This window comes from Peromyscus maniculatus, chromosome 23 (assembly GCF_049852395.1).
Source record: "Peromyscus maniculatus bairdii isolate BWxNUB_F1_BW_parent chromosome 23, HU_Pman_BW_mat_3.1, whole genome shotgun sequence".
Taxonomy (NCBI): Eukaryota; Metazoa; Chordata; class Mammalia; order Rodentia; family Cricetidae; genus Peromyscus; species Peromyscus maniculatus.
In genome coordinates, this window is record NC_134874.1 from 50,494,811 (window position 1) to 50,638,144 (window position 143,334).

Here is a 143,334-nt window from a genome sequence, read left to right on the forward strand (position 1 = left end):
CCTGAATGCTGGGATTAGTGTCACCATGCCCAGCTCATTTTCTTCTAATAACGTCTAGAGATGCCTTGCAGCCTTGTGTCAAATGCCTGTCATTCGGGAGACAGAGTCAGCAATTTAAGGCCAGCCTGAGTACATGGTGAGTTCGAGGATAGCTCCTGAGCTACAGGAGGCCCTAAAAAAAAAAAAAATCTAAAAACCAAACAACTTGATCCTCCTCAAAGAAAATGACAATCAAGATGCCTTGTGAGAGTACACCGGTCACACATGCTCACTACAGAAGCCGATAAAGCAGGCCACAAGTGCAGCCCGCTTTTAAGGAGAAATCCCTTTTGGGTGGGTCTGACACATGCTTTTGCTTGGATTTTTTTTTTTTTTTTAGCGTGGACAATGATTAATTTTGAAACATTTTGCTTGTGGAGCAGCCTGAGCAGCCGTGGAGCGGATTGCAACAGGCTCACTCTGGGTGAAGGTCACTCTGCGTGCCCGGGGGCAGGGAGTACACACGCAGCAGCAATACTTTAGCACTCGGGGTTCAGGTTAGCACGCTGACAAGGCGCCAGTCCTGGGACAAAGGGCCGCTGCTGCGCCTGCGCCAGCCGTCAACCCTTTCCGGAAGGAGTTTGGACCCCGCCCCTGGTGGCGTCATGATCGAGTTGCCATGGCGCTGCTGAACAGTCTGGCTTCCTCGCTGGAGTCGTACAGGGGCCGGGACCGCCTGGTGAGAGGAGGCTTGGGTCCGTGCTGGGCCCGAGTGACCTGGAGTTTGGTCAGAGCTCAGAGACAGGGAAACTGAGGGCAGAGAGGGTTCCTAAAGGGACCGGTGTCGGTACAACACACCCCAAGACCAAGTTCTCAGCACAAAGATTTCTTTACCCCAGGAGGACAAAGGGCAGGGAAAACAGACAAAGACAGGAGACAGAGGACGAGGGAGAGGGGGCAGGGAACAGGGAGAGGGGCAGGGAACAGGGAGAGGGGGCAGGGAATAGGGAGAGGGGCAGGGAGTAGGGAGAGGGGGGAGGATTGTTTGTCCTGCCCGGACAGAGGCCCGCCTCTGGATAGAGAGGAGACAGAGGTGGCCCAGAGGCAAATGGCAGTTTATAAGGGTTAAAGGAAAACCCCCTTGTTAGGATGAGGTGCTTGATTTTAATTGGGCATGCTAATTAGGGCTTCTGATTGCTGAACTTCAATACTCTGATAGCTGGACCTTGGTAGTCAGCCTCTGGAGGAAGTGGCCGAATAAGGGACTAGACCTTGGGGGCTAGCTTTAGGAATCTAAGCTAAAATCTACTAAGTTGGTTTTTAGCTTGCTAGCTAGTGCCTTGGTCCTCGTCCAGATCAGTCACAAACACTGTCATCTAGTGTGGACATCTGAGGTCAAACCTGCCAGTCCAGCCCTGCTGAATCAAATAATGACCACGATCTCACCAAGCCACCAGTGTTCTTGGGTTGGAGGAGCAACCTCAAATAGGGTTTAGCGCGTCACATGGCTTCCCTGTAGCTGAATGTTCATGTTATGACAGAATCCCCTCCAGTTGGGCACTTGGTTCATTTCAGCCAAACGTGGCCAGACTTCCAGGACCTAGCCATGACGACTCCGAATCGATCCACTGTAGCTGGTCACTTAGATTGTTTCTTGGATGGACAGCCATACCAATCAGATCCCTGTATTTGGACATTTAGTATCTGCCTAGCCACTATATATATCTTGAGTTGCCACAGACACCTCACATGGGGATTTTGGATGTTCCAAAGCTGGTGCTGCATCTGAAATATTTTGGTAACAGTAAAATTCCATCCACTTGAGCATTTTGGTTTGGTCCACTTAGGCTTCTGAGGTTAGGCGTAGCTTTCCTGACCAGTTCCTTATAGGCAGACATTACTGGTGGCTCCACGATTACATTCAACCCCTTTCTCTCCTAAGTTGGACATCTAAATTACAGTGTTCCCCGTTACAGCCAAGCTGAAAAGGAGTTATAATCAATAGGAGCAAGGCCTCGCTGGAACTCAGTATGTAACCCAGGCTGGTGTCTTACATGACATCCTCCTACCTCAGGCTCCCAAGTTGCTGGGATGACAGGTGTGTATCACCACACACAGCTTGGAAGCAGTGATTTCTGACAAGCAAATGAAATAATGAAAGAGCTGGGTCTGTAGCCCGGTGCTTTCCTAGCATAGACGAAGCCTTGAGGTCCATCCTCCGCACCGAATAAACCAGATATGTTGGCACAAGCCTGTGATCTCAGCACTCACAGAGGGAAGATCAGGAGTTCAAGGCCAGCTTGGGCTATATGATACCGTCTCAAACACAAAAGAAACAAAGATACAAGGGTGGTGAGCCTGCTGAATCTCCGTGACCGAAGTCTCTTATTGAATGCCTTCCTTCTCTCTAAAGTGTTTGAAGCAAATTACTATTTTGTCACTTAGACTGTTCCTTCAGTCCAGCTAAGGCTTTGGCTAGGCCAGGAAGGGCAAATAGAAGTTTTCTCTCAGCCTGGTGCCCTGCCTGTGGGCAGAAGAGAACCCAGGAGACGGAAATAGTTCTGTTTCCTTTGTCCCTGCCGTTTTGACCACTGGTGACACGAGCCAGCGCCCCTGTGGGACTCTCCATGGCAAGTCTTCCTTCTCCCCTCCCCTCCCTCTTCTTCTCTCTTTGTTGAAGCAGGGTCTTAGGTAGCCCCCGCTGGCCTTGAACTTTCCTGTCTTCCTGCCTCAGCTCCCCTGGCACTGGGATGACAGGTGTGCCTCACCACACCTGGCTGTGTGGCACTTTATGGATTTTGATGTCACGCTCCCATCTAAGAGAACCTCTTGAGAGCCTGGGGCATCGGTAGAGTGCTTGTCTAGCATGCAGGAGGCCTTGGGTTCACCCCAGCACCGTGTGTTCCAAACGTTGCACACCTCTCATCCCAGCACGTGGGAGGTAGAAGCAGGAGGATGATTAGCGATTCTAATCATGACCGCCAACAGTGGTTAGCCTAGGCCACAGGAGACCTTGTCTCAAATCGACAACAACCACCATAAAGTTATAACTTTAAAGGAAAGAAAGAAACTTTCAGTTTGTAGCCAGGTAAAGTGCTTCATGCCTGTTATTACAGCACTGGCATGCTGAGGCAGGGGGATGACAGTGACTTGCTATGTGGTGAGTGAGGTGAGAGCGAGACCCAGCCTCAGCATCCAAAAGAAGGGAACAAAAGACACAAACAAAACCTTTCAGTTTGGGTTGGAAGTTTGCTGACTCTTAGAACTTTTGGGTTTTTTTGAGCTAGGATCTCACTCAATAGCCCAGGCTGGCCTTGAACTTATGGGTGATCCCCCTACCTCAGTCTCTCAAGTCCTGAGAAGTATGGGCCTGAGCCACCATGCCTGGCAGCTCTTAGAACCCTCTCCAGGGTCCGTCCTGAGGGCCCATGGCTGGGTGTGGTGGGGATTGCAGCTCAGGGCGTGGTAGGGACTGTGGTAACTGTTTCTGGTCTCCCACAGATCCGGACACTGGGCTACTGCTGCCAGCTCGTCGGTGGGGTCCTAGTGGAGCAATGTCCCAGCAGGTCTGACATGGGAAGGCGCTTGCTGGTGGTGTCAGCCCAGCTCAGCCATTGCAGGACTGTCTTGCGACTCTTTGATGACCCGGCCATGTTTGTCTACACGAAACAGTATGGCCTGGGGACAGAGGTAACAGGGTTGGCGGGGCTGTGGGGAGAGGGGGCTAGACCTTCCCGGGGAGCTAGGAGCAATGGCCTCAGTGCGCGTTTTAAGGGCTGCTTATTGGGTGATCTTATTATTGGCCATGGACTTGGGGCCTTGTACATGTTCCTTAAGCACTTTACTGCTAAGGCCCCTCGCTGCCTCTCAGTGGGGGGATCTAGGCAGGGGCTCTGCTGCTGAGCCACGCCCCAACCTCGGCAGGTAAAAAACGCTGCTCTACAAACTTGATCACCTGAGTTTAGGTCCCTGGAACGTACAGTGGACAGAGAAAACCCACTCCTAAAAGTTGTCCTTTGGCCTCCTCCTGCATGCCCATACTCACATCACACACACACACACACACACACACACACACACACACACACACACACACTTTTTAAAAGCCCCTGAACCAGGGGTGGGGGCTTCCAGTAGTAATCCTAGCACTTGAGAGGCAGAGGCAGGTGGATGTGGGGCTTGAGACCTGGGCTGGGGAGATGGTCAGTCAGTCTGTGAAATGCCTGTTGTGCAACCTGAGAAGCTGAGTGTGAGTCTCCAAACCCCTGTAAACTAAGTGGGGTGGCTCGTGCTTGTGATCCCAGTGCTGTAGAGGCAGAGACAGGAGGGGCCTTGGGATGCCCTGGCCAGTCAGCCTAGCCTGTTTAGTGAACTTCAGGACCTGAGAGACACAGTCTCAACAAACAGTGCAGGCTGTGGAGGAGGCTCAGCAGCTTAAAGTGCTTGTGAGGGCCTGAGTTCAAGTCTCCAGAACCCACAGAATGTGCCATCTGTGATCGTAGCATTTCTTCAGGGGGCTGGGGGGTGGAGACTGGAGACTCCCCAGAAGGACAGTTAGCTTGGTGAGCGGAGTCAGAAAGCAAGAGACTCTGCCTCAGTCAAGATAGAAGGCATGGAAGGAAGGAGGTTGTCCTCCAACTGCCACCCGAGTGCTGTGGCAAGCAAGCACCTGTGCTCACGCACGAGAATGCGCGCGCGCGCGCGCACACACACACACACACACACACACACACACACACACACACGCACATACACACACACACCCCTCATATGCACACCAAGAATTACAAAACAAAAACAAAAAGTGGGTTGGAAATGGACTGGCAGTTAAAAGCAGAGTTTGATGCCCAGCTCCCACATTAGAGAGCTCACAACTGTCTGTAACTCCATCTCTAGAGAATCCCATATTCTCTTCTGGCCTCCAAAGGCACTTATACTCATGTGTATAACACATGCGCGCGCGCGCGCGCGCACACACACACACACACACACACACACACACACACAAATAAATAAAAATGAAATAACAGCAACAACAAACCTTTGGTCTCTATCCCAGTTGGTGTAGGGCTTGGGGTTTTGACAGCTCTCCAGATAATTCTATTGCCTGAGTTCAGACCCATGCCTCAGCTGTCCAATGAGCATGAGCAGAGGAAGGCAGGCCTGCATGGGCCCCCGACACCAGGGCACAGACTGTGGTCATGGGAAAGTCTTGTGGCCCAGAATGGCACTAAGTTGGGCAGTGAGCAGGTCTAACTTGTAGGCCTATCCCCACCACTTGGTCTCACAGGAGGAGGACATCTTCATCCGGTGGCTGTCTGTCCTGAGTAACATGGCTGACCAGCTGTACTACCCTTGTGAGCATGTCGCCTGGGCTGCCGATGCCAAGGTCCTCCAGGTGGACTCTGCTCGGTGGTGGACACTGAGCACAGCCCTCTGGATTCTCTCTCTACTCCTTGGAGTTGTCAGGTATGTGACATCTGCCAGGGGGGACACCAGAAGTCCCCAAGTGGTGTTACCTCAGCAAAGCTGGGGTGCCAACCCTTACATGTTTCGTTAGGAGGCTCAAAGGAGGCGGCAAGTCTTCACATATTGGAGTTTCCTTCCTTAATTTTTCTGTGTATGGGTTTTGCCTGCACACGTCTGTGCACCGTGTGTGTGCAGTGCCCACCGAAGCTAGAAGAGGATGGCGGATCCACTGGAACTGGAGTTACAGACAGCTGTGAGCTGCTGTGTGGGTGCTGGGAACCAACCCAGGTCCTTTGTAAGAGCAGCCAGTGTCTTAGCTACTGGGCAGTGTCTGCACACACACACACACACACACACACACACACACACACACACACACACACACACACGTTTGACCCTCTGTGCCCTCTGTGTTTGTTTCCGGTGAGGTAACTGCTGTAACAGTTGGACACAAATGCACTGTTTAAAACAACACAGATCTGTTACGGAGCCGGAGGTCAGAAACCTGAAATCAATTTCATAGGGTAAAGTCCAGGCGGGTCAAGGCTGGTCCCTCCCTGGAGGCTCCACAGCGTTTCCACTCCTGCCTTTTCCAGTTCTAGAGGACCCACATCCCTTTGCTTGTGGCCCCTTCCTCCTTCAAAGCGAGCACCCAGAGTCTTAGAGTCTCTCTGCCTCTGACAGCCCCACCTCCTGCCCCTTCTCTCCTCTCTCTTTCCCTCTCTCTTAAAAGATGTATTTATTTTTGAAAGCTTTTAAAGAAAGGTTTTGTTTTCAGTTATGTTCATGGCTTCATGCACATGAGCGTAGTACCTGTGCCAGAAGAGGGTGTTGGAGTCTCTGGGGCTGGAGTGACCTGCAGTCATGGGCTGCCCAACCTGAGTGCTGGGAATGGAATCCACCCTCTGCAAGAGCAGTGCACTTGCTCCTGACCACCAAGTCCCTTCTCCGGTCTCATAAAAAATGGGTTTGCTAATTGATTGTGTGTGAATGTAGTAGGTGTGTGTGCCTGGCGGAGGCCAGGTGGAGACACAGAATGTCCTCTGTCACCCTTTTTGCCGTTTCCTTTGAGGGGGTATCTTGGCCTGAGCCCAGAGCTTGAATTTTGGCTAGTTCACGGCCAGCGAGCCTCCATGACCCTGTCTCTGCTCTCCCGCCCTTAGCACTGGGGTTCCATGCCCAGCTTGCCATGTGGGCGCTGGGGTCTGAACTAAAGTCCCAATGGTTGTAAGCGAGTGCTCTTAACCACGGGGCTATTTCCCATGCGCCTCTCTGCTTTTCTTTTTAATTGTTTTTTATTTCTCTTTGCTTTTATGCCTGTATGTGTGAGCGTGTGGAGGCCAGAAGTCAACCTCAGAAGCCATTACTCATCCCCCTTTTACATTTTTTATTATTTAACTAAATTTCTTTTAGTTATTTGTGTGTGGGGGGCATGTGTGCACTGTAGGGCACATGTGGGGTTCAGAGGACGACTTACAGAAGTTGGTTCTTTCCCTGGACCATGTGGGTTCTGGGGACTGAACTCAGGTCCTTAGGTTGGTGGCAAGCACCTCTACCTGCCGAGTCGTCTTGCTGGCCCTCCACCCTTTTTTTCTTCTTTCTGTTCTTACTGGCCTGGGCCTTACTAACTCACTACGTCGGCTGTCCAGTGAGCACCAGGTCCCTCCGCACTGATTTGTGGAGGGTTCTCTCTCCAGCCCTCTTCTTACTCACTTATTGACTTCATTTACTTGTGTGTGTGCACATGCGCACATGTACAGGGGTCAGAGGACAACTCGGGCCCCTATTTCCTTTTCCCAGTGGATACTGGGATCCAACCTAGGGAACAGGCCTGGCTGCAAGGGCCTTACCTGCCGAGCCATCTTGACAGCTCCTCCTGTTACTTTTTTTTGTTTTTGAGACAGGGTTTCCTCTGTGTAGACCTGGCTGTCCTGGAACTCGCTCTGTAGACCAGGCTGGCCTGGGACTCACAGAGATCTGCTTGTCTCTGCCTCCCAGGCATGTGCCACTACCACCCAGCTTCATTTTACTTTTTGAGATAGAATCTCATTAAGTATCCCAGGCAGACCTTGAATTTGAATCCTCCTGCTTCAACCTCTCAAGAAGCTGGGAAAATAGGCCCGTGCCACCAGGCCTGGCTCTGATAATCCCTTCCCAGCCTTTGGATGTGTGCTCCTCTGACAGGCTTAGGCAATATCCAGATGTCCTTTCATGACCATGGTTTCTTGCTGACCTCCGCTGACCTCTGAGGTCCCATCAAGCTTGCTGTCTCCATCCCCATGCACACTGTTGGCTGTCTCCAAGCACTGGGCAGCTCCACAGCACGGTCCATTCTGGTGGGATGTGGGTTAAGTCATAAGTTCCTTCTGGGCTCGGAATGTGGTTCAGTTGGTAAAGTGCTTGCCTAGCATGCACAAGGCCCTGCTTTCCACCCTCAACATTGTATAAACTAGACGTGGTGGCACAAGCATGTCATCCCAGAACTCAGGAGGTAGAGGCAAGAGGATCAGTAGTTCAAGGTCATCTTACACAGCAAGTTCAAGGCCAGCTTGTGCTACATGAGAACCTGTTCTAACTTCGTTCTGTTGCTGTGACAAAACACTCTGACTAAAACCAACTCGGGGAGGAAAGGGTTTATTTGGCTTATACTTCCAGGTAACAGTCCATCGTTGAGGGAAGTCAGAGCAGGAACTGAAGGCAGAGAGCCATGGAGGAACACTGCTTGCTGGCTCACTCATAGGTGCCATGACCTGCAGAGTTTGGATCTGGAACCCTGACCAGGGAGGCCAAGGGAGTGAGGAAAGGACAGTGACACTAAAGAATGGACAGAGACTTGGGTACATGGACAGAAAAGCTGGGACTCTGGTCTACACAGTGAGTTTCAGGGAAGCCAGTTACATAGTTAGATCCTGTCTCAAAAACAAAATCATCCAGCCACCACCACCATCACCACCACCACCACCACCACCACCACCACCACCACCACCACCACCACCTCCACCACCACCACCAACAACAACAACAACAACAAAAGAGTGAAGAAAGAGAAAAGCAAAGCTGAGGTCGGGCAGGGTGTGCGCACTTCCATGGAGTGGAGGCATCTACCCCTGCACGTACTGCTGGCTGCACCCAGGAACCTCAGTTCATTACGTGCGCTCCAGGGGGAGAGGCGGGGGTCAGATAGTCTCAGAAGAACTGCCTGTAGGCAGCAGCCTCAGACTAAACATCTGTGAGGAGGCGGCTGCAGTAGCTAGTTACTGTACACACTGGCCAGTCATCACACTCGGATCCTCTAGGAAACCTTTGCCATGCCTCTGGCCTCTCTCTCCCGGGAGGCTTTGCCACTCACGCGGGACTAAGGCATTGCAGTCTTTGACATGGCCGTGCTGAGTCAACGATACACATTTACGACTCCTGTCACTCAGGGCCTCCTCCGTTCTCTAGTTAATAACGTGACCTGATATGCCCACAGGCTAATCTGACCCTCAGTCAAGGCTTTCCTCTCAGGTGACTCTAGGCTAACTCAGTTTGACAATTAAAGCTAACTAGGGCAGAACCCCAGCCTTCACCCCTAAAAGCGACAAGTCTCTCCCCCAAGGCGCAGCTAGCCTGCAGCTCTGTTCAGGAGGCTGCAAGTACGATCACTGCTGGCCAAGTATGGCGGGTGGCTGGTCTCAGTTCCCTAGGTTGAAGGTGGGGGCTCTTGCTGCCTTAGCTGCTGTGGAGAGCTGACCCGCTCCTCCCCAGCCTGCCAGGCTGCGCTGGCAGGGCAATCCCTACGGTCTTCTGTGTTGCAGGTCCCTGTGGACAGCACTGAAGCTAAGACAGAAGCTGTGGAGCCTCACAGGCACCTTCACCAGGTACCCATCCCACCTTCTCCTGCAGGGTGCCGAGCGCACTTCTGTCAGCCATGCCCCTGCTGACCGACCTCTGCAGGGCTGACGTGGGAACCCTTTCCCTGGAAAGCTGAAAACAGATGTCTGCCATGCCTCATGGGACATCAGCAATGAACTAAAGTACGGTTTAGTCAGAGTCCAACTTGTGGAACCCAACAGCGGGAGTGTGGGGGACCCCCAAACAGCTGTATCATGGGAAAATCTTACCCCAGCATGGATGACAACTTCCTCACGGCTGCATAGCACCCCTTGCAATTAGGGCAGAACTGCGTACAGCAGAGCTGGGCGGTCAGAAGGAAGCAACTAGAATATGTCAGCTAAAGGTCCAATGACCCTCCCACCTCTCCACATATGAGGAGAGGCAGTGGTCAACAACCCAGTTGGCTGAAAGGTTCAGCAATAGATCACTACAGAAGGGTGGGTGTAAACGGTGTGTGTGTGTGTGTGTGTGTGTGTGTGTGTGTGTGTGTGTGTGTGTGTGTGTGTGTGTGTGTTCAAAGAGCATTGCTTTAGTCTCTGGGAGGGAAGTAGTACCTTTCCCAGGAAGGGAAACAGGCTTGTTAGAATGAGGACTACAGGCTGAGCCTTCCTGGTTTCATCCCACAGCAGGGTGGGTGACGAGGACAACGCCCACAGCCCTACACATGCCCAGGGATCCTGGAAAGAAGGCGTGGAATTGCGGCTGTGGGCCACTCTGTGCCTGCTCCTTTCTGGGGGACATGGGAAGGGCAGGCAATGAGTGGCTCCCTCCTCTTTCTCTCCCACAGCCAGCTGCCCAGGAGCAAGCGGAGGGCCATGGAGGCAAGGATGTGGTCAGAGGTCTTAACTCTCCTCAGCAACCTGGCTGACCTGGCAAACGCTGTGCACTGGCTGCCCCGAGGTGTCCTGTGGGCTGGCCGCTTCCCTCCTTGGCTGGTGGGCCTCATGGGTACCATCTCCTCGCTCCTCAGCATGTATCAGGCTGCCAGGGCTGGCGGCACAGCTGAGGCAGGCAGCTCTGGATGAGGCCCTGCAGTGGCAGGTGGAGGACACTGTGGGGCTCCACAGGGGGCTCAGATTCCCAGAGTGGGAACCACTGGCCGGGGCTGCTTCCACGATTGTGTACTCCAGTAGCTGTCTCCCGGGTGGGGTGGGAAAAGGGCTGGTAGACCTCAGGTCCCAGCTAGGGCTTCAGGGGAAGCTGCTTCTCTGGGGAGTGGGAGGCACATGAGACCCCAGGACTCCCAGAGCAAAGGCCAGGCTCTCGAAGTCCCTGGACGACTCTGCTAGAACCTCCCACTTGCTGGCTTACCTGAAGGTTTGAGTGGGAGAGACATGCCATGCCTGGGGTCGGGCTTTGGGGAAGCTGGAACACTGGAGTGCCTATTAAACATCTTGGTATGGTGCCAGTCTGTATGAGGTGATCCGAGCCGTCACGCTGGCCTTCCCTCCTCTAGGCCTAAGCCACATGGTTTGCTCACACAGGTGCACGGGACATTAAGTGAGAAACGGCTCGTCTCTATTCCACCCCTCAGGACTCTCTCAGCCCGCTGAGGATCTGACCGACCTCTGCTCACTGTGCCCAGGCCTGGGAGGGAAACTGTGTGTTGCTGCCTTCAGGCCACACCTAAGCGAGAGAACAGTCATACCAGTCATGGCATCTTACGGTATCGAGGGCCACAGAGGCCTGTTTAAGCTGTGGCCAGGCCATGCTTGCTGGCCTCTCTGAAGATGTGTGGGTTTGTGTCCTATACCAAAATGCCTTTTTTTTTTTTTTTTAAATCAGTTTAAGTTTTTCTTACGTTTTAGTGTATGTTCCACTATTCCCACTACGTGAATCTGGGGGATTGGCTCAGCAGCAAGCACCTCTACCCAGGGGCCATCTCACTGGTCCGCATGTATGATTATTTTTATTTTCTTGGTTTTTTGAGACAGGATTTCTCTGTAGCTTTGGAGCTTGTCCTGGAACTCACTTTGTAGACCAGGCTGGCCTCACACTCACAGAGATTCACCTGCCTCTGCCTCCTGAATTCTGCTGGGATTAAAGGTGTGTGCCACCACCGCCCAGTTGGCCAATGATTTTTAATCTGAAAGCCAAGAAGGATGTTTGAGGGTGCTGGGCCCAGCCTTGGAGACCAGATACAGCTGCCTTTCAACTTTACAGGATACCAACCTTTTGTGCGTGTTCTGAGACAGCCCTGCTACCTAGGTCAGGCTGCTTCCCAAGTGCCGAAATTTATTCCCCCCCCCCTTCTCCGAATTTTTTTCCCTGCCCCCCTAAGTTTTGGTACTAGTGATGGATAAGCCAAGAAGTATTCTACTGTCAAGATACAATGGCCCCAACCCCCCACCCTTTTGGTGTTGGCCAGAAGTTCAAGAAACTTTGGTTTTACAAAGAAGACAGGTATTTGTGAACCACTGGGATGCTGGGACCATTTGGGGTAGTGGGGTACAAGAGGAGCCCCAACAGAGCACTCCAGCCTTTCACTTGCGGAGCATCTGTGCAGGGTTCATGGGTGGCCAGGATCGGGCTCCTGTCCTTGTGGTGGTCCCACCTGCCCTAGCTCTCAAGGGCATCATGTTGGCGTCCTGGTATCTGTTCCCCACCTTAAGCCTGAGCTCATGCCCACAGAGCAGTGCCTCACCTAGTCAGGGTACCAGGAGGACAGAGGCTGAGCCTGAGGTCCAAGCCTGGGGTGAGAAGGCCTTGGACATTAACCACATGTGTTACAGACAGGGAACATAAGGTCAGACACTTCCAGAAAAGGCTCAGCTGAGCTGTCCAGTGGTTCTGGATGGGGATGGAACTACGATCTCACATTTACTAGCCAAGCCCATCACCACTGAGTTCCAGCCCCAACCGCTGCTTATTTATTCTGTGCTTGAGACAACGCTGCATGTGAGCCAGGCTGCCTTGAATTTGCTATGTAGTCAAGGATGCTTGAAACTTATTTTCTTTGAGACAGGGTCTCACTACGTAGCCTTGGCTGGCCTCCACCTCCCGAGGGCTGGCATTAAAGATGTGTGCCACCATAACCAACTAAACCTTATTTTTCATAAAAAGACTTACTCGTGTATGTGCCCCAGTGTATGTATGTGTACCATACACATGCCTGGTGCCTATGGAGGAAAGAGGGTGGATTTCCTAGAACTGGAGTTATAGATGGTTTGGAGCCAGCATGGGAATTAAATCCAGGTCCTGTCTAAGAGCAGCCAGTGCTCTTAAACACTGAACCATCTCTCCAGCTCCAAGTGCTTAAACATAAAGTGTATGTGTGAATACAGGCATGTTGTGGAGAGGTCGGAGGACCACCTCAGGCTCCAGCAGCTTGTCTGCTGCTGTGTACATTAGGCTAGCTGGCCAATGCATTCCCAGGGATTTCTTGTCTCTGCCTCCCATCCTAGAAGTGTTGGGATTCCAGAGGCATGCTTCTGTATCAGACTTTTTACCTGGGTTCAGGCCCTCACATTTGCATTTACCCACAGCCCCACCTCACACTTCTGATCCTTTACACCCTCTTCCTGAGTGCTGAGATTACAAGTGTGCACTACCATGCTAAACTGCTGATAGAATCCAGGGCTTCACGAATGCAAGGTGAGCACTCTACCAACCGAACCACACCCATGTGTCCATAGCATCCACTCGCCCTTCCACATTCATGTTCCCTGTCACCAAAATCCCCAGCTGGAGACAGCTCCCTCTTCCCGTTCCCAACCCCAAAGACGGTCTGCTCCACCTGAGATCCTTTGGATACTTTTATTGCTAGAATCTGGTCATAAGTTCTAGGGTGATTCCAGAATACCCCATGGCCAGGATGCTCTGTTATCACTGTGAAAATAATCACGGGGTAGACAAAGATCACGGTCACAATTGACAAGGGATGCCACTCACTCTCAGAGTTGGGGATGCTGCTGGCTCACCAGCTTTATGAACAAGATCCACCAAGGAGGAACATTGGCTGCTGGTGACAGATACACTGAAAACATTGCTCTACTGTGTGCAGGACACGGATAAGATACACCTGGCCACCGGGCAGATGTGATAAACCCTACCCAGGGCCACCTTCTAAGTCCAAAAAATCATGGTGTCAGGGGTGGGGTCCTGGAATGTTCTCTTCACCAAGTGGGAACTTAAAAACAGCTTTCCTAAAGTGCTCTGATACATCTCAGTACAAAAAAAGCACAAAACACTGATTAGCAACATGGCACGGATGAGGTCTGGTAGATGGATATACACTCTGGACACCACAGAGATGACAAGGGGGCCCCACACCACTCCTGGTTCTCTGAAGTCACTAGACACCACCACTTTCAGGGTCAGCACCCTGCAGTCGGACTCTTGGTCACCACACCCCTGGTCACCTCCTGAGCCTACGGGTGCCCAGCCCTGGAAACAAGACCAGACCAGATCAGCCACTGACCAGACTCCTGCCTTTCTGGCAGGACACAGAAAAGACCAGGGAAAACCTGCTTATTTCACAGGGATCAAACACTGTCTCTCTGGGATATGTGCTGCCCTGCTGAACCCAGAGTTCTGTGTCTCAGATGGGCGGATGCGAGGACATGGTAGGTGCCCCTCTTCAGATTGATTTCTGAACCCACAGACTCAGTCCATTGCTCCATGGGCTGCCCAGTTCACTTACTGGTCAAGGCTCTCTGTGGCCAGCATCAATTGCTGCGTTGGAGGAGGCGATTCACTGGACTCTGGGTGATTCTAGTGCCTTCTGGTACCTAATGACTCAGCTCAACCCAGAGATTTCTGGGGGTTATGGAACCTGCCCCTGGGTCTTCTCTGACCCTCCTGTGTTTGTCTCCTGGCCCCCCAGCTTTGTGCTGTCTACGTCTGGATTAAAACAGCTCTGTGGTTTAGCTGGAGTTCGACCTTCAATTTAAAAGAACTTTGTTTACACGTACATATATAAAAAGGTGGAAGAGGCTACCCAGACTTTACCACTAATTCTACAGAGAGCTGTGAGACCCAAGACACCAACAGGGCAACCTCAGGTGAGCAAGTGCCTGGGCGTGCTCAGGCAGGGGAAGGGGATGGCCAGACAGTAACAGTCACCCGTGGGATCCCCAGAGACATAAAGGGTTATCAGGACAGAAAGGGGTCTGCTTTGGGGCAATGGTCCCCTCAGAAGAAGATGACATCTTCCTTGCCAACTTCGTCCTTGGCTGTGAGTGGTGTGGTTGGCAGTGAGGGGCCTGGGGATGCAGGTGGCAGGGACGTGCTTCCGGACTTGAAGAAGGCCTCAAGGGGCGTGGTAGCTGGGGCTGGACTTGGGGCTGGAAAGCAGGGGTCTGGAAGAGAGATGGGGCACACTGGTGTCAGATGCCGCCACAATCAGTGGGTGGCCCCAATGCCCAGTGGCCAGGCTCACCTGGGGCAGGTGCAGATCCGTGGGTGGCAGGCAGGATGGGACTCAGGGACCGGCGGTTTCGTGACGAATTCTCATCCTTGCTCATGAACTTGTTGAGAAGCAGCTGCTGCTTCAGGTCGAAGGACGCTGGAAGAGGGGAGGTGCCTGAGCTGGACGCGGCCGTCTGGGTGGGCAGTAGGCCTCCCCTACCTGTACTTCCCCATGGGCAGCCAAGTAAGCACTTGAAAGGTGGCACAGAGTCACACAATGTTGGGATGGGAGAAGGGTGTGGCTTACAAGCAAACACCCTTTTCCCATAATCATTAGGACATGGACTCCCATCCCACAATACACTCTGTGTCACCAGGGGATGGGGAATCTCTATGGGGAGGGGACAAAGACCCTGGGTACAGTGCCTGGTGCTTGTCCTGTGTCCCAGCTGTGAGCTTCTAAGTAAATGGGCATGATGGTTAATTATGTCAACAACACAGCCTGGGACAAACGTCTCAGCGAAGGACTGTCTATGTCAGGGTGACCGGCGGCATGTCTGTGGAGGATTGTCTTGTTTGCCTTAATCAGCATGAATGACCCAGCCCGAAAGCGGGCTCCACCATTCCTTAGATTTGGGCCCTGATCTGGACGAGAATGAGAAAGCTGGCTGGGCACCGGTCAAACACACGTTTATTTCCCTGTCTCCCGACTGTGGACCTGAGCCCGCCTCACGCTCTTGCCGCCTTGAGTCCTCACCAGGATGGACCGAAACCTGGACCGTGAGCTAAAGTAAACCATTTCTCTAAGTTGCCTCTTGTCGGGGTGTGTTGTCACAGCACTGACATGCAGCTGGCCAACGGGCTGCTTGCCCACGCTGGAGCCGGGCTGGCTGCCTCCCTGTCCGAGGTCTGTCGTTTCAATTCTGCTGCTCCACTGGGGGCGGGGGCGCCTTCTCTGGATGCTCCGGGGTCCCTGAGCTCGGGGTGGGGTGGGGTGCCACTCACCTGAGCTCTCCCAGCGCTGGGAACCTCTGCTCTTGCTGCTCTTATCCTTGCTGCCCTTGGTGGAGGCGGCCAGCTTGGTGGGGATCTGCTGCTGCACGGCCGTCTGCCTCTGAATCTGGTTGGTGGCACTGAGCAGCTGGATGGGCACATCGCTCTTGGCTGGCCGGCTCTCCGCAGGGACACTGTCCCAGCGGGCCGCCTCAGGTCGCTCTATGTACTCAGGCCCCGTGCCAGGCAGCAGCAGGCTCCCTTGGGTCCCTGGTGCTTTGGCCAGGGCCAGGCGCCCCTCCGGTCCGTCCCCATTGAAACTGGGAGGGTGGCTTGTGGGCTGCGCCTGAGTAACAGAAGACACAGCACATCACTGCGGAGCCTGCTGGCGGCTGTTAACCCAGGAAAAGGCGTCTCTGGCCTGGGGTGGGGGCATGGGGGGCGGGGACCAAACCCAGCTGGTAAGTGCTCGGAGATGAATGGGTGTTGCCCACCCAGCTCCGGGTCCAGTTCCCCGCTGGGAAGGTGCAGTCTGCATTCTGTGAGCACTGCTTGAGTCTCAAGTGCTTCTGGTGATTTACAACTCATGAAACACACCAGTCTGTGTACATCCACTGTCACACTGAGCCATATACATGCTCACACACAAATACCGCCACACAATTTATATCTGGATTACTCACAAGACACTTTATTTTAGAGACAGGGTCTCTCTCTATGTAGCCCTGGCTGTCCTAGAACACTACATAGACCAGGTTGGCCTGGAAATCATAGAGATCCACCTGCCTTCTGAGTGCTGGGGTTAAAGGCATGTGCTCCTTTTAACAGTGGCCTTGTACTTGCTATGTAGCCAAGGATGATCTAATCCTCCTGCCTCCACCCCTTGAATGCTAGGATGACAGGCCTTTGCCACTACACTTCCCGCCCCCCCCCCCCCCAAACAAGGTTTCTCTGTGTAACCCTGGCTGTCCTGGGGCTCAGAGCTCGCTCACCTCTGCCAGCACCTCTGGGGGCAGGGCCCCTGGTGCAGTGTTCTGTTTCTTGAATCTGCGCAGCAGCTCCAGGCGCTCACGCTCACGGTCCACTGCACGCTGGGCCTCGCGCAGACGCTCCAGGTCGTGTTGGTAGGCCTGGCGCTGCCGCTCCAGCTCCGTGCGCTCCTCGTCCAGCCGCTGGCGCAGCTGGCGCGCCTCGCCCTCTCGCTCCTGCAGGCGCGCGCCTGCCAGCTCCAGTTCCTGCTGCTGGCGTGCACGTTCCCGCTCCCAGCGCTGCTGCTCCTGGCGCAGCTGGCTCTGCAGCTTTTCCACGCCCGCCCGCTCCTCACGCTGCTTCTCGAAGTTGCGCTGCCGCTCTTGCTCGAGGAGCAGGTTGCCACGTGTTGACTGCAGCCGGAACTGCTTCTCGCGCTCCTGGATGGCCACTCGTTGCATCTCCACATAGCTGTCCTGTTGGGCGATGACTGCCTAGGAACAGGGAGAGGGGTGGGGCTGATGAATATCATGCCCTTGGCTAGACCCAGCCAACCAGCAAGAGGCAGCAGCAGCCAGTCCCCTCCCTGATGCCACAGGTACCTGGAGACTAAGAAGCAGCTGCGACAGTGTCTGGACCCGGTGGACCAGCTGCAGAGAGAAAGCCAAATTGGTTTACCTGATGACAGTACACGGGGCATGTGGGCACTCCGTCCCTGAGGGAGATGTACCAGGGCGGTTACCTCTGACTCCAGGACAGTGGGCAGACATGAGCTACTCTCTGTGCTAGGCATCTCCACCTGTGAAGAAGAGGATGATAGTATCAAATAGGACTGACCTAAACCACCACAGCTCACTATGAGAGGAGACATGTTCTTGGCATGGGAAAAAGAAAGGACCCGGGGCTGGGCGGTGACTGTGCAGGTACAAGTCCTATGGCCATCTAATGTACGCCAATCCGAGCGTCTGGAGACGTCTGGGAGGTGGGTGGGTGGCCGATGTCCAGCTCTGGAGTAGGGTGGGCTTGGACGTGAAGCTTACGTGGCCACGCCAGACACAGGGTCCAGTTCAAGCCACAGATACAGCTAGGGGCAGGTGGCCTTCGCCTCTGGGGACCTCGGCAACAATGGGCAGGTACTGGGTATGCGGAGTCAAGGGGAAGGGAAGAGCCAGTGAAAGCAAGAGTGTGGGCAGCTGTCACGACACCCTGGATAGCCTGTGGTACCAATGTGGGGTTCAAGGCCCCTCTGTTGTGCCCATCCTCTCCTCCGCCTCCCTCCCAAGTCACTGCCTGCCATTCCCAGGGGTCTGCAAGATTCATTTTGAAGGCTGTCATGTTAGTGCGGTTATGTTGACTTGGACTGTCAGTTACCAGAAGTCACTTACCGCTTGTGGCAATTCCTCACAGCCACTGGGGGTGTTGCTGTCACAGGATGTGGAATCTGGGCTGCTAGCAGGCCCCTGCCAGTCTTGGGGCCTGAGGTCATTGTTGCACATTTTCTTTTTAAAGCTGCCACCTAGAGACCCCAAATTGATCACAAGAGGATGCTATAAACCCCACAGGGTCTGGGATCCTCTCCCCTCCTCTTCGCCCAGACCCTACCATGTAATGAATACAGGGTAGCATGCTCCTGGAGGCCGGCTGCACAGCCCTGGCTTTGTAGTACAGAGCCCACAACACCCAGAGCGCTGAGGACCGTTTTCAGGAGTTACACCCCTAATGCTTGAGAAATAGCTCGGCTGTTAAAGGCCGAAGCTCACAACCAAAAACTCAAGAAATCACACTGTCAGGACACTGCCACTCAGGAGCTTCCCGGGCACAGCCTTGGAGGTAGGTGGTGACGTGGGGCACAGCCTTGGAGGTAGGTGGTGACGTACTTACTCTTGCTGGGGCTGCCCACATTGTCATAGCCCCCGAAGGTCTCAGCCCTCCGAGGTAGGCCTGCAGACACGCCTCCCTCCTCCACTTGGCCACTGGTGCTGCCCAGCCGCCGGCAGATCAGGCTCTGGATGCCCTCAACTGTGAGGAAGAGGTGGGGGACATGAGTTAACAGGCAGTGGGGGTGATGCCAGGGGCAGCAGGGAACCCAGACCTGAGTCAGGACAAGCGTGGCAGTGAGTGCTGGGATGACAGGTATACACTGTTACCTTGGCTTTGGCAGTCCTGGGGACAGAACCCAGTTCTAGGCAAGCACTCTAACAATGGAGCCCCATCCTGAGCCATCATCCTCGGGGGCAGCCATTGGGTTTGAAAATAACCCATCTTGGAGGCAGGCTCCGTAAGATTCAGGAAGTTCTGAAGGGAGGTATGTTAAGACTCAGGAAGTCAACAATGCACAAATCTCAGGAAGTCCCTGAAACTTACCAGAAGTTATATAAACAGAACGGACTGCTAGGGAAAAGAGACTCTCCAACCTGTTCAGCCAACTTCGCCTGCAAGTCGTGAAGAGAGCTCCCGGGTCCCAGTTTTCATGAACTGTCATCTGTGCTGGGGTGGCTTTCAGTGCAGCAGCTGCCTTTAAGTTGTAAGTAATCCCTCACCCCTGCCTGTAAGTGACCCCAGCAAACTCACTGGCTCACCAAGTTGGACTGGTGTTATTGTTACTTTGCTCTATCATCAGTTCCCTATCTGGGGTGAAGATGTGTGTGTTCATGTCTCCTCAAAAACAAAAAAACAAAAAACATGACTTTTCTCTCCAGCTTGTCAGGGTGCCTGCTGCAATCTTGGCCCCAAGCCAGGCCTAGGGATGTGATGTACCAGACCCTACCTAGATCCAGTAGCAGACACAACGTTAAATGAGAGCTGGACAGGAGGGCTGCCCACCGGGATAAGGGTAGTCTACAAACCCTTCAATGACCCTCTACCATCCAAAGTCTCTAGCCAGGTCAAGAGGCAGGGAGAGCATTCCCAGCCCATGTTGTGAGTGTCATTGGAGGCTGAGGACAATGGCCGGCTTCAGAAGGCAGAGGTGGCTGGGCAGTGCAGATGTGGCTGGAGGGAGCAAAACACCCATTGGGTCTTTGCCAAGCTGTGTAGGCAAGGGGTTGAGTGGTCTGACTTGCTGATGGAAGAGAGCCACTAAACACTGGCTGCCCACCCTGCCGGACAGCATGGGGCCCCGGTGGTTGCAATGGTGCTGTTAGGAGCTCCTGTATCACTTTTATCCTGTGTTCTCCTTACTGGGTCTAATCTTGAGACTGGCAGAGGGTCTCTGCATGGTCAGGACAGAATGTGTGTGGAGACAGTGGGTTATATGTACCCAGTGGTTTACACCATGGCTGTAATGCCTGGCACCCTGCTAGAGCTAGAGGTGGGGTTCTGGCCCAAGTTTGAGGTGCATTTCTGGACTCCAGAAGTCCCTCAAAGTGGCTCGAAGAGTATATGCATTTTCCTGAGGATATTACTGCGGGCCATCCCAGAAAAGGAGGATCTGTATCAGGGAACTTTATTATGAAAATTTAATTATATGTTTACTTATTTATTATGTGTGTGAGTGCACACATATGACACAGCACACATGCCAACTTGTATGAGTTGTCCTTCTATCACGTGGATCTCTAGGATGGAACTCAGGCTGTCTACATGGAGGTTAGCACCCTTACCTGCTGGCCATTTCTTAGGCCCAAGCTTTATGTTTCCCCCCTAAAGACAAGTCTTTCAAACTCATTATGGAGCTAAAGATAACCTTGAACTTTCGGTCCCCCTGCCTCAGTCTCCCAAGTGCTGGGATGCCAGGGCTTCACATACGCTGCACAAGGACCCTACCAACAGAGCCACAGCCCTAACCCTGAGTCAACTTGAGACCTCTGGGGTTGACCAGGTCACCCAGGGAGTGTTTGTTGACTGCCAAAGAAAGTGCTTAAAGGAGTTAGGCGTAGCTGAATTGTAGCGCTCTCGCACATGCCGGATCACAGAAAAGCAAAATGACCATGGTCCTGGGTAAGGTCTGCCACGTGGAGTCCTGGGCCTGTGCAGCCCACCCTTACAATATCATAACATATCACAGGGGGTGGCTGACTTACTCTCGCTCATGGCTGATCTGAGAATCTGCTCCCCCCGTAGGGTCTCAGTGGGGTCCCCGCCTCCTCGGAAGAGGCCTCGGCACTGGGGTGACTCGTCCAGCCCGCTCAGCTCAGCCATCTCCAGGTAGATCTGCTGCTTCTCCAGGAGGCTCTGGGCAATCAGCTGGTCTTTCAGGCTCAGCCGCTCTACAGAGGACCCAGAGGTGGCAGTCAGCCCCAGAGACCTGCCCTTGGAGCCAGGCTGTGAGGGTGGGGCCCCTGGGCTGGCCTGTAGCCTCAAAGGCGCACCCCTATCCTCCCTTCAACACCACGAGCTTCACAGTGTGGTCCTGACCTCTGACCCCTCCTCTCATCCCCGCGTGAACACCAAAACGGCCGCTAAGTGCAGACAGGCAGGAGACAGAGCGCCTTGAAGGACAATGTATCTTTTTAATTAAAAAATTTCATTACATCTATTTATTTGTGTATATGTGTGGACACACATGTGTGGAGGTCAGAGGACAACTTACATGAGTTGATTCTCTTCATTCTGTGGAATCTGGGATTGAGCTTGGGTCATTGTGCTTGGCAGCCAAGTGTCGACCCAATAACCATCCTGCCAGCCTAGGTTTTTTTTTTTAAAGATTTATTTGCTGGACATGGTGGTGCATGCCTTTAATCCCAGCACTTGGGAGGCAGAGCCAGGAGATTATCTGATCTACATAGTGAGTTCCAGGACAGCCAGGACTAGAGAAAGACCCTGTCTCAAAAAAAAAAAAAAAAAAAAACAACCAAAACCCACGTGTATGAGTGTACATGAATGTATTTGGGTGGACATCTGTGTGCATGCATGGAGGCCGGAAGATGACGTCAGGTGTCCTTCTTTATCACTCTGTCTATTCATTTGAAGCAGAATCTCTCCTTAAAACTGGGGCTCTGTTTCTCAGCTGGGCTGTAAGCCAGTAAATCCTGGAATCCTTCTGTCTCTGCACTTCTCAGACCTTGGGTTACAGGTGTGCACAGGACATCTGGCTGGTTATGTGGGGGCTGGGTCTGAACTCTGGCCCACACGGCGGTGCAGCAAGTGTTCGTAACTGCTGGATCATCTTTCCAGCCCCTGGTTTGTTTGTTTATTTTTTGAGACAGGATTTTACTCTTCCCCAGGCTGCAGATCCTCCTGCCTTGGCCTCCCAAGTACACGGATTATAGGTGTAAGCTACATCTAGCTTAAAAACTAAAAAAAAAAAAAATTTAATTCTTAAATTTTCTGTGAGAAAACTGAGGTTGTTTTAAACACTTATTTCCTTATTGGTGTGTCACATGGCAAGTGTGCCGTGGACTGCATGGGAGGTCAGGCGACAGCTTGCACTTGGTCCTCTTTCTAATGTTAGCTCCAGGGACTGAAATGGGGTTGTTGGGCTTGGTAGCCAGCTATCGCTACCTGCTGAGCCATCCTGTCAGCCCAGAAAATAGGGTTGTCATGAGCTAATTCATTTCTTGTTTTTGAGACGTCGTCTTGCTGTATACTCTTAGTTCACCTGGTAATAGCTGTATGATGCAGGCTGGCTTTGAATTCCCATCAATCCTCTCGCCTCAGCCTCAAAGTTTGTAAGTCTTGGGGCTAGTGAGATGGCTCAGTGGTTAAGAACATTTGTGGTTCTTGCAGAGGACCCAGATTTGATTCCTAGCATCCACAGGGTGGCTCACAACTGCCTGTACCTCCCTCTTCTGGCCTCTGCATGCATTTGCATGCATGCAGTGCACAGACATACATGCAAAATGCCCACTGCCCACACACGTAAAACTAAAAACAAAAAACCCTGTTGTTTTGAGACTGGGTTTCTCGTGTAGCCCTGGCTATCTTAGAACTCACTTTGTTGACCAGGCTGGCCTTGAACTCAGAAATCCCACTGCCTTTGCCTCCTGAGTGTGCCACCATGCCCAGCTCCATTTACTTATTTTTATTGTGATGTTTTATTTTTAACCATTCATTCATTCATTCATTCATTCATTCATTCATTCATTTATCTATTATTTATTCCCTGGCCCTGAATTGAACTCTTGAAAGGGGTGATATTGTGCATTCAACCCCGATGAAGTGGCATAAACTTGATGTGGGTCCACGGGTTACAAGAGGGACCTGCCCACAATGCTGACCCCTCCTACCTTGAAAGTCCCGGAGTTTCATGGTGCGGGCTTCAGTCATCTTCTTCTCCTCAGTCTCACTGAAAGGGTCCTCCTCCTCATCAGGACAGCTGCGGAGAAAGGGGACAGTACCATCAGTGTCTCGTGGGCTAGCTGTCCTGACGTCAGCGCAGGCTGGTGAGATGGCTGGGGGGATAATGGAGCCCCAGATCTACAAGAGACCCTGTCTCAGCAGACTAGGCCGAGTGACAGAGGACATCCGACACCCTCTTGTGGCTTCGGTGCCTGAGTTCAGTCCCCAGGACTCATAATAGGAGAACTGACCCCAAGTTGTCCTCTGACCTTCACACGACGCCACGGCTCACATTCTCTCCGATAAAGAAACGTAATTATGAAAGGATTACTGAGTCCGGGCCTGTGTCAGCTGTAAAAGGCTCTTCCACCGACCTGCATCCCCTCCTGAATTACTCAGTTTTGTTGTTGTTTGTTTTTCATGACAAGGTTTCTCCATATAGCCTGGCTGTCCTGGAACTCCCTCTGTAGACCAGGCTAGCCTAGAACTCAGAGATCCACCTGCTTCTGTCTCCTGAGTGCTGGTATTAAAGGTGTGTGCCATCACTGCTGTTTGTTTTTTAAACAAACAAACAAACAAAAAACAACCAACAAGGTATCATGCATCCCAGGCTAGACCTGAATGTACTCTGGCCAAGGATGACCTTGAATTTCTGATCCCCCTGCCTCTACTACATCAAGTGCTGGGGTTACAGGCATGCACTTATCACAACCTGGGCTCACCTCTCCACGGCTCGGCGGATGTGGGCCATCCAGGTGTTCCTGTCTTCTTTGGAACTGGTATAGATCTCATACATCTCTGGCCCTGGCTTGGAGGCACTGATCAGAAACATGGCCTTCTCCTCGTTGGCCACTTCTCTCACAATGAGCTTTTGCAGAGAGATGACAGGTGGTTTTGAGTCCTGCATGGGGGAAGGTGACGGAAACTTAACTGTTGTCCTGCTATATCCAAGCCACCGTGGACCCTGCCCCCACTCCCAGTGTATATATGCATTCACGTAGAAGGCAGATGGTGATCTCGGCTGTTATTCCTCAGGTGCGTGGTTTCTCATTGGCCTGAAGTTCGCCAAGCAGGCGAGGCAGGTGGCCAGTGAGCCTTAGGGATCTGCCTCCCCAGCGCGGGATACAAGTGTGTGCCACCACACCCTACTGTGTCATGTGGGTTCTGGGGAGTGAATTGCCATGCCAGCACAAAGCAGAAACGGTTTACTAATTGGAGACTACTTAACTGATATCTTAGTATTCTTTTTAATGCTTTTGGGGGCCTTGACTCACAGTGAAACCCTGCTGGCCTCAGTTTACAGCGATCCTGCCTCAGCTTCCCAAGTATTGGGATTTTGGGATTTCAGGTGTACACCACCATGCCCAGCAAAGGGCATATCTCTTCTTTGTTATTAATATTTTAACATTGTGTGTGTGTGTGTGAGAGAGAGAGAGAGAGAGAGAGAGCACACATGCCTGTGTGTGCACATGCATGCATGGTGCACCTGTGGAGATCGGAGGACAACTTGTGGGAGTTGGTTCTCTCTTTCTACCATGTGGGTTCTGGGTATTGAACTCGGGTCATCAAGCATCTTTACCCATGGAGCCACCTGCTGGCCCGAAAAGGCCCATCTCAAGTAGTGTTGTGAGTTCAATTGTCCAGACCCTCTTATAATTCATATACTGAGGTTCTAAGCCCAAGTACCTCAAAAAGTGATGGTGTGTAGAGACAGGGCCTTTACAGATATAATCATTTTAACAAGATTTGTCTTTCTAGTGGTCCAACCTAATAGAATTGGTATCCTTATAGGACTCTAAGACTGGGTGAGGTGGAGAGTCCCAGGCCTATCACCTAACACTTGAGACTTGGAGGTAGGAAGTTCAGAAGTTCAAGGCTGGCCTCAGCTAAACAGTGAGTTCCGGGCCAACCTGGGTGATATGAGGGCCTGAATTTACAAACCCTGAGATGACAAGTGTGTGCGATTAAGCCCAGCTTGGATGATTTTTCTTTTTGAGTGTGCGCTTTTCTGCGTAAGAACTCCTGAGCGTGTTAACATTGGGTGACTGTGGTTGCCTCACCCCTGCATTTCTGGAGACCAAGGCAGGTCACTTTATGTCTCGCCTGTGACACAGGATCTGGGGTACACAGGGATCCATCTGGAGAATTCATAAAAGGGGCAGGAGGACAAGAGGGACTAGGAAGATGACGGTGTCTGCGTGTTTCCTGAAAGCTCAAGTCTATCAACGCCCCTAGTCTCCTGATAGTGGGGTGGGGCACAAAGCCATCCCAGTGACATCTATGTCTTGTGAGACAGAGGGGTGCTGGGCCAAAGGGGGACAGCTGTCGTGACAGAACAGTCGGACCCAGTCTACGGGAAGATGGGACAGGGTGACAAGGGACGGGGAATTCCTGAGGTGCTGTTAGATCCACAGACTCTTCCAGCTCCAGGGCTCCCTCTCTGCCCCCGCTGTGGCCGCATCTCCACCCCCACAGAGACTGCTGTCCTTCACTCGGATTACAGGACAATCTGCATTGGGAGGGCTCAGGATCCTCTTTCATTTTCACATCAGTCCTGAGCTAACACTTGGCGCTGAGAACACAGGTGTTTTGGGGTCTCACACCACATTCCTTCCCTCTGGGCCGCCTTTCCTCACTCCCCTTGCCCATCTCTCTCATTTTTCTGATGCCCACCCCGTGGAGAGCATGGTCACTGGCCAGGCTTCCTCAGGGACTGGGCAGCTGTCAGTCATGATGTGGAACCTATGGGTCTTGTGTCCTTTGGCTTTTGTCTGTGTAAATGGTGCAAATCCCAACTGGGGGTTTATTAGTGTGCCGTGTACACTCAGTTTAGATCCCTTCCTTCTGCTCCCTGCCCCCACCCCCTTCTCCACAGACCCCCAGAGAAGAGGCCTTTCGCCATTTGCCAGACCCCGGGGCCCGTGAGTACCCAGGGATGTTGGGCAGCTAGGAAGACGGAGGATTTTTGGATAATGACCGAGGAGCTTCCCTCTTCCCCAAGCCTCATGGCTATGGGCCAGCTCTCTGCACTCCAGTATAGAGAATGTGGGTGTGAATCTGTAACGGCTCCTTGGGCACGCCGGGAAGGAAGTGCTTATCCCCGGAGCAGACACTGCTCAAGTTAGGCCCGCCTGCAGCCCTCTCCATCTCCATCCTAGAGCAGATTCTGGCATCCCAGCTGTTCCGGGAAGAGACAGGCACTGTCTCCGAGTCAGTAAAGACTCCCTGGGTGCCACTCCAGGAGATTGACAGATGCCATTCTCATTTCCCCAAGTACGTTCTCAATGAGACGTGCCTCTCCTCACTGCTCTCACCTGTTCAGAGTAGCGTATTCCTCCCCCGAAATTCTGTCTTTTCTCTCTGCCACCCAGAGATCAGAGACACCTAATGTGAACCAGCTTCTCTCCTCTTATACCTACAAAGAATGGTCCCCTTTCTGCCTTGAGTCTAACTGTTTAGAGCACTTCCATGCCGCCATCTGCTATGGCGTTACTAATCTTTTAATAAACTTCTCACCCAAGGATAACTGACCTCAGTGTCCCCCTTGAGGCCCTCCCACCTGAGACCTTTCAATGAGGACCAGGGCCACACCAGGGAGCAAGACAGGTTCTCATTCTCTCTTCATTCTATTCTGTCTGGAAGGACAGGAGACGGGGTGACTCTCAGCATGTTTTCCTATCTGTGTTTCCTCTCCATGTCTTGTCTTGGACATCCCCCTCCATGGGCCCCCCACCACACGGTCCCAGCAAGCAGGACCCGTGAAGACGTTAGACACGTACCACAGAAGCAAAGACGTACTTCTGATCCTTTTCTTGCAGCAGCAAAAGCACGTCAGTCAACAGGACAGCGAGGACATCTGCAGAGACCAGCACATGGGGGAGTGTCTCAGGTCACATGCACAGAAAGGTTCATGAGGGCTTAAGCACCACGATGCCTCAGCCTCTTTTTTTAAAAAAAAGATTTATCTATTTTTATGTGCATTGGTGCTTTGCCTGCGTGTGTGTCTGTGTGAGGGTGTCAAGTCCCCTGGAACTGGAGTTACAGACAGTTGTGAGCTGCCATGTGGGTGCTGGGAATTGAACTGGGTCCTCCAGAAGAGCAGCCAGTGCTCTTAACCCCCAAGCCACCTCTCCAGCTCCTGCTTCAGCCTCTTGTACCTAGAAGTTCCCATTCTAACTCACCCCTTTCCACAAAATCCCTGAGTTTTGAGATTCGGTCAATGAATGCTGAGGCATTCCCACTCAGAACGTCAGAGCTCAAGCTAGAGCTACCATGTGCCCTTCAGTTCTTTCAGTATTCTTTTTTTCTTCTTGGTTTCTCTCTGCAGCCCTGGCTGTCCTGGAACTCACTCTGTAGACCAGACTGGCCTTGACCGCAGAGATCCGCTTGCCTCTGCCTTAAAGGTGTGTACCACCACTGCCTGGCTTAAGGATTTATTTTTAAATATGTGCGTGTGTGTGTGTGTGTGTGTGTGTGTGTGTGTGCGCGCGCGTATGTGTGTGCGCGCACGCATGCGCGTGTGTGGTTTTGTGCATGTGTGTGCAAGTGCTTGCAGTGCCTAGAGGTGCCGGATCCTTCCCTGAAGCTGGAGTCACAGGCAGTTGTAAGCTGCCCAGCATGGGTTCTGGGAAACGATTTAAAGTCCTTTATAAGAGCAGCAGGTAAGCTTAAAGGCTGTGCCATCTTTCCAGCCCCTCATTTATTATTGCTACTGTTTATTTTGTGTATATGGGTACATGTGTGATGTGTATATATGTTCATGCATGTGTGCTCACAATTGTGTGGGTACACCTGTGCATGTGTATGTATGTCCACATGTGTGCACAGATTTGTGTGGGTGGGCCTGTGCATGTGTATGTATGTCCACGTGTGTGCTCACATTTGTGTGGGTACACCTGTGCATGTATATCTATGTCCATGTGTGTGCTCACATTTGTGTGGGTGGGCCTGTGCATGCACTAGGGCTTGGTATGGGGTGTCTTCCATGATCACTCCCAGAAAAAAAAAATTTTTTTTTGTGATGTGTGTGTGTATGGCATGCAGGGGAAATGGGCTGGAAAGGAAAGGTGTGTGCATGCCCTGGTGTGTGTGTGGACATTGGAGGACCAGTTGTGCAAGCTGGTTCTACTCTTCCACCACGTGTGGGTCGCAGGCACCTAACTCAGGTTTTAGGCTTGGCAACGAACATCAGCGCCCGGTGAGCCGTCTTGCCAGCCCTCTTCCTGATTTTTTCAGACAGGGTTTCTAAGCTCGGCTTACAGGCATGGATCACCATGCCTGGCTGGGGAGAACTCAGGCAAGCACCTCACCCACTGAGCCGTCCTTCCAGCCTCTGGGTGGTTTCTTTGTTGAAATGGACTTGTTTCTGTGCAGGTCATATCTTGTCTCCTGCTGCAAGGATGCGGGCAGGGCTGGCCTCAGCCCCTTGTGTCCCAGTCCCGCCTGGTGCCTCACCCCTGCACGACTGTGTCAACATCTCTCACGGTGAGACTTTTGCACACGAGTGTCATGGGGGCACAGAGACTAACGCTCGAGGGAGCCCCTTCCTTTTCTTCTTTTGAAGCAGGGTTTCATGCATCCTACTCTGGCCTCCAACGTGCTCTGTAGCTGAGGATGACCCCGAATCCCCAAGCCCTTTGCTTCTGCTTCCCTAGAGCTGACTGTCACTGCACTCAGGTTGACCTGGTGCTGTGGATGAAACCATGACGTAGTGCACATTAGGCAAGCACTTAACAACGGACCTACGTCCCCATCCCCGGGAGAGCCATTTCTGATGCTCGTCTACATTAAACGCTACTCCAGCCAGTTCTCCGTGGTCCACTGGTTCCTTTCAACACGAAAACATTCCAGTGTTACAAGTTTGGTCTTGTTCCCATCACTCGGCTAGTGTCAATTCAAAATGGAGTATCAATCCAAGACAGAGCCTACCACACCAAGATGGTGCCTACCACTCAAACACAGCAACCAGAACTCCAAGGCTGTAAATGTGGAGCCAACAGGAAACCCGCCTCCCACGGGGCAGACATTACCTTTCAAGCGCCCTGTCGTGGACTTCCAGCACAAGGTGCCTTCCAGCTGGAGCCGGCGCTGCAGCATGTCCTCCTTGCGGAAGGTGAGCCCATTCTTGAGTTTGCTGGATGACTTCAAGTCCACCTTGCCCGCGATCTCCCGGAGGCGCTGGCCCTTCTCGTACTCACTGACTTTGGCGTCCACTTGTGAGATGATGTCTTTGATGAGGTTCAGGGCCTGGCTCAGGTCTTTGTAGTCCTCAGTGCCGGCTGCCACACAGAAGCAGAGGCAGCCCTGTGTCTAAGCCCATGCTCACAAACACAGCAGAAGTGGATGTGCTGCATCTGGATGGGACCTGTGAGGTGTATTCCCTAGGGCCACTGCTGAGAGGCCTTTTCAGAACTCTCTGCCAACTGTAATTTCTGAGATGAAAATGGTTCTCCAGAATTAATAATATCCCAGAGTTTAATGAACTCAGTTTGTTTCTGCAGTACTTTTTGAGACAGGATCTCATGTAGCCCAGGTTGGTCCCAAACTTCCTAGAGAATGACCTTGAACTCCTAATGCTCCTGCCTCCTATCTCCCAGGTGCTAGGATTACAGGGCTGCAATACCACACTTGGGTAGTTTTGTTTTGTTTTTGAGGCAGGGTCTCTCACATGCCCAGGCTGTCCTGGACCTCACAGAGATCTGCCCACCTCTGCCTCAAGTGCTGGGATAAAAGGAGTGTGCCACTACATCTGGCCTTGCTTTTTTGTTGTTGTTGAAACACGGTCTTGTTCTGTAGCCCTGGCTAGCCTACAATTCAGTGTGGATCGGAATCTACTGGCCTCAAAGTTGCAGAAGATCCTCCTGCTTCCACCTCTTGCCACCATGCTTGGCTTAGAGTTTAGCTTTTGCTCACATGCAGAAGTTAGGATGTGGTGGTTCAAATGACACCAACTACCCAGCACAACACAGCTACCCTACCATTGTTATAGACATTCCCCCAAACCACCCCTTCCATTATTATAGACAGATTCCCCCAAACCACCCCTACCATTATTATAGACAGACTCCTCCGAAGTCCTTTAGCTCTTCACTAAATGTCCCCCTTCCACTTCCTGTCTCAATCAACAGAAGGCCCCTACCACCCGAAGGACACAGTAGAGAAACTTGCTATTTTCTCATGGCCCAAACCTACCAAAGATGTGAAGGGGTGGTCACTGTGCCAGCCCCCATGAGCACCTGGCATGCTACATGACCTTTCTACTGTGCTCTCTATGGCTATCAATGTGTCATCCTTTTCTTCTTTCTGCTTTGACTTTTGAATCAGGGTCTCATAATGTAGCCCAGGCTAGTGCAGAACATGTAGATCTTCCTGTTGTGTAGCAATTTCCTCTATCCTGGAGAGAAGTTGTTAAGACTCAGGAAGTACACAACTCACAAGTCTCAGGAAGTCCCTAAAACTCACCAGTCTAAGATTATGAAAGCAATAAGGACTGCTGAGGCAAGGACAGGCTCCAATTTGTTTAGCTGTCTGCAGAGAGATCAAGGGCTCCAGCTTGTTTGAGTCCTAACCCATGCTGTGGCAGCTTTTGGTGATGCAGCTGCCTTCAAGCTGCCCCACTCCTGTAAGTAACTGTTTATCCATGCTCGTTGTAACCTCAATAAAACGGTTGGTTCATCAAGCTGTACTTTGATCGTAGGTTACATTGGTCTGTTGTCAATTCCCAATCCCTATCTGGGATAGGTAGACATCTGTTAATGTCTCCCCAGGAAAAGTGTTATACAATGCTAGGCCTCCAAGTGCTCGGAGAATACCTATGCCCACTGCACCCAGCTCAGATCTTGCCCTGGCCATATAACTCAAAGGTCATTTCTTTTTTTATTTTTAAATTTTATTTTACATGTGTAGGTATTTTGTTGTACATATGTATAGTGCCTGTGGAGGACAGGCGAAGGCATAAGATTCCCCCGAAACTCATGTTATGTATGGTTGTGAGACACCATGTGGGTGCTCTCAAATGGCTGGGCCATCTCTCTAGTCCAGAAATCATTTCTTATTTTTTTAATGTGCTCTCTCTGTATGGCCAGAAGAGGGCACCAGATCTCATTACGAATGGTTGTGAGCCACCATGTAGTTGCTGGGAATTGAACTCAGAACCCCTGGAAGAACAGGCAATGATCTTAACCACTGAGCCATCTTTCCAGCCCCCAGAAATCATTTCTTAATAACCCAGGAATCATCTTGTTTTCCTCTGCACCATGTCTAGTTTACAGATACTGACCTGGGACCCGCCATGGCCCAGCCTTTGCTAAAGACAAAGGTTCACCCAGCTCCTGTCCTCATGTGCTAACTGCCTGGCACCCGGTATAGTGGATTACAAGAGGGAACTTGGCCAGTCCATTGACAAACTCCAGAGCAGGTGGATTGAGCCAGCCACCCACCCTGACCCATGAGTGCAGCAAGCAGAGAAGTCCCACCTTCTGTGTTCTGGATGATGCGCTCCACCAGTACTGGGTACTTGGTTATGCGCTGGGTGACCAGAAGGATGCACTCCTGAACTCCCAGCCGCCGCACAATGGAAAAGTTGCCGATTTTCTGTGAGATGGAAAAGAAATAGCTTGTTTTAATTTCTCTTTCTCTCGTCTTCCTTCTTTTATTTTTGAGTGTTTTTGAAACGGGGGTCTCTCCATGTGACCCTGGCTGTCCTCGAACTCAGAGATAGATCTGCCAGCCTCTGCCTCCCAAGTGCTGAGATTAAAGACATGTGCCACCACACCTGGCTCTCCTTCCTTCACCATCCCCACCCCAGTGTGTCTGTGGTTGAACCCAGGGCCTCAGGCATGCTGAACAAATACTCTATCACTAAGCTGTATCTGGAGACAGACAGACAGACACACACACACAGACAGACAGACACACACACACACACACACACACACACACACACACACACACGGGTTGGTAACTGTTCCTTTTGGGGGTCTGTATATGTTCAAACACCAGGGGAGGGCACCAGGTGTCCCTGCGTCACTCTTCACTGAGCCCCCTTTTTTTTTGAGATCTTGTCTCACTGTGCAGATCAGGCTGGCCTTACCTGTGCTACCACGCCCTGAGCCTTTGAGGCAGGGTCTCTCCTTGAACTTGGAGTTTCTGTTTTCTTGTCAAGGCTGGAAGCCAGAAACCCTCAATGATTCTCTTATCTTCCTGCAACCCCCAAATAGAGCTGAGGTAACAGGCACGTGCTGGATGCAAGGCTTGTTTACAGAGCCCCGGGTCCAAACTCCAGACTCCGGACTGAGCAACAAGGACCGAGACCGCTGAGCCATCTCTCCAGCCGCCCAAGAAGTGGAGGTTACAGAACTGGACAGCGAGGTTCAGCTTCTTGCCGCATCAGTGAAATGTCTCAGGCCAGGGGCTCCTGCCCTGTCACCTTTCTGTGACCTTTTCTTTCTTCTATGAGGCCAAGACAGGGATTACCTTCTAAATATGGGAAGGCCCACAAATGTGTGGGCACTCAGTAAGCTCTGTTAAAAAGGACTTAAGCCAGGTATGGTGGGGCTTGCCTATAATCCTAACATGGTGGGGAGCACTGAGGCAGGAGGATCTTGAGTTTGAGGCTAGCCTGGTCTATAATGTAAAATAAAAATAAGAGTGAAAATATTAAGGTGAGGGTGGTATATACCCATGATCCCAACATCTGGAAGCCCAGAGCGGGAAGATCACAGTTTTGGGTCAGCCTGGGCTACAGAGGAAGTTCTAGACCAGCTTGGGAGATGCAGGTAAGACACTGTCTCAAAGTAAGAAGACAAGGGGCTTGAGACATGGCTCAGTGGTTAAGGGCACCGTTGTGGAATATTATCTTAGGATGAGTTACATTTGTTTACGCTGTGGAACATTTGTTTAATGATGCAAAGATGTGATGCATTCTTCTATATTTCATTTGTTTAACCCTGTGAAGCTGTGTTACTGTGCCTGTCTAAAACACCCAATGGTCTAATAAAGAGCTAAACAGTCAATAGCGAGGCAGGAGAAAGGACAGGTGGGGCTGGCAGGCAGAGAGGATATATAGGGGGAGAAATCTGGGAGGAAAGATTGAGGAGCAAGAAAAGGAGAAGAGGACATCAGGGGCCAGCCACCCAGCTACACAACCTGAAACAGAGTAAGTAAGAAAGAAAGGTGTATAGAATAGAGAAGGGTAAAAGCCCAGAGGCAAAAGATAGACAGGATAGTTTAAGAAAAGCTGGCTAGAAACAAGCCAAGCTAAAGTCGGGCATTCATAAGTAAGAAATATCCGTGTGTGTGATTACTTGGGAGCTGGGTGGTGGGCCTCCAAAGAGCAGAAGGGTAAATAAACAACTACACCTAACTGTTCTAAAAAAGGTCCCAGGTTTGGGTTCCACTACCCACATGGGGGCTCACAATCACATTTAACTCCAGTTCCAGATCTGATGATTTCTGGCACATATACATACACATAAATATAAAGGTTGAAAAAAGGAAGTTGAGCATGATAGTATAATCTCAGCATGTGGGAGGAGGAGGAGGCAGGATTTCAAAGTCATCCCGGGCTACATAGTGAGTTCAAGGATAGATAACCTGGACTACATTAGAAACTGCTTCAAAACAAACAAAAAAGAAAAACAGAACAAGAAAAGAAACTAACAAGAAAGGAAGAGAGAACCAGTTACCGGCTAGTTTGAGGAGCACAAATTGGGTTCCTAGTATGTGTTCACATTTGTGCACACACAGACTCTAATCCTCGATCCTGGCTGACAGCTAGTGTCCCAGAACCCTCCAGAACTAGACTGGGTATCCGCCTTTGTTCCAAATCTGGCTCTTTAGTCACTTGTGGTTTACACAAGTATCTTTAACTAAGAACCGAGTGGCCACGTGACCCTGGTGGGGCTGAGAGCGGCTCCCTGCACTCTGCGGAGCATGCTGTACGTGCTGGGGACCGCTGCCCTTGTATGAGTTGGGAATGTGTCCGCAAAGGTGAACAGCTACTTTTTTTTTTCTTAAGGTAGGGTCGTATGTAGCCCAGTCTAGTCTTGTACTCTCTATGTAGCTTAGGATGACCTTGAACCTCTAATCCTCCTGCTTCTGCCTTCCTAGTGCTGGATGACAGGCATGCTATGCACCCAACACACTTGGTATGTGGTGCTGGGATGGAACCCAGGGCTTTTGTGTGTGGTAAGCAAACACTCTACCAACTGAGCTACATTCTCAGGCCTAACCCAAAAAGCTATTTCTTAAGAGCACCAGAGTGTCACTGAGGAGCTTTTGAAGAGCCCCTGCGTACAGGTTTCATTAGATCTCCCCTATTACTGCCTCTGCCCCCACTATTCTTTCCTCCTCTTTTCTTTATCCCCCCCCTCTCCTTTGAGAGAGGGTCTCATGTAGCCCAGGATGGTCTCTAACTCTCTATGCAGCTGAGGATGACTTTGAACTCCTGATCCTCCTAAGTGCTGAGATGATTAAGTGTGTATCACACCTGTTTTGATTTCTAGTGTTTTGTTGTTGTTTCATTATTTTTTACACCTATTTACTTAGTTGGGTTTCTGTGCCCGTGTGGAGGTTAGAGGACAACTTTCAGAATCAGTTTTCTCCATCATGTGGGGACTGGGACCAAACTTAGGTCATCAGGCTCAACAACGATAATAAGCACCTTTACCCACTGCGCCATCTCGACAACCCGGCAGACAGTCACAGGGACCAGCAAAAGGAGAAAGGTTTAGAGAGTGCATACCTCATCGAGCTCCAAGAAGCTGGCATAGCTCTGAAGGGTGGTTCCCTGGGTGGGACGATGCCTCAAAGCACCCACAGGGCTGGGTGTCATGGCACATGCCTGCAGTTCTAGCTGGAGGCTAGCCAGAACTATACACTGTTCTCAGAAGTAAGGACTGGTGGCGCGTGGCTCAGTTGGTGGTGTGCCTGTCGAGCAGGCATGGAACCCTGGGGTCCATCCCTAGCAACACGTGAACTGACCGTGGTGACGGAGTCCTGTCATCCTAACCTAACCCTGGGAGGCAGAGGCTGGAGGATCAGGAATCCGGGTCATCCTTTGCTACACAGAGAGTTGACAGTCAGTATGGACTCCACAAGACCCTGTCAGCAAGTGAATGAATACAAGAGTGTGGGGTGGGGGGGAGTAGTGGTACAGCCCCATAATCACAGAACTCGCAGGGCTGAGGCAGGAGGATCTGCAAATGTGAAGCCAGACTACGATACACAGCAAGATTCTGTTTCAAAAAACCGAAACCAGGGCCTGGGATATGGCTCAGTGGGTCATGGCTTGCCACTCAAGCATGGGGAACTACGTTTGGATCCCTAGCACCCACACAGAGCCATGTGTGACGGTGCTTGTCTGTAATCACAGTACTGTTGAGGTGGGGTGGGGTAAGAGACGGGGGTCCCCGGAGGCTCCAGGGTTAGCGACTCTGGTGGTAAACAATGGAGTCGATATCTCAAACAAGGCAGAAGGTAAGAATGGACACCCAAGGTTATCCCTCTGCCTGCCACGGCATCCCAGCACGTGTGTGTCCAGACAACACCCCCCCACACCACACAGCCCCATCCTCTCACACACAAACACAAAGGGTTTTGTTTTTCACCTTGATTAAGTTTTGGAACTTCTTGCTCTGCTGCAGCAGTAACTTGTAGTGGCTGACGGCGTCGTTGTGGCCGCTGCAGAACACGCCGTACGTCTCCTTCATCCGCTCTCCGCTTTCCCCTGAGAACTGACACGGAAAGGAGCGTGAGTGCCGTGGACGCTGCCGGAGCACGCTTCCACCTCGCCTCTCTGGTTGTGCTAAGAACTGCATTTTTCCTGAGTGTTTCCTCTCAACACCTCCATGGCGCCTCAGCGCAAGCATAAGGAGGTAAGAGAACTGTCTTGAGCTCTGCCTGTCCCCACTGTCATGTGGCCCAATCTATTGCTACAGATTAAGTGAGTCCTAACAGTACATTTTCCCTTTCGTATCCATTTCCTGCAATTATCAAGGAATGATTTCTTTCTTCTTTAGTGCAGGGTTTTCTTAGGCTGTGAGGCTGGCCTCGAACTCTTGACCCCACTCCCTCTGCCCATCTAGTCCCTGGATCCGAAGGGATCAGGTGAAGTAAGCAGCCCTACAATGGATGGCTTTGGCCCCAAAGTATGCTTGTAGTCATCAGAGACTGGGCCCTGGGAGATGGCTCAGTGGTCGCAGCATTTAAGCATAAAGACCCGAGCTTAGGTCCTCAGCACCCACCGGAAAAATCTGGGTCTGGCGGCATGTGTCTGTAACCCCAGTGCCTGGAGGCAGGGACAGGAGGATTGCAGGGGCTCACTGGGCAGCTGACCAATCACAACAATGAGCTCCAGGCTCATTCAGAGCCCCCAACCCAGCCTGGCATGGTGGCACATGGTGGAAGGTGAGGACCAACTCCTGGAAGTTGTCCTCTCACTTTCTCAAGCACACCATGTCACATGCACGACCACCCATATAATAGTTTATCTTAAAACAAAACAAAACAAAAACAAAAAAAACAAAAAAAAAACAAAGGAGGTGTGTAAAGATGTTGGACCCCTGACATCAACCTCTGCCCCCAACAGGCACCTGCACTGCCATGCACATACTGTCCCCTAGCAGCTGGGGGCTGGAGATGCAAGGTATCTGTCTAGCATACCCAAAGCCCTGGCCACAATCCCTGGCATTGCATAAACTGGTGTATCAGAACACTGGTAATCCCGCACTCAGGAAGTAGTGGGAGGTGAAGAGGGTCAGTTCAGAGTTCAAGCCAGGTGAGCTACCTGAGTTCCTGCCTGAACCTCCTCCTGCCCCCACAAAACCCAACGAGTTACCAACCAAGGAAACACAATCAGAAGTTTTTTACTTTTAAGATAGGATCTCTAGTCCCAGGATGGACTTCACTTTGCTATGCAGATGAGGATGATGAACTCCTGATCCTCCCAAGTGGATTATAGGCAGGAACCCCATGCCCAGGTTCTATGTAGTGCTGGGATGGTACTCAAGGCTTTGTGCATGCCAGGCAAGTGCTCTATCAACTGAGGTCGATTCCTTAGCCAAAATGTAATTCTGAACAGTATTTAGACATGTTTGATTGCCATCCCAGCCTCAAGTGTTCCTAGGACACGAGCAGGCTGGACAAGAGCTGGCACCGTGTGCTTCCTAGGATGGTGGGCATGTGATGACACCAGAGCCACCATCTTTTCAGAAAGAAGGAAGACAGGGTGGAGAGGGGTGTGACCCGTCCTGGTCACAGTGCCTACCTGCTGGACCAGGACATCCCCAATCTTTTGGATGACATAATTCCGGTCACTGCCCTCCTCCAGGAACTCCTGCCGGCGCTCCTTGAGGCGGGCCAGGAAGTGGCTGTGCATTTCCAATAGGTCGTCAGCGCACGGGAACAGGCGGCTGACGGCCTGGCCACTGAACTGCAGCTCCTCCCGCAGGGCCCTGGAGTAGACTTTCAGCATGATCTTGAGGGTGCGTACGTGGTGTGCCTCTGTCTGCATCAGCTCTGCAGGGACAGAGGCGTGGGAAGATTCACCTTGGTTCCCAGGGTACTGCTCACAGCTGCTGTAGGCCTGCTGCAGATGAGGCCTGCTGCAGCTGGCTGACCCTGCCTGCTGTCTGCCTAAGTCTCTGTCCTGTGCGCGCGCATGCGCGCGCGCGCGCACACACACACACACACACACACACACACACACACACACACACACACACTCCTTTTTCCTGTGTAGCCACACCCAGTACATGTATATACATATATTCATGTATATGAGTGCCTAGGGAGGCCAGGGGCCCTAGGTTCTATCTTCAGTTACTTCACAAACAACAACAAAACAAACAATAGGAAAGAAGAAATAGTCTTGGGGCTGTGGATGGATGCAGCTCTGTAGTTGAGGGTGCTTGCCCAGTGTGCATAAGGCTCTAGGGTCCATCCTCAACACCTTAAAAACCTGGATGTGGCGTTGTATTATTGAAGTTCCAGTATATGGAAGGTTGAGGTGGTCACGTCAGGAGTTCAAGGTCATCCCCCCTTCAGTGCTGCTGGGGGGTGGGCACAACTGACTCCTAAACTTACTGGGTTGCCTAGGCTGGCTCCGAACTCAAACGCCTTCATTCCTGCCTTAGTGACAACAGGTGTATCCCATCACACTTGGCCTTGTAGCCTTTCTTAATTAGGAATGTCCCCTCCCTGAAGTGCTATGTGAGTCTGAAGCCAAAGGAGCTTGAAAAAAAAGTATTTAAGAATGAGCTGTGGAACCCTAATGTCCCAGAAGCCTTTATCCTTGAGGTCAAGAAGGCCATGATGAGTAACTTCTAGCCTTGGTGTGTGTGTGTGCGTGTGTGTGTGTGTGTGTGTGTGTGTGTGTGTGTGTGTGTGTGTGTGTAACTTACATGTCTCTGCATGCATGTGATCAAACACAGACCCGATGTCTGCAGTCTATTCACGTGCTAAAGTTTAACCTCCATGTTATTAAGAGCATGGCTGTAGGGGTGCTTGCCTATCATGAACAAAGACTTGGGTTCCCTACCCCACCCCCGGCATTCCATAAACCAGGCCTATCACCCCAGAACTCTGGCAGTGAAGGCAGGAGGACCAAAGTTTCATGTCAACTTTGCTCAGTTACAAGGCAAGTTTGAGACTAGCCTGGGCTACATGAGAGACTCTGCCTAAAAAACAAAACCAAACAAACTAACAAAAAAGGCGAGCTTCTGGGAAGTGATTAGGTCAGGTAAGCAGTCATCACAGATGGGAAGATCTTTACAGAGCAGGGTCCTGGGCCGGCTAGATGGCTCGGGGTTGCTGCCTAAGCGTGGTGACTTCACGTGTTGTGCACACACAGCTCAGGGGACGCTATGGAAGAGGCAGAAGGGCTGTGAGAGCCTGGGGACCAGGCCAACTGCCGCAGGATGGTCTTCTGGACAGGGACGCTACACCCGTGAAATCTCAACAACAGGGCTACCTGCACAAGATCTGAAAGACCACACACCAACACAGGTGGAGGCATGCGTCACAGGGCTCCACTCCTAGATGAAGGCCTACAAGTAGACAATGGTTCCTGAAGGAGGGAGAGCCATTTCAGCCCCTCCCCCACACCAGGGCTACGGGGTCAGCCCTAAATACCTGTACACAGGGGCAATGCTAACTGGACTCCGTAGGTCACACACACACACACACACACAGTACTTGATATATATATATATACACATTCATAAATGTCTGTATATGAGAAGAGGTCATGAATTTGAGAGCAGGTGGTGTGTGGAGCACAGGAGGAGTTGGAGGAAGAGGAAGGAATGAAAATTATATAAATACAGTGTATTCAGGTATGAAATCCTCAAATTAAAAATCAGTTAAAAAAAAACCAATAATAAATCAAAGGAGGTTAGAGATGCAACCCGTGGCCAGCAGGTGCTTTGGATGTGAAGTTAATACACACACAAAAGAGGTTTCTGCTCCTCAAATGATTTGAAGGCAGGGCAGGGAGGTGCCATCTAAGACCAGGAAGCTGGTTTTCACCAAATTCTGAGTCTGCACCCATCTTGGACTTCTCAGTCTCTAGAACTCAGTGGGCAATAAACTTCTGTTTAAACACCAACCTGCTGATGGCATTCTGTCCTAGCAGCCCAAACAGAAGGAGACAGTCACCAACGAGGTCAGAATGAGTCAGCCCTGGGCACTTGGCCAGGTTAGTTCTCAGGGACCTGTGTTAACAAAGCCCTCCCTGGTACAACAGGTAGGGCTGTCCCCAGGGAGTGGCGGGCGGGGCAGACTACAGGGTCTCCGGAGAGGCCGAGGCCGGCTAAATAGCTCAGACTCTTAGGTGGAATTAGGAAAAGAAAGAAAAAAAAATAATGGAGCTGGGATGTAGCACAGTGGGCCAAGTGCTTGCTTGCTTAGCATGCACCAGGGCCTGGGTTCATTCCCAGCCCTGCAGAAACCAGGTGGGGTGGTGCATGTCTGTAATCCCAAGCACAGAGGTGGAGGAAGTTCAAGGTTATCTGAGGTGATGTGGTGAGTGAGTCTGAGGCTATGAGACTATCTCAAAGACAAAACAAAACAGGACTGGTAAGATGGCTCTGTGGACAAAGACGTTTGCTGCCAAGCCTGATGACCTGAATTGGATCTCTGTGTCCTATATGGCAGAGAGAACTGACTCTCCCAAGTTGTAGTCTAGCCTCCACGTGGAGCCAAAAGAACGGGAAGAGAAGAGTTACAGAGAGGGCGGCTGGTGGACCGGCATCCGGCACCTTACCATACAGGACGTCCTGCCTCTTCACCACCTCCTTCTTTTGTTTCTTGGCGTATGCTAAATCCACAGAGAGGCTCCAGGACTCAGCCTCAAACTCATGGGCATCGGATTCAATCTCACACCTCAGGGAGGCAATGTAAGGATCTAGGGGAAAGACAGAAGGTTGTTGATAAGGCTGGTGCTTACCACTTCCTGTCCCTTTCACGGGCATGCTGAAGCCTCTGGCCTTTCCCTGTAGAGATGGGAACCAGGTGGCATCCCTGGGAGAACACAGACGATTGACCATACCTTCTATGAAAACAGACTCAGCATTCGAGGATGTGAGTGACAGAGAGTCATCGGCCGCCTGCTTCAGTTTTAAAAACACGGAGTCGGCTTCATCCATGTCTCCAGTGATTGGTCTAAGTGGAAATGATTGTAATGTTTATTTCACAAAAAGAAATTAGAGCTGGGCGGTGGTGGCGTACGCCTTTAATCCCAGCACTCAGGAGGCAGAGCCAGGCAGGTGTCTGTGGGTTCGAGGCCAGCCTGATCTACAGAGCAAGATGCAGGACAGGCACCAAAACTACACACAGAAACCCTGTCTCAAAAAACCAGAAAACAAACAAACAAACAAACAAACAAACAAATTAGGGCCAGTGAGGTAGTTCTGTGGGTAGAGATGCTTCTAAGCCTGACTACCCGAGTTCAATCCCTGGGACCCACATGGAGAGAACTGACTCCACAATGCTGTCTTTGGACCTCCACATGTGCACAGTGCAATGTGCACACACACATATTTACACAGACACAGACATACACACATACAACACAAACAAACAACCCTGCCCCGCCCCCAAAAGAATCCAACAAAAGTGGATTAAACAGGCATGTATTCCTTGGGATATGTCAGATGTTTCTCCTGATTAGATGACTGGAGAAGAACACTTTAACTTGTCACAGATCATCATGAAAAACGAGGAGACTACTGGGCTAGGAATGCAGTTCAAAGTTAGAGTGCTTGCTCAGGATGCTCAAGGCTATGGATCCCACCCTCATTGACGAGGGAGGAGGAGAGAAGGGAAAGAATCGGAGAGACATAATTTGGAATTCTAGGTGAGTCCTCAGAGAGACCGCATTAGGGGAAAAGTCTAGATTTCCAACTGAAGTGTGGACTTGGGTTAGGCTGGTTCTGTGTGTCAGCTGCTGGTTCAACTGTAAATGTGCTGTACTGGTCCCACAATAGAGGCAGCCCTGTGTACTGCGGGGAGGCTGTCGAAGAGTCTGGAGCTTCTGCTGCTTGCTCACATTTTCCTGAAGACGTAAAAATGTTCTAGCAGCTGGGGGTGTGTCTCAGGGCAGAGTGCTTGCTCAACTACTGATGACACAGTAAGGTGTCTCAGTGCGTCTGCGTGCAGGAGTGCATAGCACGCACTTCCTCTACTGGAGACCGCAGGGCTCCTCCTAAGCACTTAAGAGAGACACAGCCTCACAGCAATGTGAAGCGGGGAAGAAAATCAGCTCCTTTCCCCAGACTCACCAGCGAACATGACCACAATGCTGTGCCATGGCTCTTACTCAGTGCTGCTGGTCCTATACTGACAGGACCAGCTTGGCATCCCGTGAAGCCACGTGAGGCATGCACACTGAGCTATAGAGTCGTAAGCATGTCTTGGGGACAGGAAAAGACCCTGTCTAGGGATGCCGACCCAGGATGTTAGGCAAACTGCCTCTACCTGCGGCTGAACATAATCAGGGGTACGTTAGGATTACGAAAAGGAAATGTATGTAGTGGGCCAGTGAGATAGCTCAGCTGGTAAAGGTGCTTGTCAACAAGACCGTGACCTGAGTTCAATGCCTGGGTCTCACAGCCGAAGGTGAGAACCCACTCCTGAAAGCTGTCCTCTGACCTCCACATGCTCCCATATATGCCAAACTAAGTAAATGCAATCTAAAAAAAGAAAAGTTCGAGGTCATCTTTAGCTACCCTGTGGGTTCCAGGCCTGCCTGGACTGTAAGACAAAGCTCTGATGAGATGATGATGATGATGGAGATGATAAATTTTAAAAGCATGGATTCAGAAAGCGTGTGTTAATGGGTCATCAACCACGGGACATAAGTGAAGGAGTTTCTTTTCCCACCCCCCTGTGAGTGCACATGCTAGCAGGAGGGAAACCCCCCGGCTTACCCAGGTCGTACCCCAGAACCGGCTGGGCTTGGTGTTGGCTGGGGACCCCCTTTCTGAGAGACGGTCATGCCGACATTCCTGGAAGGGGCTGGGCTGCTGCCATCAGACAGGAGTGTGGTCCGAGGGTGCTCCTTCAGGGAGGCTGCAACAGAGGCAAACACAGAGCTGGTGCTGAGGAAGTGGGCAGGGTAGCGGAGGTCACCTGCCCTGAAGCCTCGCTCCGCCTGCGGCTTCAGCACCGAGAGGATCTTGGAAGTCAATAGCTCATTATCCAAGAAGACATTCTCGTTCCATTTCCTGGGGAGGGAGCCGTAGAAAGGCAGCTCAGGGCGGCCAGGGAGTGCCCCCCGCCTGTCACCACCCTTGGAATGTGTGGTCCCCATGCTGGCGACCTGGTGCTGCACCCAGGCTGTGCTGTGCTGGTTTTGATGCCTTGGGTGGGATCCTTCTAGAAAGCAAAGCTGCGCCTTCCCTCGCTGTATTGGCTGGAGCAGTGGGGCTGGTATGCTGGAAATTGGTTCCCACTGTGAGTGTTTGGTGCGGAGACTGCCCAGAATTTTCTCTTTGGGTAAAACAATTAAAAAAAAAAAAAAAAGGATCAACTCTCCCACACTCTGCTTGCTCTTTGCAGGGGGCAACAACAGAGGACAGCTTGTGTTCGCGGCAAATCATCTACCACCGGGAGCTGTGCACTTGGCGTGTTTGGCGCAGACACTCCACACAGGATGATAATTAATCTGAGATTGGATGTCAGGATAACGCCGAGACCCACAGACCTGGAGGCATGATGCTGATTTCGCTGGCTGTCACATCAGCCCTGGTGGAGAATCATCGGCGTACACCTGGGGCTCCTTATTCTGTGCAGAGTTCTGAATTGTTATTTACTCCAGCTGCTTACTTTTAGGATCTGGACAGGAGGATACACGTACCCACTGATGGAAATGGAAATGTCTCCCACTGACTGAAAACTGGGGGGGGGGGGAGGGGAGCAATGCTGGGAATGGAATCCAAGACAGCATAAGTGCTAGGCAGGTGCTGTACTACTGAACCACACCCTAACCCCTCACTGGAAGAGTCTAGGCGAGCATTCCACGTCTCTCCAAGCACCCTCAGCCCAGCCCCCTCACTGGGGAATTCTGGGCAGACATTCTACTTCTGAGCCATGCCCCCACCGCCTCAGGACTGGTTCCACGTGTTAAGATAGCAGAAAGAAGCCGGGCGGTGGTGGCGCACGCCTTTAATTCCAGCACTCGGGAGGCAGAGCCAGGCGGATCTCTGTGAGTTCGAGGCCAGCCTGGGCTACCAAGTGAGTTCCAGGAAAGGCGCAAAGCTACACAGAGAAACCCTGTCTCGAAAACGCAAAAAAAAAAAAAAAAGATAGCAGGAAGACCTTTGCTGGGTGCTGCTGTAGTCTCAATTTCTCGGCCTCCAAATCCGCTGGCCAGATAACTCACACTCCCCGCCTCCCTCAGTTACCAGTATTTTGTTAAAACAACAACAGACAGACTAAGAATATGTTGGAAATTCTCTGACAGGGCCATGGAGGAAGCTTATAAATTAAGGTATGGATTACTATCTGTTACAAATACTTTCAATTAAAATTTATTCTTAATTCTTAAAAAGTTTATTTATTCTTTATTTCTCTGTGTAGCCCTGGCTGGCCTGGAACTAGTTAGGTAGCTGAGTACAACTTTGTACTTCTGAAAGTCCTGCCTCCATCTCCCAAGTGCCAGGATCACAGCTGTGCACCAGCATACCTTTTACTGGATGCTGGACACAGAACCCAGGGATTCATATATAGTAGGCAAGTGATCTACCACCTGAGCAACATCCCTAGCCCTCATAACATTCAATATTTACAACAGCCCAGCATGGTGGGGATGTTACCCACCCTGCCTCAGATGTTCTGATGTCTCATGTTAATAAGTGTCTAACAGTTGCTATTATTATGGTGGATGATGGCGACTTGGATGCCATCCACACACAAATACCCATTTACAAATAAAAAATAATAATTGAAGTGGCTCAGGTCAGGGCGGGCATTTCCTGCTATTCGCTCACCATACCAAACCCCACACAGGCAACGATGATTTAAACAGGCAAACACGGGAGAAACCTGAACGGCAGCCTCTGTGGGGGCCTTATCATGGCTAGCTGTTCCTGCGAACTAAGGTCTGACCCAAAGTTGAACAGACTCTGCTTTCATGCTGTTCAGAAAAGAGAGAGAAGTATAGACACCATCTAGGAATGGTCAGCTCCACAGAACTTTAATAAATATTGTTTATGGTGGCCCTTGGGGGACATACACCTGTAATCTGAACACTGGGGAGGATGAGACCAGAGGATCACGAGTTGAAAGCCAGCCTGTCTCAAAAACAAAAAGCCAAAGGACTTGGAGAGATGGCTAGAAAAGGGTTAGGAGTGCTTGTTGTTCTTGCAGAAGATCCAGGTTCAGTTCCCATTACCCACATGTCAGTTCACAACCATCTGTAATTCCAGTTTCAAGAGATCTGAAACACTCTTCTGGCTTCCTTGAACACCACCATGTACCTGTACACGTGAACACACACACATATATATACATACACCAGCATGTACCTGTGCACCTGTGCACACACACATATACACACGTAAAGTACACAAACTAACAAGGGCTAGAGAGAGAACTCAGTGGATAAAGACCCTTTGCCTGATGACCTGAATTTGGTCCCCTCGTTCCCCTGAACCCACATAGCAGGAAGAGAGAGCCGACTCCTGCAAGTTGTCCTCTTTTTCTTTCTTTCTTTGTTTTTTAAGACATGGTTTCTCTGTGTAACAGGCCTACCTGTCCTGGAACTCACTCTGTAGACCAGGCTAGCCTTGAACTCACAGAGATCTGCCTCCCTCTACCTCCACCATGTCTGGCACAAGTTGTCCTCTTAACCTAAACACATGTGCCCTTACAGACAATCTTCCCCTCTACCAGTTAAAAATATTAAAACCAACCAACCAACCAACCAACCAACCCAAAAAAACTCCTAAAACCAAAGGCTAGGGTTATAGCTTGATGGTAGAGTGCTTACCTGGTATGTCCAAGGCCCTGGTTTGATGCCTAGCTGTTTGTTACAAGGATTAACAGTTGCCTTGGAGGTCATTGAGGATGGATCCCACCTCTTATTTCCCTGGTAATACCAGAAAGGGAAACCCCTTCTTAATTTTTATTTATTTTTTTTAAATTATTATTTATTTATTTTTTTTTGTTTTTCGAGACAGGGTTTCTCTGTGTAGCTTTGCGCCTTTCCTGGAACTCACTTGGTAGCCCAGGCTGGCCTCGAACTCACAGAGATCCACCTGCCTCTGCCTCCCAAGTGCTGGGATTAAAGGCGTGCGCCACCACCGCCCGGCCCCTTCTTAATTTTTAAATCAAAGCCCTATTAAGATAAAGCTACTTCCGCCTGTTCAAAATAAAATAGAATCTAAGTTCTTCCTCTGGCCCTGAGAGGAGACCTGGCATTCTAAGCCACCCAAAACATCACAAACTATTATCTTCTTTCAAGACTTAATCCAGCTCTGCCTGTCACTCACCTGGCCAGAGCTCATGCTCCAGAGAAAGGCTAATTGTCTCCTTAATGAGATAATGTGCTCATCCCTTCAGGGAGCCCCTCCTCTGTGCAGCTGCTGGCAGGGTTTTGAGTCCTCAGATAAGTTAACCATTTTCTGTTTTGTTCCTTTTCCTTGGGATACCAGCCAAAAGTCCAAGCATGCTTTCCCTGTTGCTCTGGGCCTCTTCAGTTTTTCTATAACCCCCTCCACCTCCCTCTACCATGCCGTGACTTGCTGACCTCCATTGCAAAAGGAAAGCTGTTCTCTATTCCTCTTCTCCATCCTCCTCCTCAGGTCAACTGCCAAGGTTTATGGTTCATCTGCTCTGTAGTTTTCCCCTCAAACTCTAAAGATCTGATGATTGTGTGTGTGTGTGTGTGTGTGTGTGTGTGTGTGTGTGTGTGTGCACGCACACATGCATGTGGGTACCTAAGAAGACCAGAAGAGAGCATTGTCCTGGAGCTGGAGTTACAGGACATTGAGAGCTGCACCATTGTGTACTGGGAACTGAACTCAGGTCCTCTCCAAGAGCAGTACGCAGTCTAAACCAGAGCCATCTCTTCAGCCCCTATTTTCCTAAAAATAAATTGTCTTTGATCTCCCTTCCAAGTCCATTTTAAAATCCTTTTACTAATGAGTCTATGAACCCAAAAGGAAACCTCGGTTTCCCCAGTACAGCAGCACTGCAAACAAAACCAATAAAACAAACACTAGCATGGGCACAGTGTGGTGGTGCATTCCTTTAATCCCAGCACTTAGACAGCAGAGGCAGGTAGATCTTTGAGTTCAAGACCAGCCTGGTTGACACAGCAAATTCTCGGCCAGGCAGGACTACACAGTGAGACCCTGTCACAAACAACCCCCCAAACAACAACCATCAACAATGCTAAAAGTATTGTAGCACAAATGCTCCCTGTATGATTTAAAAAGCAATGTGAAATGTTTGTGTTTTTAAAATGTATTTTTAAAAATGCATATTAGTGCATGCACATTGTGTGTGCATCATGTACCAAGTTCATGCCTGGTACCTGCAGAGGCCAGAAGAGGCTATAAGACCCTCGGGAACTGGAGTTATAGAAGGTTGTGAGCCAACACATGGGTGCTGAGAACCAAATCCTGGTCCTCTCAAGAGCAGTCGTTGCTCTAAACCTCTGAGCTAGCTCTCCAGCCCCAAGTGTTTGTGTCTTACGGTGGATGGGTCCAAACTGACTCCCTCGTAATGTTTGTAGCCATGGAAGAACATCATGAGCCAGGAGCTCTGCCCTAAACAGGTATATGAATTATACTTTTCTCTCTGCTTTTTTTTTGTTGTTGTTGTTTTTTTTTTTGGTTTTTCAAGACAGGGTTTCTCTGTGTAGTTTTGCTCCTTTCCTGGAACTCACTTTGTAAACTAGGCTGGCCTCAAACTCACAGAGATACACCTGCCTCTGCCTCCCGAGTGCTGGGATTAAAGGTGTGCGCCACCACCGCCCGGTTCTCTCTGTTTTTTGAGATGAGGTTTCTTTATGTAGCCCAACTGTCTTAGAACTCACTCTGGAGACCAGGCTGGCCTCCAACTCACAGGTCTACCACCCCTGCCTCCTGAGTGCTGGGATCAAAGGCGTGCACCACCACCACCTAGCTTATTCTAGGTTTTTGATGCTTTGGGATTTACAAATCCTGATGGGACCATCTTTCTTAAATGTCAAGGCTAGCCAACCCCTTGAGACAATAAAGATTGATATGTAACCATGAGATGGCTCACTGAGCAAAGGCATTTGCTGCAGAGCAAGGTGACCTGAGTTTGATCCCTGAACCCACATGGTGGAATAAGAACCAACTATGGAAATGTGTTCTTTGACTTCCACAGCATGCTGTTGTGTGGCATGTGTGCCCACAAATAAATAAGTCAATACATAAACATAAACTTAAAAATATAAAGATATCCGTATCTCTCTCATACGGAAAGCGGTCAATTCATAGTCAACACCCACAGACAGGGTCTATGTGGCTACGGATCATCCACACACACTACAACCTACCTCATACTCCTGCTGCTCCTTCAGCCACAACAAACTCCTCCGTGATACTTGGCTTTAATCCTCCACTCAACACAACCGACCGTTTCGAGGGAAGAGTCTCAACGAGGGATTTCTACACTGGGCTGACCTGTGTCTGCGGGGGATCATCTTAATTAAGTTAACTGACGCAGGAAGGTCCAGCCTAATGCGAACAATACTATTCCCTAGGCAGGGATCCTGACCTGTGCAAGAGCACAGCCAGGCAGCGAGTCTGCCTGCGACTCATTTCTCTCCACTCTTGACTGCAGATGTGATAGGACTAGCTGTGTGGAGCTCCGCCTTGACTTCCCAGGACATAGTGATGGGACACAACCTTGTAAGCTGAATCTAACCCTTTCTCCCCTAAGACGCTTACCACAGCAACAGAAACAAAGATGCCTCCCTTCTCTAAGTTGTTTCTGTCTGGTGTTTTGATAACAATGAGAGTAGTCATTAACACGGGGTCTCACTCTGTAGTCCTGGCTGACTTGAAACTCCATGTTGGCTTTGAACTCAAGGCAATCCTCCTGCTTCAGCCTTTCAGTTAAGTGACACCATTATAGCCTGGTTCCCATGCACCTTCTTTCCCAGTTGTTCTCTACACAGGCCAATTCCATCTGCTCTATCATCCCAAAGCCAGGTAGGTCCAAGGCTGTAAGGCAGTGGTTCTCAACCTTCCTAATGCTCTGACCCTTGAATAATTCCTCATGTTATGGCGACCCCAACCATAAAATTATTTTCATTGCTACTTCATAACTGTAATTTTGCTACTGTTATGAATTGTAATGTAAACATCTGTGTTTTCTGATGGTTTTAGGCGACCCCTGTGAAGGGGTTGTTTGACCCCCAAAGGGGTCTGGACCCACAGATTGAGAACTGCTGCTGTAAGGGCCTAAGGCTGCTGAGATGATTGGCACCTATCAATCTGAACCCTACCCATTCTTGTTCCTTCCAGCCAAAGCCACCCTTGAAGATTCTGTCTACATTTCCCCTTCACGCCCTCTGCCTTCAACTAACCAGGGTACCCCAGTGGACCCCGCATGCAGTGCTATGCTGCCTGTTTCTAGGCAACTGTGGGCTACACTTTCTTCATGGCCGTCCCTTCCTGTTTGCGTGTCTTATCACCCTTACTGAAACAGGTCCAAGCCACCCTTCACACACCAGGGGCTCATGGGCCTGGAGGTCTGCCTGTTGGGACATGTGAAGCCATGGGTCTCGGGCCCCCTTCCTCTGGACAGAGAACGTGGAACGGAAGCTGTGTGGTGCTTTGGAAAATGTAAACTTGCTTGGGAAATGGCACTGTGGGGTAAGAGCACTTGCTGTGAAAGCAAGAGAACTGAGTGCAAATCACCAGCACTCTTGCGAAAGCCGTGTGTGGGGATACACTGTGTACCCTAATAAAATTTGCCTGAACATCAGAGAGACAAAGGGACCAGCCACTGTCACGTCTTACCTCCAGGACTCCTCAGCCCGAAAAGCCTTTAGTTCCTGTCTCCTCACACCTTATATACCTTTCTCTGCCCAGCCATTAAAGGCATGTGATTCCCAAGTACTGGGATTAAAGGTGTGTGCTGCCACTGCCTGGGTTCTGTTTCTCTCCTAGACTGAGTCAATCTCATGTAGTCCATGGTGGCTTTGAACTCACAGAGATCCTGACAGATTTCTGCCTCCCCAGTGCGTGCCGCCACCACCACCGCCACCACTACCTGGCTTCTATGTTTAATCTAGTGGCTGGTTCTGTTCTTTGATCTTCAGGCAAATTTTATTAGGGTACACAATATATCACTATACCACGCATCCCTGAAACCCATTGTGGTGATTTGAAAGAAAATGGCCCCTAAAGGGGAGTGGCACTATTGGGAAGTATGGCCTTGTTGGAGGAAGTATGTCATTGTGGGGGTGGGCTTTGTGGTCTCTTTCAATCAAGCTTCCCTCAGTGTGACTATCAGCTGACTTCCTGTTGCCTCTGAGTCAAGATGTAAGGACTGTCAGCTCCAGCACCACATCTGCCTGCATGCTGCCACGCTCCCTGCCATGATGACAATGGACTGAACCTCTGGAACTGTAAGCGAGCACCTCAATTAAACGTTTCCTTTATAGGAGTGTCTCTTCACAGCAATGAAAACCCTAAGACACTCATGTTGCTTTGTGAAGACAGCAAGAGCTTGCTGGCCAGCTAGGCTAGGCAAAACAATAAGCTTCAAGTTTAGGGAGAGACTGGATCTCAAAATCACGATGGAGGGGCTGGAGAGCAGTCAAGAGACCAGCTGCTCTTCCAGAGAACCCAGGTTAGATTCTCTCACCCAAATGATAGGTAACAGCCATCCATAACTCCAGCTCTGAGGGGGTCTGATGCCTACTTCTGGCCTCCATAGGCACTGAGCACATGTGATACACAGACGAAACCATCTATAACTCCAGTTCCAGAGAATCTGACACCTTCTTCTGGCCTCCATAGGCTCCTGTCTGTAAATGGTACACATACAGACATAGAGGCGAACACTCATACACATAAGATAAAAATAAAAAAATCTTTAAAGAAATGAGGTGGAAAGGGATTGAGGAAGGTACTGGATGTTGACCTCTGGCTTCTGCATGCACAAACATAGGTAACACACACACACACACACACACACACACACACACACACACACACACACACGAATGCTGTAACCATACTCTTGGATAGGTGTGTTAAAACAACACAATAGGGACTGTTCATAGCAATGCAGTTTGTGGGAGTCAGTAGTGGAAACTTCTCAATCATCTACCAACCTACCGTTCAGTGGATGACCCCAGCATGGTGCAATGTAGCTATGGAAATATTACCCAGCTATTGAAGAAACACAGCCGGGCTCTAGAGGGAAGTCAGGTCCAGGTCAGGTCCAGGTCAGGTCCAGCAAAAGGCTCAGTGGGGGAAAAGTGAGTGATGTGTAAGCCTGACAACCAGAGTGTAAAACAAGCTGAACCTGGGGCTGGAGACAGCCCAGTGGTCAAGAGCATGCACTCATCTTGCAAAGGACCTGAATTTGGTTCCCAGCACCCACACTGGGTAGCTCACAACTATCCTAATTCCAGCTCCAGGGCATCTGGAGACCTCTGGCCTCCTCAGGCACACAAATGCATGTACACACATCCTCATACTTTCACATGATTTAAAATAAATCTTCAACAAAAGTATGGCCGTGATGCGTTTGTAATTTCCACCGTCCCACAGCAGGATGGAGGTGGAAGCCCGCAGTCCAGCTAGCTGGGAGTACGAAGCAGAGGCAGAAGTAGGAGAAACCCTGCTTTGACAAAGTGGATGGAGAGAATAAACGCCCCACGGTTTTCTCTGCTCCCTACACGTGTCATGGTGCACACGTCCCCACACCAACCTAACAAATAATGAAAACAAATATTTAGAAATCAAACCCCAAAGACAACTGTCTGCACGAATCCACTGACAGGAAATGTCCAGGCTGGGCAAGGTCCATCGAGGAAGAAAGGAGATGTAATAGCTGCTGGGAGCTGGACGAGGGACAGGAGCGTAACTGGGAATGGACTTGTGAGTATGGAAATTTTCTTTGGGAAGTTACATTTCCTTCTGATCTTGAACAGGGTGGTATCAAACTTGCTATGTAGCTGAGGCTGACCTTGAACTCACTGATCCTCCTGCCTCCACCTCCCCAGTGCTGGGATCAGTTTGTGCTGCTGGGGATGGAATCCAGGGCTTGGTGGATGCTAAGGAAGTGCTCTACCGATTGCAGTATATTCCCAACCCTCCTTTGGGAGTTCGAATTGATTATGGTCACCGTAAACATACTTACCTGAGCAACTGGGGTGGTAGCTATGTGAACTGTGCCTCAATAAAACTGCTAGGCAAACACACACACACAGCTGTGTGGAAGATGCCATCTTTCTGATTTGAAGATTACCATTCCCTCTGCATTGTCATTCTGCTCTTGGCTTTGAGACAGGAGAATACCTCCCAGTGCCTGCTTTCCTAAAGAAGATAGCCATGGTGGGAAGGAAGGGCAGTGGGTGGGGCTTGGACCTGGCCACACATGGAAATTTAGCCTGCTGCTGCCCCACACTATCCGTGAAGCCATAAAAGGCAATTTGGGGGCTGGGGATGTTGCTCATTGGTATAATGCTTGCCTAGCATGTAAGAAACCCTAGTTCAATCCTCACCGTTGAGTAAGCCAGCATGGTGGCACCTGCCTGTAGTCCATCCCCACTGAGGAGGTGGAGGAAAGTGGGTCACGAGTTCAAGGTCATCATGAGCTAAAGAGCAAACTGGAGACCCCTTCTGAAAAGGCGAGAAGAACTGATGTGGACCTGCAGGGTGCTTGCCGAGTATTCATAAAGTCCTGGGCTTGATCTGCAGCACTGGGAGGGGAAACTTGTCACTCTGGAGCTCAATTAGCACTGTCTGTCGTCCCTGCCAAGAGCTGGGATTGATCTGCAGGCACCTGGTGGCTGGAGCACTTGTATGACACAAAGCTGTTTCTGCAAGGGGCCCAGAGAGGTGGAGCCAACAGTGGAGTGGGAAAAGTTCTTTGTACACAGGGGATAAGAAAACCCACTCGTTCTCTGTAAGAGACAGCAGGCTGTTTTCAAGATGATTTACAATTTGTATTTAGTGTGTGTCTGTGCACATACCATACATGCGTGAGGAGGTCAGGAGACAAGTGATGGAGTTAGGTCTTTCCTTGTACCAGGTGGGTCCTGGAGAGCTGTCCTGACCTTTACCTGCTGAGCCAGTTCACTGGCCACAAGGATTTTTTTTCTTTTTCTTTTCTCAAACATATGTGTATGGATGTTTTGCCTGTGTACTATGTGCATGGTACCCAAAGAGGCCAGAAGATAGCATCAGATCCCATGGGACTGGAGATGGCTATGAACCACCATGTGAGTGCTAGGAATTGAACCTGGGTCATCTAGAAGAGCAACCAGTGCTCTTAATTGCTGAACCATAAGCTTCAAGATGATTTTTTAAGCCCTGTTTGAGGCTTTTGTACTTAACAGCAGTTTCCTGAACAAGATGGAGGCCTTGGGTTTGCATGATACATGTCATGGATCTCACCCACAGAATTTACCGGAGCAAACAGCCTGTGCTGTGAGGGCCAGGCTCTCAGGACCTACTGTGCAGCTATGGCCACCTTATGACTCTGCCCCTCACAATTTCTCCAAGGATGGAGACCCAGTTCATGGTGTCAACTGATTACATAGCATGCTTGAGGCTCAGCCCCACCTACAGGTGGTGCACACCACACCTGTAACCCAGCCTAATCTACAGGTGGTGCACACCTGTAATCCAGCCCCATCTACAGGTGGTGCACACCTGTAACCCAGCCCCATCTACAGGTGGTGCACACCACACCTGTAACCCAGCCCCATCTACAGGTGGTGCACACCTGTAATCCTGGAACTTGGGAGATAGAGGCAGGAGAATCAGGAGTTAAAAAGTTACCTTTGTCTACATAGGTAGTAGCAAGGCTGGCTTGGCTACAAAAGACTATCTCTAATTTTCTTTTACCCCCCTCTTTCCCTTTTTGAGATGGGGGTTGGTTCTCACTATTATGTATCCTTGGTTAGCTAGAGATTCACTATGAAGACCAGGCTGCCCTTAAACTCACAGCTGTGCTTGCCTCTTCCTTCTGGGTAAATGGGATTAAGGTGTGTGCTGTCATTCCTGGCTACATTTTTCTTTAGGAAAAAAAGTTCTTTCACAGTTATGTTTTTGTGTGTGGTTTCTGTGTTTGGTAGTGGGGGCAGACAGAACTCATGTGGACAACTTGAGGGAGTCAGCTCTCTCATTCTACAACGTGGGTCATTGAGACTGAACAGTCTTTGGGCACACCTGCTGAATCACACCCAAACTTGTGAGGATCTACAAAATAAAAAAGCAAAACAAAAGCCAAATCGAGGGGACAGAGAGTTTAGTGGGTGAGAGTACCTGCTGTGGAAGCAGGAAAACCTGAGTTTGGATCTAAAGGACCATATAAAATGCTGGGTGTGGTCACACATGTGCTTGCAACCCTGGTGCTGCAGGAGGTAGAGACACGAGATCTCTGGAGGGCCGCCAGCCCAGCTCCAGGTTCAGTGGGAGACCCTGCCAAGAGAATATGGTGGCTAGTGATAGAGCAGGACACTGGGTAGCCTCTGGCCTACGTACATGCATGCCATATGCAATCAAATAGTTTATTCCTTGTAGATACTACTTTCAAAGGAAGTCCAGTATGAAACATCTAGTGGTCTTCATCAGTTTTTGACTTTAATGTATAATCTAAGTGAACACAGATTCTATCTAGAATTACCAATTTTTGAAATGAAGCATGATGGCTCATATCTGTAATGTTAGCACTTGGGAGGGTGAGAGGCAGGAGGATTGCCACAGGTTTAAGGCTAGTCTGGGCTACAGTGCGAAAAATGCCACAAATGAACATACAAATACAGAACATAAAAACAAGCCCCAGAGCAGGTAAGGTGCCGCAGTCAACCCCAAGGACCTGAGTCTGATTCCCAGCATCCACATGGTGGAGAGAGAACAGACTCCTGCAAGTTGTCCTCTGACCTCCACATGCCCAATATGGCATGTGCACCACCTCCCCACAATAATAAATACAATAAAAATGTAAATGAAAAAGAAAGAAAAATCGAGAAAACTATCAACTCTTCTGTGGGGAAGAAAAGGCCATGCTGGTGCTGGGATGAAGTCCAGTGTGGCCAGGCAAGTACCGTCCACTGACACACTCTCAGCTCCGGCAATGTGCATCTTAAAGCAGCAATTATGGAACACTTATCTCCTCCACCCTGTAGGTCTCAGTAATCTCGCCAGGCCCGCTGATGCCTCTCATGTCACTCTGACCATTAACATCTGTCCAAGGAAGCTGAGCCCTGGAATGGAAGTGTCCACAGTTTTCAGTGAAAGGGCCACCCTTGAGAAGGGGGGGGCGGAGAGGAGGAGAGAGAGAGAGAGAGAGACAGAGAGAGAGAGAGAGAGACAGAGAGAGAGAGGAGGAGGAGGAGGAGGAGGAGGAGGAGGAGGAGGAGGAGGAGGAGGAGGAGGAGGAGGAGGAGAAGAAGAAGAAGAAGAAGAAGAAGAAGAAGAAGAAGAAGAAGAAGAAGAAGAAGAAGAAGAAGAAGAAGAAGAAGAAGAAGAGAGACAGAGAGAGAAAACCACAGAGCTGGTCCCTCCACACAGAGGCAGCCCTGATGTCCTGTTCTGTCGCCTGCTCTTTGGGGAAGATTCCCGTTACAGGCTGAAAGTGCTCCCTAGCTCTGGAGAATTCTAGCAGGTGTTGGCTTGCGCTAGCTCAAGTTGTCAAGAGGCAATTAAGAGCAAAATCGGATGCAAAGTGAAGTTTGCAATTCACAGTTCCTGCCGCCTCTGCCGCCTGCGGAGCGACTGGATCGATGGGAGCGGGAACTCATTGATTTCTCTGCCCTGCCTCGTTCTCATGTTGCAGAGCAAGACAGCACGAAGAAGAATAAAGTACACGGGTGGGGAGACAACCTGCTTAGCCCACACTCAGGGGACACAGCAAAATTAAAAGGACAGCTTGTAGCTTGGGAGGTAAGTATGAGTCAGAAGGGCTATTCTCCCTAACCCAGTCCAGTCACCGTCCACATCTGCAGACTGTGCAGCCGCAGACTAGGGATGTGGGATGGAAAATACTGGGGGCAAACTGCTTCTGTAATTAATTTTTTTTTAATTTTTGGGGAAAATGTATTTATTTTTTTTCCTGAGACAGGGTTTCTCTGTGTAGCTTTGGCACCTTTCCTGGAACTCACTCTGTAGCCCAGGCTGGCCTCGAACTCACCTGGCTCTGCCTCCCAAGTGCTGGGATTAAAGGTGTGCGCCACCACCACCCAGCTTGTATTTAATTTTTTAAGGTTTATATTTTTATTTTTATTTATGTGTATGTGTGTGTGTGTGTGGCACACTGGCCTTCAAGCTTCAGGGTGATCCCCCTGTCTCTACCTCCCACTTCACTGTGGGAGTGCTGGGATTAAAGATGTGTTCCACTGCATCTGGCTTTTCCCACAGGTACCAGGGATCGGAACTCAGGGCCTCATGCTTGCCCAGAGACCTGTTTCTGGCCAGTCCTGTGTGATCTTTATTCTGGTCACCATCCCCAGCATGTTGTAACAACTATGCATGTGGCATTCACACTGTATCAGGGGTTAGACATCAGCTACAGAATAAAATCTACGGGAGAGTCTGGGGAGACGGTGACTGAGGAAGGCACCTGAGTAAGAATGGCCCAGACTGCTGCTCAGGCCACAGCATCTGCCCGAGGCAGCTTGTCCTCTCTCTGACACCCATGGGCACCCCCGAGATACTGTCTGTGAACTGCTGGCTTACAGACTTCACGGTGCTGGGGTTTCTCACCTGGGGAAGTGAGTTTACATCAAAGTGGGTATTGGTGGCTACACGTTCAGCATCTTACCCCTTCCCTGTCCCCTCCCAGGGAATCGGAGCTCCTGTTGCAGGCTAAGGCTGAAAACCTCCCCCTCAGAAAGGTATGAGACTCCCACTTCTGCTATGGGGGAAGCAGAGAGGGGAACCACTTTCCTCCCAAAGCCTCCACCATGCAGTCTCTCCTAAGAGACCGCACCACGCTGCTGTCTGTTAATAACTCTAATTAATAACTCTTCTAATAGCCTTCTTACACACAACACTCCATCTCAGTGTCCTTCTTGGGCCTGCATCTGAGACCTCTCAACAAGATGCTGAACTTAGCCTTTGTGTGTGCACACAAGAATGCTAACGCAGTCTGTAGGAGGATCTGTGTAGAACCTATGTGAATAAATACTACACCGTAACATCTAAGGAACTCGAGTGTCCAGGGAGAGAGTCCTAGGACCAGTTCCTCCAAGAGCCAACTATACCCCCAGTAATTGCAACAACATGTATATGCTCCCCCAAACCACACACCAAACTCAATAAACAACATTAAAAAAAAAATCTGTGGGGCTGGTGAGAGGCTCAGTGGGTAAAGGAACCTCATACCAGGCCTGACTACTGGGCTTCAATCCTGGGGACCCACACAGTAGGAGAGAACTGACTCCTACAAGTTGCCCTCTGACCTCCACATGTGGGCTGTGGCACAAATTCCCCCCACACACACACAAATAAATAAATATAATAAAATTTTTAAGTTGTAGTTGTTCCTAGTGATACAGTCCTGTCACCCCAGCTACTCAGGAGGCTGAGGTATGAGAACTGCAAGTTCAAGGACAGCCTGGGCAACTTAGTGAGACTTTGTTTCAAAGGGTTAAAAAAAAAAATCCAAATTAAAATAAATAAGGTAAGGAGGTTGAGGCAAGATCATAGCTCAAGATGATCTTCACTATATATGGAGTTTGAGGCCAGCCTGGGCTAAACAGATCCTGTCTAAAAAACTCACCAAACAAAAGTTTAAAACCTCTAAGAAGGGGGCTAGGTAAGCAGTTACGGTGGCAAAGTGCTTCCTATGTGAGCATAAGGACCCAGGTTCGATGTCCAGAACGCCAGTAAGAAGGTAAGGTGTGGTAGCACAGAGACAAGTGGACAGCGTGCGAGCTCCAAGCTGATGAGACTCTACTGTATTCATGGGGGACTTCACGATGTGTTTTACATATTTTTTCCTGTATTTTTGGCAGTGTTGGGAATTAGACCAAGGACCTCTGGCAAGCATTATACCACTAAGCCACATCTCAGCATGGGCTTGTTTGTCTATTTCTATCTGACTATCTTATCTGTCTGTCTGTCTGTCCGTCCGTCCATCCATCCTTTAGAGGACATGGTCTACTACATGGCCGAGGCTGGCTTCAAATCCACGACCGTCTTCCTTCAGCCTCCTCGAGTGCTGGGATGATGGGCATGCATGCTGAGCCCATCACACTGGGCAGTTGGGCGACTTCACACGTACTGAGTGATCACATCTACTAGGGATGCCTAGTCCCTGCCCAAAGTCCTGCTTTAACTGAGGCTGTGGGTGACAGCAAAGCAAGGCTTTACTGAAAGCTACAGAAGACGCCAAGCCGAGGCGCTGCCTCCAAACCAGAAGTTGGAAATGGGACGTGGGGAGAGGACTCAAAGCACTCTTCTGTTTTATGTGTGTGACGTTCACACGTGCAGAGGACAATGTGCAGGAATCAGGTCTGTCTTTCCACTATGTGGGTCCCGGGGATCAAACTCAGGCCATTAAACTTGGTGGCAAGCAAGTCCACTGAGCCATCTTGTCTGCCCATTTTGTGGTTTGAGATAAGGTGTTATTATGTAGTACAGGCTGGTCTTGAACTTGCAGATGGATGGCTGCCTCTTGCCCTGCTGCCACCCCCTGCCCAGGGCTAGGGTTACAGGCATGAGCCAACACTTCTGCCCCGTGAAGACCACTTCACACAGTCTGACCTGACACAGGAGGGTACTCTCGGTGAATACGGAACACAGTGAATATGTCTGTGGCCTGCCCTCCACGTTAACACTGAGTGCCAGGAAGCCATCCACATCACTGTAAGCAAGAGCTGCAAAGCTGTTTATTACACAGAAATAGAGCTGATGTCATGTGTGGTCCACCGCTGTGTGATGACGATTTAGTCAGTGACAGTATCCCAGACAGTGGCTCCACAGATATCTAGTGACGTTGCAGCCATCTTAGTTTCTATAAGCACACACCTGGTGCTCACGTGGTGATGAACTGACAGTGTGTTAGTCTAATTCATTTCTCAGAACACGTCCCCGTCACTGAGTAACATGTGGCTATTTATAGATACGTGACAGACAGGCACCCAAAGTGCTGAATTTGATTCACTTTTTACCTTAGACAGCAGCACAGTCCAGCCTCAACCTCACTACGCAGTCAGGTTAACCTTAAACTTGGGATCTTCCTACCTCCACCCTCAAGTGCTGGGGTGACAGGTATGTGGTGGTACTCGGCTTCCTGCATCCCCTGAGCTGCAACCCCAGCCCCGTGAAATACGATGCTTTGGGTTCTTTTGGGGGAAGATTGTTAGTAGGAATTCTGGCCAAAGGGGCTAAGAGCCAGGCAGTTTCCAGAGAAGGTGAGGCTGGTGCATGACAGCCCCTCCGGACTCACGCTCAGACAGCTGAGTCTTCCTATTTTAGTCTTGCCTGCCTCTCAGTCAGTTATCTGGGTTCAGGAAGCATCCTGAGAGTAAGGCCACCCTCTGTGGTCACACAGTTAGGATGAGGCGCTGGGCTGCAGACCTTCAGGATTTATTCTGCAGACATCTACTAAGCACTGTAGAGTGCTGAGGACACCTGCTCCTCCCACTGTGGGGAACCTGGACCCAACCTTAGTACCTATGAAATGATTTCCCACTCTGGAGATTCCATTGTCTGCATCTTATCTCATTGACTGGATCTCACTGTGTAGTCCAGGCTGATCTCAACCTAGTGGCAACGTCACGACAAGGGGTCAGCCTTCTAATTTTTTTTCTTACTTTCCTGGTGTTTTTCTGGGACTTCCTCCCAACTATGTGGGCCTCACTATGTCAGAAGCATGAGCTCCCAGGCTGGGGTGACCACGGGGCAGATGTTGCCTCTTCTTGCACCCTCAAGCCCAAGTAGTCTGCCTTCTACTGATGAATGGGCTCTAGGGCCGTCCTGGTCACTTGGCCCACGACAAGGCCTTTTTGGTGGCCTGCTGGCAAGCTGCTGTTAACGGACTTCTTCTGAGCATGGTGCTGACTTGGAAATAAGAACTGGAGAAAGTGACTTCAAGGTTAACATGTGAAAGAAGACATCTGGAACGATGTCTGAAAGCCCTTCTCTACTTGAGTGGCAGGTAAGGAACAGAGCATGGATAATCAAAGCTTGGAGTCTCTCGGTATTCACTTTTATTCTATGAGTATGGCTGTTTGCCTGTATGTGTGTATGTACATCGCATGCATGCATGCCTGGTGCTGGGAGCTGGTTGTGGGCTGCACCATAGGTGCTGATAACCAAACCTGGGCTTCTCAGACAGAGTAGTAAGTGAGCTTAGCTCTTAACAGCTCTGCTTTCTCTAATTTTTTTTTTTTTATTATTATTACACTTTGAAATCTACTTTGTGGGAGCGGACACATGCCACTGTGCTGTGTGGAGGTTTCTGTCCCATGGAAGGGGTTGAACTTGGGGAGTCAGGCCTGGTGGCACGCACCCTGATTGCTGAGCCATGTTGCCAGGCCCTTCCTGGCTCATTTGCAAGCCAGCCCCAGCACAATGCTGAAAACCGGATGTCATCACAAGGACCCTGACCTTGAAGAAGACAAGGAAGCTCTCCTGTATGGCACCGGCCTCTCAGGGCCAGCACACAGGCCATCATGTCCTTGAGCTGAAGGACACTGGTGGGCACTGCAGGTGTCCAGGTACACCTGTCTGTATTTTAAGGACCATTGCTGCCTCAAGGGTTATTATCTGTGGTGGGCTTCAGATGTCTCTGCTAGGGACTGAACACAGGGCCTTTTGCATGTTAGGTAAGGGCTTTTCTTCTGTTTTATTATCTTAACCTAACTCAGATTTTCACTTTTATTTAATGTTCTGCTGTTTAGTCATTATTTTATTATCTAGTGTGCGCATGTGAGGGGTATGTATGTGTGTGGTATGTGTTCATGTGTGCCTGTGTGTGCAGGAAAAGGCCAGAGGAGGACATCTGCTGAGACAGAGTCTGTCAATGAACCTGGAGCTAGGCCAGGGCCCATAAGACCCCAGCAATCCTCCTGTCTCCACCCTGCAAAGTGCTGGTATTGTAAGAGTGTGTACTCAGCCGCACCTGGCTTTCTCCATGGGTGCTGTGGACTCAAACACAGGTCCTTAGCTTGTTCGGCAAGTGCTCTCCCCCATCCCCCTGCCCTTGTCCAGGCTAATTGTCAGGAGAAGTACCCAAACCAGCAAGCCAAGATTTGTCTGCCTCCTGAGTGGACTAGCTAAGTGTAGAGCACTGGCCCTGACCGTGGGCAGCGGCGTCCCACAGGCTAAGGGTCCCAGCCGGATAAAAAGGAATGGGAGAAAGCCATTCGCTCAGCCCACAAAGCACTTCCACACTAATACAGTTGCCGATGCTGTAAACAGCCAACAGCCCCTTGAACACTTGGCACCCTGGCTGGCCAACCCCTGTCCCCCAACAAACTTGTTGATCTAATAAGTCATGTTGGTTTCCTCAACCAGCATTTCTGTGACGCACAGATGTGGGGTAAAGAGAAACAGGTAGAAAGGCTGGATGCAGGTGGCCAGATCTCTTCTTGTTGATTCAGTCTTGCCTACTGCTTACACAAACTCTTTAAAGAGATTATTTTTTTTATAATTTATTTATTTTTATTTTATTTGCATTGGTGTTTTGCTGCATGTATATAGACTGTGTGAGGGTGTTGTGTCAGATCTTGGAGTTACAGACAGTTGTGAGCTGCCATGTGGGTGCTGGGACTTGAACCCAGGTCCTCTGGAAGAACAGTCAGTGCTCTTAACCATTGAGCCATCTCTCCAGCCCCGATTTTTATTATGTGTATGTGTATGAAAGTGTGGGTATGTATATGTCAAATGCTGGTGCCTGCAGAGGCGTGTGGGGATCGCCTGGAGTTGGAGTTCCAGGCAGTTGTGAGCTTCTAATCATAGGTGCTGGGAACTTGACTCGGGTCATCTGCAAGGACAGTATATGCTCCTAACCACAGAGCCATCTCTCTAGCCCTTCCTGCCTTAAAAAAGGAAAATCATTTCTTTTTGCACATTCTGTGCACAGATCCCAGGGCCTCACCAATGTGAACAAATGTTTTAACACTAAAGCTCTTTCCCAGCCTGCACTTATTGTTCTTAATAACTTTAACTTCAAAGTTTTATGGTAGTGACAAGAATACTTCTGAGTCACACTCAGCCTAGAAGACTAGGCAAGGGCGGAGCCACTGAGCCACGCCTGCAAATCTCATTGGTTCTGGACAGATGCTCTCCCACTGAGCCACGCCCCCAGCCCCTCACTGGTGGATTCTAGACTGATGCTCTCCTACTGAGCCACACCTCCAAACCTCTCATTGGTGGGTTCTAACAGAACCTCTAAGCCATACCACTTGGTCTAATAAAGCATTTTTCTAAATTATGCTTGAATTCCAAAATTATGCTCAAGGGTTTCATGTTGTTGTTACAAAACACTTGAGAAAGTCAATTTAAAAGGGGGTAGGTCTATTTCATCTCCCAGTTTCATGCTCGCTCGGCTCTATGGTGACATGGGATATCACGGCAAAGTGTGTGGCAGCCAAGGCCTCTTACCTCCGCTAGTTAGCAGAGAGAAGGAAGGGTCTGGGCCCCAATAAATAGCTCTTTCAGTAGCAAGCCACAGTGACCTAACTTCCTCCTCTTCATCTGTTCTATCCCTCAAGAATTCCACTCCTTCCCAGCAGCACCAAAGGCTGGGGACACGGTCAACACATGGACTGGGCATTCAAGATCCAATCAACAGCAAATGCTCACCGTACAGCACGTGTGGTTTCATTCATCCGTCCAGTCAGAGACAGCCTCCTAGCTACGTAGACCAGGCTGACCTCAAACCCAGAGATCTGCCTGTCTCTGCCTCCTGAGTGCGCGCACTAAAGGTGTGCTCTGCCACCTCACTCGGCTTGTTTATTTAGTGTGTGCCCAGATGCAGGTGGAAGTCGGCACAACTCGAGGGACGTGGTTCTTTCCACCAGGCTGGTTCCAGGGATCAAACTCAGGTCGTTAGGTTTAACGGCAGGTTCTTTACTCTGAGCCATCTCAGCAGCCCCTATTTTTGTTTGGTATTGTTGTGTAGCCTAGGCTTCCCTGGAGCCCTGGGTTCTCTAGCCTCAATCTCTCTAGCCCTGAGATGACAGGTATGTGCCACCACACCCTGCAGGTCTCTTAAGGTCTACTGCCCACAGCTGTGCTCTTGCTCCATAAAGATAAGAAATAACTAAGGCAAATGGCCACAGGTGACTCATCCGAGAAGGAATTGAAAAAAAAAAAAATTGGAACATTCTTGGGCAGAATCCAGCTGGCTGTCCGGTGTTGTTGGTGCCGCAGCGCTGGGAATGTAAACAAGCTCCCCACCTGCAAAGACTCTGGTTCGGTAAGAAATGGTCCTTAGGAAATACCACCAAGGGTCCTGAAGAGTGCCACCCCCACTCTCGGAAACCCAAGTTCCCTGACTTGGTTTTTTTTTTTTTTTCTTTGTCGTTTGCAGTATCAGGGGTTGAAGCCTGGGCCCTGTACAGGCTGGATATGAATTCTACCACCCAGCCCACACTTCTCTGTTGGTAGCACAAAATAAAATAAGTTTAAACAGTGGCTGGAGAAATGGTTTTAATGAGTCTGGCTGTGCAAGCATGACTTGATGTGGATCCCCAGTGCCCACATAAAAGCTGGGCCCAGCAAGCTGGGTGTGGTGGCACACTTTTAATCCCAGCAACTCAGGAAGCAGAGGCAGGCAGATCTCTGAGTTCAAGGCCAGCCTAGTCTACAGAGTGAGTTCCAAGACAGCCAGAGCTACACAGGGAAACTGCTGTGGGATAATGCTTTTGTACACTGGTTTAATAAAACGCTGATTGGCCAGTAGCAGGAAGTATAGGCGGGATAAACAGACAAGGAGAATTCTGGGAAGAGGAAGGCTGAGTGAGGAGACGCCAGCCCACCATCCAGGGAGCAGCATGTAATAGCACACAGGTAAAGCCACGGAACACATGGAGACATATAGATTAACAGAAATGGGCTGAGTTTAAGTGTAAGAGCTAGTCAGTGGTAAGCCCAGCTAATAGCCAAGCAGTTTTAATTAATATAAGCCTCTGTGTGTTTACTTGGGTCTGAGCAGCTGCAGACCGGGCAGGCCATGGGAAAACTTTCAGCTACAGGAAACCCTGTTTCAAAACAAAACTGTGTGACAAAAAAGCTGAGTCCAGCAACACTCAGCACTGGGGAGGCGGAAGGGGTGGATCCTTGAAGCCCTCTGGCTGGCCATTCTAGCTAATTAGTTAGCTGCATGTTTAGTGAGAGATTCTATCTCAAAGAAATAAGGTAGGGGGCCAGCAAGATGTCTCAGCAGATAAGGGGGCTTGCCACAAAGCCTTGTGACCCGAGTTTGATCCCTGGAACCCACATGGAGAAGGAGAGAACTGACTTTTGCAAGTTGTCCTTTGAACTCGAAGGCATGTCGTGGCACACACATTAAATAAATAAATGTTGAAAAAAATTAAGGTTGGGAGTTGGAGACATGGCTCAGCAGTTAAAAGCACTGGCTGCTTCACCTGAGGACCCAGGTTCAGTTCCCAGCACCCACATGCAGGTCACATCTATCTGTAACTCCAGTTCCAAGAGATCTGATGCTGCCTTTGGACTTTTACAGGCACCAGGCACAAAAGTGGTGCACAGATATACATCTGTGTGTAAGACACCCATATACACAGAATTAAAAACAAACTCTAAAATTAAAAAAAAATAAAGTTGATAGTAGGGAGAGCAGGGAGAACTCCACACAATCCCTTTAAACTCTATAAATTTTAAGTCACAGCAAAGCGAAAGCAAAAAAAAAAAAAAAGGCTGGAAGATGGCTTCTGTTTTTCCTCCCTTCTTCCTCTCTCCTTACTCTTTTTTCTCCCTCCCCTCATGTAGCCCAAGCTGCCCTCCAACTCCCTATGTAGTGGAAGACACCTTACCCTCCTGCCGCCATCCTCCAAGTACTGGGATCTCAGGTGTGGTTTGTGACCTTGAACTTCTGAACCCCCGGCCTCCATCTCTTAGATGCTGGAAAGGCATGCCTACATCACCAGGCTTATCATTAATTTTTCTTTTAATGTATTTACCTGTCTGGCCTCAAACTTGAGGTAATCCTCCTGCCTCAGCCTCTCCAGTACTGCAATCACAGGTGTGTGCTCTCACACTTCGCTTGCTTCTACTGGGCTCTACAGACCAAACACCCCTAACCTCCAAATCTGAAACACAAACTGCCTAAAATTCAAAACTACCAAGATGTGGCAAGTGGACAGTTTCACACCTGGCCTGTCGTGATGGGTCACACTCAACACAATTGTGTACAAACACAAGAAAAAAAACGACTGTCCAAAATGACCTTTGAATGGCCCTGCAAGATGGCTAAGTGTGCAAAGACTTTTGCTGGCAATCAAGCCTGACAGCCTGACCCAAGGAGGTAGAGCAGAGAATTGCCCTTCAAGTTCCTCCATGTACATAATCCTCCAAAATAATAATTATCTTCAAGCTATGCGTATGAGGTAGAGATGCAATGTGAATGAATTCTGTGTTTATATTTGTGTCTTATTTCAAGACAGCTCATTTGCATATGCAAACATCCCAAAATTGGAGGAACTCATCTAAAACCTGAAGCACTTCTGGTCTCAAATACTTGGCATTAGGTTAATTAGCCAATATAAATGTCCTCAAGGCTGGAGATCCGGCTCAGTTGGTAGAGTGCTTGCCTAACTGTGCTGAAGCCCTGGGTTCATCCTCAGCACCAATAAAAGAGCAGAATCAATTTCTTTGCCCAAGGTTAGGGAGGTGGATTTAGGTACATGGGAGTTTTCTCCAGAAACGTAAACTTAGAAAACTACTTCAAAGCACGGTGGTGGCAGTGCACACCTTTAGTCCCAGCACTCAGGAGGCAGAGGCAGGTGGATCTCTAAAGTTCAAGGCCAGCCTGGTCTACAAAGCAAGTTCCAGGATGGCCAGGGCTACCCAGAGAAACTCTGTCTCAACAAACAAACAAACAAAGATTACTTTAGGCTGCACATGGTGGCACACACCTTTAATTTCAGTACTGGGGAGGCAGAGGCAGGTGAATTTCTGTTGAGTTTGAGGCCAACCTGGTCTACATCAGAGAGCTCTAGGACAGCCAGGGCTATATAGAGAGATATGGTCCCAAACAAACAAGTAAACAAACAAAGCTCCTTTATCACTGTATTTACTTGTATATTTTAAGTTTGTGCATGCACATATACAGTAGGTATTGTTAAGATTCTGCCCCCACTCCAGCTGCATGGCCACACATGCACAGTTTAGCCTCTAGGTAAGGGGTCTTGCATCTTAAGTCATCAGTGTGCGCTGGAGATTATTGTGCGTGCATGGTGTGGTCACACGATCTGCGCATGCATGGTGTAGCTCCATAAGCCCACCAGTGCGTGTTCACAGGAATCCTTTAAAAAGCCAGACACAAACTCCCCCCTCTCTCCTCTGTTCTCTCCTCCTCCACTCTCTCTCTCTCTGCACGCGCTTCTTCCCCAGACCTGGTTCTTTTGTTCCCCACCCCCACCAATAAAGCTCTGATGCTGGGTTTTGCTGTGGCTCATGCCTCATGAGCTTTCTGCACGGTAACCAACGCTGCACATCATTTTTAAAAAACAACAGGTATGCACGTGCAAGTCAGGCTGAGTTGATGCTCCCTTACTATGTGGGTTCTGAGGATTGAACTCAGGTCATCATCGGGCTTGGCAGTAAACACCTTCACCCACTGAGTTACTATCTCAAGCCCCAACACAGGCTTTGGAGGCAAGCAAAATGGGCTGTCTACATTTTCCAGGGCTTGTACGAACTTCATGATCCTAGCCAATGACTTGCCGTACCCTTCCCAAGCCTGCTCAGCTAACTGGAGTCTTACTACCCAAGACCAAATGAGGAGACCAGCGTCTGGAGATGCAGCAACGGTCCTCCTCTGCTGACTCTCTGGTCCCCAAGCCTACTGCCTAAGCAATTAACCCCTGAAGTGGCCCTTGGCACTTTGCAGGGTGCAGATGAGACCAGGTGGATGGGCTCCATACAGTCCACAGGACCTCAAGGCATCTAGGCACGAACTGGGGCTCAGCTTTGCAGGCCCAGGCTACCATACCTATGATACCCAAGTACCATCCCCCCAAGTAAGGTCCATCTGTAAATCTGCCCAGAGTTAACATCTCTCTGAGGAATAACAGTCTGACAGGAGAATGACACTGGATCACATAGCCCAGAGGAGCCCTGGTTACCAAAGAATGATAGCACAGCCCAGGTCCTTTCGCCTAAGAGAGATGTCAGAGGGTTATCAGCACTGGGTTTTGCAGTATGAGTAAGAGGTTGTTAGGAGAGGGGAACCACATTCCAGAAGAGGACAATGGGAAAGGCAGGAGGAGAGACAATGGAATGGAGGAAGGTGTATGGAGTGGAGGTGAGCTGGGAGTGGGTGGCATGTGCTGGGACATCACAGACATCATGGGGTTCATTCTTTTGTGCTTTTACTTCCTGCACCAGAATGTGAACAGAGGGAGAGGCATGATGGAACCTGCATTTCACAGAGGGAATGTGACAGGCAGGCCAGTAATTACAGGGACGGAGCAGGAAACCAGTCTGGTCATCTGCATTCCAGATGACAAGGCCTTTAAGAAAGCCACAGGGTGGAACAGCAGGCGAGCGGAGCTCTGTGCCCTGTGAAACATGGGGGTGGGGGGTGCAGACGATGGAGGGATACGATCTGGGTCACTGAGCAGGATCTGGAGAAGGAAGGGAGAGTCGGGGACGGGAGCGGAAAGGTGATGAGTTCCTGCCTTCAGGAAGGCCCAGGACACCCACGTCTAGAAGCCCTGACAGTGCCTGAGACAATGTAGGGGTCAGCCGCACACTGACAACTCTCAAGGATGGTGTTCGCGAAAAGCAGGCAAACGCGGGGATGGAACCCAGGACCTCATGCGTGTGAGACAGGTTCTCCACCCCCTTAGCCACATGTGAGGCCCACCTGCTCTCTCCACCCAAGCCACGCCCCTAGCTCCACATTGGGGGATTCTATGTAGGTTCTACCCAGGCCACACCCCCAGCCCCTCACTGGGGTAGCGCCCAGTTCCTGTCCCACCGCCTTTGATTATCTCAGTGAGGGGCCTTTGATTATCTCAGTGAGGGATACCGCTCCACAGCTTCCCCGGGGCAGCCCACCACAGCCTCTTCAGCTCTCAGACCATCGCTGGGGTTGGGAAGACCTCACTTAGACTCAGTGCGGGGCTCCAAGGGCTCCTTTACACCTAGGTCCAGCTTGCTGGCCTCAGGCAACTCTGTAAGCGGCTGGAAGCTTTTCAGATCAGCCTGCCAGCCTGCAGCCTCTGGCTTTGATAAGGCTTGCTTCCCTCAAGTCTCTCAAAGGTTTAGCCCGCCCCTGCACAAGTCTGGCCTGGGGCGGCCTCCTCTCAGGCTGATAACAGTTCACTAATAAGCAGTTTGAAGATGTTTCATCCACCCTGTTACAGGCCTAGCTAGAGGCCAGTCAGCTCAGAATAATCTCAGCAGCCCTGTGCCCGCCTCGAAACGTCCCCCAAGAACACAGTATGGGAGCCAAGCAGATTTCCACATGCATGCGCTCCAACCGGCTTCCACGGCTGGTGGACTCCATGTTCCAGAGCGGGTAGGAGGCTGAGGTGACAGGGCTTTTCAATAAGGATTCTGAGGCTCAAGCCTGTAGCCTGCCTTTCCTGCCATGGTCATCACCGTCATCAGAACACCAAGATGGCCCTGTAGGTAAAGGCACTTGCTGCCAAGCCTGAGTTCAATCCCCAGTAACCCATGTGGTAGAAGGAGAGAACCAATTCTTGCAAGCTGCCTCTGAACTCCAGGTGCACACTGTGACACTGCCCCCCAATAAATACATGTAATTATTTTTATTATTACACATTGTTTTTAAACAGGACTTTGCTATGTAGCCCAGGGGAGACTTGAACTCATGAGTCTCCCAAGTGCTGGATTAGAAGTGTGGGTTCCAGTCTTTAAAACAACAAAAACATGGTTTTGTGTGTGTGTGTGTGTGTGTGTGTGTTCTTTCCTTCTACTATGTGGGTCTGAAGAACAGTACTGGGTTAGACTGTCAGACTTGAGGGTGAGTGTTTTTGTTTGTTTGTTTGTTTTGTTTGTTTTTTGAGACAGGGTTTCTCTGTGTAGCTTTGCACCTTTCCTGGAACTCACTTGGTAGCCCAGGCTGGCCTCGAACTCACAGAGATCCACCTGGCTCTGCCTCCCGAGTGCTGGGATTAAAGGCGTGTGCCACCACCGCCCGGCGAGGGTGTGTTTTTAAGCTGTCAGGCCATCTCAGTGGTCCCAGCTTGCCCTTTAAACTGCACATTTGGGCTGGAGAGATGGCTCAGGGGCTAACACACTTGGTGTGCAAGCACGAAGACCTGAGTTTGAATTTCCTGCATCCAACATCCATGTACAAAGCCAGGTGTGGCAGTGTGTGTTAGGGTGGAGAGGGTCAGAGGCAGGGGGATTTCTGAAGTTTGGGAGCTGCTTATCCAGCTTTAGCTCCAGTGGAAGATCCTGTTTCAAGAAACAAAGTGGTCAGGGATAGGACAGGCACCCGATGTCCTCTCCAGGCCCCCATGTACACACCTGGATGGATGCACTTGTGCACACATGCATACAAACACCAGTACACAGGACTCATGTAGCCCACACTGGTCCTGAACTCTCTATGTAGCCTAGATGACTTTGAACTTCTGATTCTCCTGTTTCCACCTCTCAAGTACTAGGATTACAGGTGTACCACCACACCCAGCTCACGTGGTGCTGAGGATGGAACCAAAGGCTTTGCACTCGTTAGACAAGTCCTAAGCCCCTTCTGGGAATCTTTTCTGTCTGCTTTCTGAGACAGAGCCTTACATAGCCCAGGCTGGCCTTAAACTCACTATGTAACCGAGGATGACCTTGAACTTTTGATCCTCCTGCCTCTACCTGCAGACAGCGGAGATGACAGGTGGACATTAGCATGCCTGGTTTCTGCTTTATGCTGTACTGGACATCAATCTTTTAAAAGGTTATGTCAACTGGTTGCTCAAAATCAAAACTGGGTGGCAGGAAGACCCAATGGGTGGGGAAAGGTGCTGCCTCCAAGCCCAACGACCTGAGTTCTATCCTCGGGATCCACATGGTGGAAGGAGAGAAGTGACCCTTGCAAGTTATCATCTGATTGCCACTCACTCAGTAAATAAATGCAGTAAAATAAAACCCGTCAGTGTCTGGAAATAGCTTTCATGAAGGTTGTTGGTTCTGAGAAGACAGGTTCAGCGACAGTGACTGCACAGCAAAGCTTCTAAAACCCCCTCTGGCCTTACAAATAAAAGGGGAGGGCTTAGAGAGCTGGCTCAGCGGTTAAAGCACTGGCTGCCACTGCAGAGGACTGGGGTTCGGTTCCCAGCACCCACGTTGTGTGGTTCACAACTGCCTGTAACTCCAGTTCCAGGAACCTGATCCCCTCTTCCGGCCTCCATTGCTACTACACGCATATGGCGCATATACCTATGCTTAGGCAAACAGTCACACGTAAAAACAAATCTTAGAACGAAACAGAGAGACAGGGCCAAGCTTCATGAGTGAAATAAAGAACATGTGTCAGCAGAGGTGGCCAGGAGGAGGGCAGAGGGAATCAGACACTTGAAGAAGTCAGAGGGTTTTTTTTTCTTTCAGCAAATAGAAAAGCATTCTGTCCTCAGCGGGAGCAGAGCAGAAACTGTGCACACAAGATGCCCCTCCCCCTGGGGGACCAGCTTCCTTTGGTGACTTTAGAAGTGAGTCCTTTGACTCATTCCATTTCTGGAAAAAGATACATCAAACGGAGTCAGGGCAGGGGAACCCCGGAAAGGTGCCATGGGAGGCAGGCTCTGGTCTGAACTTGCCCAACATAAGTCAATCTTTCCAAAGGAAGGAACAGAACAACTGTCTTTAGTCTGGTGGCAGGTCAGCAAGATGGCTCAGCAGGGAAGCCGGCTTGCCGCCATGCCCGACACTGAGTTGGATCTCCAAGATTGACATGGTGGAAGCAGAGAACTAACTCCCCCAAGTTGTCCTTTGACCTCCACATTCCCCCTCCCATAAATAACCTGGTAGTACCTGAACTCTTTGTAACCCACCCCTAGATAACATGCACCACAGCAGAAAAAAAAATCCCTGGAAGAAAGGCGGACCCACCATTACTCAGCTCCCGAGACCCTAGGTTCCAGTTGCCCTCCTCCTAATCTGAGGCTTTACCATGTTTACAAAGCCACACAGCCTAGAGGCAGAACTGTAGAAAGGCCAATTCTATGGGCCAGAGAGATGGCTGGGGTGGTACAAGCTTGGGGACCACAGTCTGGATGCCAGGCACCCATATAGAAAGCCAGGTTGTGGAAGTGTGCACCGGTAAGTGTGCAGAGCTTTGGGGAGGTGGAGATAGGCAGAGATCCTGAGTGAGGTCTTGCTGGTCAGCTAGTCTAGCCACACCAGTGAGTTCCAGTGAAAGACCAAAACTCAACAGAAGTGGATAGTGGCTGAGAAGGACACTGGACATTGAACTCATTGCATGTTTGTGTGTATGGATGTGAGTACCAGCATGCACTTTCTCTCAAGTGTATGCATGTACACACACACTCCCCCACTCACCCTTATGAGTGCTGACAAACTATGATCCATGGATCAGACACTTGAATTTGTAAATAATCTTTTTATTGGAATGTGGCCACATCCACTCAGTCGCATATAATCTGCAGCTGCTTTGGAGCAGCTGCAATGGACGCTGTGCCCTCAGCCTAAAACCTTTACTGCCTGGCTCTTTTTCCTAATTATGGTTTGGTCAATTCCACCTCATCTCCCTCTTCCTCTATTCCAGCTCTTCAATTCCCACTACCACTTTCTCCTCCCAACTTCCTATTATCTCTCTCTCTTTTTTAAAGACCCATGGAGTACACTTACTGTTGCCAGCATGTACCTGGATGACTGGACCTCTCAGGTACCACAGGGACCCCTCAGGGACTACATCCCTGAAGAAAACCAACTCTCCTTCCCCTGGCAACCACCAATTGACAGTAACTTCTCAGCTAGGGGTGAGACTTCAAGAGCCTCTCCCGTCCACATTCTTGGCTACCTCGATCATGTGCGTACTACCTGGGTCTTAGCAGAAGTAGTTTGCTGGTCCCTCTACTGTATCTAATTAGCTTGTTCTGGAGGGAGGGCCAACTTTCCACCATCAAAAAAATGTCCCAGGCAGGGATCACCAGAGGTGAGAGAACACCCATTATTATGCCTGACAGCAGGAGGGATTAGAATGAAGTGCAGAGTGGATTAACTATGGGGAACCATCACCAAGTTCCAGAGTGCTAAACTTCCAAAAGGAAGCAGGTACTTTGGTCTCTGAGCATCTTCACATCCCTATAAGCCTAAGGAGGCCAGCTATAATGGCTCAGAAGCTAAGAGCACTGGCTGCTCTTGCAGAGAAGTCTTGGGTTCAACTACCAGCATCCACATGGAGGCTCACAACTGTCCATAACTCCAGTTCCAGGGTAGCCAATGCCCTCTTCTGACCTCCACAGGCACAGGGCACCAATGTGCAGAGACACACATGCAAGTAAAACACTCATACACATAAAATAAAACTAAATATTAAATTTTTTAAAACTTTATTTTTATTTTATGTGCATTGATATTTTGCCTGCATGTATGTGTGAGGATGCCAGACCCCCTGGAAGTGGAGTTACAGTTGTGACCTGCACTCTTGACCGCTGAGCTATCTCTTTAGTCCCATATATTAATTTTTTTTTTTAAAAAGCCAGCTATAAACTATTCACGTAAGTCAGCAGCGGGGAAGCAGACGGCTCAGTGAGTAAAGACGCTGGCCGCAAGTCTGGCCCCTTGAGTTTGATCCCGAGGCCCAGAAGGTGGAAGGAGAGAACCGACTCTTACAAGTCATGTGACCTGCACACAAGCTCCCCATACAAAATCAATAAAAATGTAATAAAAAACTTTAGATGTAAGTCAGCAGCCAGTTCCTATGGTCGGAAAATTCCAGAACCTTGCAAAGGCCTTCATTAGCATTCTTTAAAGCTACAATGGCGTGAGCTTGAATATATTTTAACATACCCTGTGTGTGTATCAAGGTCAGGCTGCGAGCTGGCTATGACGAGGTGGCTGGTGGGAGGGATATCTTCTTCCCCCACCCTTGTCTCTAAAGAGATAGTGTCTTGTGTTACCCAAGTGGGGTTGCAAATCCTGGCTCAAGTGATCTTGCCTCAGTCTATGAATGGGCTGGGGCCACCACGTCTGGCTATCTTTATATTTGATAATGCTGATATTTGGTTGTTTTCGGCTTCCATTTTCATGTGTATGGGTGCGTATGTGTGTATATGTATGTTTTCTATACATGTGGGTACACATATGTGTGTGAGTGTGTCCCCCTGTGAGCAAGCATTTGGAGGCCTGGGGTTACGTTGGGAATCATAATCACTCGTCCACATTACTCATGACGGCAGAATCTCAGTCAAACCCAGGGCTCTTGCTCTAGGGATCCCCAACTCTGCCTTCTGAGGCCAGAGTCATAGGAGTGCTGCCAATCCTGCATTTATATGGGTTCTGGGTCTGATGATTAAACTCTAACCACTCAGTTGTTAACCAGCCCCTGGAAGGTGATAGCTGGGAGAACTATAAACAGCAGGGACAGTATCTGGCAGACTGAAACATTTATTTGTTAGTTCATTCATTCATTTGAGGCAGGTTCTCATGTAGCACGGGATGGCCCTTGACAGACTGAAACATTTATTTATTCATTCATTTATTTATTATTCATTTATTTGAGGCAGGTTCTTATGTAGCGTGGGATAGCCCTTGAACCATAATGAAGCTGAAGATATCTTGAACTCCTGATCCTGCTGCCTCTACTTCCCACATGCTGAGGTTATATACATGTGTCACCACAGTGACCTCACTTATGTATCCTTTTACATGTATTTTACGTGTGTGTGGTGGTGGGAGGAATACACGCTCCACATCATCAGGCTTAGCAGCAAGCACCTTTACCTGCTGAGCCACCTAGTGGCCCTCACCCTGTCTACTCTTTATAGATTATCTGCAGAGCCCAGGTTCAGATTTGTTCTAGAGAGTCCGGCACCTTCATCATCTCCTCCTTCTCTGGATTAAGTGAGTCTAACTCTACCACCCGAACTTCAAAATGCTGGGACAGCACTGTACACGGTGAAAACCTCACCGTGTGGTAACTGGCAGAGGTTAGAAGCCGGGGGTTTCAGAGTGGAGAGATGGTTCAGCTGGGAAGCATGAGGACCTGGCTTCGAATCTCCAGCGCTGGGACAGGTAGATCCCTGGAACTTGTTGGCCATGTCCAGTAAGCATCTGTCCCACCAGGGCTATACCATGTGGGTAGTACCTCACATCTCTGCCTTAACCCTTGCCACAATGGACAGACTTTGCAACTTTCTCCTGTGGGGCACTATCTAAGTCTATAACTGACTTTGCTCCCAGTGTACAGGGATTCACTATTTAGCCCAGGCTGACCCTGAACTCAGCATTTTTTAGCTTCAGTCTCCAGAGAGAGAGAACAGTGCCATGCCAAGATGTCTACTCATCGGTGTTTCTTTACAGTTCTCCAAATCGTTATTCCTTTACCTTACGGCTTATTTAGTTTCAAATTCTTCCTTAAAATTCTGTCCCAGGGCCAGCAAGGTGTCTCAGTGGGTAAAGGCACTTGCTGCCAAGTTTGATCCCTGGAACTCACATGGAGGACGAAAAGAACTTCCTGCAGGCTGTCTCTTGACTTCCACTCACAAACCGGGGCAGTGCACGTGTGCACAAAACAAATAAATACATGTATGAAAACTGTTTTTAATAGTTCATCCCATGGGAGCTGGCCCAGGGGGTAAAGTGTTTGCCCAGCAGGCCTGAGGACTTGAGTTTGACACCAGAATTCACGCAAAAAATCTGGATGTGGTGGCACATGTGTGTAATCCTGGCACTAGGGAGGCTAAGACTGGGGGTTCCTTGGGGTACATTGGCCGGCCAAACTAGCCTACCTGGTGAGCTCCAGACCAGTGTCGAAACCCGCGGCAAGGCAGGGGAGATGAATCCGAGGGCAAAGTGCAGGATGTGTGAGCATGAAGATCTGAGTTCAGATCCTCAGGTAAAGCCAAACCCAGCAATGTACATCTGTAATCCCGGGTAGCTCACAAGTCAACTAGCTCTGTGAATGCCACAGCAAAAGAGGGACCCTACCTCAAACAAGGTGAGGACTGACACCCGAGGCTATCGCCTGATCTACACACACACACACACACACACACACACACACACACACACACACACACACACACACACACACACTGCACTGTGTTTCCAGTTCCTTTCCTCCCAGTACATTCAGTCTTGAATTCACTAACTGCCATCAGTTTTAAACACATTGACATATTTGTGTGCACATGTGCCACAGTCCACATGTGGAGGACAACACAAAAGAGCTGGCTCTTTCCTCCCTCCAGAGCCCTGGGACTCAAACGCAGGTTACTAGGCTTGGCGACAGTGCCTTTATCCAGTGAGCCACCTTGCTGCCCCAATCACCATCAGTTCACCAAAGAGACACCCAGAAGCTAACTTAGCTGCCATTCCCCAGCCATGGGCAGCCACAATTCCACTGTGTCTGTGGGAAATGCCCACTCTGGACACTTCAAGTTCACTTATGTATCAGAGCTTTCTTTTCATTGCTGGATTAACATTTCATCATAGAGATGGGCTATATATGTTATTTATCCCTCAGATTAGCATGGGCATCTGGGTTTATTTCCATTACTGGGCTTTTACGAACTATCCTAGGGATGTCTGTGCACAGATGGACCCTGGCTTGCAACGGTTTGTCTTAGGATTTCTCAGCTTTATGACTGTACAAAAGCAGTATGTATCCTTCCAATAGAAACTGTACTTCAGGGCCAGTGAGATGGCTTGGTAGATCCAGGTGCCTGCTGCACAAACCTGATGACCTTACTTTGATCTTCAGGACAGAAGGAGACAACTGACTCCACCCAGTCCTCTGACCTCCACCTCAGTGCCGGGGCAGACATGTGCACCCCCCTCCACTAAATGAATAAAACTTTAGAAAAGAAACTATACTATGCTGCTTGCTAGACTGTATTACAATGTATTTTTTTCTTTGGGTTGCACTAGACTTCTAGGTCCTCATGACTATAAGGTAGGCACTGTACCACTGGTCTACAACCACAGCAGAACTGTTTTTACTTCGAGACAGTGTCTCAGCAGGTTGCCTGAGGTGACCTCAAACTCACCCTGTAGCCTAGGAAAACCTTGGATTCATGATCCTCCTTTTCAGCTTCTCAAGTAGTTGGAATGGTACACCTGTGCCACCAGACCAGGTTTTCTCCTTCCTTCCTTCCTTCCTTCCTTCCTTCCTTCCTTCCTTCCTTCCTTCCTTCCTTCCTTCCTTCCTTCCTTTCTTCCTTCCTTCCTCCCTCCCTCCCTCCCTCCCTTCCTCCCTCCCTCTCTTTTTTATAATTATCTCATAGGGCTGGGGAGATGGCTCAGAGGGTAAAGGTATCTGCTGCCAAACCTGGCAACCTGAGTTCAATCCCCAGGACCACCATGGTAGAAGGAGAGAACCGATTTCCCCACATTGTCATCCACTGACCCTCTACACATGCCCACACACTGTATACAGAAACGTACACACCCTCCACACACACATACTACACACAGTTAAAAGCTTAGCTCACAAAGTAACAGGTTTCTTTATGACATTTTCACACTTAATTCCGGTAGCTCTCCACTCCACCTTCTCCAATGCACCCTCCCACCCTCAATATTGCTCCTTCCACTTTCACTATTTTACGTGTTCTATTGCCTCCCCGTCTCACAGGCCCCTTTCTGGTTTCCCACCTGGAATATATATATATTTAACAATTAGAAACAAGGATCTACACATTTGGTAAAACATGCGGTATTTGTGAGGAATGGGCCCAGCTTTAAATGCATTTCCAACTTCTGATGGTTTCTCAGGACGAGTTCTCACCAGAAATCCCCAAAGCATTTTTGTGTGGTGTATGCACCTGCGTGTGTGTGCAGGGACCTTCGTGGAGGGCTCGAGGAGGAGGTTGGGTGTCCTGCTCTGGAGTCAGAGTCTCTCACTGAACCTGGGGCTGCATTGGGAGCCAGCCAGCAAGCCCAGCTCTTATCTCCACCCCCACGCACAGCACTGGGGTTAGAGGTGTGTGTACCTCGTTTTTTGTTTGATACGGGGGTCTCACTATGCAGCTCTTGGAGGTCTTGGTGTTCACCTTGAAGAACCAGCTGGCCTCGAAGAGACCCCATCCTGTCCCCAGAGTGCTGGGATTGAAGTTGCGCACAAACAGAACTCTTGGCTTCTATTCGTTGCGGTTTTTAAACGCAAGTGCATAAACATCTTCACCCAGGTTTTCATGCTTACACAACAAGCACCCGTACCCATCTAGCCCCTCCTGTAGCCTTGCTCTACATTTTTATAGAGCTCTGTATTCCTTTCTCTGGGTTAGACCCTTAATTCTAGGTTTAGTCTCAAGACTGTAGAATCAGTTTTTCCAAAGCAACTACAGCATTCTACATTCCTACTGGAAGTACAGAGGGTCTCAATCCCTCTATCCTCCCATCTGCCCTTATCTCCTCTCTCTTTTGGCTAGAAGGATGGATCCTGCAGCATATACTTGTCAGGCAACCACTGCGGAACAGGGCCACGCTCACAAGTCCCCGTCTCTCCCAAACTTCAGTTAGCACTTCCTGGACCATGTAACAAAGGGGCACAGTGACCCATCAATCACCCTACCCACCACTACAAGCACCCAGCTGACATTTGATCCTAACCACCCTGACATAGTGAAAATGTAACCACATACTGTTTCTTTTCTTTTCTTTTTTTTTTTTTTTTTTGGTTTTTTTTTCGAGACAGGGTTTCTCTGTGTAGCTTTGCACCTTTCCTGGAGCTCACTTGGTAGCCCAGGCTGGCCTCGAACTCACAGAGATCCGCCTGCCTTTGCCTCCCGAGTGCTGGGATTAAAGGTGTGCGCCACCACACCCGGCTCCACATACTGTTTCTTAAACATGTTCTGTCAGAACCTTTAGAACTGCGGCCCCCCCCCCGCCCCCCCCCCCCCGGAGATATGATGATACAAATCAGTGTATCTGCTTTTAATACTTTGTTTTTCTAGACTGAGTCTCATGTAGCCCAGGATGGCCTCAAACTCACTGTGGAGCGAAGGAAGCCCTTGAACTCCGGGTCATCTTGCCTCCACGTTTCGAGTGCTGGGGTTACAGGCTTGTACGAACCACCACACCCTGGCTTCCACAGTGCTGGGAATGGAAGTCCAGCTTTGTGCTCAGAACAAGCACTCACCAAATGAACCACATTCCTGTTGAGCCTAACTACATTTCACACTTAATGGAAGGGATGACTCTATTTACTCACAAAGGCAGAGAAGCCGGCTGAGTTCAGTTTACTCACAACTTGATTTGAATGAGAAAGAGACCGAGTGCGGGAGAGACAGCTGCAGGGGCTGACGCACCAAGCTCGCAGGGAGGAGGACATTGTTTTCTTCTAGCTGCTTTCCTCCCCTAAAAATAAATTCCTCCCAGTCCCTCCACAGCCACCCCTGGAAAGTCTTGCACCTGGGGAGAGGGTTTGTCACAAGGTAACCAGCCAGCTCCAGGTCCCTTTCAGCAGGGAAAGTGTTTACTTAACAAGTAACAAAGAAACAAAGTGCTCGGGTTTAGACAGGATTTGGGGCTCTAAATAATTTAAGGCAGCTGGAGGTGAAAATTGCTGAAAAGTCACAGATGGGGTTGGGAGAAATGGAAACATGACCCAGGATGGGAGAAATGAAGGAGACCGTGATAGGAGATCAGAACTATGTTAAACTCGTGGTAGATAAACACAGGGAGGGAGGCCCAGCTGCTGGCCACAGCCAGGGTGCCTGGGGTGGGTAAGCCGTGCAAGTGGCCAAATTGCTACTGTGTGACAAGAATGCAAATTACACCCAGCTCTGCAAGAAACCGCCGAGGGGCCACGGCAATGGAGCAAGTCCGGAGCCATTCACCAGTGAACTTAAACCACAGACCCTCGGAATTTCTCTAACCTGTGACACTAAACTAGAAACAACCTGGGTGCCCAGCCCTTGAGAAGTAGGGGTTCAAGGCCAATCTGGGGTGGGGTAAGACTCTAGCTGTGCCAGTTTGCGAAAGGTGGAAAGACAACCCACTTCACAAAACTGCCTGCTGACCTCCAGGAAATAATAATAAATAATGGAAATAAGGGGCTGGGGAGGTGGCTTAGTAGTAGAGTTTTCCCAGTACGCAAGGAACTGGGTTCCAGCCGCAACACCATACAAGTAAATAAATGGTATAAAACACAACTCTTTACAAGACGAATCATTTCTTTAGACGTCCTGCCCCTGCCCCAGAGAAGGGCTTGGGGACCAACAGGCGTAACAAACAGGGACAAACAGGACAAACTCCTGATCCAATCCAAACCACCAAGACACCCAACTCTCCTGGACTCACACCACCAACAATCTAGGCTTGGGGTGAGAGATGGCTCAGCGGACAAAAGTATGTGCAGCACAAGCCTGGTGACCTGAGTTCGAATCCCAAAGCTCACAGAGAAGTGGAAAGAGAATCTACTCCGAAGTTGTCCTCTGGCACCCGCACTCACACACATCATGCGCACACAACGATAAGATCATCCGGGGTCTGGAAGCAGGTTCATATGCACAGGTTATGTAACACTGAGCATGGACCATATGCCAGACATTCCAATACATCCCTTACTTATTACCCACCCCACCCCCCCAACCCACATCTAGTCCGTATTCTCATTTTAACGAGAAGACTGAAGCTTGGTGATGTTACATGGCCCATGACAGAATTGGGACCAGACCCCCCAGGTCTGACGTGACAGAGACGTCTTTTCCTTACAGTTCAAGGGCTAATCATTCATCCAGACACCTGCAAAAAACAAAACAAAAAACACAACCCCTTCGTCTTCAAATTGCTCTTGCTCACCAAGCTGTGTGCACACGCTCAACAAGAAATAAAAAGGCCGTTGAACGCCACAGACGCGGATCCCAACGCCCCAGAACTGAGGAAAGACGGAGAGAGACGTGCTGCTTCAGTGATAAACTTGGAGGAACTTTCCCCCTCCTGGCCAGCCGTTTCTTCTACCAAGCTACAGGTAATTAAAAAAGAAGATAAGGAGAGGACAGCAACAACAAATCTCTCAATTTGGCTGCGAGCAATCAAAGTTGCAGCGCACCTGCTGAGTTCTCAGCCCGGAAGGAATTTAGAAAGCAAGAAGCAAAACACGCCCGGTTTGCACCCAAACGCTGGCGGGCAAAGGTGTCGAGATTCCTGGAGGGCCTAAAGTGGTGCAAGGAATTGCTGTGGGGGACACTCCACCCTTGACCCTGGCCCTGGTATCCCCAGGCTAGGAGCAAAGAGCTGCATTTAGTTGAGTGGCTTTTCTCTTTCCTTTCCAGGAAAGGTGGCTGCAGCGTCCACGGCACTGAGACAGGGTGGCTGGGTATGGTCTGCACCACTGCACCCCACATTCTCCACTTGGAAACCCCTTGTATGAAGAGGTCACCTGCATGGGAGACGCGAACGGCCCTGAGGCCGCTTTGGGAGTATGTTGTCTACCAAACGTTTCCAAAGGGTCCCCATCCCCGGCTCCTGCGCCGCGGAAATCGCCCCGGCCCCCTCACCTCCGCAGGGTCCCCCACAGGCCGCTCTCTGCCCCGCTGGCTCCTGGGTCGCTCCGGCAGCCTCCGCCCGGCCTCCCAGGAGCCGGAAGCGGTGTGCCGTGCGAGATCAAGCTGCGCGTGCGTAGGCCGTCCCCAGGGGGCGGGGCCCGGAAGAGGGCAGGGCCCCGTCAAGAGGTTGCTCCTCCAGGTACCTGGGACTTGGGGACTTTGCACTTAGCCGGGTCTATCCTTTTATCAACCTCAGACCTCAACATGCATGTGTACAGGTACACACGCTCGTACACACCACACGCACAAACACATAGAAAAACGGAAAAAGAGAACAGAAAGAAAAGTTACAACAAAAATCCCCAAAGCTAGTAGAGTATCACCTACTGCCAGCTTTTAAGTCTCACAGTCCTGTCCCTTGCTTAGGCATACCCTTTTCTTCTTTAATAAACTCTCTCTCTCTCTCTCTCTCTCTCTCTCTCTCTCTCTCACGCACACACACACACACACACACACACACACACACACACACCCCTAGGAAGCATAAGATGCCTGCAAACAAGCTGCTGAACACTGAAAAGCATATCAAAGACCCCATTGGGGTGGGGCGGCAGGAAAACAGGCTGGCCAGCAGCCCGATGACCTGACTGGATACAGGGATCCACTTCCATCTTGGAAGGCGAGAACGGTCATCACAGAGTGGTCCTTTGACCTCTACCACACATACGCCATTACATACAAGTGCCTTCCAACCCCAACTATAATAAACAGTAGTAGCCACAGGCAGGACATCCATAGTCCTGTAACTAGCAGAACAACACTTTGAAAAGAAGGAGGGGGCAGATGATGAAGAAAAGCCTGCCATCGGTGTCTGGGAGGCTCTAGGTCTGTTGTTCTTCCTTCAAAGTCTATGCACACCTAGGGCCTCCTAGTAGTCTCAGGTAACCTGGGGCTACTCTGCCCAGCACCAACTCCAGACATTTGACAATGTTTGGAGACATTTTCTCAAAACATTAGGCAGGTGCTATTAGTGCCTAGTTGGTCGGGATCATTGTTCTAAGAGTATTACTTGACCTGCTCCGTTTCCGACCTGGGCGGGTTCATCCCTCCTTAGGCAACCTGATGGTCCCCGCTCCCGGGAGGTCACCATATTGATGCCGAACTTAGTGCAGACACCTGATCGGCATAGCGCACTACAGCCCAGAACTCCTGAACTCCAGCGATCCTCCTGTCTCAACCTCCCAAGTAGCTGGGACTACCGCGCCCAGCTCTAAGAGAATTACTTGGCCCTTTCAAAGGCCAATAGTGCTGATGTCATGTACTTGAACCTTGAACTTGCCTGAGTCTTGATTTTAAATACTCTATACAAACTGCATACACACACACACACACACACACACACACACACACACACACACACCATAGACTCTCATGTATTCAGGTTGCCCTTGAATTCACTATCTAACCTACTTCAGTGTTGAGCTTCTGATCCTCCTGCCTCCACCTTCTGAGTTTTGGGATCACAGACATGCACCTCCCATGCTGAAGGTGGAGTCCGGGGTTTTGTACATGCTAGGAATGCTCTACCAGCGGATCCACATCTCCAAAACCACACACATGTTTTCTAAAAGGCAACTACCGTACTACCTACTCTTTAATTCTCTTCAAAATTTGGCTTGATTTCAAAGGGGCAATGTTCTAAATCTTGGTGACAATCAGAGTCCTCTCTCCCTGGGGATTCCCAGAACCTAGGACTGTTTGCTAAGCACAGACTCACGCCAGCCCAGCCCAGCAGATTTGGACAGCCCCCAGAGGGAGGAAACTCCATGCTCTGGGTTGAACTGTCTCCTCTCAATTCATATTATAGCCCCATCCCTTCCCTTATTGCAGAATAAGACCATGGCTCAGCAAAGGATCTTGCCGCCAAGACTGATGACCTGAATTCTATCCCTGGAACCCACATGTGAGAGACGAGAACTGACCTCTGTACTCACACACAGATTCACACAGAAAATAAAAGTAAATAAAGTGCAAGCTCTTGCACATGTGTTTATCCTGACTCACAATGAGCTTCATAATGGAGTCCCGACTCCAACATGATGATGGGGGCCTTAGAGGAAGGGAGCTTGGAGGCTGGCATGATGATACGGTCAGTAAAAACACTTTCCTTGCAAGCACCAGGCCCTGAGTTCGATCCTCCAGAACCCACGTAAAATAGTGAATGAATGAGTGAATGAATGAATGAATGAGCTGAGCCTGAGGGGCAGAGATAGGAGGGTCCCTGGGGCTTGCAGGCAGCAGCTGAATCAGCAAGCTCCAGGTTCTGTGAAGACCTTGTCTCAAAAAAGAAGTGATAGAGGGAAATAGCTAGAATTAATCTCCAGCCTCTGCATGCGTGTGCACACATGTGCATACGTGTCCATGGATGAACCTGTGCACACATCACACATGAAACAAGATGGGAGGGCACATGGGGAAGGCCTGCCAAGGTTGCCCTTTGGTGCGCATAGCATACATGAACACCTATAGGTAGGTGCACACGTGAACAAACACACATACCACAGAAAGAAAAAGGAAAGAGCGTTTGGGACCCCAGTGAGAACTTTGCAGGATGATGCCGTCACAAGCTGCAGAGCTAGCAGAAGCTGGGAGGAACCTGACACCCTGTAGATACCTTGACCTTGGCCAGCCAGGCCTCAGAACTACAACAAAATAATTCTGAGATTTTAGCCACTAAGTACCAGGTGTTCTATCACCACATCAGATAAATACCCTGCCTGAGTCTAGGTCCTGCGGATTTTTCCCCCCGAGACAGGGTTTCTCTGTGTAACAGCCCTGGCTGTCCTGGAACTCATTTTGTAGACCAGGCTGGCCTCGAACTCACAGAGATTCACCTGCTTCGGCCTCCCCAGTGCTGGGATGAAAGGCGTGCGCCACCACCGCCCGGTGCTGCTGGATTTTTTACAAGGCCAAAGTTGAGTCATGGTCCTCAGAGACTGACTGGTCCCTCTGCTTCTCCCCAGGCTGCTGCTGATACTTGCTCACACCGGTGAAATAGAGTCAGAATGTACCAGAGAATGGAGGAGCATAAGGAAGAGAGGGGGCCGACGCCCCGCTTGGGTGGGTGGACGGTGCTGGACTCACCTGAGCTCAGCAAAGGTTTGCCACACAGAGGACAGTTCGAGTGGCCCAGGAAGGTTCCTCGCACCAGCTGGTGCCCATTGACACACTCCCGCCTCCCTGGAGCGTCCTGAATCTTATCCTTTAGATGCGTGGGACTCTTCCCCTGCACAAGACAATGGTGGGTCTCAGGACGTCTTCTGCATATTCTGGTATAAGCCCCTTGAAGCACACGAATGGCCAGCCTCTCCCCTGAGGACCCCCAACCACCAGGTTCCACCCACAGAACAGTCTAACTGCTCTAATGGCTGGACCCAGCCACTGCCCTACACAGTCAAAAAGCCCAAGCTCTGGGCTTGAACTCACACCAATCAGTACCCTGGAAATCTCCACCCCCGCCTGCCCCCCACCGGCCCCCCCTCCCTCCTGAACACAGGAAATCCTATATAAACCCTGTGTTCTGCTCAGTTCTCTGCTGCTTCTCACCTGAGCAGAGGCAGTCACCTCCTGGGTCTTTCCCTCCCCAAGCATCTCTTGTGTGAGGTTTGTTGGATGTGACTTTGTGTGGTATTCCTCAGACTGCCACGATACCTTTCCCCTCAGAGCTGGAGAACTTACATCTGGTCCTTTTGTGCCCTCCACCTCCCCATATCCAGTCCTGGCTTGAATCCCGGGGTTCCTGACTCACCTTCTCCTTTTGCCTGGTGACCCTGCTCCGGAGAGAGCTCAGGCTGCGCTTGACTCTGGTGCTCTTGTCTGTCTTCTCGCTCTTGCCCCCACCGTCCTCACTCCTAGAGGGTGGGAAGGAGGTGACAAAGGGCTCCAGGCCACTCTCAGGCCACTCCGGGAGGTGCTCCTGGAATCCATCTCCCCCTTATGTGACCCTGCCTGTGGTTCCCAGTTCCCCGTCCTCCCTTCCCTTCCCTCCTTTTCCTCTCCCCTCCTTCCTTGCCCGTCCCTCCCCTCCTCTCGCTCTGCAGCCCAGGCGGTCCTTGAACCCATGATTATCCTGTCTCAGCCTTTGCTCTCCAGGTGAAGTCAGCTTTTAGGGGACTTGGCCTAAAGGCCCTGCTGTAGCCACCAATGGCCGCTTGTGCTTACTCAGACAAGAACTCAAACCAGGTGAGGCTGGAGTGGGCTCCTCCAGGGCTGACGGGCATGTGAGCTCGCTGACGGGCCCTGTAGGAGCAGAGCGGGACAGACGTCTAAGTTCTCAGGCCACCGAGTCCTTATCCTTCATTTCTGCATCCCCAGGGCTTCAGGGTACAGGCGCATCTCAGGGGCCCCGTCTGAGGGCCCACCAGCGACTGTGGGCCGCACACGGACATGACAGCAGGCTGTCCAGCAGAGGGCGGTGGTGCTGTGTCTTGGACGGACCACATGAGCACACCGGGAAAGTTTTCTAACCGATCTCAGGAAACGGACACCTTTTCTCGATGGTGTCATTCTCCTCTAGGTTCCCTTTCCTCATCTCTCCATCCTCCTCCTCGGCACCCTCCCCCTCCTCCTCTTTTCTCTTTTCTTCCTTCTCCCCTCCCCCTCTTCCCTCCTTCCTTCTCCTTCTCTTCGGCAGTCTCACTACGTAGCCCAAGTGAGCCTTAAAGTCACAATCTTTCTGCCTCCCCATCTCCCCAAAACCCGGATGAAGGCACATTATTGTCACACCCATCCTTTCTTTTTCCTACCGGATCCCCGGAACTGTCTGCTGCCCCGTCTACGCCCATACTTGTCCCTCATATGGCCTCCCCCAATATTCATGCATACACACCCCCACCCCCACACCCCCACACCCCACACCCCCATCTCTCCCTCTGGCCTCACACTTGCTCATCTCCCCCGGCCCCTGGCCCTCACACCCACTCCCTTCCACACCCCCGTCTCTCTCCCGGCCCCCGGCCCTCACGCCAGCTCCCTTCCACTTACCCGTGGTACTGTCGCAGCTCCTGAAGCACTTGTTGCACTATCAACCTAGGGGAGGGTGGGTTACAAACATCTGCACCATGACCAGACCCTAGGCCCCCGTGCACACTCTAACCAGGCTGACCTCCAAGCTGAGGATGGCCTTGAACGCTTCCAGTTCTCCCGCCTCCACCCACGGAGTGCTGGGGTGACAGGGAGACACCACCGCATGCCTGGTTTACGTAGTACTAAGGATGGAGTCCAGCCATGCTAGGTGAGCACTCTATGAAATGAGCCGCAGCCCCAGCAGGGCTGCTTACAAGCAGCAGTTACGTCCTCTGCCCCCCCTCACCTCTACCCACCTCCCCCCTGCAGTCCTGTGGGGTCCTCTGTCTGGTGTGGGGCAGACACTCACACATGGTCTGGCTCCACATGGTCCTTTTCCAGGTTCTCTAGCACAGGCGGTTCAAGGCCTAGAATCAGTCCCCAGCACAGGGGACACAGGGATGAGCAAGGGTCCAGCTCTACACCTGCCCACCCCAGCCCCGGAAGGATAAGAGGCTGTACCTATAACACCAGCAATGTCTCAGGGAGGAGAGACGGGAAGAAGCCACGGACCGTCTTAACCGGTCTGTGCAACTGAACCGACTCTCCCAGGCACACTCAGGAGCTACACCCACTGTTCCTTCTTTCAGAGTAAAGCCAGGGAGGCTCGGACCCACTCAGAAGAGCAGGGTGGACTTGTATGACAGTTTGAGTGGCGACAAAGGAATGTGGTCAGAGATTCAGAGTCCAAGAGGGAAATGGAGAGAGAGCCAGAGCAGCGAGGGAGGGAGAGAGCGAGCAAAGGAGAGGATGAAGAGAAGAGAGAGAGGCAGAGAGAGGAACAGCGGGAAGAGGAGGGACGGAAGAAGGGAGCGGAGGAGGCGGGGGGGGGGGGGGGGGCAGAGAGGGGCAGGTGGAAGATGGCTCAGTGGGTAGAGGTGCTTGCTCCCCTGGACCCACACAGTGTGAGGAAAGAAGCAGCCCTGTCCTCTGACCTCCACATGTGTGCTGTGGCATGTGGCCATCCTTCCCAACACATCACACACACGTTATTAATACCAACAAAAACAAAAAAGGAGTGAAGGAGAGAGGGGCGCAGAGATGAGAGGAGGAGGAAGAAGAGGAGCTAGAGGCACCCCAGAGAAAGGCAGATGGCAGACGCCGGAGGTGATGCCCTCTTCTGGACCCATAGCACTGCCAACTTCCTGCCCTAGTGACCCTGCGCTCCCTCCATAGCTCCTGTCCTCCCTGAGATCCAGCTGGGGCTCTACCCATGGAGCTCCACCCTGCCTCAGTCATTGAGATGCCCAAAAGCATTCCTGGGCCTGACTACCTTGTACAGGTGGAGAGGACACATCTGAGCCAGAAGCCAGTTCCAGACAGCTGACCTCCTCACAGGACACAGGCACCGACTTGGATCTTAGCCTTTTCTCAGGGTAGCTACATTCCTGTTGAGGGAACAGGATTAATTGCCCTGCCCCAGGTCAAGGGCACCCCGGGCACCACGCCTCCTTTCCCAGCTCCAGCTTCCAGCCACATTAGGGCCGCCCTCTACTCAATCAGACTGTAAAGCCTTTCCCAGAACTCTTAGCAATATTTGAGGCTGTGGTGCTCAAATCCATATGAATGGGAAGTCCCCCCAACCATGGCTCATGTTTAGGGACAAGGATGTCCCAGCCACAGACCGTAGTCCCAAGCATGCATTCCCCAGGCATCAGCCACCAGCTCAGTTCTCTGTTTTCCCTGGCTGCAGACCCCAACCATGTTTCTTTCATTGCAGGCTGCACCCTAGGAAAGGGGACTCTACACCTGGCTCAGGCTTCAGGATAAGGGGACAGGTTCCTTTTCCCTAGACCACTGGTAACATTTATGGCTAAGATTATCCTGTCTGTGTGTGTGTGTGTGTGTGTGTGTGTGTGTGTGTGTGTGTGTGTGTGGTGTGCTTGCATGTAAAGCCCAGAGGACATCTGTGGGAATCATTCCTCAAAGCATAATCTACCAGTTTTGTTTTAATGAGGACAGGCTATGCTAGTCGGCTGGTGAGTCTCCGGGATCCTCCACGTCTCCTCCTCCACAGGATTGGGATTGCAAGCATGCCCCACCACACCTGGCTCTTTATACTTGGGCCCTGGGGATCCAACTCAGAGCCTTGCGTGCGTAAAGCAGACCCCTTTTTGACGGTGCTGCCTTCCCAGTCCCATGGTTCTCCTTTGATGGGAACATGTCCTTCTTAGAGAAGACCCTTTGACCCTGGGGTGGCTACAGATGTGGCTATGGTTCATCCCATCTGAAACTTAGGTTAGAATTAAATCCCCACTGTGGGTTATTAAAATGGTGGAAATTGGGGCTGGAGAGATGGCTCAGTGGTTAAGAGTACTAGCTGTTCTTGCAGAGGACCAGGGTTCAATTCCCAGCACTCACATAGCAGCTCATAGCTGTAACTCCAGTTCCAGGGGATCTGACACCCTCATGCAGGCAAAACACCAATGCACATAAAAAAAAATGGTGGAAATCTGACCATCTGCATCTAGACATGGGCCCTTGGGGAGGAGACCAGGGTTGCTTCAATGTTGTTCAGGCTGGAGCACACCTGAGTGCACTCGTTTTTTGTAATAGGGTCTCACTCAGTAGATCAGGCTGGCCTTAAATTCACAGAGATCTGCCTGCCTCTGTGTCCCGAGCTCTGGGGTTAAAGGTGTGCGCCACCACCCATTCCACCTTTAAAGAATGTGTACGTACGTAAACTGGGCAGTGGTGGCCAGCCTGATCTACAGAGCAAGTACCAGGACAGCCAGAGCTACACAGAGAAACCCTGTCTCGAAAAATAAAAATCAACCGAAAAAGTGTGCATGTGTGTACAGTGTATGTGCGTGTTTGTGTGGCTGTGTGCACACGTGTGTGGAGGCTAGAGGTCAACACTAGTGTTTTCCTAACTGTCCACCACTTTTTTTTTTTTTTTTTTTGTTTTTTTGTTTTTGGAGACAGGGTTTCTCTGTGTAGTTTTGGTGCCTGTCCTGGATCTCACTCTGTAGACAAGGCTGGCCTCAAACTCACAGAGATCCACCTGCCTCTGCCTCCTGAGTGCTGGGATTAAAGGCACACTCCATCATACCCATGCCTAGCTTTCTTAGCAGAAGCCCTTGAGAACGTCTGTCTCAAAAGAAGATGGACAGCACTGAGGAATGACATTGCGGTTATCCTCTGGTCTCCATACCCTCTTCCCAACCTACATGTTCCCATTTGAACACGTGTGCAGGTGTGCATGTACTCAAACACACACACACACACACACACACACACACACACACACACACACACACACGCATGCACACACGCGATAATGTACTGAATCCCTAAGGACCACCGATGAGAAAATCATCACCAAACACAACCCTTGACCTTGACTTCTAGACTCATGATCTAAAACAATCCTCTTTCTTTATAATATGTGTAGTCTGTGGTATTGTGTTACACACACACACACACACACACACACACACACACTTGCAAATAGTATCTCAGGGCCCAGAGATGTCACAGCCATGGGCTAAATTAGGGAGATCCTTCTATCCTGTCCCTCCCGCCCTTCACACTGGCATCGCAGCCCAGAGGGTGCCCACTGGTGGGGTTGGTGCAGGTCCTGCCCACCTTGCTTGAGGGTTCTGCTGGAGTCTCATTGTCAGGTAAGCACACTTGGGTCCAAGTCTTCTGCCCCTCTCCAGACAGATTCAGAGCAAGGCTAGCCAGAGTCCGGGGGAGACTGGTTCCTTCCTCCACTGTGGAGGCATCAAGGCTGAGCCTGGGGGAAGAGCAGATATGGAAGTGTTAGAGGCTGGTGTCCATCTGCCATGGCCTTAGGCACCCGGGGCAGGAGGAAATTCTCAGGGATGTTCTCCCCCGCCCCCCCCCCCCCCCCGTCAGGGAGAGGGGTGGGGCACACAGAGGGCTTCACACCTCCCAATACAGGAAGAGTCTGCATCTTCAGGGAGACTCCTCCGCCCCTTTCTCTTTTTCTATGAAAGTTTCCTTTCTTCCTCCCTCTCTCACTTCTTCCCTCTTCCCAGCTTCCTTCCTTTCTTTCCCCACTTTCAATGTTGTGGGTGGAGCCCAGGTCCTCACGCACACGCCAGGCAGGCACTTAAGCGGCACCTGAGCCCCCTTGGGAGGAACTGAGGCACACCAGTGCAGGGTGGTGGTGACCAAAGTCCCTCTACTTTTGATGCTGCTACTGTGGGTGCCGGGAGATGAGCGCCCATCTGTGTTTCGATCTCACGTGAGTCTGTAGCATGCAGGTGGGGGGCAAATTTTGCGTAGACATTCTAACACTTGCAGGCCATCAGGTATGGGCTTAACAGGGTGAGTGTGAAGCAAGTGGAGTCTAGGTGAACACACATGTGTGTTTGTATGTGCAGGAATCCACACACACAGATGCTCACATGAGAACATATCTTTGGGCTGCTTCTAGCAGCACAGGCACGCCGCTGGCCCTATGTTGTGGGTTTGAAAGTGCAGGAATCTGCACATAGAGGCTCACAATGCTTCTTCCCAATCGAAACTTCCCCTTTGGAGGGAAGGGGAACCCTCAGAAACTCACAAGGGGGCTCAGGAACCTGACAAGTTGTATGAGGAGTTCACACACTCACTGTGGGAGAAGAGACTCTCTGGTGGAGCTGCCTGTGTGAGCTGTACAGGGCTCCCAGCAGCTTTGGTGAGTCAGAGTCAGCATTCATGATATAGCCGCTTTTGAGTTATCTACACTCATGTAAGTAATCCCTCACCCAGACTCCTGTAAGTAACTCCAGTGAAGCCGGCTCTCTGAGCTGGACCTGGATGGGATCATTTCTTTGGCCTCTCACCGGTGCCCTATCTGGGGCGAAGAGATGTTTGTCTACATCTCCTCAGCAAAAGCCACACAGCTGAGTACCAGGCCAGACAGCAATATGTCCTGAGAACTGGCTGTGGCCTCCGGGTGGGTAGGCAGTGGTAGGGGGATGGGGCTGACCTTCGACAGCTCTCTGAGCAACTCCGAGGCCTCTCCCAGCTGCGTCTCTGAGGCAGGACTGGATCTCTTGCATAGCTTGAGCAGAGGGGCTCCCTTCTGGCTTCTTCTCTGGGGGTCTTGGGATCCATAGCCACTTCGGACTCATGGTGGTCGGAAGGGGACCCTAAGCCCAGATCCCGGAGGTACTCGCTGCCCTGAAGGGCTCCCATATCCAGGCTGAGGTCCTCTGTGCTCTCGCTGAGGTGCCTTGGAAAACCATCTTCCTGTAGGTTGGGAAAAGAGGCTGTTGGTCAAGAGGTAACAGAGGTGAGGTCTCCTGGACTCAAGTCCCCACTCCTCAGCTTATCTTCCTCTTGTCCAATGGGAACTCATCTCTCCAGTGGTATGCTGTGGTGGTTTGAATTTTGGGTTTTAGCCTTGCTTTGGCCACAGTATTTCCTCACTGTGCTCCCTTTCTTCTTTTTGGAATGGTAATGTCTAGTCTGTGCCACTGCATGTTGGAAGTTGTGATCTGCTTTTTGGTGTTGATTTTACAGATGGTTTTGATTTTACAGGGGGTTCCAGTTAAGAGATGGACTTGAGTCTCAGAAGAGACTTTGAACTTTAGACTTTTAAATAGTGTCGAGACTGTGATAGACTGTGGGGACTTTTGAAGTTAGACTAAATGCATTTTGAATTATGACTATCAGCCTATGGGGAGTGGATCATGGTTGTTTGAACAAGAGCGGCCCCCACAGGCTCATATGCGTAGTCACCAGGGAGTGGCACTGGTTGAAAGGATTAGAAGGATGAGGAGGCGTGGCCTTGCTGGAGGAAGTGTGTCACTGGGGGTGGGCTTTGAGGTGTCAAATGAGCTCAGAGTCTCTCTCTGCCTATAACACTTGCTGGCATGCTTGCCGCCATCATGAAAATGCACTAAGCCCCTGAAACTGTAAACAAGCCTCCAATTAAGTGTGTCTTTTATGAGTTGCCGTGGTCGTGGTGTCTCTTCACAGCAATAGGACAGCCTAGCCTGGGATTCAAGGTTTCATTTCCCCAAAAGGCTTCCACGCTGGATTTCCTTGCTTCTTAGCCAGAACCATGATATTCATAGGCCACATTTCACTCCTGTGTGTGTTTATGTGTGTTCTTGTCTGTGGAGGTAGAGTGTAGATATGTATGGGCATGTTAAGGTCAGAGGGTCAACCCTGGGTACCCTTCCTCCGGTCTTAGTTTCATTTTTTGTTGTTGTAATGAAATTCCCTGTCTAAATCAACTTCAGGGAGAAAGGGTTTATTGGTTCTAGGTTGTTCATAGTTCTAGGTTGTAGGGAATGGTGCCAGTCAGTTGAGCAAATCACCAAAAGCCCCTCAGACATGCCCAGGCTAGCCCAGTGTAGACAATCCTTTAGGAAGACTCTGTTCACACATGCTTCTACACTGTATCAATTAGACAATCAAAAATAACCATCCACCTTGGTTTTGAGACAAGGTCTGTCAGAGGCCTGATATGCACCCATTTGCCTGTGCTGGTTGGCCAGTGAGATTTTTCTGTCTCCTCCACTGGGATTATAGCTTGTGCTACTCCCCCAGGCTGTTCTGGTTTTCTTTGTTGCTTGGCTGGTTTTTGTTTTGTTGGCTCTGGCTGTCCTGGAACTCATTCTGTAGACCACCCTGGTCTCGAACTCACAGAGATCCATCTGCCTCTGCCTCCTGAGTACTGGGACTAAAGGTGTGCGCCACCGCCGCCCAGCCAGGCTGTTCTGTTATATGTGGGTTCCTGGTATTGAACTCAGATCCTCACTTTCGGACAGCAAGCACTTTACAGTGAGTCCTGTCTCTGGCCCAGACAACGTTTTGTTTATTTGTCTTTCGGCTCTTGTGGGGAGTTGCCAAGGACAGGCTCATACAGATCTCTGTTTACGATCTGCTTTCAACGTTTTTGCTTGCTTTGTTTCTTAGGTAGGGCTTTGCCAGACTCCTCTGGTTAATGAGAAACTCCTGGGCCTCAAACTTGTGACCCTCCTGCGGTAGTGGCACTTGTGCTGGGATGACAGAACCCCAACTGGCTCTACTTTCAATTATTTTATCATTATTTTCTGCATTCATTTATTTGTTTGCTTGTTTATTGTGTGTGCTTCTACACCAGAGGACAGCTTGTAGGAGTCTGCTTTCCCCTTCTACCACTAGAGTCCTGGGGATTGAACTCGGGTCCCCAGGGGTTGGCGGCAAGCTTCCCCACCTGCCGAGCCATCTTGCTGGCCCTGCTTTCAGCTCTGTTACACGTATATCCAGAAGCAACATTGCTGCCTCTTAAAGTAGCTCTCTGGCTAGCTTTATGGAGGTGAGGGAGTGGGGATTGAATCAAGGGACTAGGCAAGCACTCTATCATGGAGCTACATGACTAGCCCTGTGCATGTGTGCGTGTGCGTGTTCGTGTGCGTGCGTGCGTGCGTGCGTGCGTGCGTGCGTGTGTTTGGGTGTCTTTGTCTGTCACTCTCCATGCACATGTTTGGGTGTCTTTGTCTGTCACTCTCCACCTTACGTTTCGGTGACACAGACTCTGTCGCAGAACTAGAGCTCATGGCTTGGGCCAGGCTGGTTGGGCAGCGAACCCTGTCATTGCTCTGTTTCTATCCACATCCCAAGTGCTGGAGTTTTAGACACACACCATCATGCCTGGCTTTTTAGGTGGGTGCCGGGGACCTGAACTCATGTTTGTACAGCAAGTGCTTTAAAAACAGCCGTCTCCCCAGCCTACTCCTCCCACCTTTAAATACCACATCCGACTTTCAGTCAGTCTCTTTCTAAATGACCACAGTGTAGCCGACCTGAGCCAGAGCGACCTTGCCCTTGCTTTCCCGAGACTTTGGCTGCAGTCTCCTTTCCGATCTCACCCACCCCCTCGATTGCTCTATTCCTGTTCCTGAAGCCTGGACAACCTCGCGTGGACTCCTGTCTCTTTCCCCATTGCTTCACCACAAGGTTTCCTTGCGTCTCTGCTTTTCATCTTCCCATAAATATAAACACGTCAGGATGGGCTCTGGGCTGGGGCTGGGCTCCCGCCTTTTCCAGAGTCTGTCCTCTCTCATCCCAGGCAGAGGTGGGAGCCAGGCCAGAGCTGGGGAGGAGGGTTCTGGGAATCTAAAGCACAGCCTGTCCCAGCTTCTAGCCAGCAGGCTCACAGAAAGAAGGGAAAGCCCTACCCCTCCTTTTGCCTGGAAGCTGGAACACTTTTTCAGACTCGTTTCCCTGGGCGAGAAAAGATGGGGGCCTTCCCAGAGACCTAATTAAACACTGTGTTCCAGGCCTGACACCTTGCAAGAGGATCTAGGAAATCTCTGCTCCTGCTCTCCAGACCCAGGGAGCCTTAGGTTACGCCCCGCCCCTCACCTCGCCCCCCACAACACACTAAATTTCTGCTCAGTCCAAAGCAGAGGCAAGACATCCCCAGCTTCCCTTGGCTGCCACATACAGGCTCACATTGTACACAGACACTTTGTTTTTGCAGTGCTGTGGGTGGGATCCAAGACCTTGAGCATGCTAGGCAAGTCCTCGATGACGGAGCCACGCCCCCAGCCCCTCACCGGGAACTCTAGGCATCACTTACTGCTCACACCAGTCTACTCCTCACTAGGGAACTGGTAGGCAGTCCCTCTACCTCTGAGCCACACTTAGGTGCTTTTTAAAGGAAAGGTCTTACCATGTGGCATAGACTAGCTTGAAACTTGAGATTCTCCTGTCTCTGTTTCCCAAGTCATAGATAGTTTTTTTTTTTTAAATGTGAATAGTTACTTATTCCATTAGCTTTTAGAAAGAGGCAGCTCACTCAAGCAAATTCAACTATACAGTGTCTCTGCTCCTATTTTGCCATGCAACCAAGTGTCTGAGTTTCAACAAACAGCAACCAATGCTGAAGATTCTTAATCTGCAAACCCAAGTCTGAAGGTTCCAAAAGAAATTGAGTCCTGACATGCTAAAGCAAGTGGAAGATCCCACATGTGACAGGTCACAATCAAAATGCAGTGATGGGTACCAGAGACATGTTCAGCAGGTTAAAGCATTTGCTGCCTAGCCTGACAACCTGAATTAGGTCCCTGAGAACCACAAGTGCTGTGGCATTGGAACAAAATAAATAAAAAAAAAATCGTTAAAAAATGAAGACCGAAATAAAACAGAGGCTAGAGAGGTGGCTCAGCAGTTAAAAGCAAGCATTGCTATTGCAGAGGACCTGAGTTCTGTGCCCACCACCCATATGCTGCTGGAACACAACTGCACATGATGCACACACAGTAGCCTGGGACTCCAGCTCCAGGTTATCTGCTGCCCTCTGTTGGCCTCTGTGGTTACTGCACTCATGTGCACAAACCTCCACACATAGGATTAATTTAAAAGTACCCCCCCCCCCACACACACACAAATGCAGAGATGCAAAGCAGCATATGAAATACCTTCAGGCCATGTGTATTAACTAAACATGAGGTATCAGTGAATCCAAGGTTTAGATGGGGATCCATCCCCAAATTATTTCATTAGGTATACATAAATATGCCCAACCTGGAAAAGTCCATAATCAGGTCTGGGGAGACAATCCCAGTGGTAAAGTGTGCTCTCAGTAATCACGAGAACCTGAGTTTGATTCCCAACACCCACATAAATATAAAAAATCCTGTAACCTCATCAACTGGGAAGGGCAGGGACAAGGACCTCTAGATAGCCATCAAGTCTCCCAAATCCACAAGCTTTAGGTTCAGTGACAGATCCTGTCTCAAAAAATAAGATGGAGAACAATTGAGGAATATACTCAACGTTGACCTCTGTGGTGGTATTGTGTTCTCCAAAATATTATGTACTTTAATAAACTTATCTGGGGTCAGAGAACAGAAAAGCCACTAGTTAGGCAGTGATAGCACACGCCTTTAATCCTAGCATTCCAGAGATTGAAATCCCTCTGGATCTCTGTGAGTTCAAGGCCACATTGGAAACAGCCAAGCATAGTGACACACGCCTTTAATCCCAGAAAGCCAGCCTTTAATCCCAGAGAGTGGTGGTAGAAAGCAGAAAGATATATAAGGCGTGAGGACCAGAAACTAGAAGCATGTGGCTGGTTAAGCATTCGGCTGGTTAAGCTTTCAGACTTTGGAGCAGCAGTTCAGCTGAGACCCATTCTGGATGAGGACTCAGAGGCTTCCAGTCTGAGGAAACAGGACCAGCTGAGGATCCAGCGAGGTGAGGTAGCTGTGGCTCGTTCTGACTCTCTGACCTTCCAGTATTCACCCCAATAACTGGCCTTGGGTTTGATTTTATTAATAAGAACTTTTAAGATTCATGCTACAGACCTCTGGTGTGGTGGTTTGAATAGGAATGGCCCCCATAGACTCATGTGTTTGAACGCCTGGCTTGCAGGGAGTGGCATTGTTAGGAGGTGTGGCCTTGCTGGACTAGCTGTGGCCTTGGGGGTGGGCTTTGAGGTCTCCTATATGCTCAAGCTGTGCCCAGTGTGGGACAGTTCACTTCTGCTGCCCTGAGAATTAAGATGGAGGACTCTCAGCTCCTTCTCCAGCACCATGTCTGCCTGCACACCACCATGTCCCACCATGATGATAAGGGGCTGAACCTCTGAAACTGTAAGCTACCCCAATTAAATGTTTTCTTTTACAAGAGTTGCCATGGTTATGGTGTCTCTTCACAGCAATCGAAACTAACTAAGACAGAAGTTAGTACCAGGAGCTGTAGTGGCTGCTTTTGTGTGTCAATTTGACCCAAGCTAGGGTCATCAGAGAGAAAGGAGCCTCAGTTGCGGAAATGGCCTCTATGAGACCAGCTTTAAGGTGTTTTCTCAATTAGTGATCAATGGGGAAGGGCCTACCCCATTGTGGGTAGTGACACCCCTGGGCTGGTGGTCTTGGGTTTTATAAGAAAACAGGCTTAGTAAGCCATGTGGAGCAAGCCAGTAAGCAGCATCCTTCCATGGCCTCTGCATCAGCTCTTTGCTCCAGGATTTTGCCCTGTTTGAGTTCCTGTCCTAGCTTCCTTCAGTTATGAACAGTGATGTGGAAGTATAAGCCAAATACTTGCTTTTTGGTCCCGGTGTTTTGTTGTAGCAATTGAAACCCTATCTAAGACAAATTGGTACCAGCGTAGTGGGGTATTGCTGTGATAGACCTGACTATGTTTTTGGGAGGATTGTGGAAGGACTTTGGAACTGGGCTAGAAAAGCCATTGAGTGTTAAGAGCTCTGTGGGATGTTCTGTGGGAGTTTGGAAGATAATAATGTTCAGAGCCATGCAGAGGATGGAGGCCTGGCTTGTGAAGTTTCAGAGGGAAGTTTAAAGATTATCGGGGCCATTTGTTATTTTGAATTAAGAGTCTGTGGTTCTGGTCAGCTGGGGCTGAGGAATCAGCTGTGATTAACAAGATACCAGAATTACTAAAGCAAAACTTTCCTTTGCTGGGATACTTGATACTGGTCGGCTGGAGCTAAGAAATTAGTGGTGATTAAGAAGTGACCAGCATCACTGAGGTGACATCTTCTGGGAAGTGTTTCCTGAGAGCACAGAGAAGCTGTGTTCCAGAGGTGGCCAAGCTTGTACTTTGGGCTGGCAGCTGGATTTGGTAATGTGTAGGAGTCACCCAGGTGGTACTGGTTTTGAAGGCTGAAGGGATCACAGAGAGCAGCTGAGGCTTGGCACTGTGAGAGGCCAGGAGGGGCCATTGGAGAAAGTGCAGCCTCAGTGACAGTTGAGGGCCCAGGCCTGCAGGGGTCATGCAGAGAAGTTGAGGCATGGCACCATGAAGAGAGCCTATGAGAGGCTATTGGTGAAAGTGCAGCCCTGTTGCAATAGAGACCCCAGTGCTTTGGAGATGCCAGTACCATGGGATGACCACCAAGAACAGTAGCAGCAGTGGAGTGAAGCCAGTCAGAGTCTAGAAAATAAGCTGTGTTTCCTGAAGACGGTGGAGCCAGAAGAGTGACCCAAGCTCTTTGGAGGAGTCCAGAAGATCGTGAGTGGATCCCAGACATTGGAGGGTTGGGATTTGGTTTTGCTTTCATTTGATTGTGATGGTGCCCTGATTTTCCCCTCTGGAGGTGAGAAGTTATTTTACTGAAGCCCACAGTTGAGAGACTTTGAATTTGAAAAAAAACTTTGGATTTAAAAAGAGATTGGCTATATTAAAGGGACTGAAATTTTAATGTGTTTGAATTTGTAAAGACCGTGGCACTTTTAAAGTCATTTATGTTTTTAATGTGAGATCTTGGGGATGAATAAGAAAGGAAGAGTTGTGGCTTAATCATGATGGGTTTGTGTGTCAAGTTGACAACTTGTCACACAAACATCTGGCATCCACGTGCATGGATGTGCATCCACACAGATGCATGCACATATACACAAATCTAAAAATCACATGTGTGGCTCATGTGAGACTCTATCAACAAAACCACACACATACACAAAAATTATGCCTGGTGGTACACGCCTAAAATCTCAGCACCTGGAAGGTGGAATTCAGGAAGATTTAGGAGTTCAAGGTCCTCTTTGGTTACTTGGTGAGTTTGAGGCCAGCCTGGGCTACATGAGACCCTGCCTTAGAGAAACAAGAAAACAGGGTGGTAGCTCAGTATAAGGACCAGAGTTCAGATTCTCAGAACCCAGAAGCAGGGTAGATGGGGAAGCCCCACTTTAGCATGGATATCCTTCTCAGGTCTCTTAGGGAGCTGAAGACTAGATAGTTATATAGTTATAGTTTTCCTTGTTTACCAGACTCAGAAAAGAAATTCACCAAAGAGGTGTAAAGTGTATAAGGTTGAGAGACATCAAAAGATAGTTTTGGATGATAAAGCAAGTTAGGGTAGAAAGTGAATTAGATACAAGACTTGGACTCACCAAGATAGAAGAGATAATGGAGTATTTTCTCTGAATTTGTCCAATGCAAATGGACTAGACGTTGTTGATGTATTTATTGCCTGTATATACTGTATTTATTGTATATAGTATTTCTTATATTAGTTATAACCTTTTTTAATTTAAGACAAAGAAGGGGAATGTGATATTTTGTTTGTGATCTAACAAATAAAGCTTGCCTGAAGATCAGAGTGTGGAGCTAAGCCATTAATTAGCCATAGAGGCCAGGCAGTGGTGGCACACACCTTTGAGCCCAGCACTTGGGATCCCATGCCTTTAATCCAGCATTAGGGAGGTGGAGACAGGAAGTGATAGTGGCGGAGAGAGGACTATAAGGCAGGAGGAGACAGCAGCTCACTCTCTTTAAGGCTGAGGAGTTGGTGAAGTAAGAGGTGATAGCTGTGGCTTGCTCTTTTGTCTCTCCAATCTTCCAGTATTTACCCCGATATCTGACTCCGGGTTTTTATTATTAAGACAGTTAAGATTCATGCTACATCCCACTATAATCCCAGTATGGGGGGAGGGCAGAAACAGGGACTCCCAGAGAAGATGGTAGCCAGGCTAGCAGAAATGGTGAGCCCTAGGTTCAGGGAGATGTCCCGCCTCAATGTATAAAGTTACAAGGGATTGAGGAAGACACCTGTCATCAAACTTGGGCCTACAGACACCAACACACACACACCACGCACACACACACACACACATGCACACACCAACAAACACCAACACACACACACACACACCACACACACACACACACCCCAGAACAAATAAAGAAAAGTAATCCCAAGTAGCTTTGGATAGGTGCACTTAGCTTGTTCTGTTTTGGTACTGAGGTTGAATCTAGAGTGTGGCCTGCTAGTATAGCTCTTCCACTGACCTACAGCCCAGCACTCTTATTTTTCTTTCTTTTAAGACAGGTTTGTGATGATTAGTTTAAAGAATCATCTGGGAAGAGAGGCTCATTGAGGAACTGGGCTGGCCTGTGGGCATGTCTGGAGGATTGTCTTAAGTTACTTGATGTGGAAAGACCCAGCTTACTGGGGATGGCACTGTTGTCTAGGCAGAGTGGACACATTGAAATGAGGACAAACAAACAAACAAACAAACAAACAAGAAATGACGACAAACAAGAACGCAAGTGTCCTGGTTATTATCGCCAACTTGACACAACCTAGAATCACCTTGGAAGAGGGAGCTTCGGTTGAGGGATTGCCCAGAGAAGAATGGCCTGCGGGCATGCCTGTGAGAGATTGTCTGGACTGACTGGTGTGAGAGGACCCGGCCCACTGTGGGCAGCCATTCCCAGGCACGTGGGGCTGATCTGGATAAGAAAGCAATGAGCGTGAGCCAGTAAGCAGCAGTCTTCCATGGTCTCTGCTTCAACTCCTGCCTGAGTTCCTGAGTTTACTTCCTTCGGTGATGAGAATTAACCCAGAAGCATAAGATGAAGTAAGCTCTCTCCTCCCAGAGTTGCTTTTGGTCATATTGTTGCCACAGCAACAGAAACTGGACTGGAAGAGCATGTGAGCACGAATATTTTCGTTCTCTCTGTCCTTGACTGTAGACATGATATGGGAGCCATTTGAAGTTCCTGCTTCAACTTTCCTGCCACAACAGACTATAACCTAGAATTATAAGCTAAAATGGTCTTCTTTATAAGGGTGTTTTATCACAGGAACAGAAATGAATCTAGGACAGATTTGTGCAGGTTGGCTTTGAACCTATGACCCTCAGTCAGACACCCGAGGAGCAGAGAGGACAGGTCTGTGCCACCAGGCCCAGCAAAGGGACACTCAGTTTGTCATAGCGCACATGTCAAGAAGGGCTGACACGCAGAGAGACTGCCGTCAGTGTTCACATCAGGGTGCTGGCTATTTACTTACTGAGTTATGCGTTTCTACCAGTGCTCCGTGGCACCTAGGATCTCGAGCACCCTAGGCAAGTATCTATCACTACATCCCACTTCCTTCAATGGCTTTTGCTAGTTTCACCTTGGACATGATTTTTTGTTTGTTTATCGTTAAACACTTTTAAAATTACATTTAAGTGTGTGTGTGTGTGTGTGTGTGTGTGAAAGGTGCATATGAGGCCAGAGGAGGACATCAGGCATCCTGTTCTAGCACTTTCCACCTTACCCTCTTGACACAGGGTCTCTCACTGAACCTGGAGTTAGGTTGATCCCAGCAAGCTCCGCGATCCTCCTGTCTCACCTCAACAGTGATGGGTTACATCTGACCATCCCTGGCTCCTTATGTAGATTTGGTGCTGAGGATTTGAACTCAGCCCCTCCTGCTTGAGCATCAAGTGTTCTCGATGCTATCTCTCCAGCCCCAACCAAGGAGAAGGTCTTAAGGCTCTCAGACCCTTAGTGCTCCTATCTCTAAAATGGTCATACTATGGCCACCTTACATGACTATTACGGTGGTAAAAAGGGGGCAGTTTTAGAAATGCAAAGACTAGCACACTGCAAGCCCTAAATCAATGCAAGAAAATATGGCTATTTTTATATTTCAGGTTTTAATTTAATTAATTTTTGTTTTAAAAAATATTTTATATGTATGGGTGTTTTGCCTCATGCAGGTGGAGGCCAGAAGAGGGTATACGATCCCCTGGAACTGGACTTGCCGAGGGTTGTTAATCACCCTGAGGGTGCTGGGAATTGAACTTGCATTTTGGAAAAGCAGCCGTAACCACTGAGCCATCTCTTCAGCTCCTGTGTTTTATTTTTTGAGACAAGATCTCACATAAGTATCCCAGCATGGCCTTGAACTCTTGATCCTCTTACTTCAGCTTCCCGAGTGGGAATTAAGAGGCTTGTACCACTGTGCTCACTTCTACTTCAGGTTTTAAAATCTGGTTGTCAGAAAGGAAAACCTTATTTACCAGTCAGTAGGAAACCCTGCCTCAGAAAAAAAAAAAAAGGTGATGACTCCCATGATAGCTAAGGTTGTCTTCTGGTCTCCACATGCATGTATACCTGCACACACACACACACACACACACACACACACACACACACACACACACACACACACACACACACACCAGATAAGGATGGATGCAGGAGGAAAGGAAGATGATTGGCTGGGGTAGGCAGAGCCTCATCCCACCCTCACAAGCCTGGGTGTTTATCTGTGCCCTTCATTTTTCTCTACCATCATGTCATCTATCCTGCTGCTCATGTCCCAGAGGACAGGGATGTGGAGAGGCCCTGAGGGGCCAGAGTCTTACACTCTGGTCTTGGTACCAAACTAATTTCTTCTGGTGTCTCCGACATGCGGGCCAGTCCTTGGGTCTCTGGGTTCCCCTTGTACAAATGAAGGGAGTGGACAGACAAACAGCTGTATTGTTTAGGCATCACAGACTGTCCTCGCTTCGTTTCTGTCACCGTGATAAAGCATCCCAACCCAACATGACTGAGTGGGGAAAGGGTCTGTTTGCGCTCACGGCTCCAGGTCACAGTCCATCACAGCCGCGGCTGAGAGCAGAGGGGAGTGAATGAATGATTGCTTCCTTGCTTCCTTTCTGCTAGCACCATTTCTTCACTCTTACACAGACCCATGGGAACAGTGCCACCGATCCTGGACCGGGTCTTCCCACACTGTCAACTTTGTTTGTTCAGACAGGGTTTCATGTGTAGCCCTGGCTGTCCTAGAATTGATGGAAGTGTGTGTGTGTGTGTGTGTGTGTGTGTGTGTGTGTGTGTGTGTGTGTGTGTGTGTTATGGGTGTGTGGGTTCCCGTGGAAGCCGGAAGCGGGCATTAGAACAGATCCCCTGTAGCTGTAGTTACCGGCGACTGGAGCACAGGATGTGAGGGAACTGAATTCAGCCGTCTCTCCAGCCCCATCAGTTAACTCAGCTGAGACAATTCCTCCACAGACATGCCCACAGGCCAGCCCATTGAGGCAGTCTATTGAGACTCTCTTCCCAGGTGATTTCTAGGTTGACAATTACAGCTAGCCCTCCTTAGTTTACTAGACATTGTCACACGTCACTGTGTTAGGTAGTATTAAGTACCAACCTGACAACTTCAGAATCATCTGGGAGGCAGGCCTCTCAACATGCCTGTAAGGGATTATCTTTCCTAAAAATTATTTTTTTGTTTAGGGATCTCATAAATGTAGACAATGTGTTTTGATCAAATCTACTCCCCACTCCCTTCCCTCCAATTCCTCCTCTGTCCTCAACATTACTCTTTTCTCCTATTTAATGTGCTCGCTCCACCCAGTCAGCCTACTCCTGGTGTCTGTATGTTCATGGGTATGTGATCTTCTACCAGACCACGGGCTGTAGTGCGTATTTGCTCTGCCTGTGACCTTGGGCTACCTGGCCTGAGACAGGCAGTGCTTCTTGTCTGCCAATGTGACCTCTTAAAAGGGCAGGGTGGTGGGGGGTGGGGGGAGAGCATGTTGTGCTCTCTCAGGTTGTGGAAACTAAGTCAGGCAGCGTGCAGCAGCGTGCAGCAGCGTGTGTCGATTCCCATCTTTCCCGGACAAAGCGGAAGGACTCTGCAACTGGATCTACCTTATCCTGCATCCATGAGTCTGTATTCCCATAGCACCCATTAATAAACTGATATATATTCTTATATACACCCTTTTGGTTCACGATTCAAGTGGTGCCCAACCTGGGCACGAACCCACAACCCTGAGATTAAGAGTCTCATGCTCTACCAACTGAGTTAGCCTCTCAGGTGCATCACTGAAGAAAACTGACTCTCCTTCCAGCAGCCATCAGTTGCTTCTAATAGCTTCTAAGCTACATGTGGGACTTCGTGAGCCCTCTACAATCCATGCTGGGGTTTTGGCTGGCTTCATCTTATGTGGGTCTGTGTCACTATGAGTTGATGTGTGCAATGACCCTGTCATACAGGCACTACTCTATTGTAGATATCCATTACTTCGGGTCCTTACAATCAATGTTTCTGATTCCCCTTATGAGGTGTCCCTGAGCCTCAAAGGGAAGGGGTGCAATACTGATGGATTGATTTAGTTGGGTTTCTTGAGCTGGGAAGACCCATCTCAGCTTTGGATGGGACCACTCCCAGATGCTGGACTGTACAGGTGGAGAGGCTGAGCACTAGCTCTTATCGCTCCCCTTTCCTGAGTGTGCCTGCTTCAGACACCTGATGCATTGACAGCCCTGCCATGATGGAATGTGCTCTTGAAATGTGAGCCAAATTAAACTCTCTCTTCAGCTGTGAGATGTCTTTCTGTATGCTGTGAATATGTGTTGCTCTGATTGGTTGATAAATAAAACGCTAATTGGCCAGTAGCCAGATAGGAAGTATAGGCAGGGCAAGCAGACAAGGAGAATTCTGGGAAGAGGAAGGGCTGAGTCAGGAGTCCCTGGCCAGACACAGAGGAAGCAAGATGACAAGGCAGAACTGAGAAAAGGTACCAAGCCACGTGGATAAACATACATAAGAATTATGGATTAATTTAAGTGTAAGAGCTAGTCAGTAATAAGCCTGAGCTAATGGCCCAGCAATTATAATTAATATAAGCCTCTGTGTGTTTACTTGGGGGACATGAGTGGGAGAGATTTGTCCTGACCGCCAGCTGGCTAGGACACTGGAAAACCTCCAACTACAATCTTCTTTAAGTGGTGTTTGTCAGACTATTTTATCACAGCAAGAGGAAATGAATCTAAGACAAGCACCCAGGTACCCTATGCTGGGGGAGTGCCAGCTGTGGGTCCTATGCCTGAACTGCATTCTTTGGAATGACCCACATACGTTGACAGCTGAGGTGGTGATACGCAGCCTTGGAGCCACTCTGGCTTGGATGTGGTTCATGTCCACAGGGATCATATATTAGAAACTTGGTCCCCAGGGTGGCACTATTGGTTGGTAGTTGAGCCTTTAAGAAGTGGGTCCTATGCCAAACACTAGGGAGGCAGATCCAGGCAGATCTTTGTGAGTCGGAAACCAGTCTTGTCTATGTAGTGAGTGCTAAGCCAGTCAAGGATACATAGTGAGATCCTGTCTCAAAAAAAAAAAAAAGTGTGGCCTCTGTGGGAGGTCATTGAGACAACTGGGAATGTTCCTTAGGAAGGGACTATGGAACCCCAGGCTCTCTGGCTCCAATTGTGTGTGTGTGTGTGTGTGTGTGTGTGTGTGTGTGTGTGTAGGTACATGTGTGCACACGTGTATGTGTGGAAGCCAGAGGACAACCTGGGATGTAGCACCTCAGGAGCTTCCCTTTGTTAATTTTGAGGCCTCATCTCTCACTGGCCAGAGCTCAACAAGTAGCCTTGGCTGGCCAGGGAGACATGGGGCCCACCTGTCTCCACCCCACTAAAGCGCCATGTGTGAAGGTCAGAGGGCGACTTGTGGGAGTCAGTTCTGTCAGTTCTCTCCTTCCACTTCACAGATTCTGGCGATTGACCATCAGGTCATCAGGTCATCAGGATGGAGGTAAGAGCCTTTTCCTGATGGGCTATACATTAACTAATTTGTGTGTGTGTGTGTGTGTGTGTGTGTGTGTGTGTGTGTGTGTGTGAAGTTCATCATGGTAGAGGTGTGGAGGTCAGAAGACAACTTGCAGGAGTCAGTTCTCTCCTTCTACTGTGTGGGTCCTGGGGATCGAACTCAGGTCATCAGACTCGGTAGAAAGCGCCTTTACCCACTGAGGCATCTCAGTGGGGCATCTCACTACCCCACACCCTGCTCTATTTATTTACTCATCTAATGTGGGTCCTCATGCTTACAAGACAAGTACTTTACTGATTGTGACATACTGCAGCCACTCTGACTTTCCATTTTGAGATGTGATCTTTCCTTCCCACACAGGACCTGGCATGATTGACGTTATAACTTGCTATCGTCTAAATATGTGTATTCTCCTGCAGGGGTCTGTGTGCTGACAGCTTGATTATTAAGGTGGTGCTATTTGGTGGTGGAACTTTTGGTGGCAGGGACTACCGGGAGGGTTTTAGGTCATTGCGGGGATGCTCTAAGAAGGGACAGTGTGGCTTCCCCTTTGTTTCTCTTTCTGATTTCAGCTCATTCATGACACTAGTGGTTTGCTTGCACTTCTAGCAAGGGGGCTGCTGGGTCCTGGACTGAAACCTCTAGGGCCGTGAGCCAAAATAAATATTCTCTGTTTATAAGACTATCTACCTCAGGTATCTAATCATAGCAATGGGAAGCTAAACCTACCCATGAGCCACGTGAACTCAGTTTTTTTTTTTTTTTTTTTGGTTTTGGCTGGGACTTTTTTAGCTTTATTTTTTTTTAAATTTTTATTAGTTATTTGGAGATTTGTACAATAATCATATTTACCCCCATCCTTCCCCAACTCCTTCCAGACCCACCTCCCTCCCCTACATCTAAGCTGGTGTCCTCTCACTAAGCAGTGTAGGGAGCAGAGAAAGCCTTGCAAGAGTCAGTGTGAGCTGTTGACAAAGGTACCACCATGTCAAGGACCCCATAGCTTCAGCTTCAGAGGGATGGCAAGGCCTTCCTTGGGGGACCAACTGGGAATATTCACAGCATGTACAGGAAATGGCCACCACAGCTTGTTTTCTCCCTTGGATGTTTATGACCTGAAGACTGCTCCCCACAGAGACTGCTCCTATTGAGATTAGCTAAATCTGTCTCTCAGATCAGCTGTATACCATAAACCCTGCCTCTTGGTCTATCTGTGCGTAGCAACTCCGCCCCTTGTCCAGCTGTCCAGAATAACCACCTCTCTGTCCAACCCTATATAACACACATGCTGAGACTGGGGGATGGGTGTTGTAGTTTCTCCACCCAAGAGCCCAGAACGCTCTATCCCAACTTTTCTGCTCCCTACACAAGCTGGTGAGTTCTAGGCGAGTGACAGATGCCATCTCAGACAACAACATAGATGCCATCCGGGTACTGATAGCTGAAGTTTTCCTCTGCTTATATGCATACACAAGCACATGCACACACATGCACACATGCACAGAAGAAACGTGCTTAAAAAATTCCGAGCGCTCCCCTTTATAGTGCACCTTGACTCAGGTATTTTGTTGTATTAATGGAAAAGGGACTAATACATCATCCCAGACAAACACCTTTAGAATCAACAGTTGCAATTTGCCTGTCTGTCCCTGCAGAGCTGGAGTGGAATTGTATTCCTGATATTACTCCTTGGTCTCTTCCCTCTTAGGATTACCCTGCCATACACCTCACCCCTACCCTAGTGCTATTTTTCTTAAGTAGCATGCTGGGGCTTGTCATGAGGACCACTGTCAAGACCCCAGCCCCAGCCAAGCCCAGGTGAGCTCTGTGAAGCAGTGTCCCACAGGTGCCTAGTAAAATACGGCACTAAACGAAGTGTGCTTGCTGCCAGCCTGGCCATCAGCACCTACCCATCTCAGCCACCCGGTACCTGCCTGATCATCCTCCATGGTTGAGAAGAAATCTGGGTTCTCAGCTCTCCAGGGTCCACGGCTACCCTTGGTGGCCAAGGCTGCACCTCCAGAGTCCAAGGGCTGGGCACATGGCTTGGGCTCAGAGCCTGCAGAGAAAGGGGAGATAACAGGGTCAGGGCTAAATCAGGAGGACAGAGGAAGATGGATTCTGTACCCGTCACTGCTTGCCCCGGACAACAGTATGGTGGTTAATATTGCTTGTCAATTTGACAAGCTTCTAGGCATGCCTGTGAGAGATGATCTTAATTAGGCTGAGACAGGAAGACCTGCCCATGCTGGGTGGCACCATTTAACAGGCTGTGGCCCTGGACTAATAAAAATGAGAATGTGAGCTGAGCACCACCATTCACTGCTCTTTGCTTCCTGACTGCGGTTGCAATGTGACCAGCCACCTCACACTCCTGCCAATGTGCCTTCTCCACCATGATGGGCTGCACCCTGAAACTGTGAGCCAGAGTAAACCCTTCTTTCTTAAGGTGCCATGGTCAGGTGTATTATCATGGCAATGAGACAAGTAACTGAGATAAATGAGGTGGTAGGAAAGCTGAGGTGGAAAAGATCTTTGCATGGCCTTGGAGCCAGCGTACCACCTCTTCCCTAACCTTTGCCTGTGGCAGACATTTCTAGTCAACCACAGATGCAGCTCTTTCCTGCTGAACTGTTTGTTCCTAGGAACCTAAGTGGATTCATGATGAAACTGACTTTGGCAAAAAAAAGTCCTCACTGTATAGATGGTGTCAGGTTGAGCACTGATTTCAGTGCCATGGACTGAGCCCTCATCCTGCTGTCATATTCCAAGCCATGATCTTTGTGTTATATACCGTGCCTCACCCTCCTGTCATGGGTGTCATAGACTGAGCCTCATCTTAGTGTCAGATGCTAGTCCCTCATTCTGCTGTCATGATCTTGGTGTCACAGACGTACCTCACCCTGACCCTGGTATCACAGAGGACAATAATTTCTTTTTCAGATGCTGTGGTGAAATGTCCTGACAAAGCAACTTAAGAAAGAAGGGTTCACATCAGCTCACTGTTCAAGTGTCAACAAGGCAGCCAGGCTAGAGGCAGAGAGCAGTGGATGCTTGTGCTCAGCCTATGTTCCGCATTTACACAGTACAGGCCCGAAGCCCAGGCAATGGTGCCGCCTATTCTTAGGCTGGGTCTTCCTACATCAATTAATCTAACCAAGATCCTCCCTTATAGGTATGTCCAGATGCCCATCTCCCAGGTGATTCCAGACTCTGTCAGGTTGATAGTTAACACTACCCATCACACAGGTTAAGTCCCACCCTGGTGCCAAAGACTAAGTCACGATCTTGGCATCACATAGCATGCCTCATTCTGTTGTCAAGTTTAGCATTGACTCAAAATGTCATGGACTGAGACCCCATCCTGGGATCACATACTAAGCCATTGTCTTGGTGTCACAAGAACAAACTCTATCCTGGTCTCATGACGGAGCCATGGTATTGGTCATACAACATGCCTCATCCTGTTATCAGGTTAGGTACCAATCCCAGTGTCATAGACTGAGCCCATTCAGGCATCACCCATCCTGTGATCTTGCTGTCAGGGTGAGTGCTGATCTCAGCCTCACAGGCTAAGCTCTCATCCTGGTGGACTGATCACTGCCTTGATGTCTAAGCCAGTGATGAGCTCACTGTACAGTTTACATTCTTCTGTCCTTACAACATCTCTATGATACCTCACTTTATAGAGCAGGAAACAGAATAAGAGAGGCATATTGACGTCACCAGAGTCACACAAAACTGGCACAAGGTTGGGATAAGTGTAGGTATTTCAAGTTCAAATGAGGGTTCAGGCTGGGGCAGATGGCTCAGTCAGAACAGCACTTGCCATGCAAGTGTGGGGACCTGCATTTGGATGCCCAGCACACCCAGGTACAGAGGCACATGCCTGTCACCCCAGCACTGGGGCAGTGGAGACAGTCAGATTCTCCAAGCTCGCTGGCCAGCCTAGCAGAAACACTGACCTCTTGGTTCAGTGAGAGACCATGTGTCAAAAACTAAGGTAGAAAGATGGCACAGAGGTTAAGAGCACTGGCTGATCATCTAGAAGACCTAGGTTCAATTCTCAGAACCCACATGACAGCTAAACAACTATCAGTAACTGCAGTCCCAGGAAATATAACGCCCTCTTCTGGCCTGTGTGGGAACTGCACACACATGGTGCACAGACATACAATCGGGCAAACACTCCTACACATAAAAATAAATAAAATCCAAAAAAAAAAAAAAGTGAAGTATGAAGAGATCAAGGAAGATGGCTGACATCAACCTCTGGCCTCCACATTCACACTCACATGATACATGACACCTCCACCCCAAACACAGGCACACACAGACACACACACACACACACACACACAGAGAGAGAGAGAGAGAGAGAGAGAGAGAGAGAGAGAGAGAGAGAGAGAGAGAGAGAGAGAGAATATGTGGCTAGGCTAGTCTGTGCTTTGCTGGGTTTGGAGCCTATAAACTTGATGATGAATGGATGGATGGGCAGATGAATGAATGGAAGGATATGTGAATGACTGAATAGATAATAGATGGCTGGGTGGGTAGTTTGACTGGTTTATAAGTGGATGAATAGATGGCTGATGGATGGAAAGGTAAGTAGATACTTAAATGGATGGATGAACGGGTAGTTGATGGGTGAAGGAGGAGTAGGGTTGGATAGATGGGTACATAAATGGTTGATGGACGGAAACACAAGTGGTTGCTTGGTTGTTGGATGTGTAAATAGATGGATGAATGGATGGTTTATGGATCGTTGGCTGAATAGATGGACAGACAATTTGAAGAGTGGATGGGAGGTTGGGTAGTGATGCGGTGGATTTTCTCTGGCTAGACTGTAGGTTTGGCTGGCTGGTTAGTCAGATAGAAGATGCATAGTTACATGAGGGAACAGTTGGATGGCAGACAGTTAGGTGGCTGCCTGAATGGTTAGCTAGTTAGATGGCTGGTTGTATGGGTAGATGGATGACTGGTGGGATGAGTTGAAGGAAGGATGGAGAGATGGACAGAAGGACGGTTGGCTGGTATACTGGCTAGACGCCAGGCTGGCTGGTTGGGGCATGGCTGCATAGGGAATGCTTGGACAGATGGATGGATAGTGGGTGGGTGGGTGGGTGGGTGGGTTAGCAAGATGGAGAAATGATGAGATAGTGCACAGGTACACATCCAGGAGATGGCGATGTGCGGGGCTGGGAGGGCTAGAGACGGAAGTGGGTAGAACTGAGACAGAGAGGCCAGGCAGAAAGGGACCCAGGCAGACACAGAACACTGTATTTTCACTGACTGTAGAATGAGTGAAAAAATTATGACTAGAAGGGTTACTGGAGCAGTTGAGGGGAGAGGGCAGAGAGTCCCTCTGACCTGGGGGAGCAGAGCAGGTCTCAACTTTGCCTGGTTCTCATTGTTTTCCTTGGAGATTCTATGAGGGACCAGGACAGTCAGTTACAGAGTTTTAAAGAGGTAAAGAAAAGCTCTCCTTGGTGCTGGGGTAAGAGGTGAGTATGAGGATCAGAATTCAAAACCCCAGCATCTGTAAACAGCCACAGGCGGCCATGAATGCTTGTAATCAATTGCTTTGAGGGTAGGGGAGACAGGTGGACAGAGGTCCGTGCATGTATTCTCTCTCTCTCTGTCTCCCCCTGTCTCTGTCTCTTTCTGTCTCTCTGTCTCTCTGTCTCTGTCTCTCTCTCTCTCTCACACACATACACACACACACACACACACACACACACACACACACACACACACACACACACTGTCGAGTCTTTCCCCCCTGTACTTTAGGACTCAAGACCAGAGAAACAGGGTAAAGGGTCACCATGGCTGATAAAGCAGAGGAGACAGGGCCTGAGCAGGGAAGGGACTCAGGCCCTGGTTTTTCTCTAATGAGCAGCCTCCCAGCCTAGGTTCAGGCCCAGGGCAGCAGCATCCTCCCCCACCAGCCCCTGTGGCCTCAGCCATAAAAGGGTGTAACAGTCACTGTCAGCGCTTATGGTTCACTCCCCCACCTGCCGGCCTACAAATCATAATCTCAACCTGCCTGGACCCAAAAACGGGGTGTACTGGACAGCCAGGATCCAAGACCAGGCCACAGGAGGGCACCTTAGTGATCCATGCCCCGTGAACTAATTCTCCCAGGTTGCCACTCTAAGCGGATGTGGTGCCCTCCCCAGGCTCTGGGGCTGCCCACATGGGCAGCCCTGCTTAATGATCAGAACCCATCACAAAGGCAGCCCCGGAACTGAGTTGGTTTCAAATTTCAGCTCCTCTGACACACACCTGCTGTGTGAGCTTCACCAAGTTGCTCAGCCTCTCAGAGCCCAACTCCAGTCACAGTCAAAAAACGGGCAGTGACTTCCCTCTTGTTGACTGTTCTTAGACTGCACCCCAGTTCCCAGGCCAGCCTCAGTCACAGACTCTGGGTCTCCTGGTGCCTCTACCTGCTTTCCAGCCGTAGCATGGTACCTGACACATGACTAACCTTCTAATTAGAGTGTGGATTGGATGAGCTGGTGTAGCCTCATGTACCCCATTCCCTGCATCGTGAATACTCTGAACAAGGATCTGGCTCCTGAAGGTGGCCAGGATAGACAGGGGTCTGACCAGGAGAGCAGCTATGGATAGGTGGAGGCATGGGAGGCCAGAAAACCAATGGTGCCATGAGAGCATGACCATTTCCTATCACATGGTTCCCCCACCTCTGTGACCCAGAAACCATTTGGTTATCTTCAAGGGTAGCTCAGTGGGTAGCTCTTGCCTGGCATGACCAAAGCTCTGGGCTCCACCCTTAACGTTACACAGCACTGGTGTAATCATGCATGCCTGCCATCTCAACACTGGGGAGGAAAAGGCAGAAGGATCAGGAATTCAAGGCCATCCTTGACTACATGGTGCATTTGAGGACAGCCTGGGTTGCATGAGATGCTGTCTCAAAGGATCAAAGGGAGGAAGGAGAAGGCAGGAAGGATGTCTTCATAAGGAGTAAACATGCAAGTCACAGGTGATGTAATACAAGAACCCAATCCTTACGTAGTTAAACCAAGGCCTGTGTTACCCTAAAATGAATGAGAACCTGTGTGTGATGTGTGTGTGTGTGTGTGTACCTGTGTGTGTGTGAGTGTGTAAGAGTGTGTGCATGTGTGCATGTATGTGCGTGAGTGTGTGCATTTGTGTGTGCGCATATGTGTGTGTTCGTGTGTGTGTGTGTGTGTGTGTGTGTGTGTGTGTGCATGCTGGAATAAGTGTGCATGCCTGAGGGAGGTACATGCTTCAGAATCTAAAATCTTCTCCTTTTCTCTCTTCTTTTTGGAGACACAATCTCTTGGAGTCCCTGCTGGCCTTGAACTCAACTATATAGCCAAGGATGACTTTAAACTCTTAATCCTCTGTGCTGGGATGACCACTGTGCACCAGCTTACTGGGTGGGGACGGAGCCCAGGGCTTCATACAAGCTAGGCAGGCACCCTACTAACTGAGCTACATGCCAGCCCCCTTAAGTACCCCCACTTAAATGGGTGCCTTGCTGATTCAGTTGTCCTATGACGGGTCCAGGAACCAATGGCGCTAGGAACCCACATTAAGTTACCAAGCTCCCCAAAGGGAGCTCATCAGCCGGTGATGTGGTGGATTTTCCTGCTGTAAATTTCTCACAGAGCCTTGGGGAGACATTTCCTCTAAGAAAAGGAGCCCCAACGTCCATGATGGTCCTTGGTGCTCTGGGCAAATTTGGGGGTCATGGTCCCTGAGGCTGACTTGGACAAAGCCTGTACACTAACTGAGAAAAAAACTCCCGTGAAGACTGAGGTAAACCAGTGGTTTAAGGGTTTCTGCCTGGGTAATGGTCCACTGCTTGCCTCCTTACCTCGCTTAAAGGCCCATCTCTTCAGCCACAGCTTGGAGAGAGCCGGCCAGGAGTGGTTGAGCGCAGAGTCAGCCATGGGCACCTCATGCATGCGAGTAGAGTGTCCAGCTCGGCCCCGAGGGAGCTGAAGCTTAGACTGGGAATCCCTGCCAGAACCGGGCTGCCAGCAAGAGGGGCGGAGACTGCCGCCAAGGCCTGCCAGAGACATCAGCTGATGGGAGCCTGGACTGGAGGAGGAGAGCAGGGCTTTGGAGCGGCGGAGAGGGGCAGATCCTGGGGCTACAGGCAAAGCAGAGCCCAGTGTCTCCCCGTGTCCTTCAGCCCAGACCCAGAGGGGCGCTTACCCTGACTGAACAAGACTGAACTGAGGGGAAATAAGCCCACCCTGCCTCCTGGGAGCTTGGCCATGTCTGTCTGTCTGTCTCTGTGTGTTTCTGTGTTCATGTGCAACTCACTATATGTTTGACAGGGCAATTATCTATTTACATAGACAATATGAATATTCTCTATTACATAGAGAATGTATACGCACACATTTGTGATTATGTGTTTAAATGTGAGTTTTGTGTATGGTATACGTGTGTACAAGTTTGTGTACTTGAATGCACTCGAAGGTCAGAGGTCAACCTCAGCATCATTCCTGAAGAGCAATGCTCATGCTATTTTTGAGACAGTCTCTTACTGGCCTGGAGCTCTCCCGTCACACCCTGGCTGGCTAGCGGGTCCCAGCGGTCTGCCCATCTCCCGTCACACCCTGGCTGGCTAGCGTGTCCCAGCGGTCTGCCCGTCTCCCACACCCTGGCTGGCTAGCGTGTCCAGCGGTCTGCCCGTTTCCCACACGCTGGCTGGCTAGCGTGTCCCAGCTCCGACTCCCCAGAGCTGGCTAGCGTGTCCCAGCGGTCTGCCCGTCTCCCACACCCTGGCTGGCTAGCGTGTCCCAGCGATCTGCCCATCTCCCACACCCTGGCTGGCTAGCGTGACCCAGCGGTCTGCCCGTCTCCGACTCCCCAGAGCTGGTGTTGTAAGTGCTACACATGATGCTCAGCTTTCTCTGCGTGGGTTCTGGGGCCCAAACGCAAGCAAGCCTCACACCTGCAAAGTCAGCACTTTCCCTCCTAAGTCATCACTCCAGCCCTTGTTAGTTTTTAAATATGTGTTAATTTTTTTCGAAACAAAAGCCCAGTTTATTCTAATTAACTCACAAATAAGAAGACCACACAGCTGGTTTAAGGAAGCCACTAAACCAGCACCCACCCTGTGCCACACTTGGTGATCCCAGGGAATTCCTGTGCTGTCCTGAAGCTGTGGGGCATTGCTTGGGATTTTATCAATTTTATCATTGCTTTCACTATCAATTACATCTTCATGCACTTATTTACCACACAAAACATAAAAAACCACGACAGAGTTGGAACTAGAAGAACAGTTGGCTTTCTGTCCTCTCTCGTGACTCATGCCTTCCTCCTCATCTAACGGTACTTTTTGTTCCATCAGTGTTGTGCTGAATCCACACTTACAGCTGCTTACATATTTACCTGTGTGCATTATGGGATAGGATCTGCAAGTGAGGGAGAACGTGGGTTTTGGTTGTTGTTTGCTTTCTGTTTTTCATTTAGATAAGATTTCGAGTAACCCAGACTGACCTGGAATTCAGTGTGTAGTCGAGGATTACCTTGAACTCCTGACCTTCCAGAGACGACAGAGGTGCACCAGCATGCCTGGTATGTGCCGTGCTATGGATGGCACCTGGGGCCTCCTTCACGCTAGGCAAGTCCCCTACCGACTTGGCCACACCCCCAGCCCTATTTTTGACTTTCTTGAGCCAAGATCTCAAGTATCGCAGGTTGGTTAAAATTGTTATATAGCTCGGGATGACCTTGAACTCCTGAGCTTCCTGACTTCTGCCTCTGCCTCCTTACAACTGGGAAGACAGGTGAGCACTGCCATGAGTGGACTGAGTGTAAGTCTTGAGTCTCAGCTTGTGTGGGTGGACCCACATCTGACCATCATGGTGGAGCCACGTGTGGCTGGATACACCGGGGCTCTCAGCATTCGAGGGGGGGGGCAGGAACATCAAAAGTTCAAGGCTAACATGGACTGAAAATTTTATTCAGCTGAGAAGAATGAAATCGGAACATGCATAGGACAGTGGGTGGAGAACTGAAGATCACTGTTGAAACACAGCGGACTCTGGAAGAGAAATGTTGCACGTTTTCTTTCACGTGTGCAGTCCAGAGTTAAATATACATGTGTGCATGTATGTGTGTAGGACATGAAAATAGGAAGGGAGGTTACACAGAGTTTGAGGCCAGCCTGGGCTACATGAAACTATGAGAAAGAGAGAGGGAGGGAGGGAGAGAGAGAGAGAGAGAGAGAGAGAGAGAGAGAGAGAAATAGCATGGGGTGAGAATGAGTCTAAAACAGTGGAGGAAACCAACAGAGTTATTTGCATATGTCTACATATATCTGCATATAAAATAAAAGAAGCAGAAATGGGGACTATTTGGAGGGAGGGAGGGGTCAAGCAAGAGAAGAGAGTGGACTGGAAGATAAAGTATGACATGTATGTTGGAAAAGTTTACAGTGCACTCCATTTCTTTGTATGATAACAAAAATAATAGATAGAAAAAATAAACAAACACACACACAAATAAACGGAATAGGTGGTTTTGAAAGCCTTTGCAATACCCATGTGCAGGTGCATGAAAGCTTGCTCTCGGCCATGCTGGTGCTGCCCCCTAGTGGTAGAGGCCCCACGTTCGCTTTCGTGCCGACAAACCCCTAACTCCGCCCACGTAGTTCAGGACACTCTGGAGACCACATTAGGGCAAACTCATCTCACACAGCCCCAACCCCTCATAATAATTTGCTGAACAGTCTATGAAACTTGGGGAAATCGTACCGAAGCAAATCCCAGAAGGGCGACGGGCATACGATTTTCCACTATCTACGTTCCTGTCCTCACCCTGAGCGGGACCAAACCAGAGACTGAACTCCCTCCCTCTCCAGCACCTAAATGGTCTCCGAGGTCTCTCCCTGGTCTTCTCGGTGTCCTGTGTGACCACCGTCTTCTCTCCTTGGGAAGGGAGGAGATGGAAGGAAGAGGAAGGGAGGGAGGGCTAGGAAATGGGGGAAGGAGGAAGGGAGGAAGGGAGGGGGGCTAGGGACCGGGGAGGGAGAGGAGCAAGGAGGGACCGGCACCTTTGGGGAACCAAAGTCTCTGCAAATGACCAGACTGTGGTCCACGCATCCCATGTGTGATGGTGTGTTTACAACAGCAAACAGGTTGAAAGAAACTTTATAAGACGAATATGCACCTTAAATGAGGGTACAACGCAGGCTGGTGAATCTGTTTTCAGTTGCGTTTGTTATCTGAGTCAGTTGGAGTCGGTGACTTAGTCTCCTGCCCCCTTCTTTCTTTTTCCCACTCTTTTGTTTTTTGTGTTTGTTGGTGGTAGTTTTTTGTCCCTCCCACCCCCGCCCCAGACAGGGTTTCTCTGTGGAGCCCTGGCTGTCCTGGAACTCACTCTGTAGACCAGGCTGGCCTCGAACTCAGAGATCCCCTTGCCCCTGCCTCCAGAGTGCTGGGACTAAAGGTGTGCACCACCACCACCCAGTGGACATAATCCCTTCTAAAATGGTTAAATATTCCTGTAAACTATCCCTCGTTCCTTCCCTGTGTGGTGCTCTCTGTCCAGTTCAATAAACACAGAGCAAAGCACTTCGTTAGGGACACACACAGACATGGGGACAGAATCACAAGGCAGCATTCGGTCAGGCACGGACTCAGACTCACAATGAAAAGTCAGGTGATATGGAAGACATAGAAGGGAGAAGTAGAGAACTCAAATCTGACCTCTCAGTAAAATTACTCCAAAGGGGAGTGCTCGAGTTAGCTTCTTACTTAATTCATTTCTTGTTAACTTCTTAATTTGACACTGATGCATTATTGGTGACTCTTGAGAGCTGATTCCCTTTACCAATGGAGTATCATCCAGTCCACCAGGTCCATTCTAATGTCCTAAGTGGCTGCCTGAAACCACGCGCGATACCTACCCCGAACAAACTTTTCCTATACCTGTATACCCATTGGATAAAGTTCAGTTTATCAGTTAGACATAGTCAGAGGTCGACAACTATCGTCAGCGATAAAACAGGACAATTAATGGTGGTGCATGGCGGTAATCTCAGCACTGGGGAGACTGAGGCAGGAGGATCAGGAGGAGTGTGGGGCCAGCCTCCTCTGGCCTCAAGCATAAAAAGACTGTTTCAAAAAGAAAAATCAAGAGCTGGTGAGAGCTCTTGCCCTCAAACCTGAGGACCGCTGGAACCCACACAGTGGAAGGAAAGAACTGAATCCCAGAAGTTGTTCCTGACCTCCACGTGTGTGTGTGTGTGTGTGTGTGTGTGTATGAGTGTGTGCATGAGTGTGCATGTGTGCACATGTGTGTTTTCTGTGGTGTGTGTGTTTTCTGTGGTATATGTGTTTTGTGTCTATGCACATGTGTGTGTGTGTGTGTGTGTGTTTTCTGTGGTATGTGTGGATTTGTGTGTGTTTTGTGTGTGTGTGCACATATGTGTTCTCTGTGGTATGTTTTGTGTGTGTGTTTTGTGTGTGTGCACATGTGTGTTCTCTGTAGTATTTTTTTGTGTGCACATGTGTATTCTCTGTGGTATGTATTTTTTTTGTGTGTGTGTGTGCTTGTGCGCACACACTGCTCTCCCAGAGGATCTGAGTGTGATTCTTTTTTTTTTTTTTTTTGGTTTTTCGAGACAGGGTTTCTCTGTGTAGCTTTGCGCCTTTCCTGGAACTCACTTGGTAGCCCAGGCTGGCCTCGAACTCACAGAGATCCGCCTGGCTCTGCCTCCCGAGTGCTGGGATTAAAGGCGTGCGCCACCACCGCCCGGCCTGAGTGTGATTCTTAGCATCGTCATCTGATAGCTTACAACCACCTGTAACTGCAGCTCCAGAGAATCCAACTTTCTCCTCTGGCTTCCGAGGCACTTTGTACTCATGTGCTCCCGCCCTCCATAAATAAAAAATAAAATATCTTAAAAATCAACAACCAGGGCTGGTGAGTTGGCTCAGCAGGGAAAGGTGCTTTGTGTCAAGTCTGACATTCTGAGTCTGATTCTCAGGACCCATGTGACGGAAAGAGAAAACTGATTTCTGTGGGTTGTCCTCTGCTCTCCACACATATGCACTCATGTGACACCACACATGCACATAAATAAATGTAATAAAAACAAATTTTTAAAACGAATGAATGCCAGGCAGTGGTAGAGCACGCCTTTAATCCCAGCACTCGGGAGGCAGAGGCAGGTGGATCTCTGTGAGTTCCAGACCAGCCTGGTCTACAGAGTGAGTTCCAGGACAGGCACCAAAACTATACAGAGAAACCCTGTCTCGAAAAACCAAACCAAACAAACCAAAACAAACAAAAAAACCCACCCACAGACGAATGAATGAATAAAATAAAAACCCAAACATAAAAGAGACAAAAGCAAATTATCACAATAGGCAGTGATAAAAAAGATGTCACCGTCTCTCAGATACTTGGTGCTATGTAGGCTCTTCAGACCTAGGTTGACAGTGGGCAAGGAAACTGAAAACCTCAGAGAAACAAGGACATGGGGACTAGCCGAGGGATGAGTACATCAGGAGCATTTCTTTTTTTTTTTTTTTTAAGAAAGGATTTATTTATTTTTATTTAATGCATGTGTTTTTCCTACATGCATGTATGTGCACCACATGTGTACTGAGCATGCAGTGCCCTCAGAGGTCAGCAGTGCCCTCAGAGGTCAGCAGTGAGCGTTGGACTCTGTAGAGCTGGAGTTATAGGTGGTTGTGAGCCACTCCATGTGGGTGCTGGGAACTGAATCTTGGTCCTCTGCAAAGAGTATCAAGCGCACTTAACCGCTGAGCCATCTCGCCAGCCCCACTGGGCTTTCTTTTGAGGTACAACACAGGAAGCGTCTGTGCCATACACATGCTTTATGGGTGGGGGCAGCTCAGGAAGCAAGGCTTCACCACAAGAACGCAGAACAAAGGGAAGGGCGGGGTCAATGATGTTTTCTGAGCTGCTACAATGGGCCAGGCACCACGCTCAAAGATCTCACGCGCATGACCTCAGAACCTTTCTCTCACACAGGTGCTCAAACAGAGCCCCGGAGAGTTTGTGCAAGGCTCCGTAGTCACACAGACGTGGGGGTGCTAGGACTCAAACACACACCTGTCCAAAATGACACTTCAGCACTAACAACAGCCCTGAACCCAAGCGCGTTCCTAGATCTGTATTAGGAGTAGAGGAGACCCGGGATGCAGAGAGAGTCCAGCCCAGATACACTGAGGAGTTTGCAGGTGTACGTGCTGGTGTGTGCACAAGTGTGCGTGTACGTGGAGGTGGGAGGTTGGCATTGTCCTCTACAATTGCTTTCCTCCTGGTTCTTCAATCAATCAATCATTGTGTGTGTGTACGTGCCACAGCGTATGTGTGGAGGTCAGAGGAGAGCTTGCAGACTCTCCTTCCAACTTGTGGGTGCTGGGGACAGCACTCAGGTCATCAGGCTTAGCCCCGGGTGCCTGGACCCGCTGAGCCGTCTTCCCGGCCCCCACCTTATTTTTGAGATAAGCTCTCACTGAACTTGATGCTCACTGATGCAGCTAGACTGGCTGGCTAGAGATCCCCCAGAGATCCCATCTCTGCCTCCACAGTCCTGGGATATCAGGCCTGTACCACCACGAGTGCAGGCCATCTGAACCTAGATTCCCCACGCTGTCTCCTGAGGCTCTGGAGTCAAAATCCTGCCGGCTCCTCAAGACCCATGAAGAACCGTCTCTTAAGGAACTGACAGTCACAGAGAGGTGCTCATATGCTCAAAGGGGGAGGCACAGCTCTCACTTTCCCTCTTTGCAGAACCAGGGAGACTCTTTTGGAGGGTCAGCCCTGTGCCTGTGACAGTCGAAGCCTGCCCCCCACCTGACTCATCACCTCCATCAGAGTGGTCAGCTCTGCACCCACTTTTGCATGGCTCTGGGGCTCACCTCCTGCACCTAGAGTGCTTGAAGTCAACCAAGGATACTGGGGCCGGAGGAAGCTGCAGGTCTGGTACAAGGCACGGTGTGCCTCCCCACCTTGCTCCACTCAGGTAGTTGTTGTGGTAGGTTCCTCAAGTGGGGCCCTGAAGGGAGTCACCAGTAACTCCCCAAGGTTAAGAGCCCGCAGCTGGAGGATGACTGGGCTAAGGGTGATCCCCCTGTGGAAGACCTGGAAAGATCTGCTCTTCAGCAGACGTCAGCCTTAAGTTTGCTTGCCAAGCTGGGTTCTCCGAGCCTGTGTAAGGGGAGGCTGAATGGACCCCCAAAACCAGTGCTTTGAAAGGTGAGGTGGTCAAGCTAGGGTGTGGTGGTATGCATGCACACCTGTCATCCAAGAACTGGAGAGGCATGGGTAGGAACACCGGGAGCTGGAGGCAGCCTAGACTACATGGCAAGACCCAGACTCAAAAGCAAAACAGAACAAGATAAAACATGAACGCCTGGCAAAGGACAGACTAAACTCCCTCCCTCATCCCTGCCCGTACCCCCGCTTCCCATACAGCACTTGTTTACAAAGGGCTCCTCCAGACTCCAGCATGGGTCTCCAGTAGACCAGGCAGCCTTTGAACTCCCTGTGAAACTGAGGATGACCTTAAGGACCTCCTGATCCCTCTGCTTCTACCTCCCAAGTGGTGTTTAACAGGCACACAACACCTAGCCTTGATTTATGCAGTGCAGGTATGAAACTCATGCTAACAAGCACCCCACCAACTAAGCTGTGTCCCCAGCACCCTCCAGGCTCATTGAAGGACTGACTACTGATCTCTGCAGAGAGACACCAGGGACAAACAGCTGCCCCACTCTCTCATGGTGGTGACCTGGCTGTTCGCAGTCAATCTGTCTGCCGACTCCGGGGCTCGCAGACCTATTCCTGCTCTGTCCCCAAGTGCCCATCTGCCCACCGCTCCTCAGGATGCTTACTCACCCACTGGATCTCGATTCTTGCTGAAGCAGGTGGCTGCCCTTGTTAACAGCTCTTGCAGCCCCCATGTCAGACAGCCAGGGTTACCAGGGGCACATGGGCCAGGCTAACCACAGGGTGGCTCAACTTTGCCCAATTTCCTCTTTCTCAACCAACCGCTTTTTTTGTGTGTGTGTGCCCACCAGTTTTGTGCAGCGGGCAGCAGCCTCGGGGCTTTGCAAGGAGAGTAGAAAACAGGCAGGGGTGGGTTGTGAGCCTCCGCGAGTCCACCCCTGGCTGGCACCTGCCCGAGGTGTCATGGGGAAGTAGAGCGGAGAGGCGAGAGGGGAGGCTCAGCCCTCGGAGCCCCCACCCAGCAGCTTCCTGTGGAGCCAACTGCTGAAGGGGAACGGGGTTTGCGGGCCTCACCCTAACACATGGGTACACAAACAGAGACACACGAGACATGCAAGTCACATGTGTCTCCAGAGAGACACACACCGGAACACACATGGGGACAGAAACGTACGTGGGTGTGGGGACCTACGGAGAGACGTGTGGAGCTTAGCGCGGTGCTGCTGAATGCCGGACAGCTACCATTGTGTTCGGCGTCTGCCCATTCTTCTGGTGTAAATACGCCATCCTGACCGACTCCAGTTCTTCAGCCGTTTCCAGAGCTGTCAGGGTTAGAGCCTGAGCCCTCGTAGTCCCCTAACAAAGCAGGTTCAGAAAACCATCCTCAGAAACTCAATCAAGGGTTGGGGAAATGGCTCACTGGGTTAAGTGCCGGCCCTGCAAGCAAGAGGTCCTGAGTTCAGATCCCTCCCCACCTGACTAAAAGCCGGCTGTGGCAAGGGCACCTGTGATAATCCCGGCACTGGGCTGGCAGAGACAGGAGGATCCCAACTAGCATCCCCCATGAGCTCCAGGTTCAGTGAGGGACCTTGTCTTGAAAACTAAAGTGGGAGCTGGGGGTGTGGTACCCAACTTCACTGTCAGCACTGGGGAGGCAGAGGCAGGCAGATCTCTGTGAGTGAGGCCAGCCCCGGGTAAACATACAACAGTGAAAAGGTAGGAAAAGCCAATGGATTCAATGTGGCTGTCCTGGGAAGAGGAACAAAGAGACCCAGTGCTTCTTCCTGCCTCTGCCCTCCAAGTCCATCCTCAGAGTCCTGACGTTAGATTAGGTTTAAATAGAAGTCAAGAGGTGTGCAGGGGCTGGAGAGATGGCTCCGCCCTCAGGAGTGCTGGCTGCTCTTCTGGAGGACCCGAGCTTATTTCCGGACACCCACATGGGGTGCCTCATAACTGCCGGCAATTCCAGCTCTAGAGGATCCAGTGCCTCTTTTGACCTCTGTGGGCACCTGCACACACATGTACATATCCACACACAGACAAACACACATACACATAATTTAAAAATTAAAATGAGCATTTGATAAAAAGAGATATGCAGATATATGGAGAGGTGGCACAGTGGTTAAGGGTTCTTACTGTTCTTGCAGAGGACCCAGGTTCAGTTCCCAACACTTACATGGTGACGTGGTAGCTCGATGCTGTGTATAACACCAATTCTAGGGGTTTTACACCCTCTTCTGATCTCCTTGGGCTCCTGCACTTATGTAGTGCGCGCGCACACACACACACACACACACACACACACACACACACACACACACACACCTCTAGGCCCACATATATACATAGTATATAATACATGATACATATTTTTAAAAAGAGGAGCATAGCTAAGCAGTTCAGGTCAAGGTGTGGTCCCTCCTGTCATCATTGTCTTGGCTCTGGTATCTCCTGCAAGATGGTCTCAGAATTGCGTGACATTTGAAAGACAAGCTCCCTATCTGGCTGGTCTAGGAGCCAACTTTTCCTTTTTCCAGCTTGAGACTCCTGAGGAAATTCCAGCTACTGGAGGTTCATTATCTCAACAATCAAGCAGCCAAAGGAAGCAAATACCTCCTTAGAATATTCCTGGGCCAGGGTAGAAGGCTCAACAGGTAAAGAATCTTGTTGCCAAGCCTGAAGGTCCCAGGTTCAACTCCTGGACCCACCACATGGGGCAAAGAGAACTTACTTCTGTAAATTGTCCTCTGATCTCCACAGGTGTATGTACACACACACACACACACACACACACACACACACACAGAGAGAGACAGAGACAGAGACAGAGAGAGACAGAGACAGAGACAGAGACAGAGACAGAGACAGAGACAGAGACAGACAGATAGAGAACAACAACAATACAGAATATCTTCAGTCCTGCCAGGATGGGTACACAGTGAACGTAAAGGTGAGAAAAAAGGTTCACTCTGGGCTCAAAACTGGAACGGAGCGGTCTCCAGTATGTCACTCTGGTGGGTTCTCACATGTAGCCCTCTTGTTGTGGGATGTTCTATATGGCATCTGATTGGTCAATAAATAAAACACTGATTGGCCAGTGGCTAGGCAGGAAGTATAGGCGGGACTAACAGAGAGGAGAAAAGAAAGAACACAAAGGCAGAAGGAGTCACTGCCAGCTGCCACCAGGACAAGAAGCATGTGAAGACGCCGGTAAGCCACGAGCCACATGGCAAGGTATAGATATATGGAAATGGATTAATTTAATCTATAAGAACAGTTAGCAAGAAGCCTGCCATGGCCATACAGTTTGTAAGCAATATAAGTCTCTGTGTTTACTTGGTTGGGTCTGAGTGGTTGTGGGACTGGTGGGTGACAGAGATCCGTCCTGACTGTGGGCAAGGCAGGAAAACTCTAGCTACACCCTCTGGAAAGCAACTATGTACAAATAGTATCATCCACAGATGCAGAGAGCCCTGTGTGGACACGTTATACACTGGGCTCTGCACATACATGTGGAGCTGTGCGCAGCCGCACACATGCCCAGGGGACATACCCAGAGTGCAAGGCTGGAGGGAGTGGGCAGTGCCCTGCACACAGGACGCACCATGAGTGAAAGCAGCTGAGGAAGAGTTTGCTTTGGCCTGGATGCTGGGGAAGGCAGGCAAGCAGGGCCAGGAAGCTGAGGACCACATCTTTATTCACCGGCAAGAAGCAGAGTGCAGACTGGAAGTGGGGTGAAGCTACACACCCCGAAAGCCCATCCCCAGTGACAGTCTTCCTCTAGCAAGGCTGTACCTCCTATAGGTTCCAGAGCCTCCCCAAACGATGCCACCTACTGGGGACAAATGTTAAAATGCATAAGCCTATGTGGGACATTTCTCATCTGTACCACCCAAAGGGGACACAGACTTCTGGGATACCTGTTTGCATAGGGCCACAGGGGCATCTCACACACCCTCAACCATATCTGGCCTCTCACATTCACCAGACCCCCACCAACTCCTGTGGCTTGTGTTGGCTCACAGTAGTGGATTATTAATCTTCTGGAATGCTGTGCCTGTGATATGGCTAAGCAGACAGAGGTCGTTGCTGCCAAGCCTGATGGCCTCAGTTTGATTCCCCATCCTACACTAATAGAAGGAGAAAACTGACTCATTACCTTGTGATTCATTATCTTGTCACTGTGGACTCTCAGCCTGAAGTAGAATGAGGTAGAAAAGACCAATTATTAGATACTGATTTGCTGATTTATTTAGTGATTTAGTCAATGCACTGCTTATACTGCCTGTTTGCCAGGGCTGACTTCACCTGGTACCTGGAACAGAATAATCTGGAGAAACAGCGGAAGCAGTGGGAAGCCTTTAACAGCCTGCTGACTGCCACTGATACTTCAGTGCTTGTCTGCTCCACCTTGTGGTTTAAGAACATAAAATAAGGATAAAAACTGGACCTGGGATCAAAGTCTTTCAGGAGCTTCTAGTGGCCAAGGGGACTGTGAGATCCAGGACCAGAGTCTCTGAGAAGAAGAAGACAAGACCGGGCTGGATGTCCAGATCAGGTGAGGCCCCTGGGCATAGGCAAGGGTGCTGGCTTGGTCACCCCACAAGGGATTGCATCTGAAGCCTTGATGAGGTACCAAGATGCACTCACTGTGTTGCTGGGTCCTAATGGCTCCCTTGGGGGAGGGGGTGAGAAGGTGCGGTGTCAACGACGCAGACACTGGGAGTCAGGTGAAGGCAAAAGCAGACTTGTTTATTCAATAATGGGGAAGGCCTTATAGACCCAGGCTGTGTCCCAGTGTGGTGACATGGCATGGTCATCCTTCATTGGCCTGGCATGATCAGGAGCTCTGATGGCGATCTGGTGACATTGCATGGTCACCCCTCATTAGCAAGGCATGATCAGGACCTCTGACAGCGCCTGTTGCTAGGACCTCAGGCAGACTCCAGGTTGGCTCATAAGGAAGTACATTATGTGCATGCTTCGGCAAGTGGTCTGAGCCAATTTCCTTGACCCTATGGGCTTGTCCTACTACAAGGAAAAGGTAGATTGTCTTTGGAGAAACAGACAAATTAGGAATTCAAAATGGTAATGTGTACCTTCTGAATGAATGGTAAGTGAGTGTGGGAATGCTTGTAATGGTCCCACAGCTCTGTGGCTACAGGATCAGACTGGGCCCTAACCTGTGGGTCCACTGAGGTCATTTCGACTTAATGCGCACTCACCTTTCAAAATAGGAGGTGACTGAGCACAGGGTTCTATGTGTGGCCCTGAGGTAAGACCTCTTAAGTCACCAAGAGGTGCTTGGGCAGGCGAGAACCTGTTTGAGGGAGAAGCTGGACTCTCAGCCCCACCTTATAGAGCAGGCAGGGCTGGGCACATATACACTACACCCCCAACTCCTAGTTTAAGGAAGTCCTCTCATCATGGGGTCTACACGGTCCTGATGTGAGATCCGCACAGTCCTACAAACTGTTCTCAACAACTTTAGAAGAGGGACTGCTGACTACAGGGTAAAGATGAAGCCTCCAAATTAAAGACTCTGTGAGATCACGTGCGCTTTGGTGTCGGCTGGCCGCCTGAAGGAACTCCAGATTAACAGAGCTCTGTATGGGACACCTGGCCACACAGACCAGTTCCTACGTATTGATTCATGGTGTCTGTTGGCCCAAGAGCCTCCAGGATGGCTTCTCTACCAGAACCTCCCCAGCCCTGGACTACATCAGCTTCAAGAACTGTTAAGCCTGAAGACAATAAGCTTCCCCTGGGGGTGACATTTTGGCCATGATGCCATCTCCCTACTGGCTCTGATTTTTAAGCCACCAGCCACACGGCTCTGAGGAAGTCGCAAGACCTCTTGAACCTGTCCCTCCAATGACACCCACCCAATCCAATGCTCACAACCTCATTCTGCCAGCCAGACTCAACAACTACATGGGGATGCTCACCAGACTCAGGTCAGTCGTGTTCCTTTCCATTGTGCCACTAAGGGAAATGCCAGGCTCCCCCTTCATCTAAGAACCCAGCCACACACTTGTCTGAAGAGGAGAGAGAGCTCACCCATGATTTCAGAGAAATTATAAAAGAGATTTTTCCCCCTCACTGCCTGGCTCAAAGAACGAGCTGCTCCCCAACTCAGACATGGAACTTTTTCCTGATGGGAGCTGAAGCCTCCAACGGGGGAAGAGCCTCTCACACTAAGACTCAAAGCAGCAATATATAGAGATAGGGGACTGCTTACCCCAGGGAGCTAAATAAATAAACAAAAACAGAGACCATACACTCCAGCGGCTAGAAGCCCAGCTGTGGCAGTGTGCAGTGCCAGGCTCACACAAAGAGTCAAGGCTGGGGGAGTCAGGGGAAACCAACCAGCCGTCACAGGCTGCCCTCATGTGAAGACACAGCCTGGAAGCCCCCCAGGAGCCATCACCCCCTACCAGAAGGCATGTTTTAATAACTGACAAAAGAGATACCAAAATCCAGGAATGCTGGCTGGTCACCTGAGCTTTTAGCCTAGTCCAACAAGCTCATGAAACAACCCCTCCCCACCGGAAAAACTGCCAAACCGGAAAAACTGCCAAACAGGAATTTTTGGTAGCAGAGATACTTGGTGGTCCCAAGGTTGTCAATACTGACCTAACAAGCTAGCAAAGCCTGTCTGCAATGTGCTCAGAACTATTCCAAGCATGGACCCCATGATGATACAAAAACAAGGGTCCTACAGGTAGGAACATTCTGGAAACTGTCTTTACTGACACTCAACCCAGTAGAGGGTATCAATATTTGCTGCTATGGTGTGCACTTTCTCAGGCCGGCTGGAAGCTCTTCCTCTCTGCACAGAGAATTAACTTGGAATGTGACACATGGAACCACCCTCAGCCATTAGACCAGTTGAGAGGATGAAAAAAAAGCTTTTAACATGGTACTGGTCAAACATTGCCAAGAAACAGACCACCCCAGGCAGACATTTGGCCACAAGTACTGTTTAGGATGCATCATGTGCCCTGTAAATACGTGGGCCACCCACCTCCACTGCCCCCAAAGGGCTCAAAGGACCTCTGCGAGTGTGGACACACCTGTCCCCAGTGGTTCTTCAAAGACTTGGCTGACACTGCACACAATTTGCCACTTTCTCAGCTCTTAAAGTTGCAGGTGTCAAGCCGTGGATACACTACACCCACACCAAGGCTGCTTTGGACCTGAGCAGGAAAGGACTATGGAGCCCACCTGGACCAGCCTCCAAAACTGACCAGCTCAAAAAGACCTTGGAACGGGGACCACGGCTCAGCTCCTATTCTGCTTCCTGATGCCCTTCTTGATCCTGTGGACGCACATCTATGCAGCCCCACTCAGCCTCTCTGATCCTGTCACATAAATGAGTCTGGAGGGCAGCCTTGTTTCAGGGAATCTCCAATTCCTAGACACCCATCCACATAACCCAGAGGGGGTCTGCCTTATCTCCTCAGGGTGATGCTTCTACTGAGCAACAGGCCCAGCCACGGGCCACGCTGTGATGGAACTGTCCACACCGGTACAGCCTGTGCACAGGTGGCTGATGACAAAAGAATGATTCTGGATTGTGCGGGGACCTCCTGGTCTTTCTTAAATATTGGTCATGTGTGGACTTCACCTTGAAATGGGCAGAGGAGAGGGGGTCCTACAGTGGGACAAGGAGTTAAGGCCATAATGCAACTTTGTTTGGGGAGAAACAGGGAGGAATAATATGGGAACTGACCATAGACAAGCCTTCCTTCTTTAAAAAGACATGTCTTAAAATGCTCCTTTACCCAGGTCAGGATTGCTGAAGGCGCTCACAATCAAGCCGGTTTATTAATACTGGAGTAGGAATAAGTAGCTAAAGCCTGACTAACAGCATAGTAGGGACGTGGAGAGTATATTAAAAACAAAGTATTGTGTGCTTGAAAATCACAGAGGGTAGATCTTAAATTGTTTCCACAGCAGAAGAGATGGATAAATGAGCTAAGAGAATGTGCTAATTATATAGATTTAACAATCTAAACATATCAAGACATCACATAGGGTTTGAGGCATGACTTAGTGGCAGAGCACATTCTAGAATCCCCCAGTGAGGGGCTGGGGTGTGGCTCAGTGGTAGAGCACCTGCCTGGAATTCTCCAGTGAGGGGTTTGGGTGTGGCTCAGTGGTAGAGCACCTGCCTGGAATTCTCCAGTGAAGGAGTGGGGTGTGACTCAGTGGTAGAGCACCTGCCTAGAATCCTCCAGTGAGGGGCTAGGGTGTGGCTCAGTGGTAGAACACCTGCCTAGAATCCTCCAGGGAGGAGCTAGGGTGTGGCTCAGTGGTAGAGCCCCTGCCTGGAATCCTCCAGTGAGGGACTGGGGTGTGGCTCAGCCACTTGTGTTGCAGAATATTTGTTTACACTGTAAAGATGTGTCTCTTCCTAAGGCAACTTTTTTCCCTTTTAAAAACTATTAATTTATTATCTTTAAAGAATGTTATAAATGTATTCCTCGGCTATTTTATCCGTGTATACAATGTATCCTGATACCCATCCCAACTTCTCCCTTTTACTTTCTCTCCCCCAGCCCCAGCACATCCCCACCTTCATGTCCACCTTTATTTTTGATTATTCACCAAGTCCTATTCGTGGTGCCTAAATGCATATGGGTATGACATCATCTACCTGAGCATGAAGAGAAGTGATTCTTCCTCCTTTCAGTACCCACCAACTGCCAAGGCAACTTCTGAGTGGTTTAATAGAGCCGAATGTCCAATAGCTAGGCAGAAGAAAACACACAGGACTCTGGGCAGAGAGAGAGAGAAACCTGTAGCTAGAGTTTTCCTGCCTTGCCCACAGTCAGGACAAATCTTTGTCACCTGCCAGTCCCACAGCCTCTCAGACCCAACCAAGTAAACACAGAGACTTATATTGCTTACAAACTGTATGGCCGTGGCAGGCTTCTTGCTAACTGTTCTTATAGCTTAAATTAATCCATTTCTACAAATCTATACCTTGCCACATAGCTCGTGGCTTACTGGCATTTTCACATGCTGCTTGTCCTGGCGGGTGACTGGCAGTGACTCCTTCTGCCTTCCTGTTCTTTTATTTCTCCTCTCTGTTAGTCCCGTCTATACTTCCTGCCTAGCCATGGCCAATCAGGTTTTATTTATTGACCAATCAGAGCAACTTGACATACAGACCATCCCCCAGCACAGCCAAGTGCAGACCATTTCAGACACCTACACTCAGGCCCACGGTCCTAATCATCCTCTATGGGGACCTGCGTGTAAAGCCACAAGGAACCCAAGAACGGGCTCCCACAGGACATACAGAGCATCCAACAGCAGAAACTGGTAGGAGGAATCAAGGAAGGCAGATTCCACCAGCAGACGTGGAGCAAGTCGAATGTGCCATACAAAGAAGAGGTAACCAAGCCACGTGGTAGAATGTAGATGAAAAAATGGGTTAATTAAGTTATAAGAGCTGGTTGGAAAAAAAGCCTAAGGTAGGCCAAGTTTTCATAATTAATAATAAGTCTCCACGTCATTATTTGGGGGCTGGTGGCCCAAAGATAGTCCGATAAGAAAGCTTGCTGTCCACTGGTTCCCAAGATACTAACTAAGGAGACAAGCAATAGTGAAAAACAAAAGGACATTTATTCATCGTGGCCACACTTGGAAGAAGAACAAATTAGGAGGTCCAGCGACCCCAGTCTCATCTCTGGGGTCCTGACAGCAAAGGGTTGCATAGCTAAGCAGCCCTGGTCAAGGTGTGGTCCTGCCCACCTTACCCGTCACTGTCTCTGCTATGGTTCCTCCTGCAGAGATGTGACATGTCAGCCTGTGGGGGTCTCTTCCTGGGAGACCAGTTCCCCTGGCTGGCTCAGGGTTTCAGTCTTTCTCTTCCCTCAACATGAGATGCCCAGGGAAATTTTAGTTCTTTGGGGTCATTGTTCCAACAGTTTGATAGCTAAGTGTAGGGGTTTAGGTGTCTCTCATTAGAATACCCCATCTCCTGGGGCCGGGGAGAGGGCTCAGTCAATAAAGTGCTCGTCATAAGAGCATGAAGACTTAAGTTGGCTGCTCAGCACCCACTTAAAAAACCCTGGCATGATGGTGTGTGTTTCTAATCCCAGGACAGAGACACGGGGGTCCCTGGAGTTAGTTAGCCAGCAAGCCTAGCTGAATCGAATGTGTGAGCTCTGGTTCTGTCTCAAATCATAAGGTTGCTGAGGCTTGACTTCTGGCTCTCTCTCATTCTTTCACACACACACACACACACACACACACACACACACACACACACACACGAGGCTGAGTTTCTCCTTTCCTGACAGGGTGGTTACAATCACGTGAACACACACAGTGAATGTATACACACATACTGTCCAGGCACAGACACACACAGATACTCTCACACTGGCGTCTGGAACGTCCGACCCCACGGTTATCATGTGAGTCTCTGAAAGTCACAGATGCTTGGTTCTGGAATCCGCTCAGCACAGACACCAGTACCGTATTTCAAACTCGTCTCTAGGGACACACAGGGGACTAAACTAAGTCAGCACTCACATGCATGAACACGCGCACGTGGGAGGCACCAGGAGACACAGCGATGCACAGATTTGCATGTATACATTCTGTGGTTAATTTTTTCTTCAATGAAAAAACAGCCATTTATTTATTTTTGATACTGGGTCTAATGTAGCCCAGGCTGGTCTCCAACTCCGTATGTATCTGAGGTTGACTGGGTTCCTGATCCTCCTGCCTCCACCTCCTGAGGGCTGAGATGACAGGTGTGCATCACCTTGTCCAGTTTTATTCAGAGCTCAGTGCGTCATGCCAGCCAAGCAAGCACTCCACCAACGAGTCCATTCTCAGTCTGCAACATGTACTTAGGAAGCACCCACTTGTTCTGGGTATTGTCTGTTGAACAAGATAGATGACCTGAAGTGGATCACAGGCCAGTGGGGGGAGGCAAGCCGTGAGCCAGGAAAGATCTGGGAGGAACAGGCACGGTGTGGAAGGCTTTGACAGGAAGCTCACAGGGTGAAGGGACACGGGCTGGGTCCAGGAGGTGGTTGCCTCAGCCTGGAGGGTCAGGAAAGGCGGTTGGAGCCAAGACCTGAGGGCTGTCAAGAAGCTGAACTTTCTGTGAAAGGTCAACCGGGAGCAGGATGTGGGTGGGGCAGAGGCTGGAGGCAAGACAGCCCAGAGGCCTGAGTTCAACCCACAACAGCTGCATAAAAAGTAAGCGTGGCTGTGTGTGCCTGTAACCTCAGCACTGGAGCATGGCCAGCCCATCAGTCTGAGGCGGCGAGCTCCAGACTCAGTGAGAGTTCGTGAGACACCTCAGTGGGTGAAGGCGCCTGACGTCAAGCCAGAGTCACATCTCCAGGACCCACCGGGTGGAAGGAGAGAGCCACCTCCTACAATTGTCCCCAACCTCTACCAGTGCGTCGTGCACATGCGCATGGACACTACAAACATACATACAATAAATAAAATAGTAAACGTTTATTTTTGTAAAGTAGGGATCGACGGAAGAAGATACCTGGAGTATTAGGACCCTGCTACGGCTCACACCACAGTGCTGCAGCAGTCCTGCTCCTCTCCGAGGAGACACTCACGATACCCTACTGAGACCTTGTCCGAGACTTCCCAGTGCCAGGTTCTCATCTTCTGTGTCCCACACCATCCCCTGCCTCCTGCAGGTGAGGGGAGGAGGCACTGGCTGCAGGCTCCTGCTGTGAAACCCCAAGTACTCAGAGAGCTGCAGGAAGGGACTCTGCCACATAAGCCTGACCCCACTTTCCACCCACTCCACGGTCTGTCTGTGGGCTGGGCCTGCTCTGAGCCCAGCACCGGGTGTCATGCTGGGTTGGCTGAGAAAGGAGCATCCTTGGGACTCAGCGGCCCATGAATGAGCCTGAGACACCAGTTCAAAAAATAAGGTGGAGAGCAATTGAGGAAGACACTCTGGGACACCTACACACAGACAGACGGACAGATACACAGACAGACAGACAGATACACACACAGACACACATACCCTTCTTACGTCTTTTTTTTAAGTTCTGCCAATCATAGTTACAATCCCCAGTGTGGCCACCAGAGGGCAGCACTGTCCCCTGGCTTGTGCTTTCACAGGGTCGCAATCACAGAAAAAGAGAAAACCGTTGGAGGTGGAAATCCAGAAGACTTTACAGGGCCAGGTGTGGCCAGAGCTGGGGCGTGAGCTTCAGGACAGCCTTGCACTTTTGGTAAAGGCTTCATAGAACTAAACATTCTTGTGCCGTCAGGAAAGAAGCCCCCGACCCCATGGGTGAAAGACAAAATAGGAACAAACAATGCAGATCTCAGAGGGAAGCTACACAGCAATTTTTACAGCTTAGAGATGATCTTTATTTTATTTTATTTTGTTTTTTTCATCCCTGAGATGGGAGTCAGGCATGGAGGTGCAGGCCTTACAGGGATTACATCCCAGCACTGGAGAAGGACTGGCAAACTGACCTTTGACACAGCAAGATCCAGTTTCAAAAATACGCCCCCAGTGACCTCCCACAAAACAACAACAAACCCACCCACCCCAACAAAGAAGCCACCACCACCACCACCACCACCACCACCACCACCACCACCACCACCACCATGATAAATGGCCCAAAACAACCACAAAAACCAGCCAAATAAACTCCCAGGAAAGGGGAAACTCAGGGAAAAGCAGGACGGCTCAGTGGGTAAGGATGTCAGTGCCAATCCTGATGACCCGAGTTCCATCCCTGGGTCCCACACGGCCAAAGGAGACGACCAACTCCTTCAAATTATCTTCTGGCCTCCACACTCATGCTGTGACACGTACACCTGCCCCAACAAATAGCCAGGAAACACATAAGTTTTTTTTAAAATGAGGTACAAATGTTAAAAATGAAAAGTGATAATCTCTCTCTCTCTCTCTCTCTCTCTCTCTCTCTCTCTCTCTCTCTCTCCCACACACACACACACACATACTCACGTTAATTTATGTAAGTAATCTTTGGTCTTTAAGCATCATTTTTCATATTATTGTTTGATACAGGAGCTACCTATGTAGTACAAGGTGGCCTCAAACTCAGCATCTCCTACATCCACTTCTCTAGAGCTGGTCTTATTAGCCTGTACCCTCAGCTTGGGAAATAATTGTAACATTATTAGGGAAACTATTACTGAGGACGACAACCACCACCACCACCACCACCACCACCACCACCACCACCACCACAACAACAACAAAAAGTAAATGACCCTCCCGTTCAGCCTTTCTGGAGAGTTTGGATTAAGGGCTGAGAACTTACCCTGTTTTTAAAAGGTGATTTGGGTGGGTGGGTGGGTGGGTAGGATGGCTCAGTGAGTAGAGATGCTTGTTGCCAAGCCTGATGACCCGGTTTGACCCGGGACTCACCTGGTGGAAGGAAAGACCGGCTCTTGTAAGTTGTCCTCTGACCTCCACATGTGTGCTGTGGCCCTGGTGCCCATGCACGCACGCACACACATTAATTTAAAATAAGTAAACATAATTTTAAAACGATGATTAGAGAGGTGTGTGTGCAAGCCACATTTGGAGCTGGACAACCTCCCCTATTGCCCTCCCCCTTACTTCTGGAGACAGGTCCCCCACTGACTCCAATACTCATGGGTTGGCACACTGGCTGGCGAGTGAGCTGGGAGACCCTCCTGTTTCTGACTGTCCTCCAGATGCTGCCCCTGCACATGGTTACGGGGGCAACGGCCATGCCTACTTTTCACATGGGCACTGTAGATTCGAACTCAGGTCCTCAGGCTTGCAGGGTGAGGGACTTATTCACTGAGACATCTCATCGGACCATCCCCCCCTCCACATTAATCCCTAGTGTAACTGCCATATCGGCTGCAGCCACTAGGGTGGAATGCTGTCCCATGGCTTCTCCTCAGGCTTTCATCCTGGACCCTCATCAACCAGGCGTGGTGGGACACCTGACATCTCAGCACTTGGGATGTGGAAGCAGGAAGAGACGGAGTTTGAGGTTAGCCTGGGCTACATGTGGTCCTGCCTTTAAAAAGGGAAAAAATGAAGAGGAGGAGGAGGAGGCAACTTAAGCAGAAAGTAGTGAGATTATCAACAAGTGTGTCCATGAAAGGCACTACTCTAACCACCAAAGACAGTGTTGAAATGGAGTCACCGGAGCCCAGGGAGTTAAATCTCAGTCATAAGGGGCTGCGGACACCACACGTGGGAGCAGAGCCAGAACCACAGACATGTGGATTATCATCTTGTAGCCGTAATTAGATTGGAGCTTAGAAAATTCATCTGTGAAATTTACATGTTTAATTAGTACATGGTTATCCAGACATTGTCATAAAATGTGTAAAAACAAAGTGTTTAAAGCTTTGGGGGCTGGGGCTGGAGAGATGGCTCAGAGGTTAAGAGCACTGGCTGCTCTTCCAAAGATCCTGAGTTCAATTCCCAGCAACCACAGGGCACACAACCATCTGTAATGAGATCTGGTGCCCTCTTCTGGCCTGCAGGCATACATGCAGGCAGAACACTGTATACATAATAAATAAATAAATCTTTAAAAAAATACAAACAAAGCCGGGCAGTGGTGGCACATGCCTTTAATCCCAGCACTCGGGAGGCAGAGGCAGGTGGATCTCTGTGAGTTCGAGGCCAGCCTGGTCTACAGAGTGAGTTCTAGGACAGCCAGGACTACATAGGGAAACCCTGTCTTGAAAAAATCAAAATAAAAAACAAAACAAAACAAAACAAATAAAAACCCTGGGGTCTGGGGAGATAGCTCACTGGGTAATGGTGACTGCCGTGACATCGGATGGCCTGAATTCAGTGCCTGGGATCACGTGGTAGAAGAGAAGACTGACTGACCTCCACAGACATACGACAGCATGCAGCACCCCTATCCCCTGAAAAAAGGAAAATGTAACAAAATTTAAAACAAAACCCCAAAAACCACTGGGCTAGAGAGATGGCTCTGGGTAAGGCACTTGCCATTTAGCCTAATGACCTGAGTTCAGATCCCCAGAACCCCTGTAAAGCCAAATAGGGCAGCATGTCTGCAATCCCAGGGCTCCTGCTGGGAGATGGGAGGCAGAGGCAGGAGAGTCCTTGGAATCCCCGATAGCCACCAGACAATGACAAACTAGAGGAATAGGGAACCTTAAAGACGGCTCAGGACCCTCAAGACCAAGTTCTCAATACTACGGAGATTTATTTGCCCCAGAGGGACAGAGGGCAGGAATAAGAGACAAAGACAGGAGACAGAGGACGAGGGAGAGGGGGAGGGGCAAGGGAGAGGGGGAAGGGACATCTGTCCTGCCAGGACACAGGACTACCTCTGGATAGAGAGGAGACAGACGTGGCCCAGAGGCAAATGGCAGTTTATAAAGGTAAAAGGGGAAACCCATGTTAGGATGAGGTGTTTAATTTTAATTGGGCATGCTAATTAGGGCAGCCTAAGGGGCTTTCGATTGCTGGACTTCAATACTTTGACAGCTGGACCTTGGTCGTCAGCCTCAGGAGGAGGAAGTGTCCAAATAAGGGAACAGACCTTGGTGGCTAGCTTTAGGAATGTAATCTAATGGCTTTTAGCAAGGCAGAGGGAATGGGGGAGAAGGGCAAGGCCTCCTGGAGCCTTGTTTGCCAGGCCCAGGCTTGAGTCCCTTCAAGAGGCACCCCACAGAAGGTGAGGATTGGCACCCCATCTTCTGACCTCCACACACAATGCACACAGTACATGCGTGCCTGCACTCACATATACATCTTTCTCTCCCCCTCACACACACACACACACATATGAAGGAAGCATGTGACATTCATCTTCCTGAGTCGATCTTCCTTTGTTTAACTTCATGCTTTCCATTTCCATCCCCTGTTCTCTAATGGACACAATCCACCCTTCATATTTGCATTTTAGCCTTTGTGAACAGCACAACAATGAACATTCCTCCAGTTTGCTGTTTGTTGCTGAGGTAAGCACAATGACCCAGAGGATCTTGGGGAGGAGAAGGCTTATTTCCTCTTACAGTTACAGTCCACGACGGAGGGAAGCCAAGGCAGGGACTGGAGCAGAGGCCGTGGGGGAATGCTGCTTACTGCCTTGCTCCTCACAGAAACTCAGGACCACCTGCCTAGGGATGGCACCGCCCACAGTGGGCCGGGACCTCCCACATCAGCCAGCAATCAAGAAAACGCCCCACAGACTCAGCCACAGGTCACTCTGATGGAGGCAATTCTTCAATTGAGCTTCCTTCTTCCCGGGTATGTTGGGTTGGCAACCAAGATTAGCCATCACACACATGGATGTACAAGTCTCTCTGTAACATGGTGTGTGTGTGTGTGTGTGTGTGTGTGTGTGTGTGTGTGTGTGTGAATGTATGCTAGTTTGTGCACACTTGTGTGGGGTGGCCATTAGAGGGCGTTAAGTGTCCTTTCTGGCTCCCTGCTCATTCCTTTGAGGCAGGGTCTTGGTCCAGGAAGGGACATAGTTGGGTCACCCAACAGTACTATTTTCAGCCCTCTGAGGGGTCTCCATACTGACCTCCACAGCAGCTGCACCAGGGACTGTTTTGTGATAAACCCCAAATCTTCAAGGACTGGTTTCCTAGGTCAGAGAGTTACTTGAGGTTGGGGACAGCAGGGCCTTCCTCCCCGTGCCTCTAGGCTGAGGACTCACCCCACCCCCTCTGCTGTTCCTGGACTGTCAGGGAAACCACAGAAGACTCCAGAGCCTCAACAGGAAAACCATGTCTTAATATAACTGGAAACTTACTGTTCCCATAACTCAGTGTCCATGACTTGAAGCCACTCCATGGCTGTTTATGAATCGTTTGAGGGCCTCCTATGTGGCTTACGCCATCTTGCTCTGTCTTTATAACTGTCCTGAGAGGCGGGCCTTGGTGGCATCATTTCCCCAAAGAGGAAGCTGAGAATGTCTGAGGAAGTCCCTGTGAGATGTTTCCTGGAGGCTGCAGTGATAGACCCCCTCAGAGACGGTCCTCGTCAGGGTTACTCCTGCTGTGATCAAACACCAGGACCCAAGGGAAGGAAAGGGTTATTTCAGCTTACAGTTCCACATTACACTTCATCACCAAGGGAAGGCAGGGCAGGAACTGGAGGCAGAAACTGATGTGGAGGCCATGGAGGGGTGCTGCTTACAGGCTTGCTCCCCAAGACTAGCTCATCCAGCTTTCTTATAGCACTCAGAACCACCTGCCTGGGGGTGGTGACCTGGACCCATGGAAATAAAGGTCCCAGATGGTGAGGTGTCAAGGGAGCGGGATGGGGATGAGAAATAAAGACAATAGCTGGGACAGGAAGTCCCGAGTAATCCGATGACTTATGCCAAGCAAGCTTATTAACCTTTTCAGGGGAGTCTGGGCCAAGGGCAGCCGAGGGCTAAGTCAAGCAACATCGGCAGAGAGAACACAGGGTACCTCAGACACTGATAACCACAGCCCTTCAGGGGAGAGAGCCGGGTTCTCAGGAACTGAACCCCTCAGCCCTTTGAGGCCGAGGCCCCACAGCCTGGTCTTGCCAAGTCTGCCCTGGTAAGGACACAGAACTAGGTTCCCTTTATCCCTTCATTAGGGCCTCTGAGAAAGGCTTGGATGAGTCTCTCAACAGGGCCACACTGCCCAGAAATGGGCCCTCCCACATCCATCATCAATCAAGAAAACGCAGCACAGGCCAAACTGAGGACATTTTCTCAGCTGAAATTCCTTCTTCTGAAATGACTCAAGCTTGTGTCACGTTGACATAAAACTAGCCAGCACAGAGACCTGTGCTGTCAGAAACGTATTGGCGGCACCTGCCTTCTGTCCAAGCACTTGGGCGGTAGAGGCAGGCGGAGCTCTGTGCGTTTGAGGTCAGCCGGGGCTATACAGTGAGACCCTGTCCTAAACAAACAAAAATGTATGGAGAGGCGCTGGAGATGCAGCTCAGTTCAAAGTGTTTGTCTGGCATGCACAAAGCTCCGGGTTCCATCCTCAGCACTGCAAACACTTGGTGCTTTGGTGCACACCTGGAATTCCAGCACTAGAGAATGGAGGCAGGAGGATCAGAAGTTCAAGGTCACCCTAGGCTACATAGTGGGTTTGTGGCCAGCCTGGGCTACATGAGACAAAATTCACTGAGAGAGGCAAGGCTCTGGCTGGTTGTGTTAGCCACAGTAGCTGGAAACCTTCACCCTTAGTACTGACTGACTTTAATTGTTTGTGCTGCTGCTGGGGATTTGTGAAACCAGAGACAGAGGTGAGTTCTGTGTACCATCACCCTTCTCCATTCTCTCCTCTCCCTTCCCTCCTCCTCCTCCTTCCTTCCCCCTCCCTCCCTCTTCTCCAGTCTCTCTCTCCCTCTATTAGTCAGGGTTCTCTTGAGGAACAGACCCGATAGAATGAATGAATCTATATCTATATCTATATCAACATATAAGGGGATTCATTAGAGTGGCTTACAGGCTGTGGTCCAGCTAGTTCAACAACGGCTATCTACCGATGGAACGTCGAAGCATCCAGTCATTGTTCAGTCCATGAGGCTGAGTGTCTCCGTTGGTCCTTAGTAGATGCTGGAATCTCAAAGAAGCAGGCTCTGGGGCCAGTGAAGGAATGAACTTGCCAGCAAGGGAGACAGGTAAAGAGAGAGCTTCCTTCTTCTATGTCCTTTATACAGGCTGCCAACCAGAAGGGGTGGCCCAGATTTAAGGTGGGCCTTCCCACTTCAAATGGTTCAATCAAGAAAAATCCCTCACAGGTGTGTCCAGCCTCTTGGGCTTTAGTTGATTCCAGATGGAGTCAAGCTGATGGCCAAGAGCCCCCCATCCCTCCCTCCCCTCCTGGCTTCCCCCATCTGTCACCCTCCCTCTCCCTCTCTCTTCCTCCTGTTCCTCCTGTACCTGGATCTTCTGCAAGAGCAGATGTGCTCTAAAAAGCTGAGACATCTCTGAAGTTCCCTGAATTGTTTTAGTTCCTCTTTTGTCCAGTTTGGTCTTGCGGCCATAACTTCATATGGACTGGCTACCTATCATTCTAGGAAAGTTTGATGTTCACTATCCAGATTAGCAAAGCTCTTCTCTGTGGACACAGACACAATCTGTCTTACCACACTGGTAGTACAACAGATTCAGTTTGGACAGTGTTGTGGAACATTCCTTTACATTGTGTGAAGATATGTCACTGAGATTGGTTTAATTAAAAAAAAAAAAAGCTAAACGGCCAAAAGCTAGGCAGGATTTTGAGGCAGAGAGAATGCTGGGAAGAGGAAGGGCAGAGATGCCAGGAGAAGCAAGCCAGACTCGGAAGGAGTTGGATGCACAAAATGGGGTAGAGGTAAAGCCACATGGTAGATAAACCATAGATTAAAAGATATGGATTAATTTAAGTTATAAGAGCTAGTTAGAAACAAGCCTAAGCTATTGGCCAAGCTTTCATAATTAATAATAAGTCTCTGTGTTGTGATTTGGGAGCTGGTGGTGGGACAGAAAAATCTGTCTACAGGACAGTGAATGAAAAGACGCGTTATAGAATAAATTCAATAGCAATATAATATTTTAAAAAACTTTCTTTTAACAAATTATTTTATATACTAAATATTAATAATACTGATAGAAACAAGAGTCCAGACCTATTAGGAATCAGAATTTTATAGTCTTTGTAGGCATAACCAAATCTTGCTTTTTATTTTAATGTTTAGGAATGAAAATGGGAGCCAGACATGGTGGCACACGCCTTTAATCCTGGCACTTGAGAGGCACAGGCAGGAGGATCTCTGTGACAAAGCCAGCCTTGTCTACAAAGGAAGCTCCAGGGCAGCCAGGACTCTGTTACACAGAGAAACATGTCTCAAAAAATAAATAAATAAAATAAAAAAATAAAAATGGGGGCTGGAGAGATGGCTCAGTGGTGAAGAGGACCCAGGCTGGGTCCTGGTTCCCAGCACCTACAGAGTGGCTCACATCCACCTGTAACTCCAGTTCTAGGAGGTCCAAAGCTCTCTCTAGCTTCTCAGGGCACTGCATACAAGTGGCGCACAGACACACATGGAGGCAAACACTCATCCACAGACAATAAAAACAAAATTAGAAAAAGAAGAGAAATGGAAATGGGCTAACCGGAGGCATTGCTGTAGAATTGTCCACTTCCTTTTAATTAGAAAAATACAAATACTGGGGATTTTTGTTTTTGTTTTGTGTTTTTGAGACAAGTTATGGCTATGTGACTTTGGCAAGCATGGAACTTACTATGTAGACCAGGTTGGCCTCAAACTCATAGAGATCCACCAGCCTCTGCCTCCTGAGTGCTGAGATTAAAGGTATGCACCACCACACCAGAATAGTCATTGTTTAATTGATTTTTAATGTTCTATGGGCACCTTAGATACTAATTTAATCAAGGAGCATTAGTACCTAAGATGTAAGACATAAATGCTGCTGTTATCAGAGATCAGCATCTTTGTATGATCTAGTGTATAATCTATACGGGAAGAGTTGACTCAAAGTCTTTGAGTATCTCTAGCTAGAGTAAATGGAGTTAAAGTTTGTTTGTTCAGTACCTAAGTATGCTATGGCACCTTTTACAGTGTTTAATTTGTTGTATATTCATAATAATACAATTGATTGGGCCATATATATTATATATATTTTACTATATATTATTATATATACGATTAAGATATATGGTAATATATAATATATTATCACATGTTATCTATTATATATTAACATATAATAAATAATGTATGCTATAATATATTATAATATATGTTATATATATTAATAGTAAAAAACTTTGGTTTTAGAGGAAAAACTCTAAAGAATTGGATTTAAAATAAAGTTACCTCCAAATGGAGTTTCCTTTGGAAGATTTAAAATACACTTTTGTCAATTTAAAAATGAGATTAAAAACATTCAACTTATACTGAATAATGAGAAAAAATTAAAACAAAGACAGTGAAAACACATGAATGTTTTAAACATGAAAACTATTTTTTAGTAAGGTAGAGAGAGGTTCTGAGTAAGCAAACAAATTACACAAAACATGTTTAATGAAAGGTTATATCCTCATTTGTAACTTCATTAAAACCAAGACTACCATTATTATACCTCTTAGGAATATGCCAAGTGAAATATTAATTATCACACAGAACGTTAACAATCTAACATAAAATGTGAAGGAAATGTTCAGTAGATGCTGAAGATGGGCATGGTCCACCACTTCTGAGGTCCACATGGATGTGCTCTGCATGGTCCTGCACTTCTGAGGTCCACATGGATGTCATGTGCATGGTCCACCACTTCTGAGGTCCACATGGATGTGCTCTGCATGGTCCTGCACTTCTGAGGTCCACATGGATGTGATGGGCATGGTCCTGCACTTCTGAGGTCCACATGGATGTCATGTGCATGGTCCTGTACTTCTGAGGTCCATATGGATGTGCTCTGCATGGTCCACCACTTCTGAGGTCCACATGGATGTGCTCTGCATGGTCCACCACTTCTGAGGTCCACATGAATGTGCTCTGCATGGTCCACCACTTCTGAGGTCCACATGGATGTCATGTGCATGGTCCACCACTTCTGAGGTCCACATGGATGTCATGTGCATGGTCCACCACTTCTGAGGTCCATATGGATGTGCTCTGCATGGTCCAGCATTTCTGAGGTCCACATGGATGTCATGTGCATGGTCCTGCACTTCTGAAGTCCATATGGATGTGCTCTGCATGGTCCAGCATTTCTGAGGTCCACATGGATGTGATGGGCATGGTCCTGCACTTCTGAAGTCCACATGGATGTGATGGGCATGGTCCTGCACTTCTGAGGTCTACATGGATGTGATCTGCATGGTCTGACACTTCTGAGGTCCACATGGATGTACTCTCAGGTGAAGCTGGTGTGTTTGGTATGAGACAGTTTCATCACCTGGGACTTGGGTGTGAGAAGTATCTGGATGAAGCCCTTTTTCTTCTGTCAGAACAGAATCTGTGATGTGATGTTCTTTCTACTTATCCTTTGAGGAAGACTAATTTATAATAGTATATGTGTTTGGTAGAGAGGGCCCATATAGTCTTTATTTAATTTTTTATAGGCTGTCAAGTACTTATTTTATGTGGAGATAATGGAAAATTTCCAAAAGGAACACATTTCTTTCTCTTTTCTTTTCTTTCTTTCTTTCTTTCTTTCTTTCTTTCTTTCTTTCTTTCTTTCTTTCTTTCTTTCTTTTTAAAGATTTATTTATTTATTGTGTATACAGTGTTCTGCCTGCATGTATGACTGCAGGCCAGAAGAGGACACCAGATATTATTACAGATGGTTGTAAACCACCATGTGGTTGCTGGGAATTGAACTCAGGACCTCTGGAAGAGCAGCCAGTGCTCTTAACCAGTGAGCCATCTCTCCAGCCCCAGGAACACATCTCTTATTTGAGATTTTATTTTTATTTTATGAGTATGAGTGTCTGCTTGTATGTATTTAGTCTGTGTTCCATGTGTGTGCAATGTTGGAGGGTACCGGAAGAAGGGCTTGGCCCTCCGGGAAACTGAGGTACAGACAGTCTTGTGCCACCGTGTGGGTGCTGGAAACGGAACCTGGGTTCTCAGGAAGAGCAGCCAGTGCTCTTAACCACTGAGCCATTTCTCCAGGCCCCCAAAGAGATAAATCTTAAAGCCAAAACTATAGTTAATTTTTATAATTTATTAGTTTTATTTGTTTATGTAATAGGCCTAATTTTATAGATGGATTTAAAAATCTGTCTGTTAAAATGAGTTCCCCAGTCAGCACTTCACTTAGCAGGAATGCCCCAATAACAAATTTCTAATCAGAACTTCTCCCATGACAAAGGCTGTCCAACAGCAAAGGCTTTAACCAATGGGAAAACAAACAAAACACTTGAAAATAAAATCTAATCACAGGTTGTAAATTTTACATTCGGTAAAGAACAGAGCAAAGCTCTTGTTCTAAAGCCATTTTTTAGACATTACTTAAGAAACACACTGTTGTGAACACAATGCGATCTCTGTTAATCCACCCAATGAGAGTAAAGACTGTCACCCAAATTCTTAGGTCAAATTATGCAAGATTTATTTTCTGTCAGACAGGGTCATCTCTCCAAAGTGGGTTCCAGGAAATAGCACTGAACATAGGAAAAAGTGGGGCTTATATGGTCCCCAAAACTGCAAGGCTAGTCAGTTTCCAAGGGCTTTTGGTTAGGTAGATAACATCTTATCTTATCAGGGTGGAGCATCAAATCCCAGAAAATGGTCAAGACCTGGTCAAATCCAAGTTTGCAGAAAACAGGAACTTATTTTGATCTTGTACCAAGATGGCTTTTAATCTTAAGTCGGGCTGGTCCGTCAATC

General features: G+C 49.7%; 2 protein-coding genes across 8 annotated transcripts; one reads left to right on the plus strand and one right to left on the minus strand.

The window, feature by feature from the left end:
- The first annotated feature begins 557 nt into the window (after positions 1-557).
- Pex11g (peroxisomal biogenesis factor 11 gamma) lies at positions 558-10,739 on the plus strand. 2 transcript variants are annotated; one of them, XM_006970199.4, is made up of 5 exons: positions 558-718; positions 3,481-3,669; positions 5,270-5,448; positions 9,246-9,308; positions 10,112-10,739. In XM_006970199.4, the coding sequence occupies exons 1-5, from the start codon at positions 659-661 to the stop codon at positions 10,347-10,349; spliced, it is 729 nt and encodes a 242-aa protein (XP_006970261.2). In that variant the 5' UTR covers positions 558-658; the 3' UTR covers positions 10,350-10,739. The 2 variants fall into 2 exon arrangements, with proteins under 2 accessions (XP_006970261.2, XP_015841637.2); XM_015986151.3 differs by having other exon boundaries at positions 600-734.
- A 2,327-nt stretch (positions 10,740-13,066) lies between these two features.
- Positions 13,067-120,916, minus strand: Arhgef18 (Rho/Rac guanine nucleotide exchange factor 18). Of its 6 annotated transcripts, none has more exons than XM_076560504.1 (29): positions 120,639-120,916; positions 106,679-106,803; positions 90,426-90,688; positions 89,072-89,222; positions 86,757-86,871; positions 85,794-85,851; positions 85,403-85,447; positions 84,581-84,658; positions 84,168-84,270; positions 83,504-83,645; positions 42,282-42,423; positions 40,403-40,515; positions 40,118-40,258; positions 37,121-37,371; positions 35,463-35,588; positions 31,329-31,446; positions 28,884-29,132; positions 26,634-26,710; positions 23,577-23,755; positions 22,803-22,891; positions 20,658-20,843; positions 18,517-18,654; positions 18,021-18,151; positions 17,378-17,434; positions 17,238-17,285; positions 16,659-17,129; positions 15,679-16,012; positions 14,705-14,830; positions 13,067-14,624 (listed from the first exon to the last, which is right to left on the minus strand). In XM_076560504.1, exons 2-29 carry the CDS (start codon positions 106,691-106,693, stop codon positions 14,458-14,460), a joined length of 4,113 nt encoding a protein of 1,370 aa, XP_076416619.1. In that variant the 5' UTR covers positions 106,694-106,803; positions 120,639-120,916; the 3' UTR covers positions 13,067-14,457. The 6 variants fall into 6 exon arrangements, with proteins under 6 accessions (XP_076416619.1, XP_076416618.1, XP_006970263.4 ...); XM_076560503.1 differs by having other exon boundaries at positions 90,426-90,684; positions 106,675-106,803; positions 120,639-120,770; XM_006970201.4 differs by lacking the exon at positions 120,639-120,916 and adding an exon at positions 112,615-112,837.
- Positions 120,917-143,334: the final 22,418 nt, after the last annotated feature.

What these genes read in the sequence shown, in the direction of transcription:
- Arhgef18 (XM_006970201.4), bottom strand. Translation starts at nt 112,822, where the DNA reads ATGTCTCTGGCAGGCCTTGGCGGCAGTCTCCGCCCCTCTTGCTGGCAG. An exon ending in GAGCTGCGACAGTACCACGG is followed by an intron (nt 84,659 to 85,402) that starts GTAAGTGGAAGG and finishes CTGCTCCTACAG; the next exon opens with GGCCCGTCAGCGAGCTCACA. An exon ending in CCCCAGAGGTGCTGGCAGAG is followed by an intron (nt 16,013 to 16,658) that starts GTGAGCGAGCTC and finishes TCTGTTACTCAG; the next exon opens with GCGCAGCCCACAAGCCACCC.
- Pex11g (XM_006970199.4), top strand. Translation starts at nt 659, where the DNA reads ATGGCGCTGCTGAACAGTCTGGCTTCCTCGCTGGAGTCGTACAGGGGC. An exon ending in ACAGGGGCCGGGACCGCCTG is followed by an intron (nt 719 to 3,480) that starts GTGAGAGGAGGC and finishes GGTCTCCCACAG; the next exon opens with ATCCGGACACTGGGCTACTG. An exon ending in AGTATGGCCTGGGGACAGAG is followed by an intron (nt 3,670 to 5,269) that starts GTAACAGGGTTG and finishes TTGGTCTCACAG; the next exon opens with GAGGAGGACATCTTCATCCG.